The sequence below is a fragment of the Malaclemys terrapin genome, chromosome 4 (assembly GCF_027887155.1).
Source record: "Malaclemys terrapin pileata isolate rMalTer1 chromosome 4, rMalTer1.hap1, whole genome shotgun sequence".
NCBI classification, from domain to species: Eukaryota; Metazoa; Chordata; order Testudines; family Emydidae; genus Malaclemys; species Malaclemys terrapin.
Window position 1 is genome coordinate 34,690,467 of NC_071508.1, and position 144,179 is coordinate 34,834,645.

Below are 144,179 nucleotides of genomic sequence, written 5' to 3' on the forward strand. Positions count from 1 at the left end.
CACCCCCCCCCGCTCCTTGTCCCCTGACTGCCCCCTCCTGAGACCCACCCCACCTGTACTCTGCCCAAAACCTTACACCCCCCAACCCCCAGACAGCACCCCCCGAACTCCTGACCCATCCAACCCTCCCCCTGCTCCCTGTCTCTTGACTACCCCCCCCCCCAGAACCTCCCTGCCGCTTCTCTGACCCCCTGGCCCCTTTACTGTGCTGCAGAGCGACGTGCTCGACAGCAGGGGAGGGGAGCAGGGTCGGAGCTCCAGACTGCCGGAGGCCGTGATCTGCCAATGCAGGGAGCAAGGGGGAGAGAGAGGAGGGGAGTGGTGTCAAGTTGCAGGAGAGAGGAGGGGGTAGTGGAGGAGGGGCTCTGGCTGCCGGAGCCCCGTGCGAGTGGCACGATCCGGCTGGCTGCCCTGTAAGCCGTGCGTGCTCTGCATGGGGGGAAATCCGGACATTGACAAATTCCCCCCGGACGCTATTTTTAACTGAAAAAAGCCGGACATGTCCGGGGGAATCCGGACAAATGGTAACCCTAACAGGGACTTCACCAAGGACTCCAGTAGTTGTGTCGAGGCATCGTGGGGAAAAGGCTGTGAAGAGAAGAGGCAATTTCTTTACACAACTTGTTCAGCACAGAAGCCAGCTTAGAGTATAGTAGGACAATTGGAGCATCATGATAATCAACCAGAATAAGAACCAGGTTCATGATCATCACTATTACACATAGGGAACCAGGGATTTCCATCACATCATCAGGCCTTTCTCTTGTTCCTGAAGGATGTTCTGACCAAAACAGGAGGAGAAGGAACCAAATGTGATCATCCTCACCAACGCTCTGTCTATACAGGGATAAAAAACCTGCTGTGGTTGGCCAGGGTCAGCTGACTTGGGCTTGTGGGGCTCGGGCTGGTGGGCTATAAAATTGCAGTGTAGACATTCGGACTCAGGCTGGAGCCTGGGCTCTGTACCCTGCGAGGGTGGAGGGCCCCAGAGCTTGGGCGCCAGCCCCAGCTTGAATGTCTACACAGCAATTTTTAGCCCAGCAGCCTGAGCCCAACAAGGCGATGTCAGCTGACCTGGGCCAGCTGTGGCCATGCCACAGGGTATTCATCCCTGTGTAGACATACCCTAAAGTTCCTACTGTTGCCTCCCTACTGTGTATGTTTCTTTCCCACCGCTCTTTGCCTTTTCTCCAGTAAGAGTTTGCTTAGCCAGCAGGAACAAATCTTCCTTTTCTATCTTAATTGGCTATAACCTGAGTGGCAAGTTGAACACAAGGCTGTGAGCAGCCTTATGCTGATCAATGTTTTCTGGGTCCTGGAGTGGCATCTAAGATTGTGTGAGCTAGGGTTTGGTCTAACAGAACTAAACTGCAAACATCAAAGAGAAATGGCATTTTCCTATCTTTTGCTCTGCTTTTCTCTTCTTCTCCTGGCCTCGGTACTGTTGTCTTGTTCTAAGAAAAAGTGGGATCAGACTTTAACCATTACAGTCTGAGAGCTACAGCCCAAAACTGACTCTTTTCCCCCAACGAAGGCATTGAATGACATTTAGAAATGTAACTTTATGTTAAACAGACTATAAAAAGTATGATTAAGTAAGCGCAGTTATTATATTAAAAATGACTTGGTTGTTCTGAGTTTTACATACCCTTTTTATTTTTGTGTGTAAGTCAAATCAGGGGTAAGAAGAACAATTTGTTTGATGCAGACCTTGAATCCAAATTACAGTAAATGTTGGAAGAAGAAGAACAGGAGTACTTGTGGCACCTTAGAGACTAACAAATTTATTAGAGCATAAGCTTTCGTGGACTACAGCCCACTTCTTCGGATGCATACAGAAGTGGGCTGTAGTCCACGAAAGCTTATGCTCTAATAAATTTGTTAGTCTCTAAGGTGCCACAAGTACTCCTGTTCTTCTTTTTGCGGATACAGACTAACACGGCTGTTACTCTGAAACCTGTCAGTAAATGTTGGGGCAGTAAATAAAGGTAACAGAGAAACTTAAAAATCATAACATCCTAAAAACCCCTTGTCGGTAGAGCTGGTGCACTGACCAGGAACAATCCCGATGGCTTCCTTCATGTGGATCCTATTACTCACGTCTAGATTCATAGACTCTAAGGACAGAAGGCACCACTGTGACCTATGAGGAAAGGTCAAAAAAACTAGTCCTAAGAAAAGATGACAAGAGGGGACTTGATAACAGCCTTCAAATGTGTGAAGGGCTGTTATAAAGAGGAAGGTGTTCAATTGTTCTCCATGTTCACTGAGGGTAGGATGAGAAGTAATGGGCTTAATGGGCTCTAAATTGGCTGTTACCCATCAAGAAAGAGATCTTGGAGTCACTGTGGATAGTTCTCTGAAAATATCCACTCAATGGGCAGCGGCCGTCAAAAAAGCAAACAGAATGTTGGGAATCATTAAGAAAGGGATAGATAATAAGACAGAAAATATTATGTTGCCTCTATATAAATCCATGGTACTCCCACATCTTGAATACTGTGTGCAGATCCGGTCTCCCCATGTCAAAAAAGATATATTAGAATTGGAAAAGGTTCAGAAAAGGGCAAAAAAAAATGATTGGGGCATGGAAGAGCTTCCATATGAGGAGAGATTAATAAGACTGGGACTTTTCAGCTTGGAAAAGAGACGGCTAAGGGGGCATATGATAGACGTCTATAAAACCATGACTGGTTTGGAGAAAGTAAATAAGGAAGTGTTATTTACTCCTCATACATAAAAGAATTAGGGTCACCAAATGAAATTAATAGGCAGCGGGTTTAAAACAAACAAAAGGAAGTATTTCTTCACACAAAGCAGTCAACCTGTGGAACTCTTTGCCAGAGGATGTTGTGAAGGTCAAGACTATAACAGGGTTCAAAAAAGAACTAGAAAAGTTCATGGAGGATAGGTCCATCAATGGCTATAAGCCAGGATGGGCAGGGATGGTGTCCCTAGCCTCTGTTTGCCAGAGGCTGGGAGTGGGCAGCACAGGATGGATCACTTGATGATTAACTGTTCTGTTCATTCCCTCTGGGGCACCTGGTATTGGCCACTGTCAGAAGACAGGATACTGGGATAATAAATGGACCTTTGGTCTGACCCAGCATGGCCGTTCTTATGTTCTTATCTGCAGCAAGGGAGATTTAGGTTAGATATTAGGGAAAACTTTCTATCAGGATAGATAAGTTTTGCAATAGGCTTCCAAGCGAGGTTGTGGAATTCCCATCACTGGAGGTTTTTAAGAACAAGTTGGACAAACACCTGTCATGGATGGGCTAGGTTTACTTGGTCCTGCCTCACTGTAGGGTCCTGGGCCTCATGACCTCTCAAGGCTCCTTCCAGCTCTACATTACTACGATCAACTAGTCTGATCTCCAAGCTGTTGAATTTTCCCCAGAAACTGAATTAAAGTGTCTTTTAGAAAGTTATCTAAAGTGCTGGTGAGCTCAACATCTCCCCGAGTAAATGGTTCCAATGTTTAATTACCCTCACTGTTAGGAGGGTCCCCTATCCTTCTGCAATGCTTGCACTCACTGGTGCCCCATAAGAGTTCCCACCCTTCTCCCAGGACCTGTACTCACTGGTGCTCAATCTGGAAGTTCAAGTGTCCAGTGAACCAGTCGCTGAATAAGGACTGGTTCACATTGCATGTTGCCTGGAGCTAGGAGAGGAAGAAAGAAAGGAGTGAGTGTGGATCCATAAATGCTACATTTTATATCTCTCTGGGCAGCAGAGTGCCCCACTCACACCCTTCCAGGCTAATCTAGGCTTCATTAACAATATCCTTAAAGTGACACAGATCCTCAGCGCTATTGCCAGGAGTAATGATATTTACAGTATTAACTCTTTAAACATTTATAAGTGCCTCCCAGCACACCTAGCAGGGAAGAGGATCTTACCCGGGCAGAGAACCAGTCTGTGTTCTTATCATAATCGATGTTCATTGGGACGTGGTTTGTGTACGATACCCAAAAAAATACAATACTCTCCAGGATCCTGTGAAGGAAAACAGGGGGGAAATCACTGCCCAGGATAAAGGCTATAGACCTGTCCAGCCCAGTAACATGCCACCCATCCAAGCTGGAGGCTGCTGGATAAAAATGCATAACCTAAGCAACTACTGCTAACAAAAAGCCAGCCTCCTCAAATCAATGCCTGCTCATTAAAATACCCACGCAGACAGGCCAGTAACAGATCTAAAAGCCCAAACTGACAACTGCCTGGTTAAACACCTTTCCACTTAAACCAGCAACTCCCTTGTGCCTGCCAAACCCAGTAGCCATATAGTTAAATGTCTCCTGTATTGTCCAGTTAATGAATGGTCAGTAGAAGGTCCACACAACACAAGTGAGGACAACAAAGGGAAAACACTATATCTGCTCTTACATTACAGAAAGCAATGAATTGTGCACAGGCTAAAGGGAGACAGGTAGGGTGGCCAAAGATTAGACCAGAGAGAGAGAGAGAGAAGATAGAGAGCTGGAGACTAGGGGGGAAGGCAGAAGAAGGACTGGCAGGGTGGAGATCACAGAAGAGGAACTGAGTGATGAGGTGGGAGTTCCAGCAGCCAGAGGGAATCCATGGGGTAATTGATACCTGACCAGTAGGAAGAGCCCCAGGACTCCATTCACGCCCAGTAAGGGCTCGTAGCCAAGAAAGAATTGCTGAACTAAGTCAGAAGCCAGGCCAGTTCCCGTGAAAAAAGGAGAGACACCTTCAGCAGGATGGCAGCTTGCAGCATCACCGCACCCACCACCACCTCACACCAGCAGGACCAGAGTTACCAAATCCTCCCATGTAAGGGCCTAAAGCTTCCCTGCAACACCCACAGCAGTAAGAATATAGTCGGAGACACCTTGCCTATAACCCTATTTTTTCTCCACATGTAGTTTCCCTTCACCACCTGCTCCAGAGGAAAAATAGCCCATGAAACATCCTCTATAAGGCCTACTCCCCATCCATTGCCATTACCAGCAAAATCCCCAGATCCTCACTTGGTAACCCTCACTTACTGTCTTTATATTCTAGCTCTTCTCCACAAACACCAAAGGATTGTGGGAGAAGTGCTATCCAGCTGTCTTGAGATGCCATACTGCAATTGTTACATTTCCCATACCCAAAGGGCAAACCTATACTCAGCTTGAATGACTTACTCATAGGCACCAACTCTCTGGGTGCTCCGGGGCTAGCGCACCCATGGAAAAAAAATAGTGGGTGCTTAGCACCACTGGCAGCCCTGCTGATCAGTTCCTCCCTCCGCCCCCACAGAGCCTCCCTCCTGCTGGTGGGCCCTGCTGATCACCTCCTCTCCCTCCCCTCCAGTGTCTCCTGCCCGCCGCGATGAGCTGTTCAGCAGCATGCAGAAGGTGCTGGTGGGGGGAGGAGAAGGAGCAAGGACAGTCCACGGCAGCTGCCCGTTAGCGACAGCTTTTGTGAAGGGCTGGGTATACTTACCACCCACAGTTTGCATTGAATTGTGAAATACAGTGAATACAATGTGAAGAATGGAAGCAGAAGCATGATTATGACTGAAGAATGAACCAGGAGAACACAAGGAATTAATGTCCTTATCCAATCACAAAGCCACCAGGGCCGGCTCTAGGCACCAGCCCAGCAACAGGTGCTTGGGGCGGCCAACGGAGAGGGGCGGCATGTCCAGCTCTTCAGCGGCAATTTGGCGGTGGGTCCCTCACTCCCTCTCGGAGTGAAGGACCTGCCGCCGAAGACTAGACTGAAACGGCAGCGGTAGTGTCGCAGATCGCGATTGTGGCTTTTTTTTCTTTTTCTTTTTGCTGCTTGGGGTGGCAAAAAACCTGGAGCCGGCCTTGAAAGTCACCCACAGAACCAAAAACAAAGGATGGATTAGTGTAACTCTGGAAGGTCTTGAAGTTAAGGTACTAGACTGGAACCCAGGAGATCTGGGTTTACTTTCTGGTTCTGCCACAAACTTCTTGTTTGACCTTGGGCAGGTCATTTAGTTTCTCTGTGCTTCAATTCCCCATCTGTAAAATGGAAATAAATAATACTTCTCTATCTTGTAGGGGTGTTATGAGGCTCAATTCATAAAAACTCAGTAGGTGTTCAGATATGTCCGGGATGGTCTAGGTTTAACTTGGTCCTGCTTCAGTGCAGGGGTGCTGGATTTGATGACTTTTTGAGGTTCCTTCCAGCCCTACGTTTATATGATTCTATACTGCAATGAATGGGGGAGGCTTTCTGTTACTTGACACCAAGCCATGCTCATAGGGGAGCTTCCTCCCTACTTCATCTTCTCCTTTTCTCTCATCATCATCTCACCCTTGCTGTCCTTTCACTCTGAGGTTGGAAACAGCTGATAGGCACCCATATCCTATACTGGCACTTCTCTGAAACTATTGCCTTGTTCTCCGGAATTGGAGCTAGCTAGCTATCTTTCTCTCTCAATCATGTATCTAACTGCTGTGGCTGTGAAGAAACACTCAGTTCACATTTTGGAGGTTAACTGGCATAGAGTGGAGTCAGCAGAGAGCTTGGAGCAATAATTTTGAGATGTACAATCTGCCTCATTCATCTCATTGAGGTTCAGCTCAGATGGCCAGTGACAATTTAAATCTCAAAATGTAACTATTACATTCCTCATGTCAGAAAAGAGAGGCAGGGTCACAGAGCAACAGTTTACTGTGAGTGATGTTATATTTTGGTGCCACAAGTGGAGTGGCATTTGGGAATCTCACCTTTTTTCCCCTCGTTCAAGAAGAAGCCAAGACCAAGGAGCCCCGCAGGGCCTGTGGGTATATTGAAGCCCCAACAAGGGGGAGCCAAACTCAAAGAGACTATTTGAGCCAACAGCACATATGATGATATTTTGAACATCTGCATAATTTACTTTGAGAGGTGTCTCATTTTGGCAAATCTCATGGGCACACCATCACCATTTTTTCTCAGTCAGCTTTCGCCCCACCCTCTGTTGCCCCTGTAGCATATCGACCCTGCCCTTTTAGCACATGAGCTCATATTTCTCCAGACACATCCTTTGACAGGTTCAGTCAAAGAGACCCCCTTGTGACTATCACCTGATGTGCTGAAATTACCTCTGAGCCGGTTTTCCCTGCCAGCTTGGGATTTCCAGAACCCTGCCTTGTTGAGCCAGACACGCTAACCTGCTTCAACAAAGACCCAGGGTCTGGGCCATGCCCCCAAAACCGCAGGCTTTAAGTGAAAACAGCTTGGCAGGTTACCTGACTCTAGCACCCAGACACCCAGCTCCCAGTGGGATCCAAACCCCAAATAAATTCGTTTTACTCTGTATAAAGCTTATACAGGGTAAATTAATAAATTGTCTACCCTCTATAACACTGATAGAGGAATATTCACAGCTGTTTGCTCCCCCAAATATTAATCACTTACTCTGGGTTCATTAATAAACATAAGTGAGTTTATTAAGCATAAAAAGTACGATTTAAGTGGTTTCAAGAAATAACAGACAGAACAAAATAAGTTACCAAGCAAAATAAAGCAAAAACATGCAAGTCTAAGCCTAATACATTAAGAAACTGATTACAGGTAATTTCTCACCCTCAGAGATGTTCCAAGAAGCTTCTTTCATAGACTAGACTCCTTCCTAGTCTGGGCCCAATCCTTTCCCCGGTACAGTCCTTGTTAATTCCAGCAGCCGTCTCAGGTGGTAACTAGGGGTTTTCACATGACTGGAAGCCCCTTTGTCCTGCTCCACCCCCTTTACATAGCTTTTGCACAAGACAGGAGTCCTTTGTCTGTGCTTGGCCCCCATCCCTCCTTTCGAATGGAAAAGTACAGGGATTAAGATGGATTCCAATATCAGGTGACATGATCACGTCCTGTGAGACCCCCACCCTCCATTCTTCCTGGACTGGCCCACATGTACACAGGAAGGTTTGCAAATAAACTGAGCCATTTACAGTTCATTGAATCTGAAGCACCCTTAATGGCTTCCACTTAATATGTTTACATCAGTGATACAAGTTTATATCTTATTCTCCTAACTTCAGAGATAGAAATAATACATGCAAACAATTAGGATAACACACTCAGTAGATTATAAGCTTTGTAATGACATCTTACAAGAAACCTTTTGCATAAAGCATATTCCAGTTACATCATATTCACATTCATAAGCATATTTTCATAAAGCATATGGAGTGCAACGTCACACCTCCCATCTGAAGCTCCTGTAGATGCAGTACATCCTATGCAGCAGTACATGCTTCTTCCTCATGTATTTATATCTCCCACCAGGCTGGGAGGAAAAGTCTTCTCTGTCTGATTTCTTGGAGGAATTAAACTGGGAGGCTGTGGAAATTGCTAGGTGAGAACTCGCTCATTCCACATGCACATGCCAGCTGTATTGAAGGGCCACTTTTACCCTTTCCCTGAGCCTTCATTCATTAGACGATGGCCAGAGAGTGGAACTGGCTTCTCTGCCCCAAAGCCCTGGTTGGTTGAAAGGCTTTGAGGAAACTTCACCACTGACTTCTTGCTGCCATCCTGCCTCTCACTGGAAGAGGGGAATGCCATTCCAGAGAGGGAACTCAGCCCTGCCCAAAGAAGGACAAGGGATTTGTTGTCGACCACCTGGTAGACTCTGGGCTAACTGGCTGGCATGGAAACAGGGCTAGAAGAGAGCCATAGACTTGGGCAGTTAGACTCTATTGCTGCTGAAGGCAGCAGGCTCAAATGCAGCTTGAACCCAGGGCTAGAGAATTTGCTCAGCAGGAGGCCACACCCCAACTTCAGCTGGGCTAGAAGAGTGACCCAGACTCTGCAGTGGAACCATGACTAACATAGCAATCACAAGGGTGGATGCCTGGTGATTCAGCAGAAACCGGGATTCATGACTCCAAGCTCACACTATGCCCAAGCAGCTTGGACTCAATTGGGTTAGACAGTATTGCTCTGTGTCTTTAAGTGTTAGAGACCCAGTACATTGTACTATGCTAGGTGGTACATGTAATTACCCGTAAGGTCCTTGAATGGTCCCTTTTATTAGTTCAGGTTTGTCCCTGCCCAGATAAATGCACTGATAATTATATCAGAAACCATCATTTATCTGAGGTTAATTCCTGCCTCTCCAAAGGTTGTGGAAGGGAACCAAGAGACTTGGGGGTAGTGGGATGCAATTAGAGTTCTCTACCCTGCCCCCAGATACATGGCTTGGAATGTGAGGCCTACACAACAAATGAGGGTGTCCTTACCACACTGAGTGAGGGCCTGATGGTTGTGCAGGAAAGAGGAAATACTCACTGATGAAATATTTGTGCTGATGGTATCAATTTCTTCTTCATCATCCCAAGCTGTGAAGGAGAGAAGACCATAACAGGTCAGCTGGGCAACAGAGATCTCCTATCCTTCCCTGAGAAACACCCACAGAAGCACTTCCTAACTTCTGTTTCCTCCTTGAGATGCACCTTTTTAGTCAGCTCCTAACTCTGCCACTCCTCAATCAAATAAAAAACTGTATTGCCATGACAAATGATACTGATGCTAGCAAAGTGTAAGAGGGATAGAAGCCTCTGATTTCTCTCAGAGGAAGATATGGTCTAAAACCTCTCACCAGGTTAAGGCTTGATAGTAAGTTTGGGGTTTTATTCCCTGTGCTTATTTGTTGTTTCCCCATTCTTGATTTGCTGGCAGGTTGCTTCATGGTGTGATGCTGTCTCTGCTCCTGCTTTCCTTTCTCAAAGGGTGAGGAACAGTTTTTTCCTCACCAATCTTTTTCTTTAAATATATTTTAGCATCTCTGATAGTTTGAGGAAGCAACTGTCTTACTTTCTTTGGAGTAAAAACCTTTATTTTAGTCTGTCACCTTAGACAGACAGTCCAGTTTCCATGGGTTTCCCCGTTACCTTGCTCCTCCCATTTTAACTATTCAGTTTGTGATTCCTGATTCTGAATTTGGCGGGAGTTTGCCTGTCATTTGCATATTTCACAATGGTAATGTGGTTCGCTTCTGTGAAATTTCTGTTTGGGGATCTGTACCAGCCTAGCTATTTAATTTCTTTTAAAATCTGTTCATCCTTATGGTTTGCCTACTGATTTTTTTTTCTCCCAGTCACCTAACTATCATTCAGGTTTGGGTGTGGTTTTTGGTTTGTTGTTTAGGAAGTTAGTGGTATAGAGTGACACCTGAGAGTCAGAGTGTGTTTCATCAGGTTGGCTTGGGTTCCTACTGGTTTGATTGAGATGCTTCTTATTTTGGTACCTAAGTAGGAACTGAGCACTTTCCAAAATCTGGCCTTTAATGCACCAGTGATGAAGAAGGATCTCTAGGATGTTAGGTATATTTCTATTACGGTCCCAAGCCAGGCTCTTGGGAACACTGATTTCTTATGGAACAGTTTTGAATTTCTGAATCACATAAAGTTATATAAAATAATCATAGTCCTGACTAAGCTACTGGACACCTTCCCCTATAAACTACATTCCCCATGCTGAATGATTAATACACCCACACTGAACAAACCAGGTGAAACTCTCTGTTTCTCCAGGGAACCACTAGTGTTCCAAGCAGCAAGTATGTCTCAGCACCAGCCCTTTTCCAGAATGGCTGCAATCTAACAGTGACTCAGTAACTCCAAAATCCCACACACTGGACAAGTTACTCCGAATACACTACAGCTTCCTGACTGCTAGGTCTTTTAGCACTATATCCTTTCAGAAACCAAGTTTGTTCAAAACCCATTCCCTCACACTCACCTCCACAGAGAGTGTCTTTCCCAAGGCAAAAAGGGAGTGATGTAGTAGAATATCAGGGTCCTTGGGGAAGCAGTTGGTTTTGGCGTGATGGTGGTTATGCTGGCGATTCTGCCATGTGGATGACAACCCCTGCAGGAATCAAAACACACTGCTGCTAAATATAAATTGCCTCATTTATTATTATTATTTTATCATTTGAACCCTGGTAGTGCCTAGAAACCCCAACTGAGATCAGGGCCCTTTTGTGCTAAGCACTGGACGAACAGTCCCTGCACTGAAAGGCTTACATTTTAAATAGACAAGACAAAGGGGTAGGGACGGGGGAGTAAAAAATCTAATATACAAGTAGAGTGAATAATATAATGGCTGCAAACATATTAGTTCCACAAAATAAATAAATAAAAATGAATTCTAAGTGAGGTTTTGTTGCGGAGAATTAGGTGCACAAAGGAAGTGAAAAGGGACATAGAAAGGGGATAAAAGAAAAAAGGGAAAGAAAAAAGGAGCAAAGAAGGGGAACAGGGAAGGCAGGCTGAGTGAGACTGAGGTGAAGAGATTCTGAAGGAGGGAACTGGAGTGAACAGCCAATAAACATAAGGGAAGGCCATCTGAAGGTCTCTGCTGTGGTGCCTTGCCTCTACTCCTGTTGGGTGAGTTTTTGGGGGGCCCCTCTAGCAATTTTTGTTCCGTGAGCTCACATGGCTGGGGCATGGGGGAGCCTGCATGAGCCTTCATCCATTATTTGTTCACCCTTTCCTTGAGAACTGCATCATGTTCTCCTCTCTGCTACATTTATGGGGCAGACTATCCATAAGAGACTTTCTGAACAGAAGGGGCTCACTCTTTTAACCTCCCCTGCTGAAGTTCCAATGGATACCCTTAGGCACTTACCTTTAGATTGCACATCACAAACTCATGACACAAGTGGTTCTATTTGGACTTGGTGAAGACTGAAAGGTGCCCCAAATCATGCTAGAACCACCAGCCCTGGAACTGGAAGAGAAAATGCATCACTGATAAAATAGGGCCAGGGTTCCTTGAACTTCTGTAACAGGGCCAGGGCAGTGCTATGTCGTCTTTGCACATTCAGTTCTAGATGATCTGGTGGTCCCTTCTGGCTTTAAACTCTATAAAACCAGCCTCTGTCAATCAACCCCAGCTCCAACTGGATGGCAATGCCTCCTGATGACACCAGGAATCAATTTCTACCCTCCACACTCACAGTGCAGGGTAAAAGATGTCCCAAGGACTATCATTTAAACAACCTAACTTGATGAACGTGCCCTTTGCTATTATGGGGGACATCTTTTGTATCCGCTATACACTCAGTCTTAAAGAACGCCCCCACCTTATTATCAGTGCATCCCAAGCCCATATTGGGGAGAGCACAGTGAAAGGGACCAGAAACACATTTGTCTCAACACATGAATTCCTGGGGACTCCTCTTTTCAGTGCATCCCAACCTCAACCTGGTGAAGGTACAGAGCACCACCTGACTTGGCTGACACACACAGCTTGTCTACACGTGAAAAGAGGTTGTCATTGGTCAGATAACCTCAATTTAACTGCAGCCTTTTTCTGAGTGTAGATGCAGAGTAACACATTTAATCTTGAGTGAGTTATTTGAGGGATGACCTCAACCAGCTCAACTCAATTGAGAAAAAATACGTTCTCTACGTCTACAGAAGGGAAAAGCTTGTGATTAGGTGGAGTTCAGGTAACACACTCGAACCTAATCAGTTCCACCCATAAAGTGTCTCTAGGTTCAGACACAAAAGATTATACACAAACAATGCCATGTCCAATGTGGGAAGAAGACTGGGAAGAGGAGGGGACCCAGTAAACTATAGATAGGAGAAATGTGGGCTGCTAGTTCTAGCTACACTCACACAAAAAGCACATTACAGAGGGCTGAGTTCACTTCATACAGTACCTCTCTTGTATGTGCGTTCTGAGACAGATAGAGACTGGAGTTGGTCTGAGCACCCTACAGCCAGTGCTCCTCCACTGCTTCTCTTCAGAACCTTTTTCTGAGTCAGGGTGGCAACTTAAGAGGTATGAGTTTCCCACATCCATAGCTTCTACAAGACACAGTTCCTCCTGCAGATTAAAAAAGCTGTGAGTTCCCTGTTCCCAGCAGTACTACAGTATTTGTAGCTGTTCTGAACAACTTTGTCTGAACCATCCAATAAACCATCATTGCTGGACACTGCAGACACTCCGTTGGAGAAGCTGCACCTTATGAAACAGGGCAAAGGGCCATAGCAGAGTCAGCAGCTGAGGAAGTGACTAGAGTAGGAATAAATAACATGTAAATACATGTATCCCTCACAACAGTGATTTGGGCAGTTTACCTGAGCTGTTGTTAGCAGCAATGCTGCAGTGAGAAAGGGCATGAAGGATGTTCCAATGTAGCAGAGGGTGAACCAGCCAGCAGCCTCTAGCATCAGAATTTGAAGGAAATTCAGGAAGAAAAAAAGATAACTAGGTTTGAAGAGTCCCATCCTCTTGACAGTGGCGCATAGCCCATGGAAGTTTTCTACCAGCAATTTGTGTGGGGAGATTTATTATTACAGCACTTTAGGGACATACTTAAAACTAGTGAAACAAGGGTAAGTGTGACTTCAGCTATTGTAGCTGAACTGGTTTATCTCTACACTTGATAAGGGAGTATGATGGAGTGGCAGAGTTAGAGACTTTCATTTTCATTCTGTAACTTTTCCAAAAGTTGAGGAAGTTTTGAAAAGTTATGAAATGCACCAAAAGGAGGAAGAAGAAGAAGAAGAAGAAAAAAGAAAAACAACGACATATGATTCATTTGATTGTATTTAGAGGGGAAAAGGATAAGGAAGGGGAAAAACAACCCCCCAAAATTTCAAGAGTTTGACATTTCAAAGTTTCAAATGTTCAGTTTCAATTAAAAAACCCAGCATTTTTTGAAAAAATAATAAAAACTTTTGGTTTATTACAAAGGCCCTTTTTATCCAGAAAAGAGTTTCTAACAAAAAAATTGATCATTTCTCCTACTATGTAAAACTGTTACAGAGAAAACTCAGAAGCAGATCCTGTTCTTGGAGGTAAGAGACTTTGCTAGTGTGTGTGTGTCTGTGTTGGTGTTTTTCTGTGAAGGCTGTGTGGTTGGTATGATACTGTGTTTGGTGAGGACTGTCATGTGACTGGATTGTCAGGCCTTTGATTAAGCCTTGAGCTCAGTAGAGCACACATTAAATGGACTAAGAACTGGATAAGTGACAGATCTCAAAGTAGTTATCAATGGAGAATCATTATTGTCTGGAGGTGTTTGTAGTGGGGTTCTGCAGGGATCTGTTTTATATCTCGTGCTATTCAACATCAATGATCTGGAAGCAAATATACAATCACCGCTGATAAAATTTGTGGATGACACAAAGTGAAACACTGGAATGGGTTACCTACGGAGGTGGTGGAATCTCCATCCTTAGAGGTTTTTAAGGCCTGGTTTGACAAAGCCCTGGCTGGGATGATTTAGTTGGGGTTGGTCCTGCTTCGATCAGGGGGTTGGACTAGATGACCTCCTGAGGTCTCTTACAACCCTAATCTTCTATGATTCTATGATTACTGGAATGGTAAATAATAATGAAGAAAGGGCACTCATACAAAGTGATTTATAGACTTTAAGGTCAGAAGGGACCATTATGATCATCTGGTCTGACCCCCTGCATGCTGCAGGCCATAAAACCGTCCCTACCCCTTCCCTGGACTCTGCTGTTGAAGTCCCCAATCCTGTGTTTTAGTGACTTCAATCGGCAGAGACCCTCCTGCTAGTGATCCCTGCCCCATGCTGCGGAGGAAGGCGAAAAACCCCCAGAGGCTCAGCCAATCTACCCTGGAGGAAAATTCCTTCCCGACCCCAAATATGGCGATCAGTAAGAACCCGAGCATATAGGCAAGAGTCTCTAGCCTGACCCCTGTTAGCCATTATACTATTTACCTACCATTGCTTGGTATTCCTTGACTACTATGTTTCACCATTAAACCATTCCCTCCATAAACTTATCTAACTTAATCTTAAAACCAGACAGGTCCGTCGCCCCCACCGTTTCCCTCGGAAGGCCATTCCAATATTTCACCCCTCTGACGGTCAGAAACCGTCGTTTAATTTCAAGCCTGAACTTCCCCACGGCCAGTTTATATCCATTCGTTCTCGTGTCCACATTAGTACTAAGCTGGAATAATTCCTCTCCCTCCCTTGTATTTATCCCTCTAATATATTTAAAGATAGCAATCATATCCCCCCTCAGCCTTCGCTTTGTCAGACTAAACAACCCAAGCTCCTCTAGTCTCCTTTCATACGACAGGTTTTCCATTCCTCTAATCATCCTAGTCGCCCTTCTCTGCACCCGTTCCAGTTTGAGTTCATCTTTTTTAAACATGGGAGACCAGAACTGCACACAGTACTCCAAATGAGGTCTCACCAGCGCCTTATACAACGGAAGCAGCACCTCCCTATCCCTACTAGATATACCTCGCCTAATGCATCCCAAGACCGCATTGGCTTTTTTCACCGCCACGTCACATTGTCGACTCATAGTCATCCTGCGGTCTACAAGGACCCCTAGGTCCTTCTCCTCTTCCGTTACTTCTAACCAATGCGTCCCCATTTTATAACTAAAATTGTTATTAGTCATCCCCAAATGCATCACCTTACACTTTTCACTATTAAATTTCATCCTATTTCTGATACTCCAATTCACAAGCTCATTCAAGTCTCCCTGCAGAATATCCCTATCCTCCTCCGAATTTGCAACTCCTCCCACCTTCGTATCATCCGCAAACTTTATCAGCCCACTCCTGCAATTGGTTCCGAGGTCAGTTATAAATAGATTAAATAAAATGGGTCCCAAAACCGAACCTTGAGGCACTCCACTAGTAACCTCCCTCCAACCTGACAATTCACACTTTAATACGACCCGCTGCATTCTCCCCATCAACCAATTCCTTATCCACCTCTGGATTTTCATATCGATCCCCATGTTTTTCAGTTTAACCAATAATTCCTCATGGGGTACAGTATCAAACGCTTTACTGAAATCCAGGTATATTAGGTCCACCGCATTTCCCTTATCTAATAAATCCGTTACTTTCTCAAAGAAGGAGATCAGATTCGTTTGGCACGATCTGCCCTTCGTAAAACCATGTTGTAATTTATCGCAATTGCCACTAACCTCCAAGTCCTCAACTAGTTTCTCTTTCAGAATTTTCTCTAACACCTTGCACACTACAGATGTTAGACTAACAGGCCTGTAGTTACCTGGATCACTTTTTTTCCCTTTCTTGAAAATAGGAACCACATTAGCTATTCTCCAGTCTAACGGGACCACCCCCGAGTTTACAGATTCATTAAATATTATCGCTAATGGCCCTGCTATTTCCCGCGCCAATTCCTTCAATATTCTCGGATGTAGATCGTCCGGTCCTCCCGACTTAGCCCCATTAAGGTGTTCAAGTTTTGCTTCTACCTCGGATATGGTAATCCCCCATCCTGAATGCCCCTCTATAGTGGTGCTAGTATCCCTAATACCTTCATTGGCCTCATTAAACACCGATGCAAAATATTCATTGAGATATTGCGCCATGCCTAGAGTATCTTTAATCTCTTCTCCGGCTATAGTCTTCAGCGGTCCCACCTCTTCTTTCTTTGCTTTCTTCCTATTTATATGGCTATAAAACCTCTTACTATTGCTTTTAATTCCCCTCGCTAGGTCCAGCTCTACACGGCCTTTGGCCTTTCTCACTCTATCTCTACATTCTCTGACTTCACTAAGGTAAGTTTCCTTACTGATCCCTCCCCTCTTCCACTCTTTGTACGCTTTCTGTTTTTTCCTAATCGCCCCTTTCAGCCGGTCGCTCATCCAGCTCGGTCTAAATCTCTTGCTTAGTAATCTTTTTCCCTTTTTTGGGATACAGGCCTCCGACAGCTCATGCATCTTTAACTTGAAGTAATCCCAGGCTTCTTCTGCCTTTAGATCCCTTAATATGTTTGCCCAATCCACTTCCCTTACCAGTCCCCTTAATTTGTTAAAATTGGCCTTTTTAAAATTATAAACCCTAGTCTTTGACTTAATTCTGTTACTCCTTCCATGTAGTTTAAACCGAATTAGCTCATGATCACTGGAGCCCAAGTTGTCCCCTACTACCACTTCCTCAACGAGGTCCTCACTACTTACCAGAATCAAATCTAAAATGGCCTCCCCCCTCGTCGGTTCAGCTACCACTTGATGAAGGAATTGATCAGCAAGCACATCTAGGAACATCTGAGCCCTATTATTGCTACTAGCGTTTGTTCCCCAATCTATATCCGGGAAGTTAAAGTCCCCCATAATTACACAGTTTCTATTAGTATTTACTTCTCTAAACACGTTAAATAGTTCCTTATCCATATCCTGGGTTGATCCCGGCGGTCTATAGCACACCCCAAGCACTATCCCTGGAGAGGCTCTAGTAGTCCTTTTACCCAGTGTGAGTATTGCCCAGATGGACTCTGTGTTATCTATTCCATCAACTATTATTTCTTTACAGCTTATTTCACTATTGACATACAATGCCACCCCCCCACCTTTACCTTGTCTTTCCTAAACAGCGCATATCCCTCCATACCTGTGTTCCAGTCGTGACTGCCATTCCACCACGTTTCAGTTATTCCTACGATATCCGGTTTCAATTCTTGGACCAAGAGCTCCAATTCCTCCATTTTATTACCTAGGCTTCTCGCATTGGTGTATAAACACCCTAATGTATGTCGTTTAGCCTGTCTCCCATTAGTAGCACTATAAGTTGTGGGCCTCTTTGTGTCTGTCCCCCCTGTCCTTCCTATGTCCAATCTCATCTCCCCGGCTATGTCTCCTCTCATTTTACTCACCTTTTCAATACTGGAATCTGGCGTGGAGATTAACTGTGCATCTCCCAACCGTCTCCCCAAACTTCCTAGTTTAAAGCTCTTTTGATAAGATGAGCCAGCCTCCCTCCCAGAAGTCTATTTCCTTCCCTACTCAGGTGAAGCCCATCCCGCGAGAACAGGTGTCTGTCCCCGAAAGCCTCCCAGTGGCCATACATCCCAAAGCCCTCCTTATAGCACCACTCCCTTAGCCAACTATTTATTCTCACAATCCTATCAGCCCTTTGCTGCCCTTCCCTTGGAACAGGCAGTATCCCACTAAAGATAATCTGAGCCTCTATTTCCTTGAGCGTCTTACCCAGCCTGGCATAATCTCCCTTGATTCTCTCTAACGAGAACCTAGCCGTGTCATTCGTTCCCACATGAAGGATTATCAAGGGGTTCTTACCTGCTCCTTTTAGGATCCTTTTTAACCGCAGGTCCACATCGCGTATCTTTGCGCCCGGTAGACAGCACACCCTTCTGTTCTCCGGGTCTGCCCCGGTCACAGGCCTGTCCAATCTCCTCAGTAACAAGTCTCCAATTACATACACCTGCCGTTGCCTGGCAACGGTGCGATCTAGTAATCTAGTCTCTGATCCCTCTAGTCCTGACCTGTGTCTGTTCCTATCTTCCCTTATGCTCCCCCTTATGCCTTCCTGAATCCTCCGGGGGCCCAGAATTGGTGCTGTCTCCAGCAACTCCTCCCCTCTCTCTCTGGGACTAGCTGCTCTTCTCTTCTTCCTCACCCTCCCACCGTCAGTCACCACCTGCTGCCCCTCCACCTCGTTATCCAAACACTCGAACCTGTTCCTGAGTTCTATTCCGCCCTCACTGGCCCTTCTTTTCCTTGGCCTGCTTCTCACAGTCACATGCTTCCACCTCCCTTGTTCTCCCCCTTCCATTCCCCTCTCACCGTCCTCTACCTCTGCCTCTACCTGTACCACAGAGCATTCTCCTTCAGCCCCCCCTTGCCTGTCCTCCATCAGCTGCTCAAATCCCCGCCTAAACTCCACCAGGGTATCTACCTGCATCTCCAGTCCCTTAATCTTTTCCTCCAGTAACACTATAAGGCGACACTTCATACACACATACCTTAGTTCCAGGTCTCCTGCTAGGACTATATACATACCACAGCTTCCACATGCGGCCATCTGCATTCTGTCTGCTGCTGCTTGGCTCATGGCTGCTGCACTCTCTGCCCACAGCACCTGTGGGCTCAGAACACACACCACACCGCGCCCTCCTGCCTCCCCCCTTACCTCTCCCTGCAAACTCCCTCTCAAACTCCCCTGTTAGCCGCCCTGTTTGCTGCCTCCGGTGCCGCTGCTCGCGGGTTCACTGGTAAGCTGGGCCTAATCAAACAAAATGTGTTTTATTACACATACATCTAGGAACAAAAAATGCAGGTCATACCTACAGAATGGGGGACTTGTATCCTGGAAAGCAGTGACTTTGAAGAGGATTTAGGGGGCCATAGTGGACAAGCCACTGTACATGAGTTCCCAGTTTAATGCTGTGGCAAAAAGAGCTAATGTGATCTTTAGGTGCATGAATAGGGGAATGGTAAATAGGAGTAGGAAGGTGATTTTACCTCTGTTTGCCAGAATTGGTCAGACTGACACTGGAATATGGCATGCACTTCTGGTGTCCACATTTTAAAAAGGATATTGAAAAATCCGAGAGGGTGCAGAGAAGAGCCACAAAGTGATTAAAGAGCTGGAAAAAATTCCTTTTTCGGTCAGAGACTTAAGGAGCTTAATCTGTTTAGTTTAACAAAAAGAAGATTGAGAGGTGACTTAATTGTGGAATATAAATACCTTCATGGCAAAAATATAACAGGTACTAAAGGGCTCTTTAAGCTAGTGGAGAAAGGCATACCTAGAACCAATGGGTGAAACTTAAAACCAGACAAACTCAAATTAGAAATAAGGCACACATATTTAACAGCAAGGGAGATTAATCATTGGAACAAACTATAAAGGGAAGTGGTAGATTCTCCATCTCTCCTGATGTCTTCAAATCAAGACTGGAAAATATGCTTTAGTCAAACACAAGTGATTGAGCTGAAAGTATTGGTTGTTATATAGGTCAGACTAGATGATTTAATCGTCCCTTCTGGCCTTAATCTTCTATGAATCTACTGAATATTGCTGATTCAGGCCATAGAGTTGTACCCAGTAATTTCTGCATTGACTTCTGGATGAACTCGAGTACATCTTTTAGAAAGGCATCCAATCTTGATTTAAAATAGCAGTTCCCAAACTATGGGAACCCAAATGGGGTTGAGCCATCAGCAGATGGGGTCATGATCCCAATTGAATATTCAAACCAATGACGAACACATCCAGATCTGCTCTGTTTATACATCCAAGGATGGTGATAGTCCTTTTAGCCACAGCATTCCTCTGGGACCTCAATTGGTCACATACAATGACCTCTAAGTCCTCTTTGAAGTCACTGCTTTTCAGAATACTCTCCCCCAGCCTGTTAAATGTGTCCTTCAGTCTTTGTTCCTTGCATTTAGCTATAATAAATGTATGTTGTTTGACTGGCATGATTTCAATGGAAGTTAGGCGTCTAAATCCTTTTAAGGCTCTAGGACTTGGTGTCTTAGGTAAATTTACACTTGTCTTTGAACCTGAGTAACATCCAAGGGGTATGAGTTCAAGTACTGCCCTTGGCAGATTTCTGAGAAAATCTACTACACACATTGCTGGAGCTCCTTTCGGAAATTTTGTTGAGGGCAGGCAGTGTTATGGTGGAGCAGTAATGACTTCTACAATTAAGATTGTGCAGAGCTTTGTGTTTAGTAGCCAATTTTTCAAAGTAATCTAAAATCCACATGTATGGGGGGATTGTTTTGAAAACTGGTATTTCACATAGGATTATTATGTATATGTAGGGTCATTTGGTCAAGAGGGATCTGCTTTTAATTTTCAAAGTGCTCTAAATTCCATGTGCACAGCAAGATGGTCTTGAACATCATTTTGTGGTGCAAATTTGATGTTATTTGTTCAAGTGGTTCCTGAGATGCAGCCTTCCTCCCATTAAAAAAAAAAAAATTTTTTTAAATTTTAAAATCTTATACCTTTTTTTTCACAGAGCCATGGAAAAAAATGTAGCTTTGACTCCCATAAAATTTATATCACTGGACTGCCCCTGAGTTCAGCTATACAAGAGTACCAGTGATCAATTTAGAAATATATTGCAGTACAAAAGTTTTAACATTTCTGTTTACCACAGTTCACACATCTGCAAATTAGTGTTTTCTCAGAAACAACCTATTGAGTGACACATACCGAATAACATGCTCACTGGTGGCTTAAGGGAATGGGTCCTGACCCTTGCATCCCAAGAGTGGGCATTCAAATTCTTTCCTCAGGAAATCTAAAAGGTGTGTATGTTTGTGTGTTCTGCCCAACATCTGGCCACAGTGGAGCCTCTTTTGGAAGTGTGAGAGAGGTGTGCAATTGTGAGGAAGCTCAGCACCTCACAAATGAACCCCCCTGATATCTACCCATCTGCCTAGCTCCTATTCTGAGACAGTCTTGTGGGTTGTACTGTGTCTGGGATATGAAGCCCAGAATGATGGTATGGGGCTGGGCTGACAAGGGAATGACTGAAAATGACGCCAGAGTGGCAAGTTTTCCAGGACAAATCGGTTCTGTTATCAGAGAGGCTCACTAAACTTCTTTTGAGTGGCACTAGGCACAACGAACCAGCTCCATGATGGGAGCTGGGAACAAGCATGCTCAGTGTATGCCCGCGGAGCAGGGCCGGCTCTGACTTTTTTGCCGCCCTAGGCAAAAAAGCCACCCGCCACCTCCCCACCCCCAGTGCGGCAGGGGAGGGCACCGAGCCCGGCCGCGGGCCTGCAATACCCGACCGGCTGGAGCGCCGGGGGGAGGGCAGAGAGCCCGCCGCGGCTCCGCTCTCCCCGGCGGCCAGAGTGCTGGGAGCAGGGCGGAGAGCCCCGGCTGGGAGGAGGGCAGCGAGCTCCCAGCGGCTCTCCGCTCTCCCCGACCGGCTGGAGCGCCGGGGGGAGGGCAGCGAGCCCGCTGCAGCTCCGCTCTCCCTGGCGGCCAGAGCACCGTGGGGAGGGCGGCGAGCCCAGTCGCGGCCCCGCTCTCGGGCCGGAGCGCCCCACCGCCCCCCTCCAGGCGCCGCCCCAAGCACATGCTTGGTGGGCTGGTGCCTGGAGCCGGCCCTGCACAGGAGACGTATGGGGAGCAGAGAATAGGCATGACTGATGAATGGCATAGATGTACAATGCTGAAATTGAAATGGGGAGCTGTAACTAATCCCTGGGTCAATACAGCTACACCTAACACAGGGAGGGTCAGTGAGAGGACTGAAGAGGAATGATGGTATAGAATTGTGTTGGACACAACATAACAAAACCTGTCATTTTCTGTGTTAGGGATAGGTCAGATTTGGTTTGGCCTCTGTGCCTATTGCTAGCTCCAGGGAAGCAGAGTTTAAGGTTGTGTGGAGGTGTAGTGTAGAGACATTACCTTAATTCTGTATTTCCTGGTTTTCAGAAGTTTAAGTTTGCCTTAATTCTGTATTAATGAAGTTTTCTGGAGTGAATATTCAACCTTATATATGCAACCCACTGGTCAATATGTATTATATGGCCTCCTCTGTGCTTAATCCACAGAGAATCATAGAATCATAGAATCATAGAATCATAGAATATCAGAGTTGGGCCTGGTCTACACTACGGGTTTAGGTCGACTTTAGCAGCGTTAAACCGAATTAAGCCTGGACACGTCCACACAACGAGGCCCTTTCTTTCGAATTAAAGGGCCCTTTAAACCGGTTTCTTTACACCACCTCCGACGAGGGGATTAGCGATAAAACCGGCCTTTGCGGGTCGGAATTGGGGTAGTGTGGACGGAATTCGATGTTATTGGCCTCCGGGAGCTATCCCACAGTGCTTCATTGTGACCGCTCTGGACAGCGCTCTCAACTCAGATGCACTGACCAGGTAGACAGGAAAAGACCCGCGAAGGTTTGAATTTCATTTCCTGTTTGCCCAGCGTGGAGAGCACAGGTGACCACGCAGAGCTCATCAGCACAGGTAACCGTCATGGAGTCCTCCCAGGATCGCAAAAGAGCTCCAGCATGGACCGAACGGGAGGTACGAGATCTGCTCGCCATATGGGGAGATGAAGCAGTGATAGCTGAACTCCGTAGCAGTAAAAGAAATGGAAAAGTATTAGAAAAGATCTCCAAGGCCATGAAGGACCGAGGCCATAACAGGGACACACAGCAGTGCCGCGTGAAAATTAAGGAGCTAAGGCAAGCCTACCACAAAGCCAGAGAAGCAAACGGAAGGTCCGGGGCAGAGCCGCAAACTTGCCGCTACTACGCGGAGCTGCATGCGATCCTAGGGGGTGCAGCCACCACTACCCCAACCGTGTGCTATGACTCTCTCACTGGAGAAACACACAGGGAAGACGGTTCGGGGAACGAGGAAGATGACGATGGAGGTACTGTAGGTAGCTCACAGCAGCAAGGAAGCGGAGAAACCGGTTTCCCCAACAGCCAGGATATGTTTGTGACCCTGGACCTGGAACCAGTAACCCCCGAACTCACCCAAGACCCTCAGGGCACACAGGAGACCTCTGGTGAGTGTAACTTTGTAAATATTTGTAAACATTACAAAAAAAAAGCAAGCAAGCAAGTCTGTTAACGTGTATGGGGATGGGGCGGAAATCCTCCAGGGACATCTCCAGAAAGCTCTCCTGGTTGAAATGGGGTGATTTTATTAAGGGGGACATTCAGAGGCGCCCGTTCCTGCTCTTCTGACCAGAAATGTTCCCCGCTGTTAACCACGCGGTGGGGGGGAGGGGTGAAGTGATCATCCCAGAGAATCGTGTGTGTGTGTGTGGGGGGGGTGGTTTACTTGTGTTTGTGCCGCATGTTAACCGGGAAACCGCAGCCCCCTCCTTTTACATTGAAACCCCATTTTAAATGGACAACCCAATTCATCCTTGATATGGGAAATGCGCTGCTGTTTGCAACCTTTCCCGCATGTTAAGAAGGTTAAAAAAGCCAAAACACTGTGGCCTACGATGGCTGCCTGCAAGCCGAAATATGCGACCTTGTAATGAAAGAGTGTACCCATTGTTCCCTAAAATGTGTCCTTTTTAACCACCTCTCCCTTCTCCTCCACCAGCTGCAAATGTTTCTCCTTCGCAGAGGCTCGTGAACATTAGAAAGAGAAAACGTAAGACGAGGGACGAGATGTTCACGGAGCTGCAGATGTCCGCCCAGGCTGATAGAGCACAGCAGAATGCGTGGAGGCAGTCAATGACGGAGATGAGAAAAGCCCAATATGAACGAGAGGAGAGGTGGCGGGCTGAATCGCGGGAAGAACAGAGCAAGTGGCGGGCTGAAGACGATAGGTGGCGTCAGCTTGCAGACAGACGGCAAGAGGCAATGCTCCGTCTGCTGGAGCATCAAAGTGATATGCTCGAGCGTATGGTTGAGTTGCAGGAAAGGCAGCAGGAGCAGAGACCGCCGCTACAGCCCCTGTGTAACCAACAGCCCTCCTCCCCAAGTTCCATAGCCTCCTCACCCAGACGCCCAAGAACACGGTGGGGGGGCCTCCGTCCACCCAGTCACTCCACCCCAGATGATCGCCAAAGCATCAGAAGGCTGGCCTTCAATAAGAGTTAAAGTTTTAAAATGCAGTGTGTCCTTTTCCATCCCTCCTCCCCCACCCATCCCAGGCTACCTTGGCAATTATCCCCCTACCTCTGTAAGGAACTAATAAAGAATGCATGAATGTGAAAAAACAATGACTTTATTGCCTCTGCAAGGGGGAGGGGAGGGTGGGGTGGGGTGGTTGGTTTACAGGGAAGTAGAGTGAACCGGGTCGGGGGGGGGGTTGGAGGGTTCATCAAGGAGAAACAAACAGAAGTTTCACACAGTAGCCTGGCCAGTCACAAAACTCGTTTTCAAAGCTTCTCTGATGCGCACCGCGCCCTGCTGTGCTCCTCTAACCGCCCTGGTGTCTGGCTGCGCGTAATCAGCGGCCAGGCGAGTTGCCTCAACCTCCCACCCCGCCATAAAGGTCTCCCCCTTACTCTCACAGATATTGTGGAGCGCACAGCAAGCAGCAATAACAATGGGGATATTCTTTTCGCTGAGGTCTGAGCGAGTCAGTAAGCTGCGCCAGCGCGCTTTTAAACGTCCAAATGCACATTCCACCACCATTCGGCACTTGCTCAGCCTGTAGTTGAACAGGTCCTGACTCCTGTCCAGGCTGCCTGTGTACGGCTTCATGAGCCATGGCATTAAGGGGTAGGCTGGGTCCCCAAGGATCACGATAGGCATTTCAACATCCCCAATGGTCACTTTCTGGTCCGGGAAGAAAGTCCCTTCCTCCAGCTTTCGAAACAGAGCAGAGTTCCTGAAGACGCGAGCATCATGTACCTTTCCCGGCCATCCCACGTTGATGTTGGTGAAACGTCCCTTGTGATCCACCAGGGCTTGCAGCAGCATTGAAAAGTACCCCTTGCGGTTTACGTAGTCGGTGGCTTGGTGCTCCGGTGACAAGATAGGGATATGGGTTCCGTCTATGGCCCCGCCACAGTTTGGGAATCCCATTTCAGCAAAACCATCCACTATTGACTGCACGTTGCCCAGAGTCACTACCCTTGCTATCACCAGGTCTTTCATTGCCCTGGCAAATTGGATCACAGCAGCCCCCACCGTAGATTTGCCCACTCCAAATTGATTCCCGACTGACCGGTAGCTGTCTGGCGTTGCAAGCTTCCACAGGGCTATCGCCACTCGCTTCTCAACTGTGAGGGCTGCTCTCATCTTGGTATTCTGGCGCTTCAGGGCAGGGGAAAGCAAGTCACAAAGTTCCATGAAAGTGGCCTTACGCATGCGAAAGTTTCGCAGCCACTGGGAATCGTCCCATACCTGCAGCACGATGCGATCCCACCAGTCTGTGCTTGTTTCCCGGGCCCAGAATCGGCGTTCCACGGTATCAACCTGCCCCAGTGACACCATGATTTCCACATTGCTGGGGCCTGTGCCTTGTGAGAGGTCTATGGCCATGTCAATTTCCTCATCACTCTCGTCGCCGTGCTGCAATCGCCTCCTCGCCTGGTCCGGGTTTCGCCTTGGCATGTTCTGGCTCTGCATATACTCCAGGACAATGCGCGTGGTGTTCATAGTGCTCATAATTGCCGCGGTGATCTGAGCGGGCTCCATGATCCCAGTGCTAGCTATGGCGCCTGGTCAGAAAAAAGGCGCGAAAGTAGTATCTGATGGACCAGGAGAAGGAGGGCGGGAGGGAGGGAGGGAGGGAGGGAGGGCCAAGTGACGACATGGCGTACAGGTACAGGAACAGGGAGAAACACAAACAACTGTCACACAGAATGGTCCCCCCAAAGATTAAACTGGAAACCCTGGGCTTAGCAGGCCGTTGATTTCACGGAGGAAGGGGAAGCAAATGAACACAGAATAAATCTATTTTTTACATCTTAAGGTGGCAGCCGACGCTGCAGCATGAGTGACAGCCATACCAGTATGATGATGATGGGTACCAATCATAATATACCATCATCTGCCAAAAGGCAAGGGGCTGCTGCTGTGTAGCAATGCAGCCCCATGTCTGCCAGCCCCACGTCCGCCAGCACCCAGCATCGCCCTCGGCCTCTTCTGGGTGCTTAGCAGACAATATTGGGCAATTGGCAGAAAATAGTACATTATGACTGGTAACCGTCATCATCGAGACAGTAGCATGTCTGCCCAGGTGGCCATGATTGACAGCCACTCCAGTACGACGACGACGGGTACCAGTCATAATATACCATCGCCTGGAAGGGGCTGGTGCAATGCAGCCCTACGGCTGCCAGCCCCACGGCTATCACTCATGCTACACCGTCTACTGCCAAAAGGCAGTTAGCAGCTGCTGCTGTGTAGCAATGCAGTCCCACGTCTGCCGGCACCCAGAGGACATATGGTGACGGTGAGCTCAGCTGTGCTGAGCGGGCTCCATGTTGTCTGCACAGGTAACCCAGGTAACCCAGGTAAAAAGGCGCGAATCTATTGTCTGCCGTTGCTGTGACGGGGGAGGGAGGGGCCTGACGACATGTACCCAGAACCGCCCGCGACACTGTTTTGCATCATCCGGGCATTGGGATCTCAACCCAGAATTCAAAGAAAAGGCGTGAACCGCTTCGCGGCTCGAGCTGTGGCGCAAACATAGTATCTGACGGCCTAGGGGAAGGAGGGAGGGGGGCCGAGTGACGACATGGCGTACAGGCACAGGGAATTAAAATAAAGAACGGTGGCTGTGCATCAGGGAGAGACACAAACAACTGTCACAGACTGGTCCCCCCCAAAGATTAAACTGAAAACCCTGGGTTTAGCAGGCCGTTGATTTGACGGACGGAGGGGGAAGCAAATGAATACAGAGAAAATCTATTTTTTACATCTTAAGACGACGGTGCAGCGTGACTGATAGCCCTCGGCATCTTTCTGGGTGCTTGGCAGCAAATACGGGGCGGTGTATGACGATGGTCTTCAGGCCTATTGCACGAGCTGCTGCTCAGGGAAGACTCTGCTAATGTGCGATGACCCGACTTGTAATAGGCCGGCTAACAGTCATAATACACCATTTACTGCCAAAAGGCAAGCCCCACGGCTGCCAGCACCCAGATCGCCGATGAAGGCTACCAGTCTACTGCACCGTCTACCGCCAAAAGGCAGTTAGCAGCTGCTGCTGTGTAGCAATGCAGTCCCACGTCTGCCGGCACCAAGAGGATATATGGTGACGGTGAGCTCAGCTGTGCTGAGCGGGCTCCATGTTGTCTGCACAGGTAACCCAGGTAACCCAGATAAAAAGGCGCGAATCTATTGTCTGCCGTTGCTGTGACGGGGGAGGGAGGGGCCTGACGACATGTACCCAGAACCGCCCGCGACACTGTTTTGCATCATCCGGGCATTGGGATCTCAACCCAGAATTCCAAGGGGCGGCGGAGACTGCGGGAACTGTGGGATAGCTGTGGGATAGCTACCCATAGTGCAATGCTCCGGAAGTCGACGCTAGCCTCGTACTGTGGACGCGGTCTGCCGACTAGAGCACCTAGAGCATTTTATTGTGTGGACATACACAATCGGCTGTATACAACCGATTTCAATAAAACCGGCTTCTATAAATTCGAACTAATTTCGTAGTGTAGACATACCCTTGGAAGGGACCTCAAGAGGTCATCTAGTCCAACCCCCTGCTCAAAGCAGGACCAATTCCCAGCTAAATCATCCCAGCCAGGGCTTTGTCAAGCCGGGCCTTAAAAACCTCCAAGGAAGGAGACTCCACCACCTCCCTAGGTAACGCATTCCAGTATTTCACCACCCTCCTAGTGAAATAGTTTTTCCTGATATCCAACCTGGACCTCCCCCACCGCAACTTGAGACCATTGCTCCTTGTTCTGTCATCTGCCACCACTGAGAACAGCCGAGCTCCATCCTCTTTGGAACCCCCCTTCAGGTAGTTGAAGGCTGCTATCAAATCCCCCCTCATTCTTCTCTTCTGGAGACTAAACAATCCCAGTTCTCTCAGCCTCTCCTCATAAGTCATGTGCTCCAGACCCCTAATCATTTTTGTTGCCCTCCGCTGGACTCTTTCCAATTTTTCCACATCCTTCTTGTAGTGTGGGGCCCAAAACTGGACACAGTATTCCAGATGAGGCCTCACCAATGTCGAATAAAGGGGAACGATCATGTTCCTCGATCTGCTGGCAATGCCCCTACTTATACAGCCCAAAATGCCGTTAGCCTTCTTGGCAACAAGAGCACACTGTTGACTCATATCCAGCTTCTCGTCCACTGTGACCCCTAGGTCCTTTTCAGCAGAACTGCTACCTAGCCATTCGGTCCCTAGTCTGTAGCAGTGCATGAGATTCTTCCGTCCTAAGTGCAGGACTCTGCACTTGTCCTTGTTGAACCTCATCAGGTTTTTTTCTGCCCAATCCTCTAATTTGTCTAGGTCCCTCTGTATCCGATCCCTACCCTCTAGTGTATCTACCACGCCTCCTAGTTTAGTGTCATCTGCAAACTTGCTGAGAGTGCAGTCCACACCATCCTCCAGATCATTAATAAAGATATTAAACAAAACCGGCCCCAGGACCGACCCTTGGAGCACTCCACTTGAAACCGGCTGCCAACTAGACATGGAGCCATTGATCACTACCCGTTGAGCCCGACGATCTAGCCAGCTTTCTATCCACCTTACAGTCCATTCATCCAGCCCATACTTCTTTAACTTGGTGGCAAGAATACTGTGGGAGACAGTATCAAAAGCTTTGCTAAAGTCAAGAAATAACACATCCACTGCTTTCCCCTCATCCACAGAGCCAGTTATCTCATCATAGAAGGCAATTAGGTTAGTCAGGCACGACTTCCCCTTCGTGAATCCATGCTGACTGTTCCTGATCACTTTCCTCTCCTCTAAATGTTTCATAATTGATTCCTTGAGGACCTGCTCCATAATTTTTCCAGGGACTGAGGTGAGGCTGACTGGCCTGTAGTTCCCCGGATCCTCCTTCTTCCCTTTTTTAAAGATGGGCACTACATTAGCCTTTTTCCAGTCATCTGGGACCTCCCCCGATCGCCATGAGTTTTCAAAAATAATGGCTAATGGCTCTGCAATCTCACCCGCCAACTCCTTTAGCACCCTCGGATGCAGCGCATCCGGCCCCATGGACTTGTGCACGTCCAGTTTTTCTAAATAGTCCCGAACCACTTCTTTCTCCACAGAGGGCTGGTCACCTTCTCCCCATGCTGTACTGCCCAGTGCAGCAATCTGGGAGCTGACCTTGTGCGTGAAGACAGAGGCAAAAAAGTCATTGAGTACATTAGCTTTTTCCACATCCTCGGTCACTAGGTTGCCTCCCTCATTCAGTAAGGGGCCCACACTTTCCTTGATTTTCTTCTTGTTGCTAACATACCTGAAGAAACCCTTCTTGTTACTCTTAACATCTCTTGCTAACTGCAACTCCAAGTGTGATTTGGCCTTCCTGATTTCACTCCTGCATGCCTGAGCAATATTTTTATACTCCTCCCTGGTCATTTGTCCAATCTTCCACTTCTTATAAGCCTCTTTTTTGCGTTTAAGATCAGCAAGGATTTCACTGTTTAGCCAAGCTGGTCGCCTGCCATATTTACTATTCTTTCTACACATCGGGATGGTTTGTTCCTGCAACCTCAATAAGGATTCTTTAAAATACAGCCAGCTCTCCTGGACCCCTTTGCCCTTCATGTTATTCTCCCAGGGGATCCTGCCCATCTGTTCCCTGAGGGAGTCAAAGTCTGCTTTTCTGAAGTCCAGGGTCCATATTCTGCTGCTCTCCTTTCTTCCTTGTGTCAGGATCCTGAACTCGACCATCTCATGGTCACTGCCTCCCAGGTTCCCATCCACTTTTGCTTCCCCTACTAGTTCTTCCCTGTTTGTGAGCAGCAGGTCAAGAAAAGCTTTGCCCCTAGTTGGTTCCTCCAGCACTTGCACCAGGAAATTGTCCCCTAAGCTTTCCAAAAATTTCCTGGATTGCCTGTGCACCGCTGTATTGCTCTCCCAGCAGATATCAGGGTGATTAAAGTCTCCCATGAGAACCAGGGCCTGCGATCTAGCAACTTCTGCTAGTTGCCAGAAGAAAGCCTCGTCCACCTCATCCCCCTGGTCTGGTGGTCTATAGCAGACTCCAACCACGACATCACCCTTGTTGCTCCCACTTCTCAACTTTATCCAGAGACTCTCAGGTTTTTCTGCAGTATCATACCGGAGCTCTGAGCAGTCATACTCCTCTCTTACATACAACGCAACTCCCCCACCTTTTCTGCCCTGCCTGTCCTTCCTGAACAGTTTATATCCATCCATGACAGTACTCCAGTCATGTGAGTTATCCCACCAAGTCTCTGTTATTCCAATCACATCATAGTTCCCTGACTGTGCCAGGACTTCCAGTTCTCCCTGCTTGTTTCCCAGGCGTCTTGCATTTGTGTATAGGCACTTAAGATAACTCAATGATGGTCCCTCTTTCTCAGCATGAGACAGGAGTCCTCCCCTCTTGCGCTCTCCTGCTTGTGCTTCCTCCCAGGATCCCATTTCCCCACTTACCTCGCGGCGAACAGCAGAGGCTAACAGCGGGAGTTTGCCTGGGAGCTGTCCGAGAGGAGGTACGCTAAGTGCTGCATTAGGGGGGCTGTGTTGGTGAGTATCTGAGTGTCTGCTGCTGGGACAGTTGGTCAGTTTGACCGTGTGCTTGATTGCTTGCTTGTTTGTTTGAAAAGTGTGAATTGGGAGTGCTTTGTTCCAGCTGGGCCTTGAGTGGGCCTGACTGGTATAGAAGGGCAGTCAGCAGCGAACCAGCTGAGCGGCGAACAGCAGAGGCTAACAGCGGGAGTTTGCCTGGGAGTTCGCGTGGGGAGAGCGCACTGAGGCTTTCATCTGCAGGTTTCTCCGAGTAGTTCCTGCAACAGTTGAGGAAGCTCCTAAGAGGACGGTGATATGGAAGGTGAGCGACCAGCTGTTGTAACCTGCACAGGTTGTGCCATGTTTGTCTTTCTTCCGCAGGACAGAAGTGACTTTGTCTGTACAAAGTGCAAGCTGGTCTCCATATTGGAGGAGAAGGTTCGAGGGCTGGAGAAACAAGTATCGACTCTGCGTTGCATAAGGGAAAATGAAGATTTCCTGGACAGACGTCAGGAGATGCTTCTATGGCCACAATGTTCTGAAGATTCAGAGCAGGCGCAGCAGGGACAGAAGGATTGTGAAGAGGTTTGGCAGCATGTGACCTCCAGAAGAAGAAAGAGGAGCGTCCATGCACCAGCAATGGAGATACAGGTGAGCAATCGTTTCCATGTTCTCTCTACAGGTGCTAATGCGGAGAGTGGACTAGATGGCCCATCTGAGGGAAGGGAGCAGAAGGAGACTCCACCGATTGGAAGGCAAAAGATGCACTGTCCTAGGGATGGGGGTTCCACGACCACCACTCCCAAGAGGAGGAGGAGGGTGGTGGTGGTCGGGGACTCCCTCCTCAGGGGGACTGAGTCATCTATCTGCCGCCCTGACCGGGAAAACCGAGAGGTCTGCTGCTTGCCAGGAGCTAGGATACACGATGTGACGGAGAGACTGCCGAGACTCATCAAGCCCTCGGATCGCTACCCCTTCCTGCTTCTCCACGTGGGCACCAATGATACTGCCAAGAATGACCTTGAGCGGATCACTGCAGACTACGTGGCTCTGGGAAGAAGGATAAAGGAGTTTGAGGCGCAAGTGGTGTTCTCGTCCATCCTCCCTGTGCAAGGAAAAGGCCGGGGTAGAGACCGTCGAATCGTGGAAGTCAACGAATGGCTACGCAGGTGGTGTCGGAGAGAAGGCTTTGGATTCTTCGACCATGGGATGATGTTCCAAGAAGAAGGAGTGCTAGGCAGAGACGGGCTCCACCTAACGAAGAGAGCGAAGAGCATCTTCGCCAGCAGGCTGGCTAACCTAGTGAGGAGGGCTTTAAACTAGGTTCACCGGGGGAAGGAGAGGATGTCAGACTGTTGCCAGTTCAGTCCATGGTGTGTTGGCCAAGGTGGCAGCTGTCACATACACACTCATATTTTAAGTATCTACCCTCACACCTCTGAGAATAGAGCCTCTCTGGAAGCAAACAACTTTAAAATTCCATAAAAGAATTCTTTAATAAACACTTATAAATAAACACTTGAGAGCTGTTACGTGAAATGCATGCAAATTGCAAGAGAATAGATAAATGCATAATTTAACCTTTACACTGAAAAAATTCTGAAATAAATACTGTTAATGTAACTTTTATGTTTTAAAAAATTAATTAGGCAATAAGAATCTTTCCTAGTGAAGCCTGTTATTTCTGTACCTGACGGTGAATGCTGCTACGTGAAGGAGAATGTGATATATTCCATAACATGCATTGATTGATTTTGCAATGTAGTACATAAATTACAGAACTGCATTGTGTTTTAATATGAGTTACCTTTTGACTTCTTGCTTTTGATGGGCAACAAGAAAAGTCCAGTTTACTACCTTTCTGCACTTTCTTTGGAAGTGGGGGAAATCTATGCTCCCACAGAAGGAGTCACTGGGACAATCTGCACTTGACAGGCTGTGCCATACCTAGAGGGAATCTGTGATGCTGGAGATATCCAATGGCTGATGGGTTCTTCCTACCTGCTACCACTATGCGAGGAATCACTGTAATGGGGGGGGGGGGGAAGTAGGGGAGCTCAGTGAGAGTCAATATTGCACCAAGGGAAAAGCATGGCTGATCAGCATTGCTGTCCAAAGGCATTGCGGCTCTATGTTGCAATGTGATGTATAATGTGTACCAGGAGTGCTGGCTGCCACTGAATGAATGAAAAATCTGGTTTTTCATTTTTTGGAAACAAACTTGACTCCCAGATCCCACCCTATATCACTCCCTTAAAGACACTCACATTTTTGCAGGACTCAAAGCTGGGTTGACCAGGTGCCAGCTCCCCAATCAGCAGCAAGTTCATGGACTTTCTCATCAGTGTTTTATTGATATGGAAAGCTACAAAGGCATCCTGTAAATGCACAAAGGAATAGGGTGAGAAAACAACACACCAAGCATGGGGAAACACAACCACCATGAAACAGTAAGAAGCAATACTGTTCGGGAAGGCCCCTTTCCTCCTTCTCTATCTATTCAAGATATTGCTGGGATAAAGTTTAATACAACACTGTATGCACTCTATTTTAAGCTTAATTACATTAAAATAAACTGTGGTTGATTGGTATATGTCTGCACACGTCAATATCAAACTACAAACTGCATTTTGCTTTGTAATAGTCATTTGGACTGTAAACTGGACTTTTGCCCCTTAACCTCTATTTTGAGCTAAAACACACCAGAGAAATTCCTGCACCTAGCAAAGGGCTAAAAATAGCAATCCAAATAATCAACCTGTTGCTCTTCCAATCAAATGGAAGCACCACAGAACAATGATCTGGCTGCTGTCCAGAGGAACCAGTTCCCCCTGGTGTGTGACTCATCTGGCAGAGGGGACTGAAATTTATAAAAGGGATGATCTCTCAGTGGTTATTTTAGAAGAGACTATCAAGAGATGGTAAGCGTGGATAGGAGAAGAGATCTTTTTATTTTCTAAATGAGTATAAGTAGAGATTCAATCTATTGAAACAGCATCAGCAAAACATAACAAACAAGACATAACAGCATCAGCATAAAGATATGTCTGAGTCTAATAAGGTTGTTCAGAAATTGGTATTCTAGTGGTAAGAGCTACCAAAAGTGGGAAGGAAAAGTTATTCTACTCAGTAGTTTGTGCAATATCAGATAGGTTCAAAAACATCCTACTGCATATCTTGGGCTATAAAAAGCCTTTTCATTTGAATATGCATCAAATAATAGCTTTGTCTCCTTGTGGTTTAAAAAAATTACCTGAATTTGAATATTCAGATTAGGAGGGTAAGGAATGGAAGTTGCACATCCTTTTTCAATTTTTTCTTTCTACTACTTCATAAACATCCCAAAATAGGATTTGTGTAACTTTAGCCATGACAGAAAATATGATTCTTACTACAGCTGGTTGGGAATTTTCTGATTTTTGTTGTTGTTGTTCTTGGAAAATTGCAATTAATTGAAACTGAAATGTTTCATGGGAATGTACCAGTTTTGATGGGAAAAGTTTCTTGGGTTCAGGATGGAATGTTGAGAGAGATTCAACCCAGAATAGCCAGGTGGTTAAGGCACTGATTTGTGAAACCAAAGTGCAGAGGATCTTGAACTGGGGTTTCCCACATCCCAAGTGCAGGCCTTAACCACCAGGCTGTTTGCTCTCACATACAAACACACACACATATTTTTACTTTTGAAAAGTCTCAGGTTCATTTCGGCAGGTAGAAAAATAGTTTCCCACCTTCCTCTATTCTTAATCCCTAAAAACTGTGACCTACATGTTCAAGCTGTGCCACAGCTGAAAACATTCATGTTATGTGCAGCGGCAGCCTAAAAGGCTAACAGAATGTTAGGAACCTTAGGAAAGGGATAGATAATAAGACAGCAAATATCATATTGCCTCTATATAAATCCATGGTACGCCCACACCTGGAATACTGGGTGCAGTTCTGGTCATCCCATCTCAAAAAAGATATATTAGAGTTGGATAAAGTGAAGAGAAGGGCAACATAAATGATGAAGGGTTGGGAACATCTTCCATATGAGGAGAGATTAAAAAGACTGGGACTATTCAGCTTGGAAAAGAGATGACTAAGTGAGGATATGATAGAGGTCTATAAAATCATGACTTGTGTGGAGAAAGTGAATAAGGAGTGTTATTTGCTCCTTCATATAACACAAGAACCAGGGTCACCCAATGAAATTAATAGGCAGCAGGTTTAAAAGAAACAGAAGGAAGTACTTCTTGACACAACGCACAATCAACCTGTGCAGCTAGTTGCCAGGGGTTGTTGTGAAGGCCAAAAGTATAACTGGGTTAAAAAAAGAATTAGATAAATTCACGGAGGATAGGTTCCTCAATGGCTATTAGTCATGGTGGTCAGGGACACAACCCCATGCCCTGCATGTCCCTAGCCTCTGATTGCCAGAAGCTGGGAGTGGATGACAGGGAAGGGACCACTCAATAATTGCCCTGTTCATTCCTCCAACCTGGCATTAGCCACTGTTGGAAGACAGGATACTGGGCTCAATGGACCAATGGAGCTGTCCGAGAGGAGGACAGAAGCGACTTTGTCTGTACAAAGTGCAAGCTGGTCTCCATATTGGAGGAGAAGGTTCGAGGGCTGGAGAAACAAGTATCGACTCTGCGTTGCATAAGGGAAAATGAAGATTTCCTGGACAGACATCAGGAGATGCTTCTACGGCCACAATGTTCTGAAGATTCAGAGCAGGCGCAGAAGGGACAGAAGGATTGTGAGGAGGTTTGGCAGCATGTGACCTCCAGAAGAAGAAAGAGGAGCGTCCATGCACCAGCAATGGAGATACAGGTGAGCAATCGTTTCCATGTTCTCTCTACAGGTGCTAATGCGGAGAGTGGACTAGATGGCCCATCTGAGGGAAGGGAGCAGAAGGAGACTCCACCGATTGGAAGGCAAAAGATGCACTGTCCTAGGGATGGGGGTTCCACGACCACCACTCCCAAGAGGAGGAGGAGGGTGGTGGTGGTCGGGGACTCCCTCCTCAGGGGGACTGAGTCATCTATCTGCCGCCCTGACCGGGAAAACCGAGAGGTCTGCTGCTTGCCAGGAGCTAGGATACACGATGTGACGGAGAGACTGCCGAGACTCATCAAGCCCTCGGATCGCTACCCCTTCCTGCTTCTCCACGTGGGCACCAATGATACTGCCAAGAATTACCTTGATCACTGCAGACTACGTGGCTCTGGGAAGAAGGATAAAGGAGTTTGAGGCGCAAGTGGTGTTCTCGTCCATCCTCCCTGTGCAAGGAAACGGCCGGGGTAGAGACCGTCGAATCGTGGAAGTCAACGAATGGCTATGCAGGTGGTGTCGGAGAGAAGGCTTTGGATTCTTCGACCATGGGATGATGTTCGAAGAAGAAGGAGTGCTAGGCAGAGACGGGCTCCACCTAACGAAGAGAGGGAAGAGCATCTTCGCCAGCAGGCTGGCTAACCTAGTGAGGAGGGCTTTAAACTAGGTTCACCGGGGGAAGGAGACCAAAGCCCTGAGGTAAGTGGGGAAATGGGATCCTGGGAGGAAGCACAAGCAGGAGAGCGCAAGAGGGGAGGACTCCTGTCTCATGCTGAGAAAGAGGGACCATCATTGAGTTATCTTAAGTGCCTATACACAAATGCAAGAAGCCTGGGAAACAAGCAGGGAGAACTGGAAGTCCTGGCACAGTCAGGGAACTATGATGTGATTGGAATAACAGAGACTTGGTGGGATAACTCACATGACTGGAGTACTGTCATGGATGGATATAAACTGTTCAAGAAGGACAGGCAGGGCAGAAAAGGTGGGGGAGTTGCGTTGTATGTAAGAGAGGAGTATGACTGCTCAGAGCTCCGGTATGATACTGCAGAAAAACCTGAGAGTCTCTGGATAAAGTTGAGAAGTGGGAGCAACAAGGGTGATGTCGTGGTTGGAGTCTGCTATAGACCACCAGACCAGGGGGATGAGGTGGACGAGGCTTTCTTCTGGCAACTAGCAGAAGTTGCTAGATCGCAGGCCCTGGTTCTCATGGGAGACTTTAATCACCCTGATATCTGCTGGGAGAGCAATACAGCGGTGCACAGGCAATCCAGGAAATTTTTGGATAGCGTAGGGGACAATTTCCTGGTGCAAGTGCTGGAGGAACCAACTAGGGGCAAAGCTTTTCTTGACCTGCTGCTCACAAACAGGGAAGAACTAGTAGGGGAAGCAAAAGTGGATGGGAACCTGGGAGGCAGTGACCATGAGATGGTCGAGTTCAGGATCCTGACACAAAGAAGAAAGGAGAGCAACAGAATACGGACCCTGGACTTCAGAAAAGCAGACTTTGACTCCCTCAGGGAACAGATGGGCAGGATCCCCTGGGAGAATAACATGAAGGGCAAAGGGGTCCAGGAGAGCTGGCTGTATTTTAAAGAATCCTTATTGAGGTTGCAGGAACAAACCATCCCGATGTGTAGAAAGAATAGTAAATATGGCAGGCGACCAGCTTGGCTAAACAGTGAAATCCTTGCTGATCTTAAACGCAAAAAAGAGGCTTATAAGAAGTGGAAGATTGGACAAATGACCAGGGAGGAGTATAAAAATATTGCTCAGGCGTGCAGGAGTGAAATCAGGAAGGCCAAATCACACTTGGAGTTGCAGCTAGCAAGAGATGTTAAGAGTAACAAGAAGGGTTTCTTCAGGTATGTTAGCAACAAGAAGAAAATCAAGGAAAGTGTGGGCCCCTTACTGAATGAGGGAGGCAACCTAGTGACCGAGGATGTGGAAAAAGCTAATGTACTCAATGATTTTTTTGCCTCTGTCTTCACGCACAAGGTCAGCTCCCAGATTGCTGCACTGGGCAGTACAGCATGGGGAGAAGGTGACCAACCCTCTGTGGAGACAGAAGTGGTTCGGGACTATTTAGAAAAACTGGACGTGCCCAAGTCCATGGGGCCGGATGCGCTGCATCCGAGGGTGCTAAAGGAGTTGGCGGGTGAGATTGCAGAGCCATTAGCCATTATTTTTGAAAACTCATGGCGATCGGGGGAGGTCCCAGATGACTGGAAAAAGGCTAATGTAGTGCCCATCTTTAAAAAAGGGAAGAAGGAGGATCCGGGGAACTACAGGCCAGTCAGCCTCACCTCAGTCCCTGGAAAAATCATGGAGCAGGTCCTCAAGGAATCAATTATGAAACATTTAGAGGAGAGGAAAGTGATCAGGAACAGTCAGCATGGATTCACGAAGGGGAAGTCGTGCCTGACTAACCTAATTGCCTTCTATGATGAGATAACTGGCTCTGTGGATGAGGGGAAAGCAGTGGATGTGTTATTTCTTGACTTTAGCAAAGCTTTTGATACTGTCTCCCACAGTATTCTTGCCACCAAGTTAAAGAAGTATGGGCTGGATGAATGGACTGTAAGGTGGATAGAAAGCTGGCTAGATCGTCGGGCTCAACGGGTAGTGATCAATGGCTCCATGTCTAGTTGGCAGCCGGTTTCAAGTGGAGTGCCCCAAGGGTCGGTCCTGGGGCCGGTTTTGTTTAATATCTTTATTAATGATCTGGAGGATGGTGTGGACTGCACTCTCAGCAAGTTTGCAGATGACACTAAACTAGGAGGCGTGGTAGATACACTAGAGGGTAGGGATCGGATACAGAGGGACCTAGACAAATTAGAGGATTGGGCAGAAAAAAACCTGATGAGGTTCAACAAGGACAAGTGCAGAGTCCTGCACTTAGGACGGAAGAATCCCATGCACTGCTACAGACTAGGGACCGAATGGCTAGATAGCAGTTCTGCTGAAAAGGACCTAGGGGTCACAGTGGACGAGAAGCTGGATATGAGTCAACAGTGTGCTCTTGTTGCCAAGAAGGCTAACGGCATTTTGGGCTGTATAAGTAGGGGCATTGCCAGCAGATCGAGGAACGTGATCGTTCCCCTTTATTCGACATTGGTGAGGCCTCATCTGGAATACTGTGTCCAGTTTTGGGCCCCACACTACAAGAAGGATGTGGAAAAATTGGAAAGAGTCCAGCGGAGGGCAACAAAAATGATTAGGGGTCTGGAGCACATGACTTATGAGGAGAGGCTGAGAGAACTGGGATTGTTTAGTCTCCAGAAGAGAAGAATGAGGGGGGATTTGATAGCAGCCTTCAACTACCTGAAGGGGGGTTCCAAAGAGGATGGAGCTCGGCTGTTCTCAGTGGTGGCAGATGACAGAAGAAGGAGCAATGGTCTCAAGTTGCAGTGGGGGAGGTCCAGGTTGGATATCAGGAAAAACTATTTCACTAGGAGGGTGGTGAAACACTGGAATGCGTTACCTAGGGAGGTGGTGGAGTCTCCTTCCTTGGAGGTTTTTAAGGCCCGGCTTGACAAAGCCCTGGCTGGGATGATTTAGCTGGGAATTGGTCCTGCTTTGAGCAGGGGGTTGGACTAGATGACCTCTTGAGGTCCCTTCCAACTCTGATATTCTATGATTCTATGATTCTATGATTGGTCTGACCCAGTATGGCTGTTCTTATGTTCTTAGCTCTTTTCAGGGCAGCTTGGGCTGGGGTGGAGGACAAGGGAGCTGTAAATCCCTGTATTCCCCTGCACACCTGCACTGTTAAGGGCCAGGCCAGTCCCAGACATAATTTAGACCTCCCTTAGGCTGCTCTACATTATGGCTGGCTGCAATAGCCTCAATGAGGCATTCCACAGTGTGACCAGAAGCAATCCTGTATTCACAAACTACCCACTTTGTAATAATCTTTATACAAAATATGCCTTGTGAGGTATCATTTGAAAACTGCTGGTCAATAATATCATGGTGAAATATATGTAGCGGTTATTTATGTAAAGTTATGAAATCCCCCTTATGATGTTATTAGCATATGTTCAAAATCACACAGTTCTGCCTGGGAAAAAGTTGTTAAACAGGTCTGTCCTAAACAAAGGAATGTGTGTGTATCTCAGTTTACATATATGTAGTACACAGAGTCCTCGTGACACCAAAGTGGGCGGGGGGAGGGGGCAAAGGCAAGAGACCAGGCAAATCTGCATTTCAGCAGATAGAAAAGAGGTGAGAAGAAAGAGCATGGAGCCACCTTCACCACCAGAGCCTTCTTCACTGTTTGAATAAACTTTGCTTTGAGGGATAATCATCAAAAGAATCCACTTCAAAGGGTGACTGGACTATAAAAGTGATGGGCAAAAACACCCCAAGGCATCTTTCTTTCCATCCCCCTCTCTTTCACAACAAGGGAACCAGGCCTTTGACTTTGGGGGAGAGGGGAGAATCCCGACCTGAGAATTTGATTAGTCATGTTGCTGGGAACACGTGGTAAGGACATAAGCTAGATTTGGTTCAAAGTAAAGTTTTAGCTATTTGAAAGTGTTTTATCTGTATTTGTCTTGTAATCATTGCTGACTTTAATACCTTATACTTGTACTCACTTAAAATCCTATCGTCTATTGTTAATAAACTTGTTTTATCTTTTAATCTAAACCAATCCAGTGTTGTCTTTAAACCAAACTGTTTGGTAACTCTGGTTAAAGTAGCAAACTGTTGAATATTGACCCACTTACATGGGCAAGGGACCTCTGTTCTCCAAACTACCCAGGAGAGGGCTGGACAGTGCAGAACACAGTTTTGGGAAAGTCCAGGACTGGGAGTGTGTTATTGTCACCCTGCAAGTAGTAACCAAGGCTGGTGGGAGCCAGAGTGTGGCTGGAGTGTTGCTGACAGGCTGCTGGACCAGAACTGCTGCTATAAGAGACACTTAAGTGTGAGCTGCACAATGACAGGCTATTTGTGAGCCGCCCAGGTTGGGAGCTACAACACTGCCCTCTCTGCATTATCCATATTAAAAGGGACCCCACCCAGTCATGATATGATTGCTCTCTTTAAATATATCAGAGGGATAAATACCAGGGAGGGAGAGGAATTATTTCAGCTCAGTACTAATGTGGACACGAGAACGAATGGATATAAACTGGCCGTCGGGAAGTTTAGGCTTGAAATTAGATGAAGATTTCTAACCATCAGAGGGGTGAAATTTTGGAACAGCCTTCCGAGGGAAACGGTGGGGGCGAAAGATCTCTCTGGCTTTAAGATTAAGCTAGATAAGTTTATGGAGGGAATGGTTTGATGGGATAACGTGATTTTAGTCAATTGGTCAACAACGTGGCATCGCTGGTAAATAGTATCAATGGTCAATGAGGGTCTGGCTGGAGAATCTTGCCTGCATGCTCGGGGTTCTACTGATCGCCATATTTGGGGTCGGGAAGGAATTTTCCTCCAGGGTAGATTGGCAGAGGCCCTGGAGGTTTTTCGCCTTCCTCCGCAGCACGGGGCGGGGGTCGCTAGCTGGGGGATACTCTGCGACTTGAAGTCTTTAAATCACAGGATTTGGGGACTTCAACAGCTGAGTTAAGGGAAAGGGGGTGGGTCAGCTTTTGTGGCCTGCATCATGCGGGAGGTCAGACTAGATGATCATAATGGTCCCTTCTGACCTTAAAGTCTATGAGTCTATGAGTCAGTCTTGCCCACCCAAGAGCCAATTGCCTACTGCACTCCTCTCAGTTTCACCTCTCCCAGGGCCCTGAAAACCCACTGGCCCTGCCAAACTTTTCCCTGTTCCATCCCTATTAGAACTCCCTTTGCCATTTACCTCTCTCCCCCGGTAGTCTGGTAGTTAACTCCAAAAGGGATGATGCAACTGGATAAACACGGATTCTGACTCAGGTTCTGGGAACAGAACATTCTTGGTAGCATGATCCCAGCTGTCAAGTGCCATGCCAGAACAAATTAGATTAAGAAAAAGCCTGACTGCCCATGCTTTGTCAATAAAGCCTTCCACCGGGATGAAAAACAGAACAGCAATGAATTCTACAACCTTAAGTTTTGGCTGTCCCGCACTACCTGTAAAAACAGAGACGAACAAATTATTAAGCAATAAATCTGTAAGCACCTAGAGGACAATAGGGTTATAAATAATAACTAACATGAATTTGTCAAAACAAATCATGACAAACCAGCCTAATTTCCTTTCTTTGACAGGGTTACTGGCCTAGCAGATCGGGGGAAGGTGTTGACATGTTGTAGCTTGATTCTAGGAAGGTTTTTGACACAGTCCCATAAGCAAACTAGGGAAATGAGGCCTAGAGGGAGTTACCAAAAGATGGGTGTCCTACTGGTTGAAAGACTGTATTCCAGAGTAGTTATCAATGGTTTGCTGTAAAAGTTGGGGGATACCTGTATTGGGGTCCCCCAGGGGTCTGTCCTGGGTCTGGGTACGATTCAGTATTTTCTTTGGTGACCTGGATCATGGAGTCAGGGCCGGCTCCAGGCACCAGCTTAACAAGCGGCACCTGCGGCAATTTGGGGGCAAAGGACCTGCCACTAAACTGCTGCCGCCGATCGTGGCTTTTTTTTTTTTTCCAATTGCCGCCACTGGGGCGGCAGAAATGCTGGAGTCGGCCCTGCATGGAGTGGAGTCTGCTTATAAAATGTGCAGAGGACACCAAGCTGGGAAGGGTTGCTAGCACTGTGGAGGATAGGATTAGAATTCAAAATGACTTTGACCAGCATCCCCACAAGAGAACCACCTGACTTCTTCGATTCCCCTCCCACACACACTTCTGGCAGTCTATTGGCTTGCACCCTCTCAGGAGCTCTTTGGATGCTGAATACACCAGGTGCTGCCCACGACATGCCCCTTCCCTTACATGTGCTCTGCTCCCTCAAGGCCACTAGTCTCACCATCAATTAGTTATCCTTGGGGGAGCAGGTCCCACGTCCCCAGTCCACTTGGCACTTTAACAGGAAGAGGTTTTTAATTATTATTTTTAAATGGCTCCCACCTCTTGTCACAGGGGAGATGGTTTATTTGTATTCCTTTTGTTTTTAAACTTCATTGGTCCTTCCCTCATCTCTACAGCTACCCATTGTCTCACTGACTGTTAGAATGGCAAACAGGGCTCTCCATAACAAAGAGAAGAAATCAATATCCCAGATTACCCCCCAGTCCTAATGCAAGGAAGGGTTACAGAAGGAAAGTGTTATTAGAGCACTGTGAAATACTATTATCAGGGCTTGTCTATACCACACATGCATTGCTGAGCCCCCTGGTAGAAACGTGGCTTAAACCAGCAGGAGTTTTTCTGCAGGCATAGCTAAACCACCTCCCTGGAAGACATTAGCTTTGCCAAGTTGCACCCACACTGGGGGTAATGACAGGATAGCTACATTGGCAAAAAGTGTGGACCCCCCCCCCTTCTAACTGACATAGCTATGCCAGCAAAACTTTGTAGTGTAGACAGTGGGTATATGTACTCTAGAAATGCTGTAGCAGAGACATTTAGGCTGGGTCTACATTAGTAAGCTTACAGCGGCACAGCTGTACCACTGTAAGATTGCTTGTGTAGCCACTCTATGCTGAGCAGAGAGAGCTCTCCCGTTGACATAATAAAACCACCTCAATGAGTGGCAGTACCTATGCTGGTGGGAGAGGCTCTCCCGCCGACATAGTGCTGTGCACACCGGTGAAACTTATATCACTCAGGAGGGGTGCTTTTCTTCACACCCCTGAGTGACATAAGCTTTGCCAGCATAAGTGGTAGTGTAGACATGGCCTTACACAGCAACAGAAGGAGTTCTTCCATCGCTGTAGTAAATCCACCCTCAGTTCCTTCTCTGCCATGAAGTTCTATAGCAGAGAACTCCAGAGCAGAGGGGAAGGAGGGAGGGTAGTGGAGCACCCATAAGGACACACATTTCGAAGACCCGCAGATACTGCACAGGGTGAGTAACCTCTTCTTCTTCGAGTAGTGCCACTATGGATGCTCCACTCTGGGTGATCACCAAGCAGTTCTCACTAAGGAGGAGGGAGCTTTGGAGTTGAGTCCAAAACTGAAGATAACACAGCAGAGCCAAACATAGCATGGGAAGCTGAGATCTTGGTTACTGCACAATGTTCAGAAAAAGGTACGTTTAGAGGTCCAAATCCCGGATCTATACATTTCAGTAACAGGAACATTTTTCAGAAAGGCTATTCAAGTAGAAAGATCTCGTTGAGTGCGTTTGTACACCTGAAGGAAGTTGGAGATCCCAAGATTGATAGTGACAATTAATGCAGCCCTATATCTGCCTAGCATCTCTGCTTGGAGGCGGCCGACCCTTTAGATCTGTCTGCAATAGAGAAACAATCTGAAAGACTTTCTAAAAGATTTAGTCTTCTCAAGTTAAAAAGCCAAAGCCCTCCTATCACCATGCCTCAGTGAGTCACAGCTGAGGATGCCAAATTCAGGATAAACTGCTGAGAAATAGGGCAAGCTCACCCCAAACTGGTGGTTATTCTCTCGTTAGATTATAGGAAGCCAGTAACAAAAGTAAATTTCTGTCTCACTACATTGGTTAACAAGAAGTCAAAAAATGTAGTCTCTGGGCGTTCCAGCCCTTCTTTCACCGCCCAGACACTGGACTCGATGATGAGTGGTTACTGAAAACCAATTTAATCAAACAAACGGTCCTTCTGATCTCAAGAGATCAGCCATGTAGTCAGAACACAGAGACTGGGGGGGGAAGGATTTGCCTGGCTTCTTGAGAGAAAAGATGAGGGATGGTCTGGAAGGTGATCAGAGAGCAAACAGCCAGCTGGATGAGGTAAGGGAATGTTTGTCTGTCTTGGCCACATCAGGACTACTAGGATAGCCCTGGCCTTTTCTTTCCTTATCTTGATCAGAACCAGGAGTGGCAGAAGTGCCCTGAAAGTGGGGGTGGGGGGCCACAGGTGCCCAAACTGTGGCCATACCCCATTGTGCTGCCCAGCCATAGGGTGCCCAACTTTGCTTGGATGTATTCCTGAAGGTTTCATCACATGACAATCTTTAATTAAAGATTAATCTTTAATTCCTGGAGACTCATAGGCAATCCTGGAGGGTTGGCAACCCTACTCCCCCAAGGTCCCGCTCCTGCACCGCCCCTTCTCCCCAACACCCGCCCTCGTGCCGCCCATCCCCCTCTGAGCCTCCACTCCCACACCGCTTCTTCCCCTGAAGCCCCACTCCTGTGTCATCTCTTCCCCTCAAGATCCCACCCCCCATTCGCTCCTCTCTGCCACCTCCCCATCGTCGCTCACCCTTATGGCCAGTAAAAAGGCGGGGCATGGTTTCCTGGCCCCCCTATTCTGGTGCCCCAGATCAGAACTTTGGATATTAAATGCTTTAAATCTTTTAGGAAACTTGCAATCATATAAACCATTGTTTTTGTTATAGATCTAGTGTGGGAGCCGTTCTCTGCCACTTGCAAAGCTTACGTTTCCATTGAGATGAATAGTCCTTCTATTTGGCTTTAATCTTATTGATTTATATAACATTATATAAACAGCGGTTCACCCTTCCGGGAATACTGTTCCATTCTGGCACCCTATCTCAAAAAAGATATAACAGAAATAGGAGTTCAGAAACAGGGGATAAGAATATTTGGAAGAGTGGAGAGATTTCCATATGAGGGGACATGAAAAGATTGGATCCATTTAGTTGAGAGAGGAGTAAGAGGAAACATAATAGAGATATGCAAAATAATGTATAGCATACGGACAGTAAAGGGGGTGCTCCTGTTTATCCTTTTCAATAATACAAGAACAAGAGGACTGTCCCAGCTTGCCTGAGCCAGGGGTGTCTTGCAAAGTGAGCTCACCTAGTTTTCAACCGTCCAGCCAACGTCTAACTCGCAGAAAATAAATCTAAAAGGGGTCTCCATGACCTAAAACAAAGTGTGGTCAGTAATAGCCCCTGACTTGACCTGACTTCTTGGATTGTGCTAGAGGGAAGATCCATCCTCCCTCCCCTGGCTTCTATATCTGTAATCACCTCAGAGAACAAGCACTGGTGAATATTTTCTTTTCTATTTTGTGCTGTTTCTGATTTATCCAGGCTGGTTCTGATCTAATTAATACTAATGCAAGAAATAGCAGGGACTATTCAGAAACAGTCACAGAGGGATGGGGCTGGATAGAGATTGACTAGAAGGCTGTTCTAACCATAAGGGGCAGAGTTAAGAAAGGCACAAAATTAGGAGTAAGGGAATGTTAGGTGTAGGCATGAGCACTGGGGGCTGAGGGAGACTCGTTGCCTACAACCCCTAAATTTTTACTCTCTTGTTGATTGAATCTCTTCATATGGTTTTACATCTCATGAATTCTCAAATTGGACTCCCTAAGTATTCTTAGGTGGTTGAACCTAGGACCCCAATCTTCCCTTCCATCCTTTGCCAGGAGAGTAGCTGCAGGAGGTCGGAGCAATGACTTACCAGCAGGAGGAGAGACCATTTTCTCAAACTTGCTACCCCTGCAATTGCCTTATTACTGACATTTACATGGGACTCACTATCTAGTTAATCTCCTTTTTTGCATTATGCAGCTGGTGATGCAATGTCTTGTGGATCAGGAAGAGAAGAAACTAAAGAGGGGGTGGGAAGATTAAGCTGGGGACATGGCAGGAAGTTACAGTTGGTCAAAATGGAAAATAAAAGGGGTGGGCTCAAAATAAGTAGGGGAAGGGATCAAATAGAAAAGGTTTCAAACTAAAAATGGAGCAAATAGGTTAAAAAAAAATCCCTTTCCCCTGTCCCTAGTCGTCTATCTTTCTCTATGTAGCCCTTCTGCTAGGTGCAGTTGGCAGCAAGAAGGGCTTGGTTCAGTATCTAGGGGTTCCTCTTAGCAATACAATACAGAACTGGCTCAAGCCCCCACTCTGTAATCTGGGAAAACTGACCACCACCTCTGGGCACCTCTAAGAAGGAATACTTCCCCTCTCGCAAGCACCGAGTCCCCATATAGCAAAGAAAACTTTGAATAAAAAAGAGAAAATAACCTGACTTTAATTTGGGAGAACACCACAGCCATGATTCAAAAGCATATGACCATGTGTAAAACACCTACCACAGAGTATGTTGGGCAGTGTCCTTTGCCTCAGTTTCTCACCTTGTGGTGTGAAAATCTGACAAACAAATGTTCCTTTACCATGCCACTCCCTGCTCCTCCACCGCACCCCACTCACACTTGCTGTCCTTGGCCAGCAAAGACCCAGAATTCAGAAGTGCATTCATGTGTGTTCACCTCCCATTGAGGAGGTGAAGGAGGGGGAAAGGGGAGCAAGGCATCAAGCAATGCCTCAGATGCCGCTGCCATGCCATTTACTCTGCGTTGCTGCCCGCTCCCGTGCAATCGTTCACTCCGCTGCTGGCCACTGTGCTGTCGTTCACTCCGCTGCCATTGGCTGCTTGTGCCGTCACTTTTTCTGCTGCCACCAGCCTCTCTACTGCAACCTCTGCAATGTCTTGAGGTCCCACCACTTAATATAGCTCTCAGGGATTTCAGTAATTATTGGGGGAATCTCACTGTTTGTGCAGGCTGAGTAGGCTCTTTCACTGAAAATGCTGTCCCAAAGCAGATCCAAGGGTTAATACTTAGACCTCGTTATCAGCAATTTCAGTTCTAGGGCTCACTGAACAGGGCAGGACTGTGGAGCCCTTATTTCACTGAGGGACAAATTCAGACTACACTTCCCCATCTGTATAAATTCTCTGTTTCACCCTAATCGTGCTTTCAGCCCTGAGGCTTTGGAGGCTATTTTTTGTAGTTTTTGTTGCACAATGGTTTTATGGCTAAAGTACAGATTTATTTCATTGCTAAACTTATTCACCATGAGGCTGGTTACACAACTGTAACCTCTCACTGCCCAGTGAAGTTGAGCTTTTGCCAACAACTCCACCCACTCGTACTGCACCAGCCATGCAGGTTTTCATTATTGGTGGCTGGGTAACAGTTTCTGTTTGGCATTTATTTCATTGCCTCGAGTTTGAAGTTGTGTCAGAAGTGAAAGAATTAAGTTTAAAGTACCATGCATATGTTAATTTGGAATTTAGCCATTTAGGTGAGCAGTCAAGGCTTGAATGGTGGCTTGGTCTGAATTAAGAACAGGAACAAAAACTTCTAGTGGTCCATCATTGTTTTCCATGGAGAGGTGTTTTAATAAAGGATCACTGATGCAGAACTGTGCAAAACAACCCTTGTTATGTACTTTAAAGTCACTGGAAGCTGTTAAAATTTCAGCGTGGAAGGCATGGCTAGCTAGTTTGCTATTATTTATTTGTAGTTTCAATGCCTGCAACTGGTGTGATCCAAGAACTACTCGGCTGGGACTAGTAATGCCATGAAAGGAAATGCAAGTCATTGCCTTTAGTGAGTGTGTGTGTGAATGTGAGTCAGTGAGAGAGAGTGGGGGAATCTGAATGAATGAACCAGAATGGTTTTTCATATTGTTGGCCAGCAGACACTTCATGTATATGAAAGTAAATCTGAAACAAACAAGCCTGGCCCTGTGGCAAAGGAATGTTTTAAAGACACCGTCCCTTTAAATGTAATTATTTTCTGTCTCTGGGAAGGGAAAATTGTTAAAAGACTGATTGTACAATTATGCAGCCCAAAGAGGGCTGACAAAACTTGGCAGCTGTGGTAGGTGTGTGGGTACTCAAAAACATCTGGGGAAGCTAATTTTGTGGGGCTGTCTGGACATAAACTAGGAGGCTGGGTAGGTGGAAGTGGCAGGGGGAAGCTGGAGGTCAGCTACAAGAAGTTGGATTTGTGAGGTTGACAAGGGGCAGCTTGGTGGAGGAGGCTTGGAAAAATTGAGGGTGTACTTAGATTTGCGGGGGAGAATTTGAGGGAGGGATGTGTGTGTGTGTAGCGGAACATTGGGTGACTGGAGAGGAAATTTTGAGGAAGTTGGAGAGGGTCTGGGGTGGCTGGGTCCCCTGGGCCTCCCCTCACTTGCTGCTGCTGCTTGCTTAGTTCTCCCCACTGCTCTACCCCTGCACAGATCCAGCAGAGGGAGCAGTGAGACAGATGCTGCAGGACTGCAGGCACCACAGTGGCCTCTAGTGACTGTGAGCTGAAATTGCGGACTATTCCATGTGAATGTGGGACATTGAGTTTGATCTATGCCAGAGGTGGGCAAACTACGGCCCATGGGACCCTCCTGCCTGGCCCCTGAGCTCCTGCCCCGGGAGGCTAACCCCTGGCCTCTCCCCTGCTGTTCCCCCTCCCCTGCAGTCTCCGCTCACTGCACCACGAGCACAATGCTCTGGGCGGCGGGGCTGCGAGCTCCTGGGGCAACGCAGCTGCAGAGCTGGGGCCTGACCCGGTGCTGTGCTGCACGGTGGTGTGGCTGGCTCCCACTGGGCGGCACTGCTGCCTGTCCTGGTGCTCTGGGCAGCACAACTGTAGTGCCGCCAGCCACCGGTGCTCCAGGCAGCGCGGTAAGGGGGCAGGAAGCAGGGGGGTTGGATAGAGGGCAGGGGAGTTTGGGGTGGTGGTCAAGGGCGGGGGTGTGGATAGGGGTCAGGGCGGTCAGAGGGTGGGGAACAGGGGGGTTGAATGGGGCAGGAGTCCCCAGGGGGCAGTCAGGAAGGAGCGAGGGGGTTGGATGGGGTGGCAGGGGTTCTGGGGGCAGTCAGGGAGAAGAGGTGGTTGGATGGGGCAGGGGTCCTGGGGGGGTAGTCAGGAGGCGAGATGCAGAAGGGATTGGATAAGGGGCAGGGCAGGGCCGGGCCACGCCTGGCTGTTTGGGGAGGCACAGCCTCCGCTCACCGGCCCTCCATACAATTTTGGAAACCCGATGTGGCCCTCAGGCCAAAAAGTTTGCCCGCCCCGGTCTATGCAAATGAAGAGGCTGGCTTGGAGTGGCACTGCTAGGCATAAGACAGACTAAGCAATTGTTTTAAGCCTCCACGCAGCTCAAGAGGGCCCCAATTTGTGGAGATAATGCAGTTAGAATTCTCAGGGGGGTGGGTAGGGACCACCCCTACCCCATTATTCCTGCTTAGGGCTCCCAATGGGCTAGTACCGGCTCTGGTGGCTTGCATGCATCAGTGGCATACAAGGTGCATGAAATTTAGCAGATCTGCTCTTCGGGTAGATTTCAGTTTCTGCTAGAGTTAATAGGGGTGCAATATAAAAGCCTGCTTGTAGTAGGCCAGAAATATTAACACTTGTTTTATGTTGTAGCTTAACAGATTAGGGTAGCTCTTTAAAGTAGGGGTAGATGATGGCTTATAATATTTTGCTATTTTTTTCGCATTATAGATTCTGAAATAAAAAGCTACAAGCCCATTTTCCTCACTTCATGGCATCCTTAACTAGTTCAGTTGTTTTCAGTATATAATTACCCAGCAATCATTATAGATTCAAACAGTATCAAACTTACGCACAGCAAAGAATGGTTATTTATTGCTACTAAAAATTACATACAGTAAGAATCAAAATTTTATGCTATATATTGTATGCTTGTCCTCCACAAACATGTCAATTTAGATCCATCCTATGTCTTCGTTGTGGGTGATAGTGGTGGTATATTTCCTTGTATATCACAATAAAATATTTTAAAAGTGTGTGTGTGTGTGGAGGGGTAGAATTCTCATTTTCTGCCTGAAGAAAAGGTTGCTCACTCTGTGCAGTAACTGAGGTTCTTTGAGATGTGTGTCCCTCTGGGTGCTCCACTTCAGGTGTTGATGTGTCCCAGTGCCCCTGATTGGCGTTTTTTGGTAGCAGTGCCTGGTTGGGGCGTGCATGCACAATAGCCATCTCGTGGTGCCATTGGCACTTCATCTAGCGCTCGCGTGTCCTGACCCCCTCAGTTCCTTCTCTACTGTAGAGTCCTTAAAGCGAACTCCGAAGTAGAGGGGAGGAGGGTGGGTAGTGGAGCACCCACAGGGACATGCATCTCAAAGAACCTCAAAAAGAAGAACAGGAGTACTTGTGGCACCTTAGAGACTAACAAATTTATTAGAGCATAAGCTTTCGTGGACTACAGCCCACTTAGAAGTGGGCTGTAGTCCACGAAAGCTTATGCTCTAATAAATTTGTTAGTCTCTAAGGTGCCACAAGTACTCCTGTTCTTCTTTTTGCGGATACAGACTAACACGGCTGCTACTCTGAAAAAAGAACCTCAGTTACTGCACAGGGTGAGTAACCTTCTCTTCTTCTTCAAGTGCTGTCCCTATGGGTGCTCCACGTCAGGTGAATGTAGAGCAGTGCCCTCATAAGGATGGAAGGGACTTTGGATTGTGGTTCATTGCTGAGGCTAGTACCAAGAGGCCTCATCTTGTGTCTGAGATTAATGCATAGTGGTTTGTGAATGTGTGTTTGGAGGCCCAGGTGGCTGCCCTGCATATGTCTAGAATGCAGATGTTGTGTAGGAATGCTATGGAGGTAGACAAAGCTCTTCTTGACTGGGTTTTGATGCCTGACGGGGCTTCAGTGTTGTGTAGTGGATACACATAGCACATGTGGATACAGCTGGATATCCCTTTAGATAATCTTTGCATGGATACGGTAGAGCCCTTAGACCATTCTGTTGTTGACACAAAGAGTTGGGGTGATTTTCAGAAGGGTTTCATTCTGTCCAGATGAAAAGCTAAGGCACGGCACACATCCAATATGTGCAGGGTCGCCTCTTGTGTGTTAGTATGTGGTTTTGAATGAAACGCAGGTACATGGATCGGTAGGTTGAGGTGGAACACACGAAATTTTTGGCATAAATTTAGGGTGTGTTCTAATGCTTGAAGAATATTGTGTATGGGGAGTGAGCCATGAGAACCCTTATCTTGCTGACTGTCCACGCTGATGTAATGGCAACCAGAAATGCCACTTTCAGAGATAAATGAAGTAATGAGCATGTGGCTAAAGGTACGAATGGGGCTCTGGTTAGCCTTTGGAGCACAAGGTTTAAGTCCCATACTTGTGTGGGTTCTCGGATGTCTGGGTACATGTTCTGTATACACATTAGAAATAGTTTAGTACTGAGCAAATATTGAGGTCCCGTCTACCTCTTGATGGAAGGCTGTGATGGCAGCAAGATGAACTTTAAGTGAGCTCATAGCAAATCTTGAGTTCTTTAGGGATAATAAGTATTCCAGGATTAGTGGAAGCGGGGCCTGTCTTGCAGATATTTGTTTGGTCTGGCACTATAAGAAGAATCTTTTCCATTTTTGGAGGTAAATAATGTGTTAATAAACAGCAGGAACACACATTTGTTTTACTTGTTCTGAGCAGGTTAGTTCATCGCATTGGAGCCATGCCTTCAGGTGAAGTCTCTCCAGGTCCGGATGGAGGACTTGACTGTCATCCTGAAAGAGAAGATTCTGTAGGCAAGGGAGAACGAATGGTGTGCAGATCGCCATCTGTGACAGGTAAGGGAACCAAGTCTGTCTGGGCCATGTCGGTACTATGAGGATTATTTTGGCCCTGTTGGTTCATATTTTGTGTATTACCCTGGAGATCAGAGGTATCGGTGGGAATGCATATAGGAGGGGAGCATTCCATTTGATGAGAAAGGCATCTCCTAGGGATCATGCTCCCAGTCCTGCTTGTGAGCAAAACTTTGGGCACTTTGTGTTTACTGTCGCGAACAGATCTCTGTGCGAAGATCCCACACATGAAATATATGTTGTAATATTTCGTCGTTCATTTCCCATTTGTGTTCTTGGGGAAACAGTCTGTTAATGTGTCCGCCATTATGTTCAGTTGACCCGGGAGGTATGCTGCGATAATAGTGATGTTTTGTTTTATGCACCAGTTCCATAGTTTTAAGACCTCTGTGCGTAAGGAAAGGGATGTGCTCCACCCTGGCAGTTTATATAGAACATACACGCAATGTTGTCCATCAGGATGCTTATCGTTTTGCCACATATAATAGGGAGAAAATGTAGGCACATGTTGTGGACCGTGTGTGATTCGACCAGACTGAGGTGTAAGTGTGTTTCTGTGGGGGGAAATTTGCCTTGGAATGTATGTTGGTTCAGGTGAGCTCCTCATCAGATCAGTGAAGCATCTGTTGTATGGATAGAGGATCTTATTGAAACGGTATGCCTGAGCAAAGGTTTATTGGGTTTGTACACCATCATGGTGACCTCTAGGGTCGGTGTGAGCCTTTTGTTTAGAACGTGCTTCCATGCGATGTATACCAAGCTCAGCAGTCCTTGGAGACAGCACATGTGTAGTCTGGCATGTGTTACAGTGAAAGTGGTGGCCACCATACATCCCAAGAGTTGTAGGCAGGTGCATGTAGACACCCAGGGGCTGTCTGAGACCACCGATATGAGGGAGGTCATTGCTGTGATTGAAGCATTGGCAGTTATGCTTTGGCCTCCACTGAGTCCAGGTGTGCTCCTATGAAGTCAATTGTTGTACTGGAGTTAGAGTAGATGGATGGTAATGTGAAAATATGCATTTTATAGGTCCAGAGCTGAGAACCAGTCCCCCTTGTGCAGCACAGGGATGATAGTGTACAGGGTGACCATTCTGAATCTTTGGGTACGGATACATTTGTTGAGTTTCCTGAGATCAAGAATGGATCTCCATCCTCCATTTTTCTTTTGGGTCACAAAGTAATGGGAGTAGAACCCTTTCCCCCTGTGTTGTCCTGGAATGAGTTCTATGGCACCTAGCTGTACAAGATGGATTACCTCTTGCCACAAAAGATGCTAGTGAGAAGGGTCCCTGAAGAGGGATGGGGAAGGGGGATGGGTAGGCAGAATGGAGATAAAAGAGATGGTGTAACCAGATCGTACTATCTCCAGTACCCAGTGATCTGTGGGGATGGATGCCCACGCTTGGTAAAATGGCCGTAGTCGTTGCCAAACATCTGGATAGGTTGTGTAACATGTGCTGGCTGTCACACCCTCAACCAAATCCTCAAAATTGCTTCTTGGCCGGTGGTACCTGTGACGCAGTCAACTGGGACTGAGGTGGTCAGCATCTCTGTGAACGATGTCTTTTGTGTGAATTGTTGAATGGTCTCTGTTGTCAGTGAACTGATGTGGCCCTGTTTTGGTTATAAGATTGGTATCTCCTAGGTCTATTGGGGGTGTATATATGCCCAGGGTTCGGAGTGTTGTTTGAGAGACCTTCATTGAGCGTAGGACTTCGTCAGTCTTCATGGAAAATAATTTTTCTCTGTCAAAGGGAAGGTCTTTAATCTGGAGGTACTTTGGGATTCTGGAAGATTGTAACTAGGATGCCAGTCTCGTGATTACAGCTGTAGCCGTCGCGAGCGGCCATGTCCGCGACATCAAGGGACGCTTGTAGCGCTGTCCTCAGAGATAGGCATAGCATCCTTACATGAAGTGCAATGTTTAAAACCAGGGGAGCCTGGCATTTTCGCTGTCCAACTTCGTCATGGTACAAGGAGACAGAAACTGAGAGGAGAGCTCTCTGAGATTTTTTTTAAAAAACATACAGGAAAGTTTAAATGGTTAACCGGAAACCTAAGATTAACTAAAAAAAAAAGAACAGGAGTACTTGTGGCACCTTAGAGACTAACAGCTTATGCTCTAATAAATTTGTTAGTCTCTAAGGTGCCACAAGTACTCCTGTTCTTTTTGCGGATACAGACTAACACGGCTGCTACTCTGAAACCCAAGATTAACTATAAACTAACGGCTGGCAACTAAACTTAGCAATAACCATTTCTAAATCTTTTCTAGGTAAATTTCTGACACTGCCGTTGGAGCTCAGTCTGCAGCTGAGGACAGTTGAGAAGGAATTGAGTGGGTCAGGACACAAGATGGCTACTGCGCACATACGCCCACGACCAGGCACTGCTACTGAAAATCTCCAATCAGTGGCACTGGGGCATACCGACACCTGAAGTGGAGCACCAACAGGAACAGCACTCGAAGAACTGTATTTATGAGGACCCCTTCAGAAGCACGTAGCACAAGAAACAACCAAGTGTAATATACTGCCTACAGTGTATGTGCGTCATTGGCTCAACTTGATTGAAAGTCAGGTATGTATCATAAGCCTTAATACTGCTACAGTTAATGAAGATTCTTTAAATGGTAGGGGCTTGTGATTGTGGAGTAGAATGATGCAAGTTCCATCTCTACTGACAGCTGTTAAGTCTGGGGAAACTTGGATCGGTTATACTGTCCATTACAGACAGAAATGATTCAGCCCTATTAATTGGCCAAACACCCATGTTCAAATTAGCAACCATTTTTTACTTTCTAAGAGAAGCCAGGGAGACAGCACCACTTAGTTGCAACTTTGGGAATCCCTTAAAGCTTCAGGCAGCACCATATAGGTAAGCACTAAAAGCCATAATATTGACGTGTCTGTGACAGCTTTTACAACTTAGGATACACCAAAAATGAAATCACTCTACTATAGATCTGCCTCTGAGTCTTGCAAGACTCTTTCTCCTAAACTAAACCTCTAGAGGTATTTTAACACCTAAACCAATAGACTGGGGATTCCCCTGGACTAATGTATATCCTTATCATGCATGCAATATCAGTATTTGCTCAATTAACCCTTTTATTCACTTGAATTTGCCTTAGGTAGGGGGGAAACTGCTCATACTCTTTTCACTAAAAATTGCAAATGGACAACTAACCTGAGATCGAGGTTCTCTACGTGTTTTACACATATATATAGTCAAAAAGGCACTCACATAAGTGGGTCCACTGAACATGCCATATCAGCTCTAGTCTCATGTCTATGCTCTTGTGTACTGCCTCTGGTTTCATGGTAATCCTGCTTGGTGTTTTCACATCTATGGTCTTGTATCCATCCCCACCCTGAGTTTTGTCCCCTCTAATCTCATGTCCACACTATTCAGTCTCGCATCCACTTTGTGGCTTACATACTTAGTTGATAGATTTTAAATGTATATTGTAGCCTTTAAAGGCTCTTCCTTGTCTGTCTCAGCACTGGCTTTTCTCCTTTTTTCTCCACATTCTCTCTCTCCCCAGAATTTACACTGTCCCCATTTTCACTTTGATTCTGTCACACTAGGAAGAAGTTGGATAGGATTCACTGCCACGTACATAGCAAGGGAAATGTCAGCAGAGAGGAGGGCTGCTGTTCCCATTGCTAAAGCCACTTTCCCCATAGTAAGGTTAACCTCTAGTGGTCCCCATATACCCATACCACACCTTACAGAGGTAGAATAGGAGAAAAAGTGTATCATAAAACCCCACACTCACACTGAAACTAAGCCCAACAGCTCTCCCACCGCAGCAACTAGGCCCACTCATCTCCCTGAACCTGCTGTGTACTACATCTTCATGGCAGTCAATCCCAGGTAACTCCTCCATAGGAGCTGCTGCTGCTTATCCATGCAGATAGGCATCAAGCCAGAGTTCCCCCGAATCCTTCAGAGAGCTGCAGAGGGGAGAGAGTTGGAGCCCAATTAGTCAGCAAAGGAGACTGAACATAAAATCAAGAGAAAAAAAATACAGGGGTGAGACAGAAAGCAAGAATCTAGTGTGAAGCCCCATCTCCCCTGTTTAACTCTGGAAGGACAAGAGGTGATGGGCTCAGAGCATGCATGATGGCATTCAGCCCCTGGATTACCTGAGAATGCTGCCTCACAATATGAAGCTCCTTTTGAGGTCTCTACAGAGTTTTCTAGGCCATTTTGCCACTGTGCTGACTGAGAGGTACTGATTAGGGAAGCACATATATCAAAGTTACCAGAGGAAACAAAGCATCAGAGCTCTGACACTCTCCTGAGAGAGAGATGGGGCAGGAAGAAGAAATAAATTTTCACTACTGAATAGAAACAAACCCAAACATGTAAAATAAAGTTGAAATCAATACAGGCAAAAAGAGGCCTGAACCTCAGCTTTTTCCATGGGGAGATAGAACTCTGCTGAGATGTTTTGAATACCCACACAGACCAAAGTACAGCCCAATAGTGATAGGGGCTGATATCATGATCCAGAGAAATCACACTCCTCCTCTGAGGGATTAGGTGAATTCTAATAGATAACCCATATACAAAACAAACCAAAGTAAATTTAAAAGACCAGTGATAAATCAAGTACAAACTTACTCAATAGTAGCACATTATTGTACATCTAAATGGTTTGCCTAAGACCAAGTCCTTGTGTACTAATCATGAAACCAAAACTATGTGGCAGGACCCCTTAATTCTGCTCCTTTGTTTCTCCATCTTAGGCACTGAATGAGGCAAGAGGGGGAGGGTGACCGTATGTGATCATGCAATGAAAGACTTTATCATAATGCATATGGAAAAGATTACAGAACTATCAGTGTACATTCAACTGCACATTTGGTATTTCCTAGGGTTACCATATTTCAACAATCAAAAAAGAGGACGGGAGGAGCCCCGCCCTAGCCCCGCCCCCGTCCTGCCCTAGCCCCGCCCCTGCCCCTTCCACTCCCTCCCACTTCCTGCCCCCTCAGAACTCCCAACCCTCCCCCCCACACCTTGTCCCCTGACTGCCCCCTCCTGGGACCCCTGCCCCTAACTGCCCCCCAGGACTCCACCCCCTACCTAAGCCTCCCTGCTCCTTGTCCCCTGACTGCCCCCTCCTGAGACCTTCCCCACATCCTAACTGGCCCCCTAGGACCCTACCCCCCTACCTGTCCCCTGACTGCCCCAACCCTTATCCACACCCCCACCCCCTGACAGCCCCCCCCAGAACTCCTGACCCATCTAAACCCCTCTGCTCCCTGTCCCCTGACTGCTCCGATCCCTCTCCCCACCCCTGCCACCTGACAGCCCCCCCCAGAACTCCCAAACACCGCCCCCGCTCCTTGTCCCCTGACTGCCCCCTCCTGAGACCCCCCCACCTGTACTCTGCCCAAAACCTTACACCCCTAGGGTTACCATACGTCCGGATTTTCCCGGACATGTCTGGCTTTTGGGGGCTCAAATCCCCGTCCGGGGGGAAATCCCCAAAAGCCGGGAATGTCCGGGAAAATCAGGAGGGCTCTTTGGCCGGGGCCGCGGGGCCGGGGGCATGGTGCCGAGCCTGGCCGGGCGCGCGGTGCCGGTCCGGGGTCGCAGTGCCGGTCCGGGGTGGGCGCGGGGCCGGGCGGGGAGCCGGGGGCGCGGTGCCGGTCCGGGGTCCGGGGGGTCCGCGGGGCCGCGAGCCGGGGGGTCCGGGGGGTCCGCGGGGCCGGGGGGTCTGCGGGGCTGCGAGCCGGGGGGTCCGCTGGGCCGCGGGGTCCGCTGGGCCGGGAGGTCCGCGAGCCGGGGGGTCCGCGGGGTCCGCAGGGCCGGCGGGTCCGCTGGGCCGCGAGCCGGGGGGGTCCGCTGGGCCGCGGGGTCCGCTGGGCCGGGAGGTCCGCGGGGCCACGAGCCGGGGGGGCCGCGGGGTCCGCTGGGCCGGGGGGGTCCGCGGGGCCGCGAGCCGGGGGGGCCGCGGGGCCGCGAGCCGGGGGGTCCGGGGGGCCGGCAGTGCTGGGCGGGCCAGGGGTGGTGGGCCGGGGCCGGCACCCCAGGGCCCGAGCCGACCCAGGCTGGAGCCGCCGGGGGGCCAGCCTGGGCCGCGCCTCCTCCCCCCACACCGCCCCTTACCTGCTACAGGCTTCCCGCGACTCAAATGTTCGCGGGAAGCAGGGGAGGGGGCGGAGACTTTGGGAGGGGGCGGAGTTGGGGCGGGGGGGCGTGGGCGGGGCTGGGGGCGGGGCCGGGGTCCCTGGGGGTGTCCTCCATTTGGAGGCACAAAATATGGTAACCCTATACACCCCCCAAAACCCAGACAGCACCCCCCGAACTCCTGACCCATCCAACCCTCCCCCTGCTCCCTGTCTCTTGACTACCCCCCCAGAACCTCCCTGCCGCTTCTCTGACCCCCTGGCCCCCTTACTGTGCTGCAGAGCGGCGTGCTCGACAGCGGGGGAGGGGAGCAGGGTCGGAGCTCCAGACTGCCGGAGGCCGTGATCTGCCAATGCAGGGAGGGAGGGGGAGAGAGAGGAGGGGAGTGGTGTCAAGTTGCAGGAGAGAGGAGGGGGTAGTGGAGGAGGGGCTCTGGCTGCCGGAGCCCCGTGTGAGTGGCACGATCCGGCTGGCTGCCCTGTAAGCCGTGCGTGCTCTGCATGGGGGGAAATCCGGACATTGACAAATTCCCCCCGGACGCTATTTTTAACTGAAAAAAGCCGGACATGTCCGGGGGATTTCCTAGGGCTTTTCTTAAAAAGAAAGGTAAAAACCAAATTCCATTATGTGCAACTCTGATAATCTACATCCCTCCCCCAAAACCCATCATGAATGATCAACAGGATTTGAGCCCTAAACCTTCACAGGGCAACACAACATATTATTACTCAAATTACCGGACTAACAACATTAACTGGCAGCAGGAGAATGTAGTTTTCCCAGAAGAGGGAACAGGGGGACAACCCTGTCTCTCTCCCCCCCTTCCCTAAAGCAGGAGTAGTTCCTGACCCATGTATTCCCCCACAGGAGGGACTGGCCACTGGTGCCCTGTGCTGGGTACAGGATAATGCTTGGAGAGAGCCCAGCCTCTCCCTTCCTGTCCGTAGAGGGAGTTGGGGGAGCTTCTGGCCCATGTGGGGCCTCAGTAAGTGTAAATGGGCCACTGGGGCCTTACACTGGTCCAAGGGACAACACAGGGGAAGCCAGGCTATCTTCATCTGCACACCACTACCACCACTTCAAAAGCTCCAGCTGTTCCCAATGCACAGCAAGTGAGAACCCAATCTTGGAATGTTCAGTGATTTTGGCAGGCTGCCAACATTTCATGAGGAAGACCAGTGAGAAAAGGGAACTTTATATCTGAATGGAATTTAGGAGACAAAGAAACGGCATTTCTGTAGCTCAAGAAGATTCCCCCTGCTGAAAATTAAAAGCCTGATGCAAAAATATCAAGGTGTGAAAGCTTCTTAATGAAAAAGTTGAAAGAATCCTTTATAACAGAGGTTCTCAAACTGGGGGGGCACACCCCTGGGGGGCACAGAAGTATTCTAGGGGGAGGGGTGAGAAGCTTAAGGAGAGCAGCAGCTGCTGGCTGGCCATACCATGCCACCCTTACTTCTGTGCTGCTGCTGGCAGCAGCGCTGCCTTCAGAGCTGGGCACCCGGCCAGCAGCCGCCACTCTCTGCTCTGCCTTCAGAGCTGGTCAGCAGTATACGTACTTGTGTGTTGGGAGCCGTGGGGGAGGGAAGGCGGAGCGTAAACGACTACTGACACAAAGAAGGGGAGCACTATAAAATAAGTTTGAGAACCACTGGAACAGGCTGGGCAATGTAAGAAGAGGGATCACTACCAGCTCCCTCATATAATTATTCACATGCAATACACACACCTTTTATACAGAATGCTTGTAACAAGAGGTGTTTGTCCTCCCTATTTGTCTCTTAATGTTCTTTTAAGGGCAGAAGCATGGAACCAGGCAGAGGAAATCCAATAAACTCCCCTTATGGAGAAGCACAGAAGAAACAGACAAACATAGAGAAGAAAGATGCAAAGACAGGTGGAAAGAGCTGGAGAAGGGTAAAACAGTGGACATTCTGTAGATTTATGCAACGTGCACACACAAAGGGACTTGCATAATGTCATTTGCTGCTATTTGCACAGCTGCCTAGTTGTATCATACAGACCTAGGCCTAGACTGTAAGCTATGATCTAGAAGTGAAAGACTCAGTATCCCATTCTAAGGCAGTGGTTCCCAAACTTTTTGTCGCCATGACCCTATTTTAATTATTTATTTCCTTCCAGGACCCCAGACAACATGGAGGATGCTATTTTGAAAAGCAAAATGGTGTCTTCTGCACAGCATGACCTTGCATGCATGGTACATGTGAGGTCATGCCACATGGGGGATGCCATTTCGCTCTACAAAATTGCATTTTCTGCACTGCATGACCCTGTATGTATGGTGCATGCACGGTCACACTGCGGACAAAAATGGTGTCCTCCACACACTAGGATCGCTGCAACCCCATCTGCTGATGGTGTGATTGACACAATCTTTAATGTATTTGTTCTTAATATACCCCTGAGAGGTAGGGCAGTGCTATTATCCTATATTACAAATGGGGAACTGAGGCATAGAAAGGCAAAGTGACTTGCCCAAGGTCACTCAGGAAATCTGGCAAGATAAAAATTGAATCTGGGTCTCCCAAGTCTTAGGCTAGTGCCCTAAACACTGGACCATCTTTACTGTGAGTCATTCACAATCTTAAGTCATCCAGTCCCAACTCACCTATATCATGCATCCCTCTGTCTCGACACCTGACCCCAGCTTGCCAGCAACTATTGCACCATACTTACCGCAAAATATCTCCAAAGCCAGTGAGCAGGGGCTTGCTCTGGTACTCGATGCCATGTTTGGCACATACTGACTTCACCAGGGGGGTCACCTTCCAGTAGTTGTGTCGTGGCATCCGAGGAAAAAGACTGTGGAGAAATAATGAGGCAGTTTCAGTAGGATCTAAACTTTTCAGAGCTCTGTAGAAATCCCATCCCTCCCCCAGGGGCCGGTACTCACTGGTGCTCCATTGAGAATTCCTGCCCTTTCTGCTGGATGCATTACCCAGTGGTGCCCCTGGGAGTTCCTTCCCCCTCCTGCTGAGACCTATTGCCACCAGTGCCCCCTGGGAATTTCCTCTCCTCCTGAGATGCCTATTGTCATAACTATAAAGGGAAGGGTAACAGCTCTCCTGCGTACAGTACTATAAAATCCCTCCTGGCCAGAGACTCCACAATCCTTTTCCCTGTAAAGGGTTAAGAAGCTCAGGTAACCTGGCTGACACCTGACCCAAAGGACCAATAAGGGGACAAGATACTTTCAAATCTTGGGGTGGGGAAGGCTTTTGTTTGTGCTCTTTGTTTGGGAAGTTGTTCGCTCTTGGGACTGAGAGGGACCAGACATCAATCCAGGTTCTCCACATCTTTCTAAACAAGTCTCTCCTATTTCAAACTTGTAAGTAAATAGCCAGGCAAGGTGTGTTAGTTTTCCTTTGTTTTCTCAACTTGTAAATGTACCTTTTACTAGAGTGTTTATCTATGTTTGCTGTACTTTGAACCTGAGGCTAGAGGGAGGTCCTCTGAGCTCTTTAAGTTTGATTACCCTGTAAAGTTATTTTCCATACTGATTTTACAGAGATGATTTTTACCTTTTTCTTTAATTAAAAGCCTTCTTTTTAAGAACCTGATTTTTCCTTGTTTTAAGATCCCAGGGAGGTTGGAACTGTATTCACCAGGAGTTGGTGGGAGAAAGGAGGGGGATGGTTAATTTCTCCTTGTCTTAAGATCCAAGAGGTTTGGATCTGTATTCACCAGGGAACTGGTGAAAGGTTTCTCAAGGCTACCCAAGGAAGGGAATTAGCTTTGGGAATGGTGGCAGCGGACCAGATCTAAGCTGGTAGTTAAGCTTAGAAGTCTTCATGCAGGCCTCCACATTTGTACCCTAAAGTTCAAAGTGGGGAAGCAGCCTTGACACCTATACTCACTGATGCTCAATTTGGAAGTTCAGGTGCCCAGTTAACCAGTCATTGAACAGGGACTGATCCACGTTGCATGTCGCCTGGAGCTAGGGGAGAAAAATAGAGAGAAATGAGTGTCGCTCTATGGAAGTGGATTAATTGGTACCAACCCCTGACCTCCACTTTCTTCTAACTTGAGCAGGGTTGCCTGGGGGTGGTGTGGGGATTACAGTTCCTTGTTCATTAGAACAGGGAGACCGGGCCTGAGTGAGAATGGCATGCTAGGATATGGAATAGTTACTGCATTAATCAGGTCCTCACTTGGTTGGAGTGACATGGCCTCGTCAGTTGGACCGGCATAGACCTGTCCTGCCACTCCTTATCTCATATCTTCTATTGGGGAAAAATGGCTACAAGGTCAAGGAAACAGAAAGGAGAAGAATATCAGAGCCTCTTATGCAGGGAGAACTGTATGTGAGTGCCCTGGATCAGGCAGCTTTTACCTACCATTCTCTTTGCTTCCATATCTATATGTTCTCATTCTGGTTTTTACATCAATGCAGTCTCCATGTAACCCCCAATTAGTCCAGGCTTCATTCCCCAGCACCCCACACAGATGATCACAAGTTTCCTCTCCCAATATCTCATCATTCAGGAGCTCCTGGTTGAGCTTTATCCCCGCTGCAAAATTTCATGTATGCTCCCAGTGTCCCTGCCCTGGGATTCATACCCACAGACCCTGGTAAAAGAGTGTCTCTTACCTGTGTAGAGAACCAGTCCATATTGTTATCATAATCAATGTGCATAGGGATGTGGTTCAATTGTGATATCCAGGTAAACAAGATACTCTCTAGGACGCTGTGCAGATACAGACAAAGCAGTCATTGCCACATATAGTCACAGCAGATGGAGACACACACATCAAGCCAGCCCAAGAACTGCCCAGTAACTTGCACCCAAGCCAAAGGTTGCTAGATAAGACCCCAGTCCAAACTGGCAACAGATAAGTAACTGGCCACCTCACCCAAAGCACTGACTGCTCAGTAAAATGCCCATGCAAACTGGCAATGGCCAGTAACAGGCCTGCAATCCCAACCCAATGTCTGCCTGGTAAAGTGCTTTCTGGCTAGTAAAAGGCCCCCTCAGACCCACCAGAATGAGTGGCTACCAAGTATAACTTCTCTCTTATGTTCCACCCAGTGAGTCATCAGTAAAAGGCCCCGACAAAAGTGAGGGCAATGTATGGAAAACATAATTTGTACTCTTATAAGAGAGAAGTCAATGATGGAAAAGGGAGAAAAGCAGAGTGGCTAGAAGCAATCACAGATGGGAAGGAATGAGCGATGAGGGCAGAGAAGAGGGGTCAGTCAGTCAGGTGTGAGTATCAGTAGGCAGAGGGAGTCATGCCTAGAGTGAGGATTACTTGAGTAGCAGGAGGAATCCCAGGACACCCGTTACTCCCAGTAAGGGCTCGAAGAAAAGAAAGAATCGGATGAAGTAGGTCAGAGTCCAAGCTAGTTCCTGTGAGACAGAAGGAGAGAAACCTTCATCAGGACAGCAGTTTACAGCAGAACAGTACCCCTCCACCATCCCTCAATGGGAGGAATAGAAGCCCCAAATCCCCCCATGTAAGGATCACTCCATGTCTATCCCTTGCAGCTCCGCTCAATTCTCCCACATCAGTGAGGACATAACTTGGGAAGTTTCCTTGTAACCTGCACTAATGATCCGTGTATTGTGGATTTCCCCCATTACCTCAAACCAGAGAGTGCCCAGCCCAAAAAAATCTCACCCAGAAAGGCCCACTCACTGTTCCTGCACTGTAGCTTCCCTCAACTACCTTGGAGTAACAGGAATCCAGCTCAAGAAATCAATCCTCTAAGCCCCACTGGCTGCCCCTGCATTCTAGTTCCCTTTCACCCCCTCACAGCAACATGAATCCAGCCCTAGAAGATGCCTTGGATCCATATGCTGTAATTCTCCTTCACCATTCTAGACAAACAAGGGCCCGGTCCTAAAACTTCCTCAGTTAGAAGAGCAGCTGCCCATTTGCAAAGGTTTGTGGGAAATACTGAGTGCACTTACCCTCCATAGTTTGCGCTGGAATATGAAGTACAAGGAGTACAACTGGAACACTGGAACCACAAGCAGGGGCATAGCTGGAGAAGAAAACAAGAAGATCAGAGACATTAACAGCCTCACCTAGTTAATGAACACCCTGGAAACCAGAATGAAAGGAGAGCTCTGTGCAGCTTCGGGGCTTTCCAGTGCTCATCACTGAACTATGCTTCCCAAGAGATTTCGCTCCTCATCTTCCTTCCTTACTCTCCTCTTTACTGCCCTTCTTTTCTCCCTCCATTTTATAGATTCAGAGGCCAGCAAAGCGTAGACGACTCTCAAATCTGCACCTGCCTCCAACTAAATGCAAATCATACCATCTCCCTGCACCTGAAAGTCAATAGGTGAACCTGATGCTACACACCATCTTTCTGAACTCATCAATGCTTCTGAATACCCAAATAGCTACAGCAGTGAAATTGCTCTCTTCTATCCACTGGACTCCTTTCTGTCAGATTTAGACTTGATCATGATGATCCACATTTTCATGACCTCCAGGCTTGACTCCTGTAATGCAACATATCAGAATGAGAGCAATATCCTGTAAAGTGTTCCAGCTGGCTCAAAATGCAGCAACCCACACACACATATCAACACAGACCATGGACAGTGCATGACTCTGGCACTACACATGCCGACTCCCTGTCAAATACTGAATGAAGTTCAAAGTTTTGATCCTGATCTTTAAAGCCCTCCATTGTATTGTTCCCATCTCCCTGACAGACCACCTCACTCTCCATAATCACCACCTTGCATTAGAGCTACATTTGTCTGTAATAATGGAATTGTCAATCACCTCGGCAGCGCCTCTTCACCTCTGGACAGAGAAAAAGAATCTTCTGATTTATAACATTTGCATTGATAAGGTGCTCAGATAGCATAGTGACGGTAGGGAATAGATGGATTCTCCTTCCATCCCCCTCATCTCCTCTCCTCCATGACTACTCCTCAGTTTCCTTTCATCTGTCCCTCTCATCTTATCTCCTTCTCCTCAATTATCCTCATCTCTCCTCTTTCCTTTCACCTTTTTGCCATTGCTTTGTGTCAGCTGCTTTAGCAAATGAGGTAACAATTTGAGCCATAGATTGTGTACCCCAATCACTGTAATCTCCTATAAGACTGTCATGGGAGAGAAGTCCTCTCAGCCCCTGGGATTATTTAATATAGGAGTCAGTGGTGATTGTTAGACAGGACCGATTGGGCAAAGCAGGTATACTCACTGATGAAGAAATACTTGTGCTGATGATTGTAAGGCATAAACTTCTTCTTCTTCATGCCGAGCTGTAAAAAAGAGGGGGTCGTGGCAGGTCAGCTGAGCTAGAGAAACACTCACTCAAATAAATTTCATTGCCTCCTCCTCCTCGAGATACACCTGCTCAGACATCTAAATCCATTGAATTACAACAGCATAAGGGAGATCAGAAGAGGCCTCATTACATCATTATATACTATTTCACAAACAATGCAATATAATAAACATTTTCCCTACAATCTCAAATATATATGTGTAGCATCTTGTAATTTTGCCCCCCACTCTTGCATACTTAATGTCAGTGACATACCAGTCCAGAAACTTTACACCCAAAATTGTCTTCTGTCTAAGGAGCATATTCTAGTAGAAGACCTTCCAGATACAAGTCGAGATGGCTCCTCCTATGGAAAAACCTGAAGGAGGGCCTCCAATTGGGAGGAATACTCCACAAGATTCCAGTGGTGATACAGGGTTCACCATCCCTCCAGAAGAAACTGGAGGTTCAGAAATTGTGGATATTGGAGATCTGCTGGCAGCTATCACCATTTGTGCTAAGGCCTTGCGCCTCCACGCTAGCTGTGGGGTACCTGCCCCAACTCCACACAAGTTTTCTAGAAGAAAGACCACCATTTCTGCACAGAGGGGGCTCCATGAATAAGTTAATGCAGTATCTGCCCACCACTTTCCCTGCAAAGTTGCTAGCACAATGCTGTACCTGACCTCACCTACTGATCTCAGGACCCATGTGTAGCTGCAGAGGTGGCCGATTTCCCCACTCTTCCATGTGAAGTAAGTGAGAATCAAATGTGAAGTGACCCTCCATGTGCAAATCTCAGATGGCTCATCATGATTAATGGCAATAGTGGGTATTGGCAGATCTTTCCTCCTGCTGCTAAGAATAGACTCTTGATCTTCTTTTGGGTTAATATGGGTACCACTACACTGCGGCTGGGAGCGAGCTTCTCAGTGCAGGCAGACAGACATGCACTAGCTGTGCTCAAGCAGCAAGCTAAAAATAGCAATGTTGCTGTGCGCAGCTTGGGTGGTAGCTCGGGCAAGCTGCCCAAGTACCTAGGGGGTTCAGGTGGGTTTGTACTCAGGCAGCTGCTGCCTGTGCTACACTGACTACACTGCTATTTTTCAAGCAGAGTTAACGCATGTCTGTCAGCCCATGCTGGGAAGCATGCAGATGTACCCTTTGTCTCTAAAAATGTCAGTAATATACACACATGTGTTATAGGAAATATATAAAGCATAGTTCTGTCATAGTTAAGTGATAATGTCGCTCCAGCAGTTAATGAAGTTAGGCTGGAATTGTTAGATTGGTTTATTAGGGGGAGAGGTAGCAATAAGTAGCATTGTGCAAAGCTCTAATACAGTGGGTGTTAGATTGTGGCACATGGAACACAGCCAAGTGATCCACAGAGCTGCTTTTGTCACAGTGGTGAAGCACCAGGAGGCATCACTGCTTGAATACTATCTGTCTTGATTTTTATACTAAGCCCATATTTTTATGAACTTCTTTTTATTGTGGGAAGGCTAAACCATATAACTGAGTGCTGCACTTTGTCCTGAAGATAGTGAGATTTGTCATCCTCACATGTTCCAGGGGTGAGAGTTCTGTCTCCAATGGTCAATAATCTCATCCTTGAAGCTGACAGTTCCATTGTACCACAGGAACATAGCAGTAGTGAGTAGTCGTAGTCTCACAGAAGGAAAAGTTTCTCAGGTAACTGAGCTAATCCCTGGAGAGCTTTGAATATTGGGACCAAAACTCCGCAAATCATTCTGTATTACCTGGAGAGCCAATGCAGAGAGAGGAGCACAGGGGCAATGTGCTCTCAAAGGCCTTGGCTGATGAGTAGGCAGCTTCTGCATCCTGAACCAAGTGGAGCTTTTTGCGGGGTCTGTGGTTTATTCATAGATACGATGAATTGCAATAATCAAGTGTGAAGTTCATAAATGTATGGATCACTATGGACAAACCAGTGTATGATAGGTCTGGGTACACATTCTGACCAGTCATATAGATAGAAGAGGGCATTTTTAGCAGTCAGTTATTTGAGTATCTCAAAGTAGTGCATGGATCATCGTTTGCTAGGTGGCTGTTCATTGGCAGGAAGGGAACATGGGCAAGGGTCTGCATCTTAGCAAAGAAACAACAAAGTTCCTGTCCAGGGAGAGTGCCTGATGCCCTGCTCCCAGCTGGAGAAGCTTCTCAAAGGAAGGAGAGGACTATAAAATGAAAAGCGGGATGCCCCAAATGATCTTTCCCCTTGCTCTGCCCACGGCATTCACACCATCTGAAGAACAAAGGAAGCAGCATTGGACTATGGGAGGGATCCTAACTGAAAGAAGTTCAGCCAATAGAACTGCTGAAGCATGTGGTGAGAGAGACTTTGCTTTCAATTTACTTGTTTGTTAAGTTAGGCATCAGTTGCATTTTACCTTTATTTTACTTGTAACCAACTCTGACTTTTATGCCTCGTTACTTGTGTTCACTTAAAATCTCTTTGTATTTAATAAACTTGTTTTATTGTTTTATCTAAACTGATGTGTTTGGGAAACTCCATTTGAGATAACAGGATCTGTGCACATCATTTTCTAGTAATAAAATGACAGACTTTCTATGAACTTGTATTGTCCAGGAGAAAGCTGGGCAGTACTAGACGTACATTTCTGGGAAAAGCCTGGGATTGGGAGTGTGCTAGTGTCACCCTGCGGTGTGGTTCAAGAGTGCCTGCTGCAGCACTCACACTATATAGCTGGGATTGACTTACATTCTGAAGGCTGTGTGAGAGCACATTGGGAGTGGTAACTACTGCAGCAAAACAGTCTAAAGGGCACCCTAGGAGAGAGGGCTGAAGTGACACATCTGTTCATCAGTCTAGATTGTACTCTGGGCATGTCACAGCAAGGAAGTGGGAAAGGAAAATTAATCTGGTCTCTTAAGGGGACAGGGGTGAGAATCAGCCCATTCTGATGTGTCGTACACCTATTTGATATAGGCAAATGTAGGCCACAACAAAAGCTCTCCCTCATTTGCTTGTTGCCTTTTGCTCTCGCTGTTTTCCTTTCATCTTCTATTATCTGTTTCGCTCTTCCTTTTTCTGTTTCTGATAGAACCCAAAGAGATTTCAGGCATCAGATCTGTATCCCCTCCTTGCCCCTTGCAAGATCCAGGGATTAGCTTGTTCCCAAACATACAGCCTCCTGATTTCTTTTAGCATTATATCTTTCAGTGGTCTAAATAATTCCTAGCCCACCCCCACACTCACCTCCACAGAGAGTATCTTTCCCAAAGCAAACAAGAAGGGATGCATTGCAATATCAGGGTCCTTATGGAAGCAGTTGGGCTTGGCATGGTGCTGGGAATGGTGGAGAGTCCACCACTGTGCTGAAAGCCCCTGCAGGAAATGAGGAGAGCACAGGAATCAGACGACAACACTACCAAATATTAAATCACCTCATCGGTCACATATTGACCATCTTCCCAGTGCTGCACTACATTCTTCTAATTACATGTAGAGTGCAGAATGTCAGCGTAATGCTATCTGAACTGAAAGGGGACCCCCCCATGCTTGATCAGTTCTGCCAAAGCGGGGTGAACACCCTCAGTATCAGGCACTTACCTTCAGATGGCTCATCACAAACTCGTGAACCAAGTGGTTCCATTTGGTACTGCTGAAAACTGAAAGGTGCCCCAAATCGTGCTGCAGAAAACCAGCCTGGGACTGAAAAAGAATAGAGATCATTCAACAAGCAGGGCCAGGTTTTAGTACACAGCTGCATCAGGGCCAGGGCGGTGGTATGCTCAGTCCTACCGATTCCATGAAAACTGGGAGGTCAGTGCTCCCCAACTCAATGAGACCTTCTCTTCCTAGTACCAGGGAGATGTCTGTCCATTCTCTAGAGGGATGTTCTCTCCCTGTACAGTCAGTGCAAGCCAACCTGATGAGAATGCCCTCTGCTGGTATGAAGGAAACCTTTTGTATTGTCAATATACTCTGTCCTAAGGTACCCCTCTGTGTGCAGTGTCCCCTGCCTGCAATCTGTTGAGACTCCATTCAGTGAACTCTAGGGCACTCGCTCCATTTTCACTATCAGAGCAATCGACCCCAGATTGGTAAAAACATGTGTTCCTGGTATCAGTAAAGCATTTTTTTCACACTACCAGCTACTTTGGTGGGAAGAGAGTAGTGGATCAAGGGAGGGTTATGAACTAAGACTGGAGCTAAATCTATAGCAGTAGTTTGAACTCTGTAGACGAGTACCCTTCCTTTGAGAAGAACCCTCCTCTGGTTTGCTGCCATCTCCTCTGAGCATTAGTAATGCCAAAGGACCAACCAGGCAACTGTGTCTTTCAGTGCTTCTGTGTCCTCAGCTCTAGGGCAACTCTTGCTCCCATTTGGGACACAAGAAAAAGCTTGGTTCATACACAAAATGTGTCTCAAAGTTCAGAATCAAAAGATCAAAGATCAGAAGCAACCATTTTTTTTTAATAAGATGGCGACTGCGTGGAGTGAGGTTGTCTAGCAGATTATAGGAAGGAGATGTACTGACGGTTCTGACTTCATTCACTCAGTCAGAATAAAACAAACAAACAAACAAAACCAAACATTCCACAGGGTTGAGTTCACTAGATGCAGCATCTCTACCTTAGGCTAACTTCTTTACACAGACTTCTGGGAGAAGCTGTGACTAGAACTGCTGTGAGCCCCTTAGAAACTGTGTTTCTGCATTATTGCCTACTGTACCCAGGGCCGGCTCTAGATATCAGCAAACCAAACACGTGCTTGGGGTGGCACATTTTCAAGGGTGGCATTCTGGCCGTCTTTTCCCCCCCCACTCTCCTTTTTTTGCTTCGGGTGGCAAAAGCCTAGAGCCGCCCCTGGCAGCAGCAGCAGTGCGTCACTCTGGGGCCGCTGCAGTTGGTGCCATGGGGGAGCAGCACCCACACCTTGTAGCTGGGCCGGGCAGGCTCCTAGCGGGGGACACTCGGGCTGGGGGCCGCCCCTTGGGGCACACGGAGCCGCCTGCAGATGCCGCAGGGCAGCTGCCCCCCCAGCACCGCAGCTGGGGCTGGGCGAAGCGGCCGAGCCGCCCAAGGACTGTGGCAGGGCAGCCAGAAGCAGGAGCAGCAGGACCATAGAGGGCGGGGCACTGCCGTGTGGGGCCCGCGTCCCGCTCTCCGGGGCTCCGCTCCCTCTGGGGCTACCCTGCCCTGGCTCCTCAGCCCCCTGCCAGGGCAGTCCCTTGGCTCTGCCCTCCCGGGTCCCGGATGGTCCTGGAGGCAGGAGCCCCGGCTGGAGGGATCCTGGGCTGAGGCGCGGCCTGGGAGGCCCGCTGCCTACCCCGACCCTGCCGGCGCCGGACCGGCTGGAGGCGAGGGTGGAGTCAGCACTGGTGGGGGGAGCTCAGGGCTGGGGTGGCAGGGGGTGCAGGTAGGGTGGAAAACCCAGGCTGGGGCGGCAGGAGGTGCGGGTGAGGTGGGGGTGAGAGCCCAGGGGTGGGGGAGGGGGCAAAAATGTTTTTGCTTGGGGCAGCAAAAAAACCTAGAACTGGCCCTGACTGTACCTCCACCCGCTGGATGAGGCTGAGGACTTGAGAAATTGTGAGCTCCCCACATCCATCACTCCTACGACATTTTCTAAGGTGCCTCTGGCTAGGCAAGACAAGAACTCCAGTAACTGAACTCCCCCAAATCAGTATTCCAACAGTCCTCTAAGTACCTCTATCTGAACCTTTTATCTTTGGTACTGATACAACCTCAGGTGAAGAAAGAGCATCCTGCTAGTCAGGTGACTAGTCACAGCAAAGATAAGGGGGATGGCCATGTAATAGGAATATGTAACTGGCCCTGAGTGTGAGGAAGGGTAAGCTGGTCCCAAACTACATTCTGTGGGTTGAGGAATTTACCTGAGAAATAGTCAGCAGCACTGTAGAGATGAGGAAAGGCACTAAAGATGTCCCAAAATACCAAAGAACAAACCATCCAGCAACATCCAGCATCAGAATGTGCAGGAGAAGCAGGAAGAAGAAGAGGTGGTTGGGGTTGAGGAGTCCCATCCTTTCAACAGTGGTGTGCAGCTCCCGGAAGTCCTCTACCAGCAATTTCTGTGGGGAGACCCAATGTTATAGCATTCTTCACTCTGGGTTGGCAAAACAACAGCCTAAGGAGCTGGCAGGTTTACTCTGCTCCTGCTCTGCAGAGAAGCCATCATGGCAGTGAAGGAAACATTTTACCAACAGGTTCTATTCCCTCTGAAAAGAGACATTGCAACACTAGGGAACAGCTGACAGGCTCTGTCAACCCCATTGACAGTCGTTGTACCACTGGGGAGATCCTGTGGCTGACACATTCTTCCCTACTGTCGCTGCTATGTGGGATTCACTGTGGGAATTGTGTATTGGGCAGAAGTCTGTGAGAGACTGGACTTGCCATTCCCAGTGTGGGTCACTAGGACACCAGGGGAAACTCACAGCCAATGTTTCTTCAGCCCTCCTCCACCAGACACTCTGGTTCCATATGCAATGTGAAGTATATTGGGGGTTCTGACAGACTGTACATGAATGAAATGTGGATTTGCATTTTCTCAGAGCATCCTCCCAATTCCAGATGCAGTTGTGTTTCTGGCCTTTTGTACAAACTCACATTTTTGGTGGGCTCAAAGCTTGGTTGATCCAGGGCCAGTTCCCCGATCTGCAATGAGCTCATATACTTTCTCACCAGCCCCTTATCAATGTGAAATGCTTCAAAGGGATCCTGAAAAAACATATAAGTGAATGGAGTGAGAAAAATCCCAGAAGATATTAAGCTAACCTCTTATTAAAATGATATTAAGCTAGCTGAAGAAAATGAGGTCCCATCTCAGCAGGAAGCAACTCTGGATTAAAATTCAATACAATACTGTATGTTTCCTGTTCTATTCTGCATCTGAAATCAATGCATTAAAATACTCATTAAAAAATGTTTAACTTGTATAATACACTAAACAGAGTATGCCTGCAACATTTAATTACAAATGTATACTTTCATATAAAATTCAATTTATTTCAACATATTAAATCATGTTAGATCTGTTTCAAACATGAAAAAAAAAAATCACAAAAAATATCAAAAGTGTTCCCCTTTCACTGGGTTCAAAACAGACCCCTTTTCCTTCCTTCCTTCCTTCAATTATTTGTGAATTTTTAAATCAAAACATTTATCCAAAACATTTTAAAAATGGTTATCAGTGTTTCCGAAATTTTGTAAATAAAAATTACATCATTTACAATAATGATTTGTATGAAATAAAAGTTTTGATAACCATTTCCATCATGTTTTCGGTAACCCTTTTAATAAAAAAAAATACTGAAAAAAAATCATAAAACATTCTGCAAAAAATGAAAAGTTTCAAAAAAGTGAATTTTTTTGGGACAAATTTCATTTTCAAAACAAGGTAATATTTTCCGTGGAAGTCTTTTTGTTCAAAAAAATTTCAGTCAGGACTACGTGCTGTATTTAAAAATAGCAGCAAGAAAAAAAAACACATGATAAATCTGTGCTCATACATTTACTCTTGAGCTTACTGGAGATGTAGCAATAAAGGGGTATAAAATTGCTAAGAAAGAGTCATTCTTGGTAGTTTGTCCAATATTAGATGGATTCAAAACATCTTGCTTCATATCTGGGTCATCTGAAAGAGATGCTCCCGTTACAGAAAAAATAATCCTTGAAAATTTGAAAGACCTTGAAAGACCTCCTGAGGTCTCTTTCAACCCTAATATAATAAAATATTTTGAGAGAAATGATAATTTTGTCTCATTTAAAAAGTATCTTTTAGTATCTAGAGTTTTAGTAACTAGAGTTGTGCAAATATATACCTATTGCATAATCTATTTGAAAATATTGGTAAAACGTTTCTGTTAATTTATTCAACGGACGTTGTAAGTGCCTTAAGGCGGGAACTGTCTGTATGTACAGTACATAGCACAATGAGGTCCCGGTCTATAACTGGGACTCTTAGGCACTACTGCAATATAAATTAATTGTTAATGTTATCAGTAATAACACTATTTGACAAGCTCTAATGGGACTTGATCCTGCTCCCATTTAAGTCAATGGAAAAACTCCCATTCATTTGAATGGTGAAGGATTAAGCCCTTGGTATGCATCAACTGTCTTAATAATAAAGCTTTAGGCAACTCATTAACTGAGACAGAGAGAAGATGGGTGAGGTAATATCTTTTATTAGACCAACTTCTTAGAAAATCTCTGTGCAGTTCAAATGTTTGTCTCTTCTGCCAACAGAAGTTGGCCCAATAAAAAGTATTACCTCATGCACCTTGTCTCATATCCTGGGACCAAAACCACTACAACACTGCAAACAACTTGTTAATTGCTAGTTTTACAATATTTCAGTTGGCAAAATGTTGTTAGAGCCAACAGGCCCCATATGCCCTCCAGATCCAGACACAAATCATTGGAACAAACCCAGTAGTGAGCTCCCATGCTCTTTGACCTTAGCGACATTTTGCTTTGGGATCCATTACAAAATACAGAGGAACAAAGAAGTAGGATAGCAGAATATAATTTTTTTTTTTAAATGAACCTGCTCCTTTTTTTTTTTTTTTTTTTTTTGGTATTTTAATGATACATTTTCTTCTCCAAAGAGAAACTAATTCTCTTTCTCCTGTCCTGAGCCTCACAAATATCCATCGATTAAATAGATGGATATTAATGAATGAATGAATGAAACAAATAAACCAAAGTTCGGGAACAATATCTAGCTAGGCTGTGCCCTTCTGGCCCTGATCTTTGAGTCAATACTCACAGACATTGAAATTCTGCCCAGCTTCAGGTAGCCACTGACAAAGAGGCACCCGCTGATCCTCAAGAAACCCCAAGGAGGAGTCAAATTCCTAGCATCGCTTGAGTGGAAGCCACCAAGTAGCACAACCTCCAGAAGGTGCTGTGATAGTTGGAACCAGCAGGTGGTGTTTTGAACCAAAGATGCCATTAGCACCACAGTGTATAGGCACATTTATCAACTATAAATCTATGCTAGTGATGCTGGAGTCAGGACTTGTGGTTGCACATTAACAAGCTGAGTGCTTTGAGAGAGACGGCATGCTCAGAGCCAGAAATATGTAACCTTACTTTGCCATCATCATCCAAGCCAAAGTCAATACCATCTGGCAGGACCGCTCTATTTCTTCATTCTCCTCTCCCTCCCCTCCTGAATTTCTGTCTTGGAATCCAATTTCTTTTATTCTGTCCCTCTCCAGTCTCCAATTCCATAATGTGTGTCCTCAGTCTTGTCCACTCCCAGTCATTTTCTTATCCTAAAATCTCTCCTCTGGTTTTCTCCCCTCTACCTCCAAACATGCAATTATATCTCCAATCCCAAAATATCCTTTTGACACCACCTGTCTCTTTAATACCCATATCCCTCCTCTCCTTCACCTCTAACCTCATGTGAGCAGTTTACTTCTCTGCCCTCCATTTCCCTTCCTCCAGTTCTCTCTTTGACCCTCTACAGTATGAGCTTCACTCACTTCAGAGTAATCTCTGTCACCTATATCCCTAACTACTCTCTCCTTTAGCCATTTCTAATGGGTCTCTTCTCCATCATCATTATCCTTGGCCCCTGCCATTTCAGACACAGTCGAACAAAGATATATAAAGTTCCAATGGCGGACGATGAAGCTAGACAAACTTGGATTAGAAGTAAGGCACATGTTTTTAACAGTGAGGGTAATTTACCATTGGAACAACTCTGGCTCTGGTGGATTTTCCATCAATGGAAATGTTTAAATCAAGATTGGATGTTTTTCAAAAAGATATGGTCTAGTTCAAATAGGAATTAATTCAAGGAAGTCTTATTGCCTGTGATGTACAGGAGATCGGACTAGTTGATTACAGTGGTCCCTTCTGCCTTTAGACATTACAAATCTATGAAACAGGGCTTCCATTGTTCTCCACTTTTTTGGTATCCTCTTACATTTTTGACTTCTCCATCTAGGGCCTTCACATACTCCTTTCTCTGTCAGAGTCCTCCAGGTCTCTCTTATTTTCCCTTTACATTTTCTCCTTTGGATAACTATATTCAATGACTCTCCTGGGTTCGGTATCACCTCCACGCTGTTGTTTCCCAAATTTACCTCTCATCCCCAAACTATTACCGTCAGTCCAGTTCCACTTCTCCACCTATTGCCTATATTCTCCCCTTGGAAATCTCATAGCCACTGGCAAGTCAATAGGCCAAATGCATTTCTGATCCAAGATCACTGACTTGGTGGGGTTTCACCAGGACTAATTTGGTCCGAACACTGAGTTTATTTTGCCTTTCAAAACCATTAATATGTTTCCTATCTTCCAAGTTCACATCACTGGCATCATCTTTGACTCTTCTTCTTGCCTTTCCTCACATACAGATTCTGCAAATCCAGCCATTTATTTCTCTACAACAAACTAAGATTTCTGAGTAAAGGAAAGATTGGGTAAAAAGTATTTCCCCTCCTTGTGACCTTTTCTTGAACCACTTTACAGCCAAAATGGCAGAGGATTGAAAGCTGAAATTAGCAGGGAAACAGCCCACATCGAAGGGCCTTTGAGACTATATCTACACTGCAGCAGGATGGTGTAATTCTCAGCTCAGGCAGACAGACACAGGTGAGCTCTGCTCAAGATAGTGCACTAAATATAGCAGTGTGGCCATGGTAGCACAGGTAGCCGCTTGGGCTAGCCACTCAAGTACAACCCCATCCTGACCCCATTTGAGTGGTCCAGAGAAAATTGGTTTTGATTTGACTGAGTCATAGGGCTTCAAAAAACATTTGCTGCACATGCCCAATCTAGTTTGTATGAGTCTTCCTGCTAGACTCACAGGAGGCACAGCTAAGGAAGACAACACCACGCATGAAGATACAGCTAATGAAACTACATAGTGAAAAGTGTAGACCGGGGTGTAAGGGCTGGGACAGGGACTCCTCTCCTCCCTTTCTGTACACCAATTTCCTCCAACCCAAGACCTCTTATAACTGGGTATATAACTCTTATTATATAGGTCACTCTCTGCTCTAGACCCACAGTTCATAAAAATTAACAGAAGGCAGAAGGCGAGGAACTGCTATACTGGGCACCTAGTCAGGTAGGGAGTGGTTGTTAAACACGAACTGGTCAGGGGGCATTCAAACTCCTGGCCCAACAAGTCAAAGGGTCACAGACCCTAGGACTCGTCCACATCAAGCAGTCACTCAAATATCCTCCACCCCCACTGGTGAGGCAACCATTCAAAACACCCTCCCTTTTCCCTTCTCAGTGCAGGGAGAAGGAATAATTCAGTCACGTCTCCCCCAAGTGGGTTTCTCCATCAGTTTCTCTTTCTCACTGTGATGGAATGCATCCCTGTATTCACACCCTACTGTAATAATCTTTGTACAAAATATGCCTTGTAACATATCATTTGAAAACTAATAACTTACTGGTAGATAATATCATGATAGAATGTATATAGCAATGTTATATGTAAAGTTATGAATTGCCCCACCCTCCCCCCAAATAATGTTGATGGAACCAAGGAAAATCTGCATTTCAGCAAACAGACCTGAGAACAAACAGCATGGAACTTTTCACCACCAGACACCACCACCTTCTTTACTGTTTGAATGAACTTTAACTAGGGGTAACCTCCATGAAAAAGCATTTCAAAGGGTAACTGAACTATAGACGTGAGGGAAAAAAGACACCCCAAGTTCTCCCTCCCTGTCCATCTCTCTCTTTTTACTTAAGATGACAAAAGAAACAGCTGTTGGACTCTGGGAGGAGATCCCAGCTTGAAAGTTTGGTCACCAATGTACTGTGGAAGCAGAGAAAGAACTGACAGGAAGGGGATGCAATGCATGACAGTTCGTTAGCAAGAGTTAGGCTAACTGGAACCCTAATAACGCGAGATTTGTAGAAGCGAGGAATGTGTGAGGCGAGTGGGAAAGAACTGTGTGAGAAGTTGTTGCGACCTTGTGTAGATAATATGGAATGTAGACTAAGAGTCTACATTAGTGAGCAAAACAAGATATCAGAATGACCTATGTATAAACAAAATGCAACTGTTGCTCATTATTGTCTGTAACAAAAGGTATAAATGCTTGCTGTAATTGTTTACCTGTTGAGAGACCTGCTTAGCTCTCTCCCTCTGCGCAATTGTGAGAGTTAATAAAGCATCTGACTTGCTATACCTAAACAAATAGTGAGAACTCTGTTTTTCTCCGACAATTTGGGGGCTCGTCCGGGATGGCAACGCCCGCAGAGGCACCGGCAGCTGCTACGGATCGTTCCCCTTCGAACCCCATGGCGCCACAATAGAGGTAGGAGACCTTTTGAAATCTCTATTGGGGTGTCGGAGGAGGACTGTCCGTGGGGCCGTTTGTCCCTGTTGGGCTCACGCCATCCGAACTTATTGACTGTGCAGCAAGGTCAGATGCTGAGCGGCGTAATAGGGGAATTGTTTGCCGCCCCCTGTATGCATATGCTAGGTGCATAGGGTTTGCACCTGTGTTGAGGGGTTGTTACCTCCTCAAGAGGGGTTTTTACCGCCTCAAGTGATGCATCGAGGTACTTGGGAATAGTACCTGGAATAAGGCCTTGGTGTGTGTGTGTGTGTGTACACCAGTGTGAATTGAGTGTTACTGGAAGACGCCCAGAGTACTTTGCGAAGTCTTTTGGCTCGTGACCAGAACTACTCTAACGCAAGCCCGGTAACTAGAGGATCTTTTAGGCGATCCGACCCACGGTGGGCTAACTCGGCCTGGCATCGTCCGGCGAGGAGGCTACCTGAGTCTAGGAGTGTGTGAACCCATCTTCCCTCCCCCTTTTCCTCTCTGTGTGAGCCACTGACAGTCTGATCATCTCACTGGATGCAACAGAGTAAGCGGCGCCGTCTCTCTGAGACTAGCCGACGCTCTTTGCTGAAGGGAGGTGTAGGAGGGTCGTGGCCATCCTCGTTAGTCTCTCCTGTGTGAATACCCTGTAAGGAGAGATCCTTAGTTTATGTGCCGCTAGCGCGGACAGGGCATCCTCCTCCCTGTGTGTGTGATTGGAAAATGGGTGGGGGACAGTCTAAGGATTCCCTCTCACCCACTAAGGGTACCCCAGCTTATTTCATGTACGTACATTATGGTACTAAAACCTGCAGGTATTTAGAGAATTGGAATCATTACACGCGTGAAAATTCATCTAAACAATGCCCACTAGAAGGTACCTTCAATCTAGATAAGATCATACATCTCAGAGGAGCTTTTAATCACAAAAAAGCCTCTGACACACAATGGGAGCAATTTGTCTATTGAGGAAAGGAATGGGTTAATTTGAAATTCAGCTTGGTCCAGAGATAAAGAGAAAGTTAATCTGCGTTCAAGGTCAAGAATCAATGCAGACCAGGCTAAGTACAAAGAAAAACTGCTTTCGGCCCCAGCTGACTGTGAAAAAATATAGACATAGTCAAACCAAAGGCAATACAAGTTACAGTGCTGAGATTACATTTGCAAAGCTTAACTGTCCAGTGAGATCCAACAGTCTGCCTTTGCGACCCTGGAGCCGGTGTGGTTTGGGGACGCTGAAGAAGCCACAGGCAGCCGGCCTGGAACTGGAATCACTGAAAAGACGCCCCAGGAGACCTCAGGGTGTAAAAGAACTGCCCTCCCAAGAGAGGAAGCAAGTTGGAGATTGCACAGCACCTTCTCTGAACGTTATACACAGACGTGGCCAGTCTGGACGTACGTGTGTGAGTATGAAAGTGTGTCTACTCTCAGCCACAGTAAGTCTGAGAACCGGAGAGGGATTTAGCATTCCTCTTTCCACCCCGGCTGACCGGGAAGGGTGTCAGGTGGATCTACCCCAGTCGTAGCAGGACTGGGCAATAGAGAAGTTGGAGAAAAGAGAAGAGTTGTGTACTTGATAACTAGAATTGAGCAATTAAGAGCATAGATCATGAACCAGGCAGCAACTCAAACCTACGCCCAGGGCAAGTTGCAAGCCTTGAGACAGGACTTCCAGGCAGAAAAGGAAGCACTGGCTAAGCAAGTACCGGTCCTTCAGGGACTTGTCAGAATTTAACCATTTGTGTTTGCATATGCTGTAAGAGCAGTGTGTTTGCCACAAGAGAAAATTGAATAGTTAAATGCCAATGGGCCATGTGTTTTGCCCAAGTGGCAAGCCTCACGGGGGAGGACTCGGGTAGCCTTGTGAGTAAGAATGTTTAAGAGAAGAGACCAGGAAGGGTGGGGGCTAGTTGAGAAGCCCACCCTCCTATCTAAATTGGTAGTGAAAAAGCTGGTGCTCATGGAAGGGACGGTTCAGCGAGAAAAGCAGGATCGGGCCCAAGCGGGCAGGCAATAGATAGAGAGATTGGAGAACAGGTTGGAAACTTTGAGGGCATAGTGGAAGGAAAGGAGTAAGTAATTATAAGCATGGGGATTTCAAATCCCCAGGATAATAATTGAAATGGTAAAATGTGTGTAAGACAGAGTCTTTGTACCAAGGTGCAAGGCTCTCCTTTCTTCTGCAGAATAAAGCAACTCTTCCTTATCCCTGTCTGGCTGTTATTGGCTCTCAGCTAGGTGGACCCGATATTTTGGTGACAGTTACTGGCGACTCCGGTTAATGAATTTCTGTCTTATACATTTAGGTGTTAGGTGTGTGGACGGAACTGAGCCTCTCATTTGTAATTCCTCAGAGTGGAAGCCATCGCGTGCAATGAAGCTCTGAGGTTGAATTGGGATCCTTCTGTCCCGTCCCCTGTAGCGGTCAGTATTAGTAGAAATTCCTGTAATAGGATCCTATTAGGCCATAATTCCCTCTGTTCTCTGTGTAATTCTCTGTTAGAGTGTCAGCAGGCAGATGGGTGGGTCTCTGGTAAAACCCTCTAAGGATAGCCCTTTGAATTATATGTTAAGTAAATGGCCTTTACCTGGTGTTCAGGAAAGAATAAAGATTTGAATTTGTTTTTGGGTAACAAAATAGCAGATAAAAGATCTGGTAAAAAGAGAGAGAAGGACAGTGTCCCTGGCTCTGTGTGGTCGAGCTGTCACTTTACTAGGGGTGCACGGAGATTTTGTAAGCACAAAAGAAACAGTTACACCTTGTGTAGAAATTGATGTGGCTAGTGTTGTGGAAATTGAATTGTGGATAGGATGTGCATTTTCCCCAGAACATGTGCAGTGTATATTGTAGCAGAGGTAAAAGAAATGCAAACCTACCAATATAGGTTGTGTCGTCTCTTTCAGATCACTGGGTGTTTGAAAGCAGGAGTTAGAAGTAAAAGGCAATCAAAAGTCTGGGAAAGTTAATCGTGTCCCTTTTTAAGTAAGAATCTTTAAGCTGTGGATAGCTTTGGATCTGAAAGCAAGCCAGAAAGCATCTGTATTAATGCAATTTTCTAACTAATAAGGTAGAAGCCACTGAAACCTGGGCTGCCTATGAAACAAATACAAGGAAATATGGGGTAATTCCTCTGTTTTGTCTAAAATCAACAAGAGTATGTGTGTATATAAAGGAAATATTTTAAGCAATGACTGACTACCCAGAAGGGGTAGACCTCTGTTCTTTTGTCTTTCAGATCATCAGAGAAAACGGATGCCAGCTGAACAGCATTCAGTGTACCATGCATTTACTGGTACAATAGGAATTATTTTTGTGTTCTTTGTCCTGTCTTGTGGTGTTTGTTTTATGGCCAGAATTGTTGGGTTTAATATTTTCATAAGACAGTCTAGTTCAAAATTAAATAGAAGGGTTAAATCAAAAAAGCAGATACTTGTTTTTATTCAACTTGGAATACAAAAAGTGTTTGGATAAATCAGGAAAATGTGATATACTAAAGTCTAATACAGTTGCTTAAGTAAGAAAAAGAAACTTCATTGGCCAGATTTTTTTTAATTGAAAAAATTGTTGTTAAAATTTGCATACCAACAGTCTTTGGAAGCAAGGACATGGAATGTTAACCCACTCCCCATATTGCCCATGGGATCCTTCTGGCTACTTCAGATTTCTAGCCAGAGGGTGGGGAGGGAGTAAAGCTATTGGACACCTGAGGTTGTACCGAGTGGACTCCTCAAAAGTGGGTGTGCTTGTCCTGGCTTGTTGCTCCAAAGCTCTGTAATAAAGTTATTTTACTGGAAGGGTGTACATGGCATACATTGAATAATAAGACTAATGTACTGTATAATGGCAATGTGTATGTGTTCATTGTTGGGAAAAGGTGTATGAGTGAAAAGTGGAAGTTTCCTTTGTAGGTTAAAAGAAGCCAAGAAGGGGAGAAGGAAAAAGAACAGAACGAGTTAACTGAGGAAAAATAGCTAGCAAGCTCAGTCCAAAGATAAGATGCTGGCACCATCCAAGGATACTACCCACAGCTAAGACTTGGCTGACAGCCAAGAAAAAGGGGGGGGCCTGAATGTGCCCAAGCAACTATGAGATCTGCAAAACACTGCCAGGCATTAATGAAATGTGTTAGGTTTCTTTTCTCACAGATAAAAGAAGTGCTACCCAAAGACCCTAGCAGCCCTGCCATTCATTGAAACAAGGAGACTGAGTCTACGTAAAGTCCATCAACGAAAGACTGCTTTGGCTCCACACTGGAAAGGCTCTTTCCAAGTCCTGTTAACCACCACCACCACAGTAAAGTGCCAAGGACTACCTGCCTGGACCCATGCTTCTCACTGTAAAAAGACCCCTCCACCTCGGGAGGACTCTCCGACTGATGATAAGCCTATTTCTCCTTCTAGCTCTGCTGTGTCTTCTGGACAGCAGAAAAAAGAAAAAAAAAAAGAAAAAAAAAAAGACAAGGTGAAGTGCTAGTAACCTCTCCCTTGTCCACTGACAGACCTACTGTGCCTCTGGATTTTTCTAGAAGAAGCAAAACCATTACAGGGTGATGTGCTAGTAACCTCTCCCCTGTATGATGCTAAACCACACTGTTTCAGGAAAAGAGAAGAAGGAACACTTGCTTCACTGAAACCACAAAGTCCAGGGATTCCTGACTACAAGAGACATTAAGAACTGACCCTGGTGAAGAAACAAAGAATTATACACTGGCAGGAAGAAACTTGTGGGACCCATGCTTGGGAATGTGGTATAGTACTACACAAAAAAGAAATGTATTAGGATATCAATGAACTGTGATTAACACTACACTAGGGACTGTTAAATTTTCATTACCCTTATCCAGTTTCCAGATTACCTCTACATACCCAAATTGCTCACAGGGGGCTGCCATTAGATTAGCACAGCAGAGGGCTTGGGTTATTTCTTCTAGAAAGAAGAGAGACTTGACCGGATCCCTGTGGGATGGGGCCAATAATGCAGCAGCAGTTTGGAATATTTTTAAGAACCAAGAACATGATGAGAAATTGGGGCAACTAGAGAAGGCCATTGGCCTTGTTTCTGGAGCACAACTAACCCAGGTACAGGCTGGAGTTGGTGAGTTACATGTTATTTCCGCCCTTAGTTCAATGACCCAGAAGTTGCTGACAGAGATGGTATTGAATATCACTGAGGCTGGGAAGGCATTGCAGTGGGATCTAGCATGTTCAGAAATTCAGGATTTCCTGAATGACCAGCTAATGGCCATTTGGAATGATCTAGAGCATCAGGCTTGGCCCACTGCCCTTACAGACACATCAGGAGTACCATCTGATCTGTGGCCATGGAGACATACTTGGAAACTTTCTGGGTGGAAGTGCAGACGTTCTCAGTGCTCCTTCCAAGCATATGGACCGGTTCAGGGGGTGTGGGCTCCCACATACCGTATCCTGCCGGGTCCATGGGGAGGATGCATATGGGATTGGGTAATTCATCGAGACATCTGGGAAATTAGACCACCTGGTATGCCCAATCGATTCTTAGTCAGTGCTCCTGGGATTACATCTGACATTTGGATGGAGTTAGGGAGTCAATGGACATTTTGGCCGTTACAACCCCCACAGCTTCAGTGCATCCGTAAACTGAAGCCAGGAGAAGTTGTTACTCTTCATGACTACATTTGCTGGGAGGGTAGGGGACAAGGAACTACCCTAACAGGACACTTATTTTTTAAGCTAATGATAGCTGTGTGTATGTTAAAACCACCACATTGCAAGACATACATTTTAATCTCATTACCACTGCAGGCAATCATATTATTTACTGGCCTGCAGATAGAATTTTGCAAGTAGTCCTTAGGTTCCAGATACCCTTTAATTGGACTAGTTTAGTACCTGATCGATTTCAAAATTTGCTTTCACTGTTACCAGAGGTTCAGAAAATCTCTGAAGTACAAGGGCAAATTCACATGCTTCAAAATGTATATCAAGTAGAAAAGTATGCCTTTCACACTGCTTATAGAGTATCTATCTTATGTACTAAGTATGATGTATTGTGCTTTATGACTAAGGCTGTACAACAACCCCATTATAGTATTGCTATGGGAATGTTATTGCTTGTATTGTTATTAGTTAGCTTAGGATTATGTTACTGTTGTTGTAAAAGACGTAATAATAGTAATACCTTTTATGTCCATGCTCATCATGCATTGTCATTACATCCAATCAAAACCCCTAAGGTTGAAGCATCTGATGTAGAATCTGAATTCCGAGATTTAATGCAAATAGAGATTTGAAAATGTTTGTTGTACTAGTAGTACAAAAGGGGGGGTTGTGGAAGCAGAGAAAGAACTGACAGGAAGGGGATGCAATGCATGACAGTTCGTTAGCAAGAGTTAGGCTAACTGGAACCCTAATAACGCGAGATTTGTAGAAGCGAGGAATGTGTGAGGCGAGTGGGAAAGAACTGTGTGAGAAGTTGTTGCGACCTTGTGTAGATAATATGGAATGTAGACTAAGAGTCTACATTAGTGAGCAAAACAAGATATCAGAATGACCTATGTATAAACAAAATGCAACTGTTGCTCATTATTGTCTGTAACAAAAGGTATAAATGCTTGCTGTAATTGTTTACCTGTTGAGAGACCTGCTTAGCTCTCTCCCTCTGCGCAATTGTGAGAGTTAATAAAGCATCTGACTTGCTATACCTAAACAAATAGTGAGAACTCTGTTTTTCTCCGACAGTACTGAAAACATGTGGTAAGAGACTTCAATTTGAACCAACTCTACTTTAAGTTTAGAAAGCATTTTATCTTTATTTTTGTAACCATTTCTGACTTTAATGCCTTATTACTTGTACTCACTTAAAATCTCTCTCTTTGTAGTTAAAGAAACTTTTTTTATTCTTTAATTAAAACTAATACAGTGTTGTGAATTGTTTGGGTAACCTCCACTTATGGTAGCAGACTGTTGTATGTTGATCCCCTTAGAGGGGCAATAGACTGTCCAGGAGAGGCCTGGACTGCGGAGAACACATTTTTGGGGGTGTGGAAATCTGGGAATGGCAGCCTGTTGGGGTCATCCTGCAGGTAGTAACCAAAGCTGGTGGGAGCCAGAGTGTGGCTGGTGTTTGTTGGCAGGCTGCTGGGGTCAGAGCTGCTGGACCAGGGCTGTGACTATACACAGAGACTCAGGGTGTGACCTGCAGGCTGACTGTGAAGAGCTTAGGTTTGGAGGCACCCCAGGTTGCAAGGCAAGTGGTGACACAGCCCCTCGTTGGTCTGGATTGCACCCCATAATGTCCTACTTGTCCCTTTCCACCTGGGACAGGTGGTGTCTCTCATTCTCTCCCTCTCAGATTCATGACCCTGCTCCCCAGCAGCCCACTCCCCCATCCCTCTGCTTGTTCTGATCTCTCCAGGTAGCTCCTAGCTCCTCCAGCTGCCCAACCCAAGTGCTATAGAACCTGCTGGCCCCAATATTCTGCCCCATCCCCTGCTACTGGAGCATCACCCAGAGGATTCTGGTGCCTGTTTGAGCAGCTGGAGGGAGGGAGATCCCTGGTTTACCCGGGCTACACGGACTGAGCAATGCCCGGTGTTGGTACCTGTCCCGATGTTTGTGGGACAGAGCCTGAGTTCAGAGGACTGCCCCACGTCCCTCTGTGTTGTAAAGTGGTTCTGTTAACAGCCCAGTGTTTTCCTACTGGGCCCAAGTATGGTGCTGGTCTTGAGGCAGACTTGATGCTGCTGCATACTTCCGGTGGCAGTCAGGTGGCCGTACCTTCCCCCAGAGGACTGGAGCCTCCACCATTGCACTGCAGAGCTGACAGCAGGGGCAGCACTTTGTGGGTCACCTACAAGCAGCTGTGACCGCAGCCTGGAGACTAGACAGCCCTGCAGTGCCCCATGTCTATCCGCAGAAGGGACTGTGCAGGGCCCCAGACCCAGCCAGCCATAGAGATCAGAACAGAGCAACAGAAAGATCCCTGATCAAATGTAGCCCTGTTGTCTGCACGCACCAAACAGCGGAGCTGACAGTAACAGAGACCTGGAGAAGGGGTCTGGTGTCTGCACTGGCCTGGACCTGCCACCACATTCCTTCCAAGTCCCTGTATAGCAGATGACAGTGCCAATTTGGCCCACTCATCCCTGCCCAAGCCATTACTCAGGGTTAATGCCAGCCCAGGGCCAAGAAGTTGAATGTACAAGTGACCACTGATGCTGGTGTTTGGACAGGGTGGGGGGATCCTCTATATATGTATATTGGGGATTATTTTTTCCAACATGTATTACTTTGAACATTGAATTTCATCTACCGTTTTGTTGCCCCATCAGCCAATTTTGTAAGAGCCCTCTGCCACTCTTTTGTAAGAGCCCTCTTGCAATCAGCTTTGGATTTATCTATCCTGTAAAGTTTGCAAATAATACAACTTCACTGTTCACCTCCTTTTCCTGATCATTATTGAATATGTTAAACAGCACAGATCCTTGGGTTCTGTCCACCTCTCTCCATTGTGAAAACTGACCATTTATTCCTATCCTTTGTTTCTTATCTTTCAACCAGTTACTGATCAATGAGAGGACCTTATCTCATTTCTACTTATTTCCTTCAGAGCCGTTGGTGCCAAATATCACAAGACTCATGATAAAATCATTAAAATTGGCAACAGTATTGCAGGCCTGGGACAGGTCTTAATTTAGGCAACATATTTAGTCAGTACAATACAGGCCTGGGAGTCAGGAGAACCCAGACTCTAGTTCCTGTGTTTGTCACAGACTTGCTATGTATCCTTGCACATGTCACTTAAGTTGTCTGTACTCCGCCTCTTTGCCTAAAAATATGGATAATAATCCTTACCCACACTTGTAAAATGCTGCGAGATCATCAGATGAAAGGTAACATGTTAACCTTAAGTATAATTATCATTATCTCAGGGCTAGATTTTTACTTTAGGCATTGCCCTGACCAAGCTGCACCACCCCAGCTGTTGTGTTGGGATGCATTGTGACCCTAAGCCACAATTCTTTCCTCCAGGCTCATGAGACCTATACCAACAGTATACTTCCTCCTTCTGCTGGCTCAACTACTCTGGTAGTTCACTTGCTTGGGATGGTAGTAAGCAGGTGAGTAGCCCCACTTACTCCTTTATAAATGAGCCAAATGTTCAGGTAGCTCACTCATGGATGTATGGGAATTTCTTACTCCCTTTTAGAAGTATGCAGGGCAGGTAACAATCTAACCCTATGTTTATAAAGCAAGATAGATAGGCAAACTGTATTTCTTAATCAGAGGGGTAGCCGTGTTAGTCTGAATCTGTAAAAAGCAACAGAGGGTCCTGTGGCACCTTTGAGACTAACAGAAGTACTGGGAGCATAAGCTTTCGTGGGTAAGAACCTCACTTCTTCAGATGCAAGACTTGTAATTTTATTTATGATTTCCTTATTACCTCAGGCCAGCAATACTTGTGTGACTGTAGAGAAAGTAATTGTGCTATTAAGCAAGTACATTCAGATCAGTCTCCTTTTGTATTAAAAAAAAAAAAAAAAACCACACACACCACCTTGAGTACACAATCTGATCACAATGAGAAAAAAACAGCCCCTTCATGAATGCCTAGCTCCACTACATCCCTTGGAGAAAACCCACCCTCTGACAATAAGGCAGTCAGCATATCACAGACCCACCCAACTTCCTCACAAGCTGATTAGCTGACTGCTGGTTACCTCTTGATTCCACTTCCCTCCATGGTGAGAGCTTCAAGACCTTGTATGAGAAGGAAACACACATGATCCCTTCCATCCCCTCACCCTTCTTCAGTGAGCCCCAGTCCCTTTTATTTCCTGCTTCTGTTCCCACAGGCAAAAAACAAACACAGGATTGGTGCTGAAGAGGGGACATCCAGTTCTGAAGTAAGGCTGATATTTACCAGTATGTCCTGACTTGTATTTCATCACCTTTTCTAAGGAACATTTCTTTAAATCAATAGTGCTCCTCTTCCGTCTTATATTTCTCATGCTGCCCTCAACGCAACTCCAGGGATGCTGGAGCAATTTTTAATAATGGGGTGCTGAGAGCCATTTCACCAAACTGTAAACCCTATATATAATGGAAACCATTTCAAGCCAAGGGGTGCTGCCACACCCCCAGCACCTCTCGTTCCAGCACCTATGTGCGATTCCCACCCGTCAGCTTTTTGGTGTGAAACCAGCTCGGAGTAGTGCACAGCTGATAAGATCAAGGTGTATAGATCAGCTTTCAGGGTAGGCAGGTACAAACGGTGTTTTAAAATGCTTCAAAATTGGAGGTTTACATTCTGAAATTTACCTACCAAAAATGATATCCCAGCCCTATGGATTGGCTAACATATCCTAAACACCAGATGTGACTTATATGAGGGAGCTCAATGTACAAGTGCAGTGATTTTTTATTATTATTATTATTATTTTTTAGGAAGGTTGTAAAGGGAAGCAGGAAGAACACCATTTTTACCTGTTGATTTTGTTTCCCAAAACACAATTAAGAGGCAGGAGAACCAGTGAAATTGTAGACATCTTTAGCACCTTTCTAAACACCATATTTTATTTCACAAGTCCCCCAGCATCTGGTACGGTACTGTATCACTTAGCAACAAAAATGAATGATTAACCATTTAAGGAAAGGGTGAGAGAGGAGTTCTCAGTATTAAAGAGCCAGAAGGAGAAAGCAAATAAAAGAAATGATAGCCACTCCAAAGGTGAACAAGAAATTAACTTTTATATAAAGAAAACTGAGCAGTAATACAAAGAAGAATTTAAATGCGACCCAGCCATAATGTAGCCCAATGATTTCAGTGGGACTGTAGGTTGTAAGATGCAGCTGCATTTTCAGTCACAGGCCAACCCTCATAAAAACTCCTAGGTGAAGAAGGTGGATGAGTCAAACAATTTAGAAAAATACCTTTTGCTAGTAAAAAATGCCTCTCAGATTGTTTCAGGGTGGGTGCTAGCCAGCTGCCCAAATCACAGAGGGTGGCATAAGACTGGAGGCCCCTGAAACAGGGGGTTACAAGGGTAGGTTTGTGGTCTGCCAACATACACTGATAATAAGATGTCAGATAATTGAATGTCTGACACGGATTTAAAGAGGCTTATAAAGGAACAGCTACAGCTGGGCATTAGGGACAGAGAGCAGGAAGCACAGCCTATGGAATACTGGGTTTTGGCTTTGTCTGTCTGCTCAGTGATATCTTTTCACATCTACATAATGTGCCAAGAGTTAACAGATTCTTTTTCACCCACAGAAAAGGAAACTCATCTCTTAGCAACCTGTGACTCCCAGTTCCCTAAAACAGTGGTGTTTTACCAGTCAGTTATTATTTCTCCCACAAGAATCAGTGTCACTGAGGAGAGAGGGATCTGAGTGAAAAGAACATTTGTTTCTATCTATGGGCATTAGAGGAGGCAGTTTCCCCTGCCACTCAACTCCCAGCATAAACCACCTCAAGTGACACATCTGTCTGTAGGAACCACACTCCAACGCCTGTTGAATCGGGAAGTTCTGTTGGCTAGAAGTCACCGGCCTAGTGATATCAGTAACAAAGGATTAGATAGACGCTGTGTGCAGTTTAGTGCGATTGCACGCGCAAATCTCTCTCATATGACAAATACATTTCTCCTCAGCCTACAACTGAGACTTTCTGTAGTCTTGATAAATCAATCATGTCTATAGCTCTCCAACGCAGCTGTCCTGACCGTACAGAGGCCAATTATTTGGCCCTCTCCTCTGCTGCCACCAGCGTGGCATCCTGCCCTGCACAATGACTGATAACCCAACTACCCCATCCCCTGTCCGCTTGGGTCCCAGTTCTGTTCCCTGCCCTGCCCACGCTGATAACCCGGACGCCTCTGCCCCTCACCGTGGCGTCCTGCCCCGCGTAGCTGCTGATGACTCGGGCGCCCCCCGGGTGGCGCCGGTAGAACTGGCTGATGTCATAGACCTTCCTGTCGATCACCAGCCACCGCTCCTGCTGCGGGTGCCCCCGGCCCGTGCGGAGCCCGATCTCCTCCCAGGTGAAGCGCCGCGGGGAGGAGCCCGCAGCCGGCTCCGGCTCCTCCATTCCCGCCTTAGGACCCCGCAGAGGAGCCATTCCCCCGCCCGCTGTCTCAGCGCTGAGACCCGCTAAGCCAGCCAGCTACTGAGCCGCGTCCGCTCCGCTCGATCATAACCAAACTGCGTACTGTGAGCTACCCGACCCGCCTCTGCCGCGCCCTTCCCCTAATCTATCCGCCTAGACGTGCCCTGGGGAACCAATTGGCTCACGAAAGCCCACCCACAACTTCACTTCCCTAAACTACATCTCATCCCGTCCCTCAAGAGCCCATTGGCTGCCCCGCTCTCTTCAGTCCTAAGCCGACTCACTGGCTATCCCAGCAGTCAATCAAATCCCAGCTGGGCAATTTACTACTTTATTTCTTAAAGGGGGCCCACGTTGTTAAAATCACTCCCATTCGCCTTTTTCCGGAGTCTGTGGGAGCAGGGGAGAAGAGCTGGAATCCGTAGCCTGAAGCTGCTTGTGGAGGGACAGGCTTAGGCTGTCAAGTGAGACTAGCCTGCAGCCACCAGCTGTGTGGCACCTGATAGATTCCCCTCTGAGCTTCACTAGCTAGGACAATACATAATGAAGGAGAGACAAGGTGGGCGAGGTAATCATTTACTAGATCAACTTCTGTTGGGGAAAGAGGCAAGCGTTCCAGTGACACAGAGCTCTTCTTCAGCTCCAAAGCTTGTCTCTTTCACAGGAGTTTGTCCAATAGAAGATACAGTATTATCTCCCCAGCCTTATCTCTATTTCTACTCAGATATGTTAATATAAACCACTAAAGATAATGGGGTTTATGCATCAGTCACTGAGAGCATTAGCTAATGACAAGTAGGCTGCAGTGGTCATCGAATGATTTGACTAGCCTGCAGAACTTTTACTTCTAGTGATGATGCCAGGGGCGGCTCCAGGCACCAGCACAGCAAGCACGTGCCTGGGACAGCAAGCTGCGGGGGGCGCCTTGCCAGTCGCCGTGAGGGCAGCAGTCAGGCTGCCTTCGGCGGCATGCCTGCGGGAAGTCCGCCAGTCCCGCAGCAATTTGACGGTAGGTACACCAAAGGCGCAGGACCGGCAGGGCCAGTGCTTCCATTAAGGCAAACTAGGCGGTTGCCTAGGGCGCCAAGATTTTGGGGCGCCAAAAAGCTGTGCCCCCAATTTTTTTTTCACAGCATGGCTGGGCTGCCGGCGGCGCGCTGACACGTGCGTCTCAGACTCCCTCTCCCAGTGCAGCGGCCACTCCATGCAATTATTGTCATTGCCAGCGGGGGCGGCGTGCTTGGGGAGGGGGCGTAGCAGAGGTGAGCTGGGGTGGGGAGCCCTGCGGCAGCTCCCCCCTCCCTGAGGCACCCCCACCCGTGTGGCAGCTCCCCACCGCAGCTCATGTCTGGGCGGCGTGCTCGGGGAGGAGGCAGAGCAGAGGTGAGCTGGGGTGGGGAGCTGCCGCACGGCTCCCCGCGGGGGGGGGGCACCTCAGGGCGGAGGGGAGGGGAGTGGAGCTGCCATGGGGGTGGGTGCGAGGAGCTGCCGCAGGGCTGGGGAAGGGGTGCAAGGTGGAAGTTTCGCCTAGGGCGCTAAACTTCCTTGCACCTGCCCTGTGGACCGGTGGACCTCCCACAGGCATGTCGCTGAATCCGCGTTACCAGTGGACCTCCCGCAGGCGCGCCACCGAAACTGCTGTGCTTAGAGTGGCAAAATACATAGAGCCGCCCCTGGATGATGCACAAAATAGAAAGAGCCCCAACATGGCTGTCACAGCCTAGACTGAGTTTTCAGGGCTGGCAATTAAAAATGTAGTGTAACTCATGTTACATTTGATGCAAAGGTCATTGAAAGACAATAACCATGAAACCCCATGATGCCATCTTTACAGACCCTTTTCAAAGTAGAACTACACTTTACATTACTTTGACCCAGACCATGATGAGTTTTAAAGATTGTTATTTCCACCTTGAATTGTACGATGACCAGTAGAGTGCATGGAGCATGGTGTACCATATCGTATAGACCAGAGGTGGGCAAACTGCGGCCCGCGGGCCACATCCGGCCCTCAGGACCCTCCTGCCCGGCCCCTCAGCTCCTGCCCCTGGAGGCTAGCCCCCGGCCCCTCCCCTGCTGTTCCCCATCCCTTGCAGCCTCAGCTCACTGCGCCACCAGCACAATGCTCTGGGCGGCGGGGCTGCGAGCTCCTGGGGCAGCGCAGCTGCACAGCCGGGGCCTGACCTAGTGCTATGGGCTGCGCGGTGGCGTGGCTGGCTCCCGCTGGGTGGTGCAAGTGCCTGTCTTGGTACTCTGGGCAGCACAGCTGTAGCGTCGCCAGCCACCAGTGCTCCAGGCAGTGCGGTAAGGGGGCGGGGGGGGGTTGGGTAGAGGGCAGGGGAGTTTGGGGTGGTGGTCAGGGGGCGGGGGTGTGGATGTGGATAGGGGTTGAGGCGGTCAGAGGGCAGGGAACAGGAGGGTTGAATGGGGCAGGAGTCACGGGGGGGCTGGCAGGAGGCGAGACGCAGGAGGGGTCGGATAGGGGTCAGGGCCAGGCCACGCCTGGCTGTTTAGGGAGGCACAGCCTCCGCTAACTGGCCCTCCATACAATTTTGGAAACCCGATGTGGCCCTCAGGCCAAAAAGTTTGCCTGCCCCAGTATAGAAATATAGTCTAATATACAATAATGTAGTATGTATGTCCTAGTCCCAAGATGCAGGCAGGGATGGGTGTTTTGAAATATTGAATAGACATTTTGAAATGGCAATTGGCGAGTGAATACTGAAGAGCCACATTGAAAAAAAATACATGTTTTAAAGGAGCATCTGAATGAGAACAGGACACTTGGCTGGCACACAAGAAGAGGAAGGGTGCTCTAAACTTAAGCATGGAAGAAGGGGCAAATACAAGAATGCGTGGAGAATGTAACAAGGAGGACACTAATGAAGGTAGTATTGATTAAATGTCAGCAATGAGAAAGGAGCTCAGCAAACAAAATGCATGACAAATGCTACGTTATAGGACAGTGGCTTTCAACCTGTGGTCCATGGACCCCTGGGGGTTCACAAACTATGTTGAAGGGGTCAGTGAAAGGTGATTATGAAACTAGAGTTTCAGATCCCAGAAAAGGCATTCAATTTTTCTGACCAATCAAAAATATGTGAATACTCCCACGTTCAGGTCAAAACCCAGAAATGTTGTTACCATAGAAGCCCACAGTTTAGCACCCTCTCTCACACTGCATCAAATGCCATGCCAAGCATATGCAATATTTCTAGTTTAATTCTGTTCAGTCAGTTTTCAGTCTAAGACTTTTATGGTAGGGGTTCATGGACCAGAGGCAGAATTTCCAAAGTTGTCCACACCTCCCTCTGAAAAATTTTAGGGGTCCGCAAATGAAAAAGGTTGAAAACCACTGTTATAGGACATAGACATCTATAGAGTTGGTGGTTGTGAGCAGTCAGACAAAGGAACAATCACAGAGTGGTGGGAGAATCCATCACATAGAGTAGTGATTCCAGGGATTCTAATTCCAGGGTTTGCTGGATGGACTGTTTGAGAGAGCAGGAAAAAAAATCATCAAAACAACCAAAACCAAAAACCAAACAGTGTTTCACTGGTATTTCTTGCTGTTTTTTCAGTATTGCCAAGAGTTTCCTTTTTGTACTATCTGCATGTAAGACACTTCTTACTTGCTTACCAACACAGGGCCACTACTCCAATTCTGTTTATTTGTTAAAATAAAGTCCAGTTCAACCAGTCATGTGATATGAAAAATGTTACCCTCCATTTGAAACAATGTTTAAAAATCAGGTTACCAATAATTTTGTCTACAACTGTATACTTAATTTTGTACATTAGAGATTATTATTTTTTAAAACTAAATCAATTGAATTAACAAACAATCAGATGGATTCACTCACCATTCTGATAATGAGATGTTTGTGCCTGTCTTGTAGACACAAATCTTTCAATCTGGGGATGAATGTTTGACAAGGACACTTGGAGCATCATCTTTCGCGTGCTCAGCCGGTTGCAGTATTTTGTTTTCGTTGCAGTCATCACTGAAATTCCAATTTCGCAGAGATATGTGGAATGCAACATGAGCAAAGTTTTGACATCTGGTTCACTGACTTGTGAGTATTCACGTCTGATTTTGATCCAGAAAACAGATAGAGTCACTTAATGAAAGTGTAACTTCCGACCCTCATGACTTGACACTTCCAGCAACTTGTCCTCCAATGATAGTGACAAAGAGGTCTCAGTTTCTAGAGAGGAGAATGGATCATGAACCCATTGTTTTCCTTTTCATGGATCAGAGTCTGATGGGAAATAGTCCTTGAACTTTTGAAGAGTTGATTTTAGATGGGATGCAATTATTTCGCATAGGTGAGGCAGATCCACATCTTTACTGTCATCAATATCTGGAAATGCAAAAGATGGGAACATGTCATAACAATCACGCCCGACTCTCTTTTTCCAGACTTGGAGAGTTTTTTTTAAAAAGGCCATGGTCTTGTCATCCAGTACAAAGACACTCAACATAGAGAGATTGAACTAATTGAAGTGATCAAATATATCTGCCAAATATACAAGTTTGGCGAGCATTGTAAATCCTGAAAGTATGCTGCCAGAGGAGACTTCTTTTGAGACAGAAAAGCTTCAAGTTCACGTCGCAGTTCATTTACTCGGTTTAATACTTTGCTATGGGATAACCACTGCACTTCAGCATATAAGAAATGCGGTCAGAATTTATTCTTAACACATTATAGCAAATATGCGACAATTTAGTCCATTTGCTTTCACAAAATTCACAGTTTTAACAACTATATTGAGGACATCATTAAGCTCTGGAGACAATTTCTTAGCTGCCAAGACCTCTCGATGAATAAAGCGGCGTTGCTTGAGCAGTTGGTGCAACTTCCATCACTCTTGCCACTACACCAGAATCTCTGCCTGTCACTGCAGCCAGTCTGTCAGTGCAAATTCCAACATAGCGGTCCCACCAAAGTCCATGTCCTGTCACATACTCATTTAGGACCCAGAAGATTTCTGTGCATGTTGTGTTTTGTGGCAATTCTTTACAGCAGAGATCTTCATGAAATGCGCATTCATAGGCATAGGCGCTGCCTTTTGTTTTTGCTGGTGGGTGCTTTTGAAGAGGCGTGTGTGTTGGGGTGGAGGGAGAAAGAGGCGCTCTGCCAGTTGGGGTGGGGGGGAAGGCTTTTTTCAGCATATTTATACACCTTTTATATTCTAGTTATTGAATGTGTGTGTATCATTGGTATCTTTACTATTTTAATGATTAAATTGTTATGAACTACATAATTACATTATCATGAATTACAGTATATTAAAATCATTGCAGTCACCTACAAGCTGTCTTTGCTAACGTCCTAGTTAAAGACATTATGTCTCACTGTAGCTTTCTGGATGAAACAGTCAGCAATCTTATTTACATCTAGTTCCCTGGTATGGTCTTGATGCACGTTAAGGACAGCTACATTATTCAGTTTCATCTGTCCCACTGATAACTGGAGATAATTTTTAAGTCTTCTGAAGCTGTAGAATAAGCATTCTGCAGTTCAGGATGATACAGGCACAGTGAGAAGGATTCTTATAAATTTGCAGTGCTCTAGAAGGGTTAGGGTCCCAATGCCGGCTACAAAAGTACCATGCAAATGCCTGTTCTCACTCTCTGATGACATTGTAAATAAGAAGAGGGCAGCATTATCTCCTGTAAATGTAAACAAATGTGTTTGTCTTAGCAATTGGCTGAACAAGAAGTAGGACTGAGTGGACTCTTCTAGGCTGTAAAGTTTTACATGGTTTTGGGTGCAGTTATGTAACCAAAATAATCTACATTTGTAAGTTGCACTTTCATGACAAAGATTGCACTACTTGTACAAGGTGAATTGAAAATACTATTTCTTTTGTTTATCATTTTTACAGTGCAAATATTTATAATCAAAAATATATACTTTGATTTCAATTACAACACAGAATACAATATATGAAAATGTAGAAAAACATCCAAAATATTTAATACATTTCAATTGGTATTCTATTGTTTAACAGTGCAATTAAAACTGCAATTAATTACAATTAATTTTTTGAGTTAATTGCGTGAGTTAACTGCAATTAATCAACAGCCCTACTTGCAACAAACCCATACTTAATGTAAGACTAATTGTATTTTTGATTGAAGGCCGAACATTTCCTTTTCTTTTCTAATCCTTCTTCCTTATGTTCAGAGACACTCACATCTCTATTCGGTTTTTCTGAACTTCTGTTACCTCTGAATCTATTTTTCAGAACTAACTGCTTTGACAATGACATTGTCTGATTTAGCTAAGTAAACACTTTACTAGAACTTAAATTTTGCTTGCCGCTTTGTTAACTACTTCCTTTCAACTAATGTACTTTGCATATCAGCAGCGTGGCAACCGGTCAGCCCAGTCAGTTTATTTTTTAATGTTCAGAAATAATTGAATGAATACAGTCATGTAAAATGCAATACAAAAAACCTTTACATTTTAAATATTGATATTCTGTGTCAGGGAACTCTCAAGCACTAGCAAGGAGGCTGCACAGACCAGTCATTGAGAAACTGACAGTATAGTGTGCCAGTGATCACACACTATATCAAAATAACATGTTTCTGTTACACTCTCTCTCACAGGTCACTATGATATACAGTCTAAAAGCCATAAACACAACCCATCCCAAGAGGTAAAAAAAATAGATCGCAAATACCCTGACTGGGAACCAGAAGAGAACACAAGCTGAGGCAATCCACATTTGTTTATACAAAATGACTGCATATGTAACTGTCTACAACGGAAAACTTGCCCACATACAAATACATCCATGGGGTTGCCAGAACAGAGTGTTCAGACTCTGGGCGTGTCTATACTTAACTTGGCACACATTTTGTTTTTCTGTATTAAGTAATCTGCAACAACCATTGCACAATCAGCTCATACGCGCCACATTGTTATCTTGTGACCAAGTTAATGTTGCATTATATCTATGTGGCCATGCAGCACAACTGTGTTTCACAATGCGTGCTCAGCATTCTGGTCAGGTTTCCCATGGTATATTGTTCCGCAGCTCTGCTACATGCCTTCTGAGATGTTTTGAGCTCTGCATTCTGATATTTTTACTAGAAAGTAATGGAATTATGGAGTTGGTAGTCAAACAAAATAATTTCCGTGACTCCTTGTTTCACCATGTGGTAAGGCAGATCCCCACTCCACCCCAGTCAGGAAGGCATTAGAGCACCTCTGGGCATAATCTACCTCAACCCAATGCACTTGTAAGCCTGGAGATGGGTGGATACTTAAAAGGGAGCCTGCTCAGGGCAGGGGGGCACTCCGAAGAAGCAGGACTGTAACTCTGAGCTCCCTGGTTCCTGGAAAAAAGGGATTGCTGCCTGGGAAAATGGCTGGAGAGCCTTGACTGTCCAGGCCTTCTCAGAAAGGAGAAGAGCTGATACTTTTACCTTTGGCTTCCTGAAGCTGTAGGACTCTTTTTGGCGGGCTGCAGAAGCATATTGACTTTTTAAATTTGTTTTACTCTGACTGCAAGGGGCCAGACACCCCGAACAGTGGATGACCCCTGAGTAAGTCTCTGCACCTCAGGCTCCTACCCATTGTTAAGGCTCTCTCCCTTACTCATGAATATTGTGCGAAGTACAACATGCAGCTATAATCCCAGGAAAATTTTGTTCTTCAGCTTCTAACCAAGCGCTAAAACATCACCCTCTTGCTTTCAGACAGCCAAATGAACACTGCACTGTCATTCTGCGACTACGGAGGTGATAGTTAAACAATTCCTATTGATGGAAAAGGCCTAGAGATCTAAATAAAATTAAGGATGTGTATCTAACCATGCATTTAACCATGTCAGCTATTTGCTAATTGGCTCATTTGGCTCACAAGTATATGCAGCTGCTTCTCCATATCTCCCCAAGGTATTTAGTGCAAAGGGTCAAGGGATGTACCTTGTTCTCCCTTCAATATGATAAATGTATCCGCAACAGATGTTTCTTGTATCCCCTTCCCCAAAATAATATATGTATTCTGTGTAACCTATTATCTATAGGTCAGTGTAATGACGTAAAAGAATCAAGGCTAAGTTGTTTGTTACTGGTTATAAAAAGAGGCCTGTTTGGCCCTGTAAGGTGTGTCTCTCCTCTGGCATGAGCCGATGGGAGCACCCTCTCAGCTGACTGACAAATAAAGGACCTGGTACCCGTCTTCTTGTCTCTCCGTGCCTCCTTGGTGTAATTAGGTAAGCTCCGGGGGGAAACGGGCCCTATTTGGCCAACAAATTGGCGACTCCGCCGGGACTTCTCTCCCTGTGGAGGGCACTGACCGACGACCGAAGGCGATTCCGAGGAGTGGCCACCTCGAGCTGTTGGTTTGCTCGGGCCTTGGGTCGTCACAATCGGTCGGGGCGGCTGTGTCCTCTCTAAAGAGAACTCCTAACGACACGGAGATAAGACGGTACCAGAGGAGGGGAAGGTCCAACAGCCGGACGCGGCCACTCCGGGCGGTAAGTGCGTTTACCTCTTGGGTTTGAGGGATAACGCCCCCGCAGTGTAGGTTGGACCCTTTAGGTAACCCCTGTGTGGGAAGGTATTGTAGGTGGATGAATCTTTTGTGGTCATGGTAACTAAACCAGGCAGCGGCTAATGAATAATTTCACTAACTTCACTAGTCCGTGGGCTGTACTGGACAATTATTGGGACGTAGAAAAGTCCCAGGGCCTGCTTTTATTCTTGGCAGGGATATTGTTCTTTTTAATATTAATGATATGTTGGAAGCCAAAATTGTGATAACCAGGTCTAGGACTTAAACCGACTCTAGCCGCCCCGAGACTCCTGCGAGGGGAAACCCCGTGACCAGGATATCTTGATCGCAAGGGGGGTCGGTCGAACCCGTGACCAGGTTTAATTGAATACAAGCATAATGGGGTCCGGGCAAAGCACATATGGTGGGACACCCTTGGAATGTATGTTAAATAATTGGAAGGCGTTTAGACGCCAGGCTGATTATGGAATGGTATTATGTAAAGATGATCTGATAAAATTTTGTACTGTGGAATGGACGACATGGAAACAAAGTCCCACCCGCGCCCATCTTCTACAACGGCTCGGGAGAGTCGTTTGTATAGGGAGGCCGGGGGACTCAGCGGCCCCTTCTGGCGGCACAGCCCGCCAGCCTGGATCCCACGGTAACAATTAAGGTAGGGGGCCGCCCAATTGAAGCCCTTATTGATACAGGGGCTACCCTTAGTTTGCTTCCCCTCGCAGAGGCTCCTCAAGCAAGGGCTCAAGGGTGTGCTATAGTTCAAGGGATAGAGGGACAAAACATAAAATTGGAAAAAACTCTTCCCCTCCTAGTGAGAGTAGGGGACCATCATATTTCCCAATTCGTTTGTAGCCCTTCCTGTCCCATTGCACTGCTAGGACGAGATGTGCTTACTAAATTACAGGCGGAAATCTCGTTCAATAATAATGGGACTATGGAAGTTAGGCTTCCTAAACAACAAACTTCTAATTATCAAATGGCCCTTCTGAGTGCTGAAAATCCTCTCCCGGCGCAGCCGGAGAGTGAGAGGGACCAGCTGCCGGGGGTTAACTCTAAGGTCTGGGCTGAGGAGGGAGGCTTTGCTCGGGCTCGAAACGCTCTACCAGTGCATATTTCCCTTAAGGAAGGAAGCCGTCCAGTCCGAATTCGACAATACCCCCTTAAATTAACCACTCAGATCGGGTTGAAGCCTCTAATTCAAAAGTTTTTACAGTACGGCTGGCTAAGGGAAGGCACTTCCCCGTACAATACTCCGATAATGGGAGTGCCTAAGCCTAATGGGCAGTACCGATTGGTCCAGGACCTAAGGCAGGTTAATAAGTTAATAGAGGCCCCTTATCCAGTTGTCCCAAACCCTCATACTATCTTGGCCAAGTCCCCAAGGACCACAGCTGGTTCTCTGTAATAGATTTAAAAGATGCTTTCTTCTCTATACCCCTTGATCAGGAGTCTCAGAAATTGTTTGCCTTTGAATGGGAGGACCCAGATACCCATTACAAGGCTCAGTATCTCTGGACTGTTGTCCCTCAGGGACTTACCTGTGCACCCGAGATCTTTGGCAGCCAGCTAAAAAGAGATCTTGCCCCGTTCCTGGCTAGACACCCCTCGTGCAACATAGTTCAGTATTGTGATGATCTGCTCTTAAGTACTGAGATGGAGACAGTTTGTAGAGAGCAGACTGTAGAACTCCTTAATTTTCTTGGAGCTCAGGGGTACAAGGTTTCCAGGGAAAAAGCCCAATTGGTTAAACAGCAGGTCACTTTTCTCGGGTATCATCTTTGTCAGGGACGTCGTAGCTTGGGTAAAGATAGGATCCAAGTTATACTCGAGAGCCCTCGACCCCGAAACCCCAGAGAGTTGAGGGCTTTCCTGGGACTAACCGGTTTTTGCCGGCTTTGGATCCCTGACTATGGAGGGAAGGCCAGACCACTATACGAGTCCCTTACTAAAGAGGGTCTGCTCCACTGGACATGGACCAAGGAAAAAGAAAAAGCATTTCAAGAACTTAAAAAGGCTTTAGTTCAGCCTCCCGCTTTAGCTCTCCCAGATTCCCAGAAGCCGTTCACCCTATACGTTCATGAGAGGGGAGGGGTGGCATCTGGAGTCCTGTGCCAAAGGTCGGGACCAACCTGGCGACCCATAGGTTATTACTCAAAGGTATTGGACCCGGTTGCCAAAGGCTGGCCGGCTTGTCTACGAGCCGTGGCTGCGACCGCTCTCCTTGTACAGGAGGCTGAAAAATTAACCCTGGGTGGGGACACTGAGGTTGTGGTGCCCCATGGGATACCCCAGATACTGGGAACAGGAGCCGGGGAAAAGCATCTAAATCCCAGTCGGCATACTAGATATGAGGTAGGGCTTTTGTTGGCCCCTAACCTGACTTTCAAGACAGTTAGTTCCCTCAACCCGGCTACTTTGCTGCCTGATCCCCAGGTTCCCTGTAGGGCCCGCCCCACCCATGATTGTATTGAAGTCTTGCAACAAGAGACTAAACCTCGCCCTGATCTCTCAGATTTGCCCTGGCCCAATCCCGATATCGAAGGATATGTTGATGGATCTAGTTATGTAGAAGATGGGAAGCGATTTACAGGAGCAGCCGTCGTAGTTAAGAGTGGAGAGGTGTACAAGTTTAAGCTTAGCCCCAATTTATCTGCCCAGGCAGCGGAGCTGGTGGCTCTTATTGAGGCTCTCCGGTTGGGAACTGGGAAAACTATTAATCTATATACTGACAGTCGTTATGCGTATATGGTGGTGCATGCCCACGGAACCCTGTGGAAAGAAAGGGGCTTCATCACGGCTTCAGGCCAAAGAATAGCCCATGGGACCCTTATTAAGTTATTACTTGAGGCCCTGATGCTCCCCCTCCGGGTCGCCGTGATACACGTGCGTGTACATGGGAGGGCCCCTGAAACCGAACAGCGTAAATACAATCGATTGGCTGATCAGGCCGCAAAAGAAGCCGCACAAGGAGGAGACACGTGGCTTCTCTGGGCCCAAAATACAGGAGTCAAAACCCCTGCTCCCCACTATACAACAGAGGAAGTGTCTCACGTGCAAGCCACAGGGGCCCAACAAATTTTCTCTGGGTGGTGGAAGTTGCCAGGGGGGGAGATTTTTGTACCTAGACCAGTACTCCAGGAGATTCTCCGATCCTTACACAAGGAGGGACATTTGGGATCAGGAGCTATGGTCGATTTGGCTACCCGGTCCCTCAGGGGATTGGGTATGCATATGGAAGCCCAAAGAATTGTTAATAACTGTTCTATTTGCCAACAAACAAACGAAAAGGGGTGCGGCCCCCCCTGCCCCAATGGGAGGCCGGCCCTGGGCTGCTTATCCTTTTCAAAGGTGGCAGGTGGACTTTGCTGAAGTCCCCCCTTGTAGGGGCTATAAGTATTTGCTTGTTTTTGTTGACCAACTTACTGGGTGGGTAGAGTGTTACCCTACACGGCATTGTCAGGCACGGGCAGTCACCAAAGCCCTGTTACATGAAATACTTCCCCGCTTCCATCTCCCTGAAGTAATTCAGTCAGACCGGGGAAGCCATTTTATCTCTCAGGTGGTTCAGCAGGTGTCGCGGGCCCTCGGTATCCAATGGAAATTGCATACACCTTGGAGACCGCAGAGCTCGGGCCAAGTAGAGAGAATGAATAGAACTCTCAAAGATACTCTCACTAAACTGTGTATGGAGTCCGGTTTAAAATGGCCTGATGCTCTGCCACTCGCCCTTACCCGCATTCGGAGGGCCCCGCGTAAGGGTCTGAAACTTTCACCCTTTGAACTGGTCTTTGGGTTCCCTCCCCGAGTACTCATCCCGGGGTACCGAGAGGATGTGAACTGGGAAGTGGGGAATGACACCTTGTGGAAACAGGTTTCTGCGCTACAATCTGTTTTGTTACAGCTACATCGATACGCGGCGTCTTTCCAGACCCTTCCCTTGGATCAACCCGTGCATTCTTTCCAGATTGGTGATCAAGTCCTTATCAAATAGTGGAAGCGCGATCCCCTCACGCCACGGTGGGACGGTCCGCACACTGTATCGCTCATCAGCCAGGCCACCGTTAAGGTCCTCGGGAGCGACAAGTGGACACATCATACACGAGTAAAGCGGTTTCTAAATCCAAACCCAGAGAGCAACACAACCGAAGAGGACAACAGCCCTCTGTCCGCTCCGGCTCCGGAAGCCCGGGATGGCACAGGCGAAGACTCCATCTGGGAGTACCAAGGACTAGAGGGACTAAAGGGACTGTTTAGAAGAAAGGGACAATGAAGCTAACCCTTGTAATTCTGTTATGTATATTCAGTGATTCATATGGTTGGGAAAATAAGTTTTTGCAGTTAGGGGAAATAATAGCAGATTCCTTTAACCTTACCAATTGTTGGGTATGTGGCGGTCCAGGAGAATTAAATGAGTGGCCCTGGGTAGCCCAGCCAGTACAGCCCAAATGGTGGCTAAGCAACTTAAGCATAGTGCATAATGGAATGGGAAGGTGGACTGAGGATAGCGACCCTTGGCGGCTCTATTCTACTGGAATGGGTGTCTTTTGCCTTAATCGAACAAAGCGCGAAGGAAAGTATGTGGGAGAAAGTACGTGCAACTGGACTTTATCTCTCGGATTTGATTGCTGGGATCCCCACTGTCGCCCGTATGACTGTTTTAAGTATCAGGGACGCTGGAACCATACCCATGTAAAGCTGACTAATAATAGCTGGGTAAGATGTTCCTACTGGAATCATACAGGTGATGGTTGTAAGGCAGTAGGATTGGATGGGTACTTTGATGCCCTCTTTTTAAGTTGCCAGCGAGATAACACCACTAGTAAGGACCACGTGGTACGATGGTATCAGTGGGCATGGCAGCACCCTAATGGAACCCGAGTGACCCATTTTAAACAATTTTGGTCCAGTACCAATAGCCCAAGATTTGGTTGCAACTGTGTTTGGAAGGCGAGGACTGGGGCATGGAAATGTGAGTACTGTAATCCGGACGTAGATAATTTTCTCGGGGGGCCCATAGAATCAGGTAACGCTTTGTATTATGAGGAGCCGGGCCCCGCAGACAACCCCGAGACCTGGGATGGCCCCTTTGCTAATGGAATCTGGGCCTTGAAAGGTCATTATTGGATCTGTGGATCCTATGCTTATCGCAGATTGCCTCCAAACTGGTCAGGAATATGTTATGTAGGATATATTAGGCCTCTATTCTTTTTACTACCTCAAAACCAAGGAAATAGGTTGGGAGTTAAAGTTTATGATGATTTAATTAGAGAAAAACGGTTTGTGGACTCCACTTTGACTGCCGGGAGTTCCCAAACTTGGGGAGCTCAGGAATGGCCCCCTGAAAGAATCATCAAACATTATGGACCGGCCACCTGGAACCCTAGTGAGCTAGTAACAGGGGCCAGGGAACCAATCTATAATCTCAACCGAATCATTAGGCTGCAGGCTATCTTGGAAATATTAACTAACCAAACAGCCGCAGCACTGGACCTTTTGGCCGATCAATCAACTCAAATGAGGCATGCAATTCTTCAACACCACATAGTTCTTGACTACTTGCTAGCAGAGGAAGGAGGACTCTGTGCAAAACTAAATGAGTCTAACTGCTGTTTACAAATAGACGATAATGGCCAGGCAGTAAAACAGTTAACAAAGGAAATGAGAAAGATAGCCCATGTCCCAGTACAGACCTGGGGTGGGTGGGACACAGATTGGTTTACCTCATGGCTGCCACAATTGGGATGGTTACGAAAAGGTTTTCTCCTTTTTATATTCTTTGTAACTACCCTATTAACTCTTGCTTGCTTTACCCCTTGCTTGGTTGCGGTAGTCCAAAGATTGGCTAGTCAGGTTACATATCAACAAATGATGATATTGTACAAACCAATAGAAACTGAGGAACAAGGGCTATAAGACTCTTAAAATGCTTTTAAGGGGGGAGATCTGATGGAAAAGGCCTAGAGATCTAAATAAAATTAAGGATGTGTATCTAACCATGCATTTAACCATGTCAGCTATTTGCTAATTGGCTCATTTGGCTCACAAGTATATGCAGCTGCTTCTCCATATCTCCCCAAGGTATTTAGTGCAAAGGGTCAAGGGATGTACCTTGTTCTCCCTTCAATATGATAAATGTATCTGCAACAGATGTTTCTTGTATCCCCTTCCCCAAAATAATATATGTATTCTTTGTAACCTGTTATCTATAGGTCAGTGTAATGACGTAAAAGAATCAAGGCTAAGTTGTTTGTTACTGGTTATAAAAAGAGGCCTGTTTGGCCCTGTAAGGTGTGTCTCTCCTCTGGCATGAGCCGATGGGAGCACCCTCTCAGCTGACTGACAAATAAAGGACCTGGTACCCGTCTTCTTGTCTCTCCGTGCCTCCTTGGTGTAATTAGGTAAGCTCCGGGGGGAAACGGGCCCTATTTGGCCAACACTATCTTTTGTCCAAGCGGCCTGTAAATTGTTTCATTGTCCAGGGAACAGAAGATAAGACAGGTCCCCAGGATAACTGGAGCAATGTTCACACCATTAATGATGAGTGGTCCTGGGGGCTGTTGTAACAATTGGGCCTACAAATTTACCTTACCTGTAAGCTTAACTGTAAGAAAGAACGGTTACTCACTTTCTCGTAACTGTTGTTCTTTGAAATGTGTTGTTCATGTCCATTCCAATCAGGTGTGTGCGCGCTGCATGCAAGATGGCTGGAAAGTTTTCCCTTAGCAGCTCCTGTCAGGTCAGCTGTGGAGCCCCCTGGAGTGGCACCTCCATGGCGCTCAATACATGACCCTGCCGACCTGACCCCTGCTTCAGTTTCTTCTTGCCAGCTACACCGACAGCGGGGAAGGAGGGTGGGTTATTGGAATAGACGTGAACAACACATCTTGAAGAACAACAGTTACGAGAAGGTGAGTAACCATTTTTTTTTTCTTTGAGTGATTGTTCACGTCGATTGCAATCAGGTGACTCCCGAGCTCTACCCAGGAGATGGGGTAGGAGTTAAGGAATTGCTGATTGGAGTACGGCCCTGCTGAATGCTGCATCATCTTTGGCATGTTGGGTGATAACATAGTGAGAGATAATGTATGCACTGATGACCAAGTTGCTCCATGGAATTTAACCACGAAGTTTCCAGGCCGTGAGGTGGAGGAACCGGAGATCTGGGTGGTGGAGGCGTCCATGGTCCTCAGTGATCAGATCGGGGCAAAGTGGTATCACAATCAGGGTGTCCACTGACAGCTCCAGAAGTGTGGTGTACCAATGTTGACAGGCCACGCTGGGGCAAGCAGAATCACCTCCGCTTTGTCCCTGCGGATCTTGAGCAGCATCTTGTGTACGAGTGGGACCAGTGGGAAGGTATACATGAGGCAGTCTCCCCAAGGTAGCAGAAACACTTCCGTCATTGAACCTGGGCTGTGTTTCTGGAAGGAGCAGAACATTAGGCACTTCTTGTTGTTCAGGGTGGCAAATAGGTCAACCTGGGGAAATCCCCACCTTTGGAAGATGGGATGAAAAACATCTGAGTGAACGGACCATTTGTGGTTGCAGAATGATTTACTGAGGTCATCTGCTAGCTCGTTCTGCACTCCAGGGAGACAGGATGCCTTCAGGTGAATGGAGCATGCTATGCAGAACTCCCATAGTTGGAGGGCTTCTCGACATAGGCGGGAGGAACGGGCTCTACTGTTTGTTGTAGAACATAGCAGTGGTGTTGCCAGTCATCACTGCCACGCTTTGGCCTTGTAGTTGGGACTGGAAAGATTGGCATGCCAGTCACATTGCTCTGAGCTCCCGGATATTGATATGAAGAGAGAGCTCGTCCCGCGACCACAGGCCCTGTGTTCGGAGATCTCCCAGGTGTGCCCCCCAACCTAGTTCTGACGCATCCATTACTAGGGACAAGGAAGGCGGTGGGCTGTTGAAGAGGACACCTTCGCATACCATCTGAGGATTGAGCCACCACTATAGGGACTCGAGTATGTGTCCTGGCACCGTAACTACTGAGTCCAGCCTGTCGTGCCCTAGTCAGTATATCTGGGCGAGCCATGCTTGAAGGGGTCTGAGCCTCATTCTGGCATGCCTGACTATGTATGTGCAGGCTGCCATGTGTCCCAGGAGACTCAGGCATCCTCTTGTAGTAGTGGTCAGGTACCGCCTGAGGCTTTGAATAACGTCTGTCATGGCCTGGAAATGGGTCTCTGGCAGGAAATCCCTTCCCTGTACCGAGTCCGGCACCACTCCAAAGAATAGAATTCATCAGGTCAGTGATAAGGTTGACTTGTTAACATTGAGGAGGAGTCCCAATCTCTGGAAAGTGGATCTGACCAATCGTACATGAGACTCTACCTGCTCCCTGGTACGGCCCCTGAGCAGCCAGTCATCTAGGTGTGGGTATACCTGCATCTGCCTCCTCTGGAAGAAGGCTGCTATGACCGACATGCACTTGGTGAATACTCAGGGGGCTGTCGACCAACCAAATGGGAGGACTTTGAACTGATAGTGTTGTGGTTGCGTGCAAATCGGAGAAAACGTCTGTGCCCAGGTCAAATGACTATGTGAAAGTACTCATCTTTCATGTCGAGGGTGGCATACCAGTCTCCCAGATCCAAGGAAGGGATAATCATGCTCAGGGAGACCATGCATAACTTCAACTTTACCATGAACTTGTGGAGTCCTCACAGGTCTAAAAGGGACCCTCCCTTTGCCTTGGGGATTAGGAAATAAGAAACCCTTGCCCCTTAGCTCTTGAGGAACCTCCTCCACTGCCCCTATGGCGAGGAGTGATTGCACCTCCTGGATAAGGAGTTGCTCATGAGAAGCGTCCCTGAAGAGGGACGGGCGAGGGAGTTGGGAGGGAGGGAAGGAGCAGAATTGGAGAGAATATCCCACTTCTACCATGAGAAGAACCCAGCAGTCTGCTGTTATTTTGGACCAAGCATGGTAGAAGTGGGATAGACGATTCAGAAAACATGGGTAAGGATCCGGTGGTGTGGTGGGTGCACTGTCCTCAGGCGCATCTTCAAAAAGGCCTGTTTTAGAGCCTGATGAAGGCTTAGACTGGCCATGACCTTGTCCCGAAGGGGGATTGGAAGGTTTCTGCCTGCCGTTCCTGCCCCTTCATCTATAAAAATCCTGCCTTGGCCAAGGAGAATATGAACGTTGTTGTTGTGGTTGGGGCTTGCATTGGGTTGCTGGCGTATGAATTCCCACTGATTTCTTGGTTGCCCTGGAGTCTTTCAATCTGTGCAGCTTGGAGTCTGTCTGCTCTGAGAAGAGCCCCATGCCCTCAAAGGGAAGGTCCTGAAGGGTTTTCTGCACTTCCTGGGGTAGCCCAGATGCTTGAAGCCATGATGTTCTCCCCATGGCTATGCCTGATGAGAGGGTACGGCTGGCCGAATCCACTGAGTTTAGGGATGCTTGCAGAGAGGTCCGTGCTACCGCCTTCCCTTCCTCTATGAAGACAGAGAATTCAGCCCTAGAGTTTGCAGGGATCAGCTCTTTGAACTTCAACATGGTGGACTATGAAGTGAAGTTATACCTAGTGAGAATAGCTTGCTGGTTAGCTATACTCAGTTGGAGGCCCCCAGTGGCATAGACCTTTCTACTGGTCCATCCTTTTTGCCTCCTTAGATTTGGGGGCTGGTCCTTGCTGTCCCTGACGCTCTCTCGTTAACCACTGACACGGCCATAGAGCATTGCTGCGGGTGTGAGAATAAGTATTCATAGCCCTAGGAAAGGACAAAGTATTTGCACTCCACACCCCTGGTGGTCAGTAGAACTGAACCTGGGGTCTGCCATAGGGTCTTTATAGTGTTTTGAGCAGTTTTGATCAAAGGCAGAGCTACCCGTGATGGACCTTTGGGAGTGAGAATATCCACCCTGGGGTCCTCCGCCTCGACCACCTCCTCTGCTTGCAACCTCATGTTGCAGGCAATCTCCTTAAGGAGGTCCTGATGTGCCTTATGGTCAATCAGAAGAGGCCCGAAGCTGATGCCCCTGCCACAGCTTCATCTGGGGAAGAGGACAAGGTGCCAGAGGGGGTACTGGGCCCTCCTGCCCCTCTGGCTCTCTGACCTCCTCTTGGTCAGTGCACACCCCTGTGGCGGTTACAGCCTAGGATGCTGTAGCCTGACTCTGTGGCTGGGGTCACCTCTGCCGTGACCGGAGCCTAAAGGAGGTGGTTGGGACAGAGTGGCCTCAGATCCCTGAGGCATAGGCCTGTTCCTAGGAGAGTGGGGTGGCTGGTGTTCTGATGTTACTGATCTCTTGAAAAGGTCCAAAAGGGCCACTGCACTGGGGGCTGCCACTACAGCTGCCAGGCCAGCAGTGTCCTCCTTCATCGCCACTCGGTCCTATGTCGACTGCGCCTCCAGTAGTAAGAACTGGCAGCAGACTCCAAGGAAGTGGATCCCGCACATGAGGACCATGGCGGTGCTGAGGGTCCATGCACCGATGACCAGTGCCACAATGAGGCGGGGGACCAGTCCTGGGATGATGTCGCTGAGGACCAGTGCCTGGGATCTGGCAATGGGGACCGGTAACCGGTATCCAGTGCCAGCAATCGAGGATGAAGGCCTGGTGCCACAGGTCGGTGCCAGTCCTCTGATCTCTCCGTGGGTCAGTGCAAGTCCTCTGCTTGTGCTGGGGATTGGTTCCAGTCTGGCCTCGGTGCTGGGGAGGGGAGCATCACGTCGCCAGTGCCGGAGGTGCTCTCGTGGGGCTTGGTATTAGGGAGTGGTGCCACACCGAAGGCAACAGAGAGCGGTGCTTGGTATGGTGCCGAGCCAGGGACTGTGAGCATTGCATCATAGCAGGCTTGCCTCTAGACCAGTGGTGGGCAACCTGCAGCCTGTGTCACTTCCCGCAGCTCCCATTGGCCGGGAATTGCGAACCGTGGCCACTGGGAGCTGCGGGTGGTCCTGCCTGCAGATGGTCAGTGTAAATAAACTGTCTTGTGGCCTGCCAGTGGATTACCCTGACAGGCCACGTGCTTGTCCCTGAGAGCCGGGGGCTGTGCAGCCATCATCTTGATGAGGTCTCTGGCAGTTTCAAAAGTGTCTAGGGTGGCTCTAATACCTCCACCTGGCATTGCCCTGTTGGAGAGTCACTATGTGACAGACTCAACGGTCCCTTATGGGGCACCGAAGTCAACTGCACTGACTCATGCTGACTTGGTGCCGGGTCCTTTCTGGTGTGCACCCATGCATCCCCTGACGGGCCTATAGATATTGGGGCTGGCAAGTGCCCTCTTTCAGCCTTCTAGTGTCTCTTGTGTGGCACCGGGAAAGTCGAGTGGTGCCGGGCTGCTATCCCTGGGTTCAGTGCCGGGGAGCTCCAGTGCCGAGGGTCTCTTGAGGTAGAGTCCTTCCTAAGCTCCATTTCATGTACGGATGCTGGAGCACTCCATACGGATGTGCTCAGTACCAGGTCCTGGCGGTCCGCAGCCGGCTGTGGGCAGAAAGCAGATTCCATTAACAGTTGTTTTAGTCAGAAATCACACTCCTTTTTGGTTCTTGGCTGAAAAGCCCTGTATATTTTGCACCTTTCCATTTGGTGCGCTTCCCCCAGACACTTTAGACAAGAGTTGTGGGGGTCACTGATGGGCATAGGTTTATTACAAGCACTGCAGGCCTTAAAGCCTTGGGCTCACAGCATGCCCTGGAGCCTGAGGAGGGTTAAGGATTGGGGAGACACCCCACTCCCAACCTATTATCTAAACTAACTTTCTATTCTAAATTAACTATAACACTAACTATAAACTGTAGTGACTAACAGAAGAATGTTAAGGGAGCACTTGCTGAGCAAGTGAGCACCATTCCAACAGCTGTCATGGACGGTAAGAAGGAACTGAAGGGGGGGTCAGGTCGGCGGGGTCAGGTCGACAGGGTCATATATTGAGCACCATGAAGGCACCACTCCGGGGGCTCCACAGCTGACCCAACAGGCACTGCAAAGGGAAATCTTTCCCACGACCGTGTATGCGGCACGTGCACACCTGATTGGAATCGATGTGAACAAGCACTCGAAGAAGTAAAAGTTCATAAAATATGACAATACCCTATAACAATAAATGTTTATGGGAAAAGATGCAAAATAGAAACAGACAATTGGTACAAACAAAAGGCCTACTGATATAATACTGTATTAAGATGGTAAACATGAAAAGTGTGGGAGAGAAAAATCAATGGATCAAAACTGATCTGTCAGAAATTAGGCCTAATTGGTGAACAAAATACTGAGAGGACAGGCTATTCCAACCAACACTCCCTTTTGGGGTTCTCAAAGAAAATACTTTCGAGGGAAAAGCAGTGGAAGAAGCTGCTATCTGCCAACAACTGCTGTAGTGAGCTTTACCATCATGGCAGTCACCCCACCACCACCCTCACCATCTTCTGGAACCGCAGGATCTAGCATAAAACCGTTGGGCCTTTGTCATCCTGTGCCTGAGAGCTATCCTGGCCAGATCAGGCCACAGAGAGGGACCTCGCTGTAATTGTCACCTCCATCAACTCTAGCTAAATCTCAACCACTATCTGGTGGTGAGACTTTGTCTTCCCCTCCATGTGTCGTTTTCCTTTCCCAACTTATTTAATCTCTTTCCTATATCTCTTTTTCCTTCTGTCTAATAGGAGTCTGGTTTACCCAGCCAAAAACTGTATTTTGCCATACCATTGTAAGCCTGTGATCAGAAAGAGACAGCTAACATCAATGCCCTAAGTACCCCAATGCTAGCACAAGTTTGCCAGCTCTCAAAGTGTTGGATAAGACCTTGTGCATTCCTTCCTGTGTTTCACCAGCTGCAAGGTTGCAACTAAAAGGCAACACCAGAGAGAGCAGCTGTGTTTTCTATCTTTGCTGGTCTTTTCCGTCCCTTCTTGTATGGGTTTGACTTATTTTGTCTTCTAGGAAAGAGGATCAAACTTTAACAACAAGAAAGCCCATTTACAACAGCTTCAACCCATCTCAAACTTTTTATCTTTCCCCCCAAAAGTATAGTTATTATTACCATCTAAGAGACTGTCAAACAAAGGGGCTAAAGATCTCTCCAGCTAAAGGGAATGGGAACAAGGGAGGCTGTTAAAATGAACATATAAGAATGGCCATACTGGGTCAGACCAAAGGTCCATCAAGCCCAGTATCCTGTCCTCTGACAGTGGTTAATGGCAGGTGCCCCAAAGGGAATGAACAGACAGGTTATCATCAAGTGATCCATGCCCTGTCACCCAATCCCAGCTTCTGGCAAACAGAGGCTAGGGACACCATTCCTGCCCATCCTGGCTAATAGCCATACTTGAACCTATCTTCCATGAATCTATTTAGCTCCCTTTTGAACCCCGTTATAGCATTGGCCTTCACAACACCCTCTGGCAAGGAGTTCCAGAGGTTGATGGTGCGTTGCGTGAAAAAATACTTTGTGTTTGTTTTAAACCTGCTACCTATTAACTTCATTTGGTGGCCCCTTGTTCTTGTATTATGAGAAGGAGTAAATAACACTTCCTTATTTACTTTCTCTATACCACTCATGATTTTATAGACCTCTATCATATCCCCCCTTAGTCGCCTCTTTTCCAAGCTGAAAAGTCCCAGTCTTATTAATTTCTCCTCATACGGAAGCCGTTCTATACCCCTAACTATTTTTGTTGCCCTTTTCTGAACCTTTTCCAATTCCAATATATCTTTTTTGAGATGGGGCAATCACATCTGCACGCAGTAGTCAAGGTGTGGGTGTATATAGAGGCAATATGATATTTTCTGTCTTATTATCTATCCCTTTCTTGATGATTCCCAACATTGTTTGCTTTTTTGACGGCCGCTGCCCATTGAGTGGATGATTTCAGAGAACTATCTACAATGACTCCAAGATCTCTTTCTTGAATGGTAACAGCTAATTTAGACCCCATCATTGTATATGTATAGTTAGGATTATGTTTTCCAGTGTGCATTACTTTGTATTTATTAACATTAAAATTTCATCTGCCATTTTGTTGCCCAGTCACCCAGTTTTGTGAGATCCTTTTGTAGCTCTTCGCAGTCTGCGTGGGACTTAACTATCTTGAGTAGTTTTGTATCATCTGCAAATTTCGCCACCTCACTGTTTCCCCCTTTTTCCAGATAGTTTATGAATATGTTAAATAGGACTGGGCCCAGTACAGATCCCTGGGAGCCTTATTTAATTCTTTACATTTCAAATGCCTTAACTGCTTTTCCTTCTCTTCTATATCTCTAATAGAAGGTTAAAAAGATTTCTAATTAGGTGTTTGCCATGGTACTAAGCAGGGTGAGGTCGCTATATACCAAACCCTGAACATTGCTTAACATGGTTTTATGTTGGACAATGACAGGGTCATATTAACACTTGACTCTCTGGGCCCATTTATTCCATCAAATTAATAAAACAGGACAAAGTCTTCATGATTCATTAAAGTAAACAGGCATGCATGAGTTCTGAAAGATCCTAGCATCATGGACCTTTCCAGAACTCCCTGCATTTATGTTTGTGAACCTGCCATGATAGTCCTTGGAGCACCATGGAGAAATACCCCTCTGTTTATAAACTTTAAGCCCTGGTGCAGGGGAGCAAATTGATGGGACAAATTGATAGGACCCATAAGCCTAATACAATTCAGGAACCCCAGGCATGCAGGGCCATAAATAATTTCCCAAGCATTATAACCCAGTGGAACAATATCTTGTGCAAGGCAGCACATACCTCTATAACAACCCCAACAGTCAATCTCCCCATACTAAATTGGTTGGCTACTGATCAGTAACATTTGAGGGTGGCCAGCTTCCAAATGACAATGGCGACCCACTTCTCAACAGGTATGAGACACTGCATGTTAGTACACTGCTACTGCAGCTCCAAGGCTAGTTCAGAACAGATCTTAAAAAAAAAAAAAAAAAAAGTAACATCTTGCTCCATGAGCAAAAAAATCTCAATTTGTCAATGATTTTCGCTTCAGCATCTATTTCCCAAGCTGCATGCATGCTCCAGACAGGGGTGAAAGTAAGTCAGGCAACTTACCGGTATGGGGGGGGGGGGGGGGAGGTGAGCTCTGGCCCCTGGAAGGGGCAGATCCTCGGGTGGAAGGGTCAGGGCTGGGGGTCAGCATTCCCCAACCAGCCCTTTCAGGCCACCTGGCCCGCACCACCCGGGGCTCCTGTGTTGATTTAAAGGGCCCGGGGGCTCTGGACGCTGCTGCTGCACTAGCGGAGCAGTGTCCGGAGCCCAGGACTCTTTTAAATCGCCAGCCCCAGGACAACTTCTCCCTTTGCCCCCCTCCCCCCATCACAGGCTGCGGGAGAGGAGGGGGCAATGGGGCAGGGACATTAAAGCGCTGCAGGGCCCTTTGCTGTGGCTAGGGTGACCAGACGTCCCGATTTTATCGGGACTGTCCCGATTTTTCCTTGTTTGTCCCGGGGGGGGGTGAGAACAGCCGCCGCCTGGCCCCACGGGCCGCCCCGCTCCTCGCCCTACCGCCCGACTGCGTCCTGCCTGCTCGGGGCCAGGCCGGACTGTTAGTCACCCCGGCCCCGCGCTTCCCCTGAGTCTCCCGGGCCTCCCTCCAGCGCTTGCGGAGGGAGGGGGAATGGTGAGCCCGGGGAAGAGGCGGGGAGTCGGGGAGGGAGCCAATTGGGGGAGGAGGGGGCGGAGTCGGGGCGGGGGGGGGGGGGGTGCGAGCACTTCTGGGCTCTAGGCTCCGGGGCATTTCCTTGTTTGTCCGGTTGTCATCGGCCGCCCAGCCCCGTTCGTTCCCCTGCGGGACGGGGGGGCTGGGGCCTGCTGCCCCCACTCCGGGGCCGCCGCGGGATAGCACCAGCTGGGCAGCAGCCCAGATGCGACTGGCCAGGGGCTGGGCGCAGCGTGCGCGCTGCTGGGTCCCTGCAGCAGGCCCCGGCTCGGGGGGTTCGGAGGCGCCGCAGCCGCGGAGCGCCATGGCCGCTTCCTCCCCCGCGGCAGTGGGAGCTGCAGCAGCGGCTGCTCCCGAGTCCCGCTGCCCGGGGGGGGTGAGAACAGCCGCCGCCTTGCCCCGCGGGCCGCCCCCCTCCTCGCCCTACCACCCAACTGCGTCCTGCCTGCTCGGGGCCAGGCCGGACTGTTACTCACCCCGGCCCCGCGCTTCCCCTGAGTCTCCCGGGCCTCCCTCCAGCGCTTGCGGAGGAAGGTTTTTTTTTTTTTTTTGGCCCCGCCCCCCCCCCACGTCACCCCCCCCCCCGCGCCTCGATATTTGTCTTTGGTGATCTGGTCACCCTAGCTGTGGCCGGGGGGGGGGGGGAGGAGGGGGAGGAGACACGCAGGAACATTAAAGCACTGCCGCGGCAAAAGACCCGTCCTTAAAGTGCTTTAATGTCCCTGCCCCTTTTGCTCCCCCGTCAGCGGCCCTGCCGGTACGGACCCTACCAAAAGGGCCGCCAGCAGGGGGAAGGGACAGCAACGTTTGAGGATCCTTAAAGCGCCACTGCAGCAAAAGACCGTCCTTAAAGCGCTTTAACATCGCTGCCCATCCATCCCCCGCACCCTCCATCGGCAGCCCTGCCAGTACAGACCCCACCGGTGGGGCTGCCGATAAGGGAGGCAAAAGGGGCAGGAACATATTAAAGTGCTGCCATGGCAGCACTTTAATGTGGGCTGGGTATGGGCCGGTGCGGGTTCTTACTGGTACGGAGTACTGGCCAGTGCCGGTTCCCTTTCACCCCTGGCTCCAACTGCTGCTTATTTAGTTTGGAGTAAGATTCTTGCTTACTCATTGGGCGCTGCTCTGTTTTATTTCTTTTATCCAAAATTACAAACAGAAAATAAGAGACCATAACCTTTTTCTTTACTTGTTTCCAACCTTCTCACTTGTGAATCTCTCAGTAACTATTGTGACAAAGTTCCTCCTCTACCTTGGTAGGTCCTGCGCTTATTGGTGGATTTTCTTGCCTCAGAGATTCACCATGTGGGTTGGGGAACAGCCCAGAGACCTTCCCCTCTGGAAGAACCCACAGTCCAGGTCAATTGGGAGGTTTGGGGGAAACCCAGGCCGGCCCTCTACTCCGGGTTCCAGTCCAGGGCCCTGTGGATTCCAGCTGTCTATAGTGCCTCCTGTAACAGCTGCATGACAGCTACAACTCCCTGGGCTACTTCCCCATGGCCTCCTCCAAACACCTTCCTTATTCTCACCACAGGACCTTCCTCCTGGTGTCTAATAATGCTTGTGCTCCTCAGTCTTCCAGCAGCACACACTCTCAGCTCCTTGCACCTCTTGCTCCCAGCTCCTCACACTCACACCACAAACTGAAGTGAGCTGCTTTTTAAAACCCAGGTGCCCTGATTAGCCTGCCTTAATTGATTCTAGAAGCTTCTTCTTAATTGGCTGCAGGTGTCCTAATTAGCCTGCCTGCCTTAACTGGTTCTAGCAGGTTCCTGATTACTCTAGTGCAGCCCCTGCTCTGGTCACTCAGGAAACAGAAAACTACTCATCCAGTGACCAGTATATTTGCCCTCTACCAGACTCCTCTATCCCACTGGTCTGGGTCTGTCACACTATATTATCTGGTATATAAGTGCCTGAAGTGTGATCTTTAGCTGAACAGCAAACTGGTGTAGATACTGCCATCTACGCCACTGTGACCCTTCCTGGGGATATTGGGAGACACCTCACTACCATCTGCCCTTAGTGTGAGGGAGCCTTGTCTGTGCCTGCCAGAGATCAGCATCGCAACAGTCCCTGCCACAGTACTCCCCTCTCAGTCCATGTGGGCTCCACTATCCCTCATGCAGGTTAGCATAGATACTCTCCAATCCCAGGAGTCCTCTTGAAGTGTCCAACCCCTTATCCACTGGGCACTCACAGAATTACCAAATCCTCTATTCCCAAAGGAACAATACACCACAGCTTACTAGCTACACCTTAGAACAACTCTGCTTACACTAGACCACTGTGACACAGGCTTTCAGTAGAAGCCACACATTAGTTCACCAAAGAATGTCAACACCAGATCCAGGGGATCCCTCTTATACACTGCTGTACCTTCTGCCAGCTGGCATCAAGAGGTCCTTGGTGTTAGGGGGCTTATTCCTTCACCCTTTCACTTCCCTGGTCCTTCTTGCATGAATAGGGTTACCATACGTCCGGTTTTTCCTGGACATGTCTGGCTTTTTGGTAATCAAACCCTCGTCCGGGGGGAATTTCCAAAAAGCCGAACATGTCCAGGAAAAATACTCCCAGCTTTGCCGGCATCCCTGGCTTACCTTAGAGCAGGCTCCAGCGACTGCTGCTGCTCCCTGACTCCTCAGCTCTGTAAGAGCCGAGCTGCCCAAGCACTACCGGCTTCACGGTTTGCCGGGCAGCCCTCCAGGCCTGAATATCTATATCCTAACCTTTAAGAATTTACATGTATTTTTATCACTTAGCTAGTTATAGAAGTATAAAAGAAAGAATTAAAATCACTGTCTGTCTGTGTAAGGGCCTTTTTGTACTGTGACAGTCTGAGGCTCTGTTCTTAGGCTAAGGCCTTTGGCTAAGCAGCAGAGGTAGCCATAAGCTGAGAAGTGAACGGTCACATTTTTACATTTCAAACTAGTTACATTAGAATAAGGTGCTATTGGGCTGTTAGGAATACAATTTTGTCCTGATATTTTTATCACCTCCAGAGAAAGGGAAGAGCCTAGAAGATGTAAAAGGACCCTATTCTACATCAGGCAGAGGGGGATTTGAACCTGAGTTTCTCACCTCTCAGGTGAGTGCTCTAACCAGTGGTCTAAAAGTTACAAGGAAAAGAGGGGTAACACCTTCTCATTTTTTTGTGAGTGGGAGTTAGGTGCCTTCCCCATGGCCTCCTCCAAACACCTTCCTTATTCTCACCACAGGACCTTCCTCCTGGTGTCTGATAATGCTTGTGCTCCTCAGTCCTCCAGCAGCACACACACTCAGCTCCTTGCACCTCTTGCTCCCAGCTCCTCACACTCACACCACAAACTGAAGTGAGCTCCTTTTTAAAACCCAGGTGCCCTGATTAGCCTGCCTTAATTGATTCTAGGTTAGTTAGGTGCCTAACTCCAGGAGTGGGTTCCTCACTGTGAATCCCAAACAGAGGGGAGTGCCTCCCTCCAGACATTGGAAACCTGCCTGACAGGCTGAGTTCTGTCAGAAGCCTGTCTGGGTTCCCTCAGAACTTTGTCAAAATCAAACTGTCTCCACAAAACATTTAGACAAATCAATAAAATTCTGATGAAAAAAAAATGTTTTGTCATAATTTTTCCAACCAGCTTTACTCAAGAGCTCTTCTGCTATCAGCAAATAGCTGTGAAACTTACTGACAAAGTGCATCTCGTCCCTCCTGTAGTACATTATCCACATGGAAGATAACAGCTTAGTACTACCAGTTACTCTGTTAGCTCTGGTAGAGAACTGTGCTGTGGATCTACATGTCTCAGCCCTTACAATAACCCAAGTGCGGGTCAACATGGTTCCACAGAATGGAATTTTTCTTTTTTTTCCAGTTTCATTAAAAAAATCCATTAAAAGAAAGATAAGGTTGCAAAGTCAAGCTATCGGAACCTAGAAAACATCAGAATTCAGGTTATCATTGCAATTATAATTTCTTCAAGTTGAATCAAAACTGCCCTTGGGACACATGTTCGGAAGTTTTGAATGTGCAGCAAATCAGTCAGGTGTTGCATCAGTCCTAAAAAAGCTTCTAAGGAAATCTAATTTAAAGTAGATTTTGTAATGTATGTGTTTGTGCAAGCTCACAATAGCCTCCCAGTTGGGCACAGATGTGCACAATAAGCGATTGCAGCTGATACTCCCAGGGCTGAAGCTGCTGTATCTATGATTAGTCTGAGTGGTGATCTCCTGGCTGTGGGTTTGCCAGGAATACCTTTACTAAGGAGACTACAGTAGCAGACTTAATTTTAGGCAGATTAATGAAGAGCTTTTTGTCCCTAGGTACAAGTATGTCTTAATAGAAATTCCAATTTCACCATAATCACAACCTGATAAACCAGGTCAGGAAAAGTTACAGAGCTCTTTAAACTTTGCAAAGTTGGTTTTATTTGTGGTTTTGCTGGGGTGGGTGGTTGTTTCATTTTCTAAAAACATAACAATCCATGAGGTTAGAGCTGCATTCATGGTTACTCGCTTAATTCTGGGAAGCTTAGCTGCGAGTCTGAGGAATATCGCTGAAACTCCCAGTTTTGGAGATTTCTGCTCTTTAGAGGATGTAGAGGGGAGACACTCTCATAAGAGATTAAGACTTTGCTCACAAGCTGCTGTTAAAGGAGCTGCATAAGTTCCTTCACCCATCCTTGGGCCATACCCTGGAGAAGAGTGGGGTGGAGCCCTGTAAGAGGGAAAACATGTTGTCAGGAAGATTTCTAGGGCAGTCTACAGGTACATATCCTATATGTCTCAGTGAGGAAAACAGCAACCACTCCATGACCTCCTGAAAAGGGAGGGGAGGTAGATCTATGCTCTCTGATGTTGTGTCCAGGCTGAGTAAGGACCAACCACACAGAATGAGCAGTGAGCCAGAGTCAGTGGAGACAAATGACTCATGTATCTGAGAAATTGTAGGAGCTGGGAGAATTCTGCACCACTGCATGTGCATCGAATTCATGTGCCCTGTAGATTTCTTTGCTTCCACACAGAAAAATGATGGGGAAGCAAAGGGAAGCCACAAGAGCAGTCACATCCCCTCCCCAGGAACACAGGCATGTCATTTCGGGTGCCTAGAGTAGCAGGTGGAGAGGTAAGTCACCACAGGAGGGGGTTGGGGGAGAGGCCGCAGATACCCTGGCTGGTGCCTCCTACCCTGAGCTGAGCTGGGAAGGATGGGACATCCTCTTCCACTGCAAGGAGCAGCCTGGGCTGAGCCCCTCTATACTTGGCTCCTACTGGGCTGAGCCAGCCTGCTCCACACATGGATTAGGGGCCAGGGCTGGGCATGCTTGTGAGATGCTGATCCTCTTGCTTGCTATCTTGGTGCATCTGGCATGGAGGGGCAGGGCCCCAGGGTTTTTTCTGGGGCAGATCCAGCCCTTACGCTGTGTCAGGGTTGGGTGCAGCCTCACTGCCGAGTCTGTGTCCCAGAGCGTGGGGGGGAGAGGGGCTGCAGGGTGATTTCAGACCTCCGTGCAGCCAGTGGCTGTGCTCCCCACTACCATGCTAAAGCTTCCATATTTATTTATTGACAAATAAAATATGCAGAATTTTAAAATATTGTGCACAGAATGTTTATTTTTTTGGCGCAGAATTCCCTCAGGAGTAATAACTGATTCTGGCCTGGTCACAGTGAAGGAAGCTTCCATTTGGCCTCCTGAGCTGTCTCAGTGTGTACCTCGCCCTCATGCTGGCAAGAGCCAGGTGTTCCTGCAGGCTGCTCAACTCTAGGCATGGACCTCACCCTCATGCTGGCAAAAGCCATGTTTCCCTGCAGGCTGTGCAACTTTCTTGGTGTGGACCTCGCTCATGTGCTGGCAACAGCCAGGTTTCCCTGAAAGCTGGTTGACTCTTTCATTCACATGCCGTCTGGGAGCTGGGTTCCTGCATCCTGCTGTCTGTCTTGTATTCCTGACCGGGGAGGGGAAGATAGGGGCTGTCCTTCAAACGTTCCCCATAAAGACAAAAAGGTTTTATTTATTTTTTGTTTAGTGGTTTTGAGACGGGAGAGCCTACAAGCCAATGAAGAAACAGAAATGTAATTAAAAATATTTTTTAAATCCTGTGAAATTTCTGCTATAAAAGGACACTTGGAATCTGCCCAGTGCTGCTTGGAGGCAGAGAATTCTGCAGAGTTCATCCTGGTCTACACTACACAGTCAGGTTGACACAAGGCAACTTATGTTGACATAACTGTAGATATGTCTTCACTTAAATTTGGCTCCTGCCGTTGTAAGTGCCCCACTATGCTGACTTAATAACACTACCTCCCCAAGCACTGTAGAGTCATGATTGATGTAGTTAGCTTGACGCAGTGAGAGTGACTGTGATACTTACTTTGATCATTAATGGCCTCCAGCTTGGGTTACTAACCCTCTAGGATTTGTCCTGAACTCTTCAGGAATTAAAGATTAATCTTTAATAAAGGATTATGTCATGTGATGAAACCTCCAGGCATATGTCCAACCAAAATTGGCAACCCTACCTCCAGCAGCTGTCCAACAATGTCCCACACTGACCATTCTGGTCACTATCGTGAATTCCACTGCCCAGGGTTCAGGTAGACAGGATGCCCCCACTCCCATTTAGAGCCCCATGAATTTTTAAAATTCCTTTTCCTGGTTGCCCAACTTGGCAAACACACCTAGCAGCTCTCCATTGTTGAGTGTAATACCCAACTGACTGTGCCAGGTACAGGCTCCTGCCTGGAATAGACAGTAGATATTGGATCTCCTGTGCCTGTGGGGAGAAGAGGCTGTGCAGGCATAGCTCTGATGCAGCTGAAGAAACAGACATCTATGAGCAACTGCTTGGGGGATGCAGAAGAAAAGCTACAACAGGTACTAGCAGCAGTGCTGCATGAAAGCCAAGGAGTTGCGGCAGGCATACCAGAAGGCCAGGGAGGCCAACAGTAGATCCGGTGCTGAGCTGCAGACCTGCCACTTTTACATAGAGCTACACGCCATCTTCGGCAGAGACACCACCACCTCTCCCAATACCACCATGGATACTTCTGAGGAGCCCAAGTGACAGGCCCCTGCCATGAACAGCTAGGAGGAGGAGTATGGGGGACAGGCGACTGAGGGACCTAGCTCCAAAGCAAGCCAAGATCTGTTTTTGACTCCACCATAGTCCCACCAGTCAAGCATGGGTGGCCCTGATGCAGGGGCAGGAACCTCTGGTAAGTATACAGTTTACTTTGAAATTACAGTGATGGCACTCCCAAAGTAGCAGGACACATCTTTTGATTTACTCATTTTTACTTATGATAGAAGAGATAGGGGAACAATCAAGAGAGGTAGAGTTGCTATCTGCTTTTCATTCCCTTCTAGAGTTAGGTGGGGCAGCCACGCAGAGTAGTTTGTTTATGTGCACAAGGTTGCCTGTGAATCCTCCGTAGAGATCTCCATGAAATTTTCATGGAGGTACACCTCTACCCCGATATAACGCTGTCCTCGGGAGCCAAAAAATCTTACTGTGTTATAGGTGAAACCGCGTTATATTGAACTTGCTTTGATCCACCAGAGTGCGCAGGCCCGCCCCCCCGGAGCACTGCTTTACTGCATTATATCGGGTCGCGTTATATCAGGGTAGAGGTGTACTCTGCAATCCTCTGCCAAAGGTTTCTGGGTAGGGCTGCCTTATTTCTTCCGCCACAGTAGGACACTTTCCTATGCCACTCAAAGATTACTTCAGCAGGCATCATTGCAGTACAAAGGTTAGCAGCATACAAGATGCCAGCAGCAGCTGTGGTCTGTTACCCTCAGGAAATAAAGAAGGAAAGAAAAATAGCTGACAAAAAATTTTTTAATCTCCTTTGCTCTTTGGACTCTCATGGGGCCGGAGTTACAAAACTGAAGCAGAGATCTCAAGGGTCAACCTCGTTAGCCATAAAAGATATTCAGAGCTGATAGATTACTACAATTCTGTCACTTTTTAAAACCATAGACTAACACATTTATGTATGCTTGCCTGTTTTAACCTTGTAATAAACTCATTTCTTTTCTTAGTTAATAAATCCTTAGATAGTTTACTATGGGATTGGCTACAAGCATTGTTTTTGGTGTGAGATCTAAGGTGCAAATTGACCTGGGGGAAGTGACTAGTCCTTTGGGACTGGGAGAAACCTGAGTACTATTGCAATTTTGGTGTAAAGTAAACCATCTATCACTAAGTCCAGCTTGCCTGGGTGGCAAGATTGGCCCCATGGGCACTCCAGTCTTTCTGTGACTCCATAGTAAGATTTTTACAGCTTTTGGAGTTCACACTTGATACTGGATTGGTGATATCTAATTAAGAATACAACCAATTTGGGGTCTCTGCCCTGCTTCTTGACAGTCTGCCCTGAGGTTGGCACTCATGGTCATAAGCCACTCTAGACAGTGTGACACCCAGCAAGTTGCGTAAATAGCTCATATTGTTCCTTCCAATGTGCATTACACTACTATCATTGACACTGAATTTTATCTGTGATTGTGTTATCCATTTAAATTTTGTGACATTGCTCTGTGGTTCCAATGTGCATTATACTATCATTGACACTGAATTTTATCTGCGATTGTGTTATCCATTCTGTGGTTCCTCATACTCTTCTCCAGTCTTGACTAATACATTTTTGTGTCACCTGCAAATTATGCCACCTCACAGCTCTCCTGCTTTTCCAGATCACTACTAAATATTGTTATGGCAGGCATCACCAGGTGCCACTTTAAACAGTTTCCAAGTGTTTTTTCTTAGCTTGTGAGCAAGTTTTGATTCTTGGGAAGACATGCTTGGTTAGTTTTTGATTATGCAACTTTGCATGCAGAGGCTGCTTCAGGAGAGAGGGAACTGTGCAATATGTAGAAGAGATTGCTATCTGACTTGGGCTCTGATTAAAATCAATTCTTGAGGCAGAGTTGCTGTCTGGAAACCAGGCATTAGTGTTGGACTGAAATTCCTGGAAGAAGAGGTTGCAACTTACCTTATTTACATATATACACACACCAGTCCTGACAATAGGCACGCAGACTATACCCACCCTCCCCAGCACTGATTTCTCCTTTAGTGAGACACCAACATAAGGCCCTAGACATCTGCTATTGCATGGCAGTGGGGAAACACTAGTGTCAGAACAGGACATTGGTGTCAGAACAGGAGCAATAATGTTTTAAACAATGCCAATTCTAATACAGATCTTTGTAGTAACCTTTTATCATGATGAAACTTTACCATTTATTACTGCTTTTTGGTTTCTATCTCTTAGCCACTTTTTGATCCATGGCAATATTTTGCCTCTCATCCCACTACTAGTGGCTTTAGTAGCCTATTATGGTGACCTTTTGGAACTTTAAATTATGTCATCTAGTTATCCTTTATCCAGTAGTTTACATATTTGAAAAATTCTAATAGATCAGTGAGGCACAAGTTTCCTTAGCAAAAACCATGCTGGTCAGAACCTCTTATAGTTTGATTTTCTAGGTGTTTCTCATTTCTATTTTTATTATTGTTTTGTTCAGAGGTAAGTCGTACTGGTTTGTAATTCCTTGAATAACCCCCTCTAGAGGATTTTTAACTATAATGACTGGCAATGAAAAAGAGCCAAGACAGAATATGAATGTGTAAAACATGATGGGATGACAGTCAGTGGGATACAAGAATACCAGAGTAAACACTATATATGAAAGGTAAATTAGGTGGTTGAGGTGGGGGAATAGCACTAGATATAAAGGATTCCATGGATTCTAATGCAATTGGATTTCTGAGTGTATAGGACTATGCATGGATACAAATCCAGAGTCATAAGGATAGAATTATAATATTGGGGTGTAATACAAGATTCCAGATCAAATATGTTTACTTTACATATCAAGAGTGATTTTGCTAGCTGCTGACAGCACTGAAATTCCACCCAGGATTTTAATCTGCCTAAATCCTTTGTGTCTTGCAACATCACTGAGGATCAGGATTTTGCAACTGAAATTAAATAACAGTTTTTAATGATGTTCAAGGATAAGAGTAATCTCCAGCTGGTTCCCGATAGCCATCTTAGCACTATTAACAGTAGGTGAAATCCTTGCCTGACTGAAGTCAATGGGAATTTGGCAATTGATGTTAGTGGAGCCAAAATTTTATCCAATGTGAGTAAAAAAAGTTTGTGTCAGTGAAGCAAACAGGTGTGACTCAAAAACACATGAGGAGCAAATATGCATAGGAATTCTTCTATTGCCCTATTTTAGGAATCCCTCCTTTGATTACTGTACATAATGAGATTGGTATGCTGTATAAGGAACTGTACCCAGAACCAGAGCTGTACAAAACCCGTGGCCATTTGACTCTCCTATTTGAATGGCAGTGGAAACGATTGGGTGCTCAGGTCAGATCTCTTATTTAGCTGCTTAAACATGGACATAAGAAACTAAATTGAGTAACCCATTTTTGAGAAATTTGTGTTGGTCTTCTGTGGACATAGCTCAGGGTTCAGAACCCAAACAGCACAAAGCTGCAACAACAACCATACATCAGTGGATATGGTTACATTTTTCTTTTGTTGGACAATGTGATGGTCCACGGCCCTAGGGTCAGGGCAGCGTGGCCTATTGGTCACAATCTATAAAGCAGTCCTTCCGTGCAGGGCAGCGTGGCCTAGCGGCCAGAGTCTATAGAGCCGCCCTTTGATGCAGGGCAGTGAGGCCTAACGGCCAGAGTCTATAAAGCAGCCCTTTGGCTCAGGGCAGCGTGGCCTAGTGGCCAGAGAGTCCAGCGGAGGGCAACGAAAATGATCAGGGGGCTGGGGCACATAACTTACGCGGAGAGGCTAAGGGAAATGGGCTTGTTTAGTCTGCAGAAGAGAAGAGTGAGGGAGGATTTGGTAGCAGCCTTCAACTACCTGAAGGATGGAGCTCGGCTGTTTTCAGTGGTGGCAGATGCCAGAACAAGAAGCAATGGTCTCAAGTTGCAGTGTGGGAGGTCTAGGTTGGACATTACTAAACACTATTTCACTAGGAGAGTGATGAAGCACTGGAATGGGTTACCTAGGGAGGTGGTGGAATCTCCATCCTTAGAGGTTTTTAAGGCCTGGCTTGACAAAGCCCTGGCTGGGATGATTTAGTTGGTGTTGGTCCTGCCTTGAGCAGGGGGTTGGACTAGATGACCTCTTGAGGTATCTTTCCACCCTAATCTTCTATGATTCTACAACATAAAGGCACCTCTGGATGTTACTCCAAAATTTAAGTGTCTCAATTAGTGAGAAATAAAGGACAGTGTATTGAAAGAGGTTTTTCTTCAACCCTCCATCTACCTCAGTAGCAATCATTAAGGATGCATCTACTTTTCCACTTCCACAATTCATGGTCAATGGAAGATTTATAGTCAATGAAACATAAAAGCTCCACATAAATACTTTAGAGCTACAGGCTGCAGACCCTCAGATGGCCTCCACAATTCTTTCTGTTTTTAGTCATGGACTGACTATTCCAAGTGTTGATAGGTAAAATATTAGAAGTGTTCTAGATCAACAAGCATGGAATGTTTGGTCCCAGCCATTTTGTTAGGAAGCAGTGGTCTAGGGGAATGGCATCTGGCTGATTAAATTTCTCCAATGTCCCTCCACTTGACCAATAGGAATATTTGTTGATGGATAAGTTAAATTGCAGACCACAAGACCATCATAAATCATCTCTGAAGGAGTCAGTCCTGGGTTTGCTGTTTAGAAGGTGATGTTATCCTGCATCCTTTGTGACAAGGAGCAATGCAGTATATCTTTAATTTTGTTTCAGAGCAGCAATGGACAGAGATTCAACAGCTGCATGGCTTATTTCTCCTCCAGTAAGAAATAGACACATTTTAAAGTCCCCGCTTCTACCTATGACTGCTGAGATCAGACAACAACATGAGCTGCCTCTAGAAGCTATAATTTGCTCCCATTCCGGTGCACAAAAGCATACACATCTATGGTAGTATCTTGAACAGATGTCACAATGTTTCCATCATAGACCCAGACAGGACAAGACTGGCAGGCAGAGTCAGGGCTAGAACCCAGGTCTCCTGTGGTTAGAGAATGGATTTGGAATCAGAAGACACGGGATGAATGCCAGGTAGCCATGAATCTGTGTATCAGGGTCTGCAACTTACACATGCATCCCACTTCACTCAAGAAAGCAGAATAGCTAGGCAAAGAATGTCTGAGATATGGAGATATGCACTGGCAGCTCCTTGGACTGGAAAAAGCCAATCTAGAGAATAAATAACTGCTTGGGCCTGATGTTGGCACCTGTTTCTATGTGGGCATGTAGAAACACCCATTTCTGTGACTTAGCTCTTCCACAATCACTGTTGTTAGTGTACTCTCACATAGCGGGAGGGAAAGGGAAAGGGGAAAACCTTACAAGCTTCTCCTTCAGGCAGAGGAGGGAGAGAGTTTTGTTTATTGCTTTTTCCTTTACCAAAGTGGAAAGTGCTCAGACACAGCTGGCCAACGTCAGGCACCTGGCGTGACACTCACACATTTGGATGTCCTGTCGCAATTGAGAATTACTGGCTTTTTGCACTAGTGAGAAATGAAAGAAATGGTTACTAATCTGTTCCATAACTATTATTCTTCATGATGTGTTGCACATGTCCGTTCCACTTTAGGTGTGTGCGCATCAAGCGCATGGTTATTGGAGATTTTTCCCTCAGCAGTACCCATCGACGTGGCACATGTCCTCTGCTGCTGCACAATGGTATAAACCCCAACTTCCCTCAGTTCCTTCTTACCAGACAGACTCCAATACAGAGAGGAATGATTGTGGGTTATGGAATGGACAACATGCAAAACATCCTGTCTGCCACAGCCATAAACAATTGTAAGGACGATGTAAGCTGTTTGATCCTGTCCAAGTAGAATTCTAATCCTCTAACATCCAAAGTGTGAAATTTCTCCTCATCATTATGACCATGAGGCTTCAGGAAGAAAGAAGGTAGATATATTGATTGATTGACATGGAAGTGAGACATCACCTTTGTCAGAAACTTTGGATGGGGACATAGGCAAACCTTGTCTTATAGAAGACTGTTTACGGAGAATGAGACATTAAAGCATATAATTCACCTACTCTCCTGGCTGATTGCCACCAAAAAGGCTACCTTCCTTGAGCAATGTAGCAAGGAACAGGTAGCTAAAGGTTCAAAGGGAGGACCCATTCATTTTGACAACAACAAGTTCAAGTCCCAAGGGGGAACAGGTTCCTCTACCTGAGGGTATAACCTTTCCAGACCCTTTAAAAACCTTATGGAGATAGAGTTGTAAAAAGACAGGACAATTATCATCCTAGAATCTTCCAGAACCTTCTCCCTCAGTTCTTGTGAGGTCACTCACCAAGCCAGACTTCTGTAAGAAACTGGCTGATAGTGAAGAATCCTTTGGCCACACACCTTACCACTACCATATACCACAGACCACACACCCATAACCTTAATTCTGACCCTCTACCAATCTTCTAGCATCTCTTTCACCAAACTACTCTGTCCAAACATCCAGATTATTATACCAAACATCCACATGTAGGTTTTGGAAGGGGAGTCATGCAGAAGGGAAGGTTGAGGGGCAGTGGTCTGTGTTTGGAGAGAGAAGTTTAATGAAGAGGTTAGTGGAAGGCTGGTATCCTTCTTGGGGCAGAATTAAGGTTTTGTTCAGTGATCTACTACTGTCTGTCTCTCCTCCATTCTATCTCTATGGCCCTTCTCCTCCCCTATCTGGCCACCCATCCTGTCTCACTGTCCCACCTACTGCTTTTGTCCAGTGCCCAGTTCAGCTCTTTCTCTAATGTAAGAGCAATCTCTATGCTGTCTGGATATTGGAATTAGACTCTGCAGCCCCCCCCCTCACCCTCCACAAGAGATTGCAAGTCCCAACACAGCAACCAGAGAGCAATCACTGTAACAAATGCTTTCCAGCAAATTTCAGAGTATTAGATCTACCAAGTAGGAGACTATAGTGTGCTGCCTTGTGAGGTCACAGTAGCCTGGCACAGTGACAGGGAAATGTTCAAGGGAACAGTGGCAGAGCTGAAGAGGTCTGTTCTCCCCTCTGGCAGCTGCTGTGACCAGGGCAACAGGAAGCATTCAACCTTCTCTTTGTTAAACTAAATAGATTGAACTGTGAGTCTACAGCAAAGGCATGTTTTCTAATCCTTTAATCATTCTCATGGCTCTTCTCTGAACCCTCTCTAATTTATCAACATCCTTCTTGAATTGTGGACATCAGAACTGGATGCAGCATTCCAGCAGCGGTTGCACCATTGCCAAATTACATAGGTAAAATAACATCTCTGCTCCTACTCAAGATCACCCTGTTTATGCACCCCAAGATTGCATTAGCTCTCTTGGCCACTGCATCATACTGGGAGCTCCTGTTCAGCAGATTATCCATCACGAATCCCCCATTGTGTAGGTATGGCCTACATTCTTTGTTCCTAGAGATATATATTTTCATTTAGCCATATTAAAATGCATAGTGTTTGCTTGTGCCCAATTTACCACGTGATCCAGAGCACTCTAAATAAGTGAGCTGTTCTCTTCATTTACCTATCTGCAAACTTTCTGATGATTTTATGTTTTCTTCCAGATCATTCATAAAAATGTTAAATAGTGTAGGGCCAAGAACCAATCCCTGCAGGACCCCACTGCAAACACACCCTCTTGACGACAATTCCCTGTCAACTGATGCATCTAAAAATATATTTGTAAAGTCAAGAATCAAAGCCTGGATCAAACCCATTGTCCTAGGCATAACAAAGAAACATAATGAAAGAAAGACAGTTTTAGCACCAAAGAGCTTACAATTTAAGCAAGTTGGGGCAAGGACTATACCTTCCTTTGTCTGTGGACAGGACCTTGCATGTTGTGAGTGTTACTAGAATACATAATTAGAATAGGGAGAGAAGAAAGAGAAGGAAATATCGAGAAACAGATCCTGTGTAAGGGAAGGGACTTTAAAAGGCTAGATTGGCATCAAGCAACTACATGCCTGAAACTTAAATACCCAACCAACTAGCTGGTACAGGCATTTCATCAGAGAATCCATACTAGCCATTGCTCCTAAGCATATGATCAGAGAGGCCGAGCCGCTGGGGAAGGGGACAGGACTTGAATGTCAATGGGTACAATATCTACATGTGTACCAACTAGGTGCAAGAATTTTCCACAATCCTCCCCTTTGTGCAACTTAATCTGGGCCTCAACGGTCAATAGTCTTAGTCCTACTTTGTAGTGTAGCACTTTGCACAGTGAGAGAAGGTGTGGAGGAGAGTTCCCATAGTGTGTGCAAAGAATATCATATGAGGGAACACTTAAGGGAGGGAGATCCCGTAGCAAACAGCGATGTGATAGTGGGAAGGTGTGTGAGAGAGAGGAGGCAGGACCACATCTTGGATCTGAAATGCAAGGTAGGAGCACCATGTCCCCGCACAGATTAGGAGAAACTCACATCCTAAAATGGGAGAATATGGCCCCAGCAGGAAGCGTGGTATTATTAAACCGTGGTGGTAGGATCTGGAGCCACAACTGCCTCCAACAGAGTGGGAGAAGGAGGCAGGATCCAGACCTGTAGCATCATTTACCAGTGACAGAATGGGCAGGAGCCAAACTCCAGGGTCAGATGAGTCGTGGTGGAGTGTTGCAGTAGGTGACATCCAGACTCACAGCTGGATGTGTTGCAGCAGGAGCAAGGTTGCATCCAGAGCCATGACTGGGGATCCTGTAGGAAAGAAGGGCTGTATCTGAATCCATACCTTAGTGGGACATCAGGAAGGCTCTAGATTGACACCTGTTTCTGTTTAGCATGAAAGCTTCTGATAATTGTTCCATTGAGGGAGTGGGTGGGAACTAAAGGGCAACCATTACCGCAGCACTCATAGGAATCATGTTGGGCCCCTTTCAGGTAGCATGACACATGTTCCATGTATGCATCACCTACAGAGAACAAAGGGAGAGTTTTGTGCTAGTTCTTATTTACCCACCATTCTTCAGGGCTTACCAGACTGTTCCTCCAATGCCTCCCAAAGGGCTCACTGAACCCCAGGGGAATATGTACCCATCCACCATGCCTGCATTCTACCTGTTATTAGCCTTGGCTACTTGCTCTTCACATTTCCCCTTAAGCCTTCTACTTTCCTTTTTACCTCACATTGTAGTTTATATTCCTTTCTGTCAATATCACTTGGGCTAGATTTACACTTTTTGAATGATAGGATTTTGGCCTGAATATATTCTTGTCATTGGGCTATAGTTTGTTTTTATTTGCTTTTCTGCTTTATTTCATTTAGTAGTATACAGATTTTTTTATTATTGTAACAGTTAAATGACCTCTGTGCTGATTCTGAGGAATAAATTCTCCCCCTTTGTCTTTAGATTTTAAATATCATCTTCATTTTAATAATTCCCATTCTTCAAATTAAGTGTTTTGGTGCTAGTTTTTGTCACTCCCATAAGGTAATTAACTAAATTATATTCCATTAAAAAGACTACAGTAAGAGAACATTAAAAGTTGAACTACTAGGCACTCAAAAGCAAAGAAACTTTAAGGTTACATGCCTCCTTGTGTGTATGCATCATTTTAAGTCTTTAATTACTTGATCACATATTATTTCCTAAATAACAGTCCTTCAACCTAGACTGAGATTGCAGAAAACTTGTGAGTTCACAGACTGTCCTAGATAAGGCACAACATGTATCTTAATTGTCCCAAGAGTGGATCAGTTGGGGAAGGGACAGTTAGAATCCCAATTCTGTCCTTGGCTCCCCAGTTGGTGAAGGGGTCAGCAATCTGCTGCTGTTGTCCCCACCATGCTGGGGTCCGCTGGGTACATAGCCTTTAGAATGCAACAACAAATGGAGTGGTTGCTTCTACTCCACTATTAGTGTACTTTGACTCATCTAAAGGTGGCAATTTAGTTACAATAGAATCTACATCTGATACATACTCACTGATATTTCTAATAACTGTGTGTTGCCTCCACAGAATCAAGAAACTCTGACTTACTTGGGCAATACAAGCAAGATCACCTCTCCTCTACATTTAAACTCAACATAGCTCACTCTCCTTTGGCATTACACTGAATCAGGCCCACAATATATTTTAAAAGCAAAAATTAACAACTAAATTCAGAGTAAGAATTAGTTTTCCCCAGGAGCCCTGCGGCCCTGCCCCGCCTCAAAGAAAAGAACTTAATCTGGGACTATCTGTGAGGCTACTCTGCAGTGGAATGGTAAAGATCCAGGATCCAATGAGCAGCCAATTATATTATTGGAGTGAGGCCAATCAAATATAGAGTATCAAACAGAAGGGATGTGGTGGAGCTGGGCTACAGTGACCCTGTGTCTAGTAGGCTACTGGGTCAGAAACAAATGTGAGTGTTTTATGAAAATGACAAGTAGCCACATGATGGCACCAGAGCCCAAGCACTAAAACTGGGAAGCTGCGTGGATTTAGAGGGCCCTCATTTCCTCACATCAGAATCAGGAAAGGGTTGAGTGTAATATGAGGGTCAATCCATCCTCGTCATCATATCCACTCATTATACTCCACACCTGAACATAGCTATTATATGAACAGCATACCCTCATATCTCAGTGTCTGTACTTTGACCCGTTAACCTTTTACCCCAATCAGGGATATTGCAGATTATGTATTCCATACGCCATCCAATCTTAAATCGAACTTCGCACCCCTTGATAATCTGTACATTATTCCCTGATAACCAGAAACGTCTATGCTTAAACTCTGTACCGTTCACTTTTTTTTAAAACATCATATTAATAAAATTTTTACATCAATAGCCCAGAAACCATTTCTCCTCCTTTTGGGGAGGAGGATGGACAGAAGTGCAGCTAGTCCCTGTCCATAACACTCAGAGGTAAACAACAGGGGAACAATATGTTTAGTTAGAGGAACTTTGATTAGGGGTTTAAATGATAAACACTTATGAAGAGGGACATCTCTACTACTTCCTGCTCATACTTAACAGAGGAAACTCCCCTATTGCTCACATTTGATCTCAACTCTGTAGACACTGCACTAACAGACTGTAAAAACTCCGAAATCAGAAAACTCAGAGATGATTCTGCAGGACCGAAGGAATTGCCATGCTGCATCAGAACAGCAGTGCACCTAGTCTGGTACCCTGCCTCTTACAGGCCCAGTACCATGGGCTTCAAAGGAAGGTGTAAAACCATGACAGACAAACATTTATGCAAAGACTTTTCTCCCAATGGAATACATTTCTTCCCAGGCCCATGCTCTTAATGGTTGGCTTTTGTCCTGATGCATGAAGGTTGATACCTCTTTTCATGTCTTATGATTTTGTTGCCCTTCTCTGGATTTTCCTATTTTTGCTGCATCCCTTTGACATGAAAATAATTCATCATGGTACATATTGGTACCAAACACATAGATAAGTGTGTGTCTCAGAAGCTAGTTTTAGATTACGAAAAAGGAAATTTAAAATTCACATCCTCTAGCATACCTTTATTTTTAAAACCTTCCATTGTCCATTTTCACATACAGGGCTAGTCAGACAACACGAGCTATAAGCATGACAAGATGGAGCAGAAAGGATGGGTTTACATTTATTAATGACTAGGGAACGTTGTTGGAAAGGGAGATCCAGAACAAAAGAGATAGAGGCCCCACCTTAACCAGAACAACCATTCAGTTGGCATAGTGTGCAGAAAAGGAGACTAGTTAAAGTAGGAGCTGGGGAAAAGCAGACAGGTTCTGAGAAGCAGATCACAGAGATGTGTCAGGAATGTCACAAATAGAAAAGTATCAGAGGGGTAGCCGTGTTAGTCTGAATCTGTAAAAAGCAACAGAGGGTCCTGTGGCACCTTTAAGACTAACAGAAGTATTGGGAGCATAAGCTTTTGTGGGTAAGAACCTCACTTCTTGAGATGCAGTTGAAGAAGTGAGGTTCTTACCCACGAAAGCTTATGCTCCCAATACTTCTGTTAGTCTGTTAGTCTTGAAGGTGCCACAGGACCCTCTGTTGCTTTTTACAAATAGAAAAGTTACTCTGTATCTGGTAGTACAAATTAGGGCAGAGATTACAGCTGCAATGGAGGAAGGGCAAACTAATTTCATGGAGGTCCTAGTTTCAGATTATGCAGCTACATCAAAATTATTTTTATTTAGTGTAACTGTATTAAATCTACAAGTGTCTGTATAGATAGGCAAAAACCTTTAGCTCAAAAACCAAGCTAGAAACTGGAAAATATCAAAAATAGAGCTGGTTAAAAAAAAAAAGCGAAAAATGACTGGCAATGAAGAAAAAAAAAGACCTAGACATATACAGACATTTCTGAAACATAGTGGGCCATACACTTTAAGACCTTGTCAGTTTGAGATTTCCAAAGAGGCCTCACAGAACTATATCTACTAACTGGAAAACTACTAATAGGTTAAAATTTAAGCAAAGGTAATATCTACATGAATACCTCCTACTGCAACTTTAACTTTTGCTTCAACTAGTGATAAACCATAACATTTTGAATCAGCAGAAGTGAATGATGGAGGAGGATCAGCATGTACATCATTTGTACATCAAATGTACATCATTTACATGAGGAGGGTTGGATTTGTAGACTTCCCCCACAAGCAGAAAGGACATTCTGCAGAGCAAGATAACTTTTTTCCTAATCTTCTGCACAGGAGAAAGGCTGCAGATCCATTACAGTAGGATATCCAATAGCAGTCTAACGATGAATGGTAAGTAACAAAGACACAAATATGTACAGAAAAAGTCCAGACAAAATATAGGGCAACTATATAACCATGGCATGAAGAACCTTCCTGCCACAATATAGATAAATACAAATAACTCAGGTTCTGTTAACTGGCAAGGGAATTCTAGAGGAGAAAATGCACTTTCATTGTCAACCTCACTCTCTGCGACTGCCTAGTGAAACAGGAAAAATCTGAGACATTCAGAGAAATCAAAGCTGAAGGTGAAAATTATGTTTCCTGTCTCCTTCCCCTGTGACCTGGAAATATGGTCAGAGCAGCAGGGAACAAAGCAAGGTGGAGTTCAGTGAACACGAGCTGGGCCAGGCAGCTGCTCATGCACCGTCCCTTCCTGCCCCCGAGGCACAGCCGAGAGCCATGTCTTCCCCAAGGGGAGTCAGATGGAAGGCGATTTAAGCACATGAGATAGGACCCTCTAGCTTTTCCTCATAGAAATGAATTGGCCCTCCTGGGGTTAAGGAAAACTTTGGACTTAATCCAGAGAATGTCTGGATGAATATGACACTCTGGCTGTTGAGCCCTGGTATTAGAGAGGATTTACAGAGGTGTTTTCAGAAGAATCTTGGCTGGTGTAGAGGGATGCAGAGCCCCTATATGTCATCCAGACTCTAAGCCCTGCTAGCCTGAGGGGTCACGGGTTAGAGTAACTAATAGCAAAGGTTCCCTTCTGTGGATTCTGAGATGGCCTCCTCACAGATGGACCATCTTCTGGCCACTGGTATACTCTATATAGTCTGCTCCGCTGTGCTGGGGAGAGGGAAACAAAGAGAAAAACCTCTACAGAGAACAGCCCCATTAAAAATTGTACAGTGAAAGAGGGAAACATGATTTTTGCTCACTGCTACCTTAAAGTTAGCTTGGAAAGCAAGGATGGAAATACATAAAATGAGAGTACAGAACTGCTCTGTTTGCACATGCAGAAAGATAATCAGGCGTGTGGGCAGAAGAAATATGGCCAAGCCCTGGAGCCATATTTCAACAAGTCTGAACTGCCTCCAGAATTTGCTTGGAGACAGGAGAAGCACACAATCATCCAGGTGGAGGGAAGAGGTCAGGATCCAGAAGGGGAGAAGCTATAAGAGCCCAGAATCATTAGGTTCAAAGTGCATTTATTCATAGGTTCCTCTCTGGGTGTCATTACTCCACACTTTGCTGTAACTGAAACAACTGATATAAGAAGCCACGCTCTGTCTTAAAGCCCTAAAATTTTTATATACAGCTATCCTCCATCATCAACCTGTCCAAAAGTCATAAGACTGCAGTACAGTATTTGGGGGGGGTTATGTTTTACGTTAGGCTGTTATCAAGGGAGGAGTTGTTTGGGGTCCTGAGCTTCAGGCTCAATCGGGGAAGCAACCACATCTGCATGTTTATGTTTTTCCCCTGTTATCCCATACTTTGTCCCCTAATAAACCTGTAGTTTGTTTTTGAAGAATATCTTTCTCTCTCGCTTTTCTTTTTCACTGCACCACACTGGTGGGAGATGGGACTGACATTACTGCTCCAGAGGTGATAGACCCTGAGTCTCAGATGAGAACCTGGGCCCTGTAAGCCAGGAGTAGATTCTTCCGTTTGCAGACAGGGGAGGGAAAAGAAGCAGGAACAAAGCTACATTATATCCTTTACATCAGAGGTTCCCATGCTTTATTTGCTGTGTCCTCCCTGGAGAGTCATGTGCCCCCGGAGATAGGGGAGAGATAGGCCAGCCAGCTAAACTGGCAATGCTGAGGAGAGCAGGAGGCAGGGGGAGGCAGGTGCCTGGAAGGGTGCAGAGGTGGTTGGAGCCTGAGGAAGGTGGGGAGACAGGGGTGCCTCCCATTCACTCTCACCACCTTCCCCCACACACCCCTGTCAGAAGCAGGTTACCAGAAGCCCAGCTTGTTATTTGCTGCCAAGCCCAGCAAGCCCCTTTGTAGTTGCCTAGGCGGCTCCGCCTGCTCTGCACTGCTTCTTTCCCACAGCATGAGGCTATGGGTGACCCCTCCTGGTCCTGCCAAATCCGGCGCCTTGGCAATGCACATGTGCAGGCGCCTCAGGGCTGCCTACTTGACCCGGACTGGAGTGAAGCCCCCTCCCTGAGCTCAGGCCAAATTTTCAGTTGGGTATGGCAGCAGCCTCCTAATGGCACCATCAGGTAGGGCCTGCAGCAGCCTGCAAGATGCGGCTGACTTGGAAGCACTTCTGCTCTGTGCTGCTCACCGACCCCCTGATAACTTGGTTGTGCCCCCCCTCCCAGGGGGTGCACCCCGCATTTTGAAAACCGCTGCTTTCCATAGTCATCCATAATACATTGCTTGCTTACTTGTAATGTATTTCTCTGAACTTTTTTTTCTTTTGTAGCTTGTGTGGGCAGGCCAAAGAAGAAGCCTATTAATCTGTCAGAGTGGATTAGGGAATCTCCTGAACATTTCTAGTCCATTCTCACACACCCACCCTGCTTTCGGTTCCATTTGAGTAACTCCGTTTACAGCATAAGCTCATGCATGGAGCAAACCATGTTCAGCAATAATTCCCAATACTCGGTGCATGTCCCGAACTGACACTTCAGGTTTTTGTGAATATTTCTATACCCCCCCTTCCTCACTTTGCTGATCAGCCCCTGTGGTCAGCCCTTGTATTTGGCTGAGTTTCTGTTTGTGCAAACTGCAGCATCACATCATGATATTTTAGTTGTTAGCACATCTTGACATGATATGATGACATTGTAGCTGGGCTGCCAGCTTGTCATGGTGCAAATTCATGATAAGGTGACCTGTAAGGGGCTGCTAAAATGGTTTAATGCCCCAGCAGTATCCATTAAGCACTGCTTGCATGACCAGGTTCACCCTGAGAAAATGATGATGATGCAGGGAATTCTGGGAAAGGTGGCAACCCCAACCCTGGTGTGCAACCACCACCTGCCTCCTATTCGGCTGTTTGTTCTCTATCCACAATAGTGTGTGAGCACCTTCTGACCCACTACTAGTTTAAGATGGAGATGGAACATTGCACAATACCTTGCAGTATATAGCAGCTGTCATGTGATCATCATAAAACATTTTACAAGAGTTCTTGACTGTCCTTGCAGCACCACAACATTTCTGTGATATTATGGTTCCCAGATGGGAAAATGAATTATACTTACATAGTGGAATGTGACCAATCACTTGGTATGAGCAGCAGTGAAAAGGGAAATGTAGATGCCAGATGCTTGAGGAACATTAAGACCCCGAGTATAGAGACACACTGAATGTGTCGCAGTCCCAGAGCATTGAGGGGGATATTTGCAGTCGGGTGAGGAAATCAGAAGTGAGAGTCAACCTTCCTATGGGACCATCTCTACCCAAGGATGTGGTCTTGTGCCTTCCTGGGCACCCACCAGTATGATGTCAAAAAATATCTCAATTTTATCAATGATCTGTAAGAAAATATAAAATCGTTGTTGGTAAAATTTGCAGGTGACAGAAACATTGGTGGAATGGTAATAATAATGGGAATGGGGTCAGTTATACAGACTGACCTGGGTCACTTAGAAAAAAGTGGGTTCACTTGAACAATGTACATTTTAACACAGCTAAATATATCTAGGACCAAAAAATGTAGGTCACACTTGTAATACAGAGTACTGTATCCTGGAAAGCTAACTCTGAAAAGGACTTTGGGGTCACAGTAGATAACCAGTTGAATGTAAGCTTCCAGGGTGATGTGTGAATTGTCATACATGGTACTGCAGGCTTTCTTGGTAAAGGTACCATCACATAGCAAAAAAAACAAGTTGAATCCATCCTGGAGTCTGGCTTTGGGTGCTTTGTCTAAAGCCATATTCTGATTGGTCAGTTGGGCCGCTTGGGTGAAGTGTCTTGGTGCCACATAGGTGTGACGCTCCTTATTTCGGGGGAACACCCAGCACCCCCATGTTCATCCTTGTAAAATGATTGTGTGTTATCCAATGCAAAGTTTGTCATGTCAGATGTCTTCGGAAGGCTCATGATGCACTGAGCATTGTTGTTATAGTGATGTTAGAATAATTGTTGTTATAGTAATGTTATAGGTTATCATTTCATGTATATAGTTGTGAAAATGTGTCTTTATGGCTTAAAATAAGCCCAGGCAAAAACTCTCCAAGACCAGAGGGGCAGTTCACACCTCATCAGGGCATGTATGGGACAAACCCAGCCCAGCCTCACAGGAAGAAAGGACGCTGGCCTAGGCAGCAACAAAAGGATCTGTTGGACTCTTGAGGAAGTCACTCAAGTCAGTTTGGGACTACGATGAGGTAATGCTCACCTGACTCTGAAGGGAGGAGGCAAAGCCAAGAAGGAAGAAAGAACATGATAAAAGGGAGAGATGTTTGCCATGCTCTTCCTCTCTCTTCCACCTTGTAGAGGAGTGGACTCACCCTTGTGGCGACTCCTGCTGGTCTCTTCTGGGAATTAGCTCTTCCAGCATCCTGGAGCGCCCCCTTCAGGCCAGTGATCCGCCTGTCCTCTGGCCCCCGTGTCCCTCCCGGACCCCGGTGCCCTTGTATCTGGGGTGCTGCCCCTGGCAGTACACCCCTCAGTACTAGGGTCTCCCCTCCCTGGGGAACCCCCACCCACTATCCCTACCTCACCTCAGAATAAGGCCACTGCCATTTACCAACTAGCCCCCGCTCCCTGGAGCAGACTGCAGTATAGGCCACTCATCACAGGTAAGGTTGGGTTTGGACCTGCTGCCTTGGCCTACCCATGGGCTGCCCTCTGCAACCCCCAGTACCCCTTGGCCTCCTACTAGGCCGCAGTCTGGAGCTCCCCAGCTCCTCAGCCTTTCCCCAGACCTGCTCCACTCAGGTACCCTGTGTCTAGCTCACTGCAGCCAGGCCCTTCTCCCTCTGAAGGCAGAGAGAGACTCTTGAGCTCCTGGCTCCCAGCCTTTTTATACAGCCAGCTGAGGCCTGATTGGGGCGTGGCCCAGCTGCGGCTGCTTCCCCAATCAGCCTTGTAGCTTTTCCTTTGCCCCAGTCCTGCTCCCTGGCTGTTTTAAGCCCTTCAGGGCAGGAGCGGGGGACCACCCAGCTACACACCTATATCTACAGACACCACATCAAGTGACTGAAGTGCTGATCAAAGGGGAGATCCTGGCTGAAGAGCAACCAGTCAGCCTGTGGTGAGAAGCATCTAAGTTTGTAAGGGCATTAAAAGTGTTAAGATCAGCTTAGAATGCATTTTGCTTTTATTTCATTTGATCATATCTGACTTGTTATCTTTGACTTATAATCACTTAAAATCTATCTTTATAGTTAATAAATCTGTTTGTTTATTCTACCTGAATCAGTGAGTTTGGTTTGAAGCATGTCAAAGACTCTCCTTGGGATAACATATCAATTTCTTTGTTAAATTGACAAACTCATATAAGCTTGCAGCGTCCAGCGGGCATAACTGGACACTGCAAGATGGAGGTTCCTAGGGTTGTGTCTGGGATCGGAGATATGGGCTAGTGTCATTCGGTTGCACAATCCAAGGAGCAGCTAACATGCCAGAGGCTGTGCATGAACAGCCCAGGAGTGGAGGTTTTCACAGCAGAGCAGGGTAAGACTGGTTCCCAGAGTCAAGGATAGGAGTGACCTAGCAGATCACCGGTCCGGATAACACCAGAGGGGGACATCACACTAGGTACTTTTGGAAATCTCATGGGGTGCCTATCTCCATCTTTAGGCACCTAAATAACTTTCAAAATCTGGAAAGCAGGCTCGTACGTTACTTAAGGTGAATCTGCATTGCTTCTTTCAGTAGCACGTATTGCGTATACCCATGTAACCCTCCTAGCACGGGTATAAATAGCAGTGTAGAATCATAGAATCATAGAAGTTTAGGGTAGGAAGAGACCTCAGGAGGTCATCTAGTCCAACCCCCTGCTCAAAGCAGGACCAACACCAACTAAATCATCCCAGCCAAGGCTTTGTCAAGCTGGGCCTTAAAAACCTCTAAGGATGGAGATTCCACCACCTCCCTAGGTAACCCATTCCAGTACTTCACCACCCTCCTAGTGAATTGTGTAGATGGTGAGGCTTAGCTTAACTGAATAAAGACATGACTGAAGGGTGTGGTGATGCCTTTCCTGCTGCCTCACTTCTGCCAGAGCCATTCATTGACGTGGAGCTACATGCCACAGTGTACATGCCTACACAACACGCTGCCAAAAGTGGTGCGAAGTGAAGATGTAGCCCCAGATACGAAAATTTTACCCCTGGACTTCATGTTAGGGCATCTTTATATTTGATCATCGTTGTCATTTGTGTTCTCCATATTCAGTCATCATTGATCTTCATAACTGGTTGTCATCCATCTTTTTTTGTTAGGTCATCATCATGGCTCATGTAGACGAGATAGCTGAAGTGGACTGGGGGTAATGAATGGTCCAGGAGAATTGGCATGATTGGGGGTGAGGGGCTAATGGTGGCCCTGGTTTTGCTTTTTTTTCTAGTGTTCATTTGTCTTGCTTTGTTTTTTGCATTTCTGATTTAGATAGGTTAGTGACATAGTGTCCTATTTTACAAAAGCAATTAAAAAAAACCCCAAAACCTCTATTTAAAAAATCATAACATTTCATTTTTGAAAGTTACCTATTTCTAAAATAAACAAACATTTTGATAAAAATTCTGCAAAATAATTTTTAAAAATTGGCCTGTTTAAAAAATGAATGGAATGAAAATGGTTTACATTTTCACACACTTTTCTTTTTGATTTTTGACCAGCTGTAGCAATTATTTGATGGTAGAAAGTTTAATATGTTGATTATCCTAAAATCCATTAATTGCAGAGAGGAGATATAGAATATGGTTTCCAGGAAACTGTATGTTCTCAGGCTGAGAACCAGATAGATCTTGGCAGCCTATGTCCAGTTCATAACAGTTTGCTCACACATATCAACAACCTAACCACACAGGTGGGTTATTTTTAATTAAATTAAATTAAATTTTTATTTACCTTTTATACAGAGAGAATAGTCTTTCCATAGTTATAATCCTGATTTAAACACCTCCTCTAAATTCCTCAAATCAAATCCAATCTGCATGACATTTTCTATTTTAATTCTTTGACATAGATTTTTCTCTCTCCCAGATTTGAGGTGAATCAGACAATGCATCTCAGAGACAGGTTACAGATTTTCCAGTCTTTCAATATCACTTTATTTTTAAAGCTATTTATACATATTGCTAATTTTTAATTAACTGTAAACACTAAGGAAAAGACCAGAATGTCACTGTGGACTACTCATTGAAAACTTCGGCACAATTCATAAAGAAAATGTTAAAGTTCATTATATGAATCACAGGTCAATCCTTACTTAACTTAATCCTTGCTTAATGTATGTCAAAAACATATAGCAGAAATTGAAGGGATCCAGATATGGACAATGAAAGTGAGTAGAGGCACAGAGAGACTTCCATTTGAAGAGAGATTGAAAATACAGTATTGCAACTATTTAGTACAGACAGGAGACTAATACAAGAGGATATAATAGTTATACAAAATAATGAATAGTTGTGACGTTCCTCTGGTGTTATCTGGACCGATGATCTGCTAGGTGACTCCAATCCTCGACTCTGGGAGCCAGTCTTACCCTGCTCTGCTGTGAGAACCCCCACTCCTGGGCTGTTCACGCACAGCCTCTAGCATGTAAGGTGCTCCCAGCTATGTGAGTGAGCACTTTTGGCCAGCCGCTGCTTAGATTGTGCAACCGAATGACACTAGCCAATATCTCTGGTCCCAGACAAAACCCTGGGAACCTCTTTCTTGCAGTGTCCAGTTATGCCCGCTGGATGCTGCAAGCTTATATGAGTTCGTCAATTTAACAAAGAAATTGATACGTACCAGGCTTGTTATCCCAAGGGGAGTCTCTGACACACTTCAAACCAAACACACTGCTTCAGGTAGAATAAACAAACATTTATTAACTACAAAAGATAGAGTTTAAGTTATTACAAGTCAAAGCACAACAAGTCAGGTTTGGTCAAATGAAATAAAAGCAAAACACATTCTAAGATGATCTTTACACTTTCAGTGCCCTTACAGACTTAGACGTTTCTCACCACAGGCTGGCGGGTTGCCTTTCAGCCAGGCTTTCCTCTTTGATCAGCGCTTCAGTCGCTTGGTGGTGGTGTCTGTAGATGGAGGTGGAAGAGAGAAAGCATGGCAAACGTCTCTCCCTTTTATCATGTTCTTTCTTCCCTCTTGGCTTTGCCCCCCCCCCCCCCAGGGTCAGGTGAGCATTACCTCATCGCAGTCCCAAACTGACCAAGGGAAGGGGGGTGACTTGCTCAAGAGTCCAACAGATCCTTTGTTGCTGCCTAGGCCAGTGTCTTTTGTTGCTCTGAGGCCTGGCTGGGTTTGTCCCATATATGCCCTGATGAGGTGTGAACTGCCCCCTGCTCCTGGAGAGTTTTGCCTGTGCTTGTTTTAAGCCATGAGGACACATTTTCAGCCTCATAACTATATACATGAAATTACAACCTATAACATTACTAGAACAACAATGCTCAGTGCATCATGAGCCTTCTGAAGACACTTGACATGACAAGCTTTGCATTGGATACCACACAGTCATATTATAAGGATGAACATGGGGGTGCAGGGTGTTCCCCTGAGGTACAAAGCATCACAATGGTATGCAGAGAGTAATTTGGGTATATCTTTTCTCTTATGAGACGAGACCAAGGTAACATTTAATTAAATTGAAAAGTGAGGAATTTAAAGTTGATAAAAGGAAAGCCTTCCGTCTCCACACACAACATAAGAAATGTGTGGAACTCATAGCCACTACACACCATTGAGGCTAAGAGCTTAGTAGACTTTAAAAGAAGAGTAGACATTTATATAGTTAACTAAAAGGTCACAGTTACATTAGGCAATATAATAACCAAATACATTAGGAACATAAACCCTCAAACATCAGAGCATAAGTCAACCCCTAACTTATGATGGTTGGGGCATGGGAAAGATCCCCATTTACTTTCATAGAATCATAGAAGATTAGGGTTGGAAGAGACCTCAGGAGGTCAACTAGTCCAATCCTCTGCACAAAGCAGGACCAACACCAACTAAATCATCCCAGCCAGGGCTTTGTCAAGCCGGGCCTTAAAAACCTCTAAGGATGGAGATTCCACCACCTCCCTAGGGAACCCATTCCAGTGCTTCAGCACCCTCCTAGTGAAATGTTTTTTCCTAATATCCAACCTAGACTTCCCCCACTGCAATTTGAGACCATTGCTTCTTGTTCGGTCATCTGCCACCACTGAGAACAGCCTAGCTCCAACCTCTTTGGAATCCTCTTTCAGGTAGTTGAAGGCTGCTATCAATCCTCGCTCACTCTTCTTTTCTGCAGACTAAATAAGTCAAGTTCCCTTGGCCTCTCCTCAGAAGTCATGTGCCCCTGCGCCCTAGTCATTTTTGTTGGCCTCCGCTGGAATCTCTCCAATTTGTCCACATCCTTTCCGTAGTGGGGGGCCCAAAACTGGATGCAATACTCCAGATGTGGTCTCACCAGTGCTGAATAGAGGGGAATAATCATTTTCCTTGATCTACTGGCAATGCGCCTACTGATGCCGCCCAATATGCTGTTAGCCTTCTTGCCAACAAGGGCACACTGTTCACTCATATCCAGCTTCTCATCCACTGTAATCCCCAGGTCCTTTTCTGCAGAATGGCCGCTTAGCCAGTCGGTCCCCAGCCTGTAGCAGTGCATGGGATTCTTCCATCCTAAGTGCAGGATTCTGCACTTGTCCTTGTTGAACCTCATCAGATTTCTTCTGGCCCAATCCTCCAATTTGTCTACGTCACTCTGGACCCTATCCCTATCCTCCAGAGTATCTACCTCTCCCCCCAGCTTAGTGCCATCTGTGAACTTGCTGAGGGTGCAATCCATCCCATCATCCAGATCACTAATGAAGATCTTGAACAAAACCGGCCTCAGGACGGACAGTTGGGGCATGCCGCTTGATACCGGCTGCCAGCGAGACACCGAGCCGTTGATCACTACCCTTTGAGCCCAACAATCTAGCCAGCTCTCTATCCATCTTATAGTCCAATCATCCAATCCATACTTCTTTAACTTGCTGGCAGGAAGATCTAACTTTGGTTAGATCCTTCTGTAATTCCCTACAGTCTTATCCAATTTTGACTAACCTACATAATTATGTGTTAGCTACCAATTTTGCTATAGTGATTCACCCCTCTTTTACAGGTCATACTCCCCTAGCCATAGGTGCTGGAATTAGGGGTGCTGCTGCACCCCTGGCTTGAAGTGGTTTTTGTCATACAAGGGTTTAAAATTTGGTTCAATGGCTCTCAGCACCGCCACTATACAAATTGTTCCA

General features: G+C 46.6%; 1 protein-coding gene and 1 long non-coding RNA gene across 10 annotated transcripts; one reads left to right on the plus strand and one right to left on the minus strand.

The window, feature by feature from the left end:
- Window positions 1-7,395: 7,395 nt before the first annotated feature.
- Window positions 7,396-93,848, minus strand: LOC128837441 (acyl-CoA (8-3)-desaturase-like). 9 transcript variants are annotated; one of them, XM_054028640.1, is made up of 21 exons: window positions 89,688-90,040; window positions 72,108-72,218; window positions 71,372-71,569; window positions 69,085-69,186; window positions 68,731-68,859; window positions 65,421-65,481; window positions 64,168-64,241; window positions 63,506-63,603; window positions 62,844-62,940; window positions 62,110-62,189; window positions 60,929-61,054; window positions 55,866-56,043; window positions 41,485-41,735; window positions 33,116-33,226; window positions 19,221-19,389; window positions 18,889-18,981; window positions 12,647-12,813; window positions 11,605-11,706; window positions 10,714-10,842; window positions 9,262-9,311; window positions 7,396-8,555 (listed from the first exon to the last, which is right to left on the minus strand). In XM_054028640.1, exons 1-12 carry the CDS (start codon window positions 89,916-89,918, stop codon window positions 55,992-55,994), a joined length of 1,359 nt encoding a protein of 452 aa, XP_053884615.1. In that variant the 5' UTR covers window positions 89,919-90,040; the 3' UTR covers window positions 7,396-8,555; window positions 9,262-9,311; window positions 10,714-10,842; window positions 11,605-11,706; window positions 12,647-12,813; window positions 18,889-18,981; window positions 19,221-19,389; window positions 33,116-33,226; window positions 41,485-41,735; window positions 55,866-55,991. The 9 variants fall into 9 exon arrangements, with proteins under 9 accessions (XP_053884615.1, XP_053884616.1, XP_053884614.1 ...); XM_054028641.1 differs by lacking the exon at window positions 19,221-19,389; XM_054028639.1 differs by having other exon boundaries at window positions 18,889-19,389.
- LOC128837444 (uncharacterized) lies at window positions 90,830-93,875 on the plus strand. Its single transcript, XR_008444942.1, has 3 exons — window positions 90,830-90,915; window positions 92,666-92,794; window positions 93,806-93,875. It is a non-coding gene; the product is annotated as an uncharacterized LOC128837444 (long non-coding RNA).
- Window positions 93,876-144,179: the final 50,304 nt, after the last annotated feature.

Bases quoted from the DNA above. Each gene is read 5' to 3' on its own strand.
- LOC128837441 (XM_054028637.1), bottom strand. From the start codon at position 89,918: ATGGCTCCTCTGCGGGGTCCTAAGGCGGGAATGGAGGAGCCGGAGCCG. The intron at 68,860-69,084 runs GTAAGTGCCTGA...CATTTCCTGCAG, and splicing joins TTGTGATGAGCCATCTGAAG to GGGCTTTCAGCACAGTGGTG. The intron at 64,242-65,420 runs GTGAGTATACCT...TTTCTTCTCCAG, and splicing joins GCACAAGTATTTCTTCATCA to CTATGCCCCTGCTTGTGGTT.